Source organism: Triticum urartu, chromosome 2A (genome assembly GCF_056163025.1).
Source record: "Triticum urartu cultivar PI428250 chromosome 2A, HENAU_Tu73, whole genome shotgun sequence".
Taxonomy (NCBI): domain Eukaryota; kingdom Viridiplantae; phylum Streptophyta; class Magnoliopsida; order Poales; family Poaceae; genus Triticum; species Triticum urartu.
Genome location: NC_141874.1, coordinates 314,062,405 through 314,206,583, shown reverse-complemented (window position 1 = coordinate 314,206,583; position 144,179 = coordinate 314,062,405). Strand labels below are relative to the sequence as shown.

Here is a 144,179-nt window from a genome sequence, read left to right as displayed (position 1 = left end):
CTAGGTTGAGACGCCTTCGTAGACCTTGGAGAGCCAGTCCCAGACTAGCTTAGATGTTTCCAGAGCACTCACACGGCCATACTGCCCTTTGGTCAGATGACCATAGATGATGTTCTTGGCAGTGGAGTCCAGTTGAACGAACTTCTTGACATCAGCAGCGGTGACACCTTCACCAGCCTTGGGGACGCCATTCTTGACGACATACCAAAGGTCGACATCAATGGCTTCAAGATACATGCGCATCTTATTCTTCTAATAGGGATATTCAGTTCCATCAAAGACTGGGCACGCAGCGGAGACTTTGATTATCCCTGCAGTCGACATAGCTAAAACTCCAGGTGGTTAAACCGAATCACACATAACAAGGGAGTACCTTGCTCTGATACCAATTGAAAGTGCTAGTGATCGACTAGAGGGGGTGAATAGGTGATTTTTATGAAAGTCTTCAAAACATGGAAGTTTCAAAGACAAACGATAGAAATAAACCTATTACCATGCAGCGGAAGGTAGACTACACTAAGCTAGCCATAGACAAGCATTCAATGAAATGAAAGCATAAAGACTAATAGAAGCTAGGTAGTATAGATCAGGATGGAAGATAGTATGAAGCCAATCAGAACAAGCAGTCACACAGTGAATACAAATAACTAATGCAAACAGGCAATGACTTCACAAGGACCAATCAGCACATAAAGAGATGGGAAGGATGGAACTAGTGGCTCGTTGAAGACAATGATTTGTTGGACCAGTTCCAGTTGTTGTGACAACTGTACGTCTGGTTAGGGAGGCTGAGATTCAACTCAGAAGACCGTGTCTTCACCTTATTCCCCTTGAGCTAAGGACACCAAGTCCTCGCGCAATCACTCAGGTAAGTCTTCAAGGTAGACTTCCAAACCTTCACAGACTTCGTTCACCGGCGATCCACAATGACTCTTGGATGCTCAGAACGCGACGCCTAACAGGCTGGAGGATTCATAGTCCTCAAGTGTAATAAGTCTTCAGATCACACAGACAGGAAGACTTAAGTGATGCCTAACACTCTTTGGCTCTAGGTGTTTAGGGCTTTGTCCTCGCAAGGAATTCTCTCTCAAAGGCTTCGAGGTGGGTTGCTCTCAAACGACAAAAGCCGTACACTAACACTGAGCAGCCAACCGTTTATGGTTGTAGGGGGTGGGCTATTTATAGCCACTAGGCAACCCAGCCTGATTTGTCCGAAATGACCCTGGGTCACTAAGGAACTGACACATGTTCCAACGGTCAGATTTCAAACGCACACGGCAACTTTACTTGGGATACAAGCAAAGCTGACTTATCCAGCTCTGGATAAGATTTTCTCTCATTGTCTTCACTCGAAGACATAGGATTTTGGTTAAGCATCACTTCAGTCATTCTGATTGGTTCACTTGGACCCCACTTAACAGTACGGTGGTTCCTATGACTCGATAAAGAAGAAAAAGAACGACGGAACAACTAAATCTTCGCGCTCCATAGTCTTCACGCAATGTCTTCTCTTGTCATAGTCTTCAATGTGAATGTCTTCACATACCACCTTTGACTTTAATGTCTTCATACATTTTTAGGGGTCATCTCTGGTAGGAAAACCGAATCAATGAGGGACTTCTACCTATGTTATCCTACAACTCTCACAAACACATTAGTCCCTCAACCAGGTTTGTTGTTAATACTCCAAAACCAACTAGGGGTGGCACTAGATGCACTTACAGCGAGCGAGAGGAGGGAGGAGTGTGGGGATCTCCTCTCCCTGGTGCGATGCGTGTGTGTGTGTGGCAGCGACACAGGAACGAGATGGAGAGATCAATGGACATGGTCGGGGCCTAGGGTGTAGGTATAGGTGAGGTCGCGGCTGGGCCTCGGTGCAAATGGGCCAGCGAGGTGGGCTTCTGCTGCTGACTTCTCCCCATAGCAGACGAAAAAAATAGCAAAGAAAGAAAAAAGAGAGGAAAGAAAGGGTCTATATAAAGAATTTGGGCATGGGGGTTATTTTCTTGGACTCACAAAAATATGCTTGGTCCGAGAAAATAGAAGTTGGCACGAATGCAAGGTTTAAATTCAAACTCATTTGAATATTCAAATGGGTTTAAATTGGGACTAGGTTTTTAGTATAGCCAAAAATGTTGAGATTTTTGGAGGAGCCTCAATAAATGGAGAAACAATTATCGGCAAGGTTTGGAGATCGACTCGAAGGAGAAAAGGCATGGGATTTATTTTGCACGTGCGTTATGGTTAATTCCAAATTAATCGAATATTTTATAATAGCTCCGAAAATATTGGGAGGATATGCTTTAAAGAGAAACCACCATGTGAGTTTAGGTCATATTGGTGTAAAGCGCATGAAGAAACTCCATGCTGATGGGCTTTTGGAATCACTTGATTATGAATCACTTGATGCTTGCGAACCATGCCTCACGGGCAAGATGACTAAGACTTCGTTCTCCGGAACAATGGAGCAAGCAACTGAGTTATTACAAATAATACATACTAATGATTGCGGTCCGATGAGTATTGAGGCTCGCGGCGGGTATCATTATTTTCTAATCATCACAGATGATTTAAGCAGATATGAGTATATATACTTAATGAAACATAAGTCTGAAACATTTGAAAAGTTCAAAGAATTTCAGAGCGAAGTGGAAAATCATCGTAACAAGAAAATAAAGTTTCTATGATCTGATCGTGGAGGTGAATATTTGAGTTATGAGTTTGGTCTTCATTTGAAACAATGTGGAATAGTTTCGCAACTCACGCCACCTGGAACACCACAGTGTAATGGTGTGTCCAAACGTCGTAACCATACTTTATTAGAGATGGTGCAATCTCTGATGTCTCTTACCGATTTACCGTTGTCGTTTTGGGGTTATGCTTTAGAGACGGCTGCATTCACGTTAAATAGGGCACCATCTAAATCCGTTGAGACGACACCCTATGAACTGTGGTTTGGCAAGAAACCTAAGCTGTCGTTTCTTAAAGTTTGGGGCTGCAATACTTATGTGAAAAAGCTTCAACCTGATAAGCTCGAACCCAAATCGGAGAAATGTGTCTTCATAGGATACCCAAAAGAGACTGTTGGGTACACCTTCTACCACAGATCCGAAGGCAAGATATTCATTACTAAGAATGGATCATTTTTAGAGAAGGACTTTCTCTCGAAAGAAGTGAGCGGGAGGAAAGTAGAACGTGATGAGGTAATTGTACCTTCTCCCGAATTGGAAAGTAGTTCATCACAGAAATCAGTTCCAGTGATTCCTACACCAATCAGTGAGGAAGCTAATGATGATGATCATGAAACTTCAGATCAAGTTACTACTGAACCTCGTAGGTCAACTAGAGTACGGTCCGCACCAGAGTGGTATGGTAATCATGTTCTGGAGGTCATGTTACTTGACCATGACGAACCTACAAACTATGAGGAAGCGATGATGAGCCCAGATTCAGTGAAATGGCTTGAGGCCATGAAATCTGAGATGGGATCCATGTATGAGAACAAAGTGTGGACTTTGGTTGACTTGCCCGATGATCGGCAAGCAATAGAGAATAAATGGATCTTCAAGAAGAAGACTAATGCTGACGGTAATGTTACTGTCTACAAAGCTCGACTTGTCGCGGAAGGTTTTTGACAAGTTCAAGGAGTTTACTACGATGAGACCTTCTCACCCGTAGCGATGCTTAAGTCCGTCTGAATCATGTTAGCAATTGGCGCATTTTATGATTATGAAATTTGGCAAATGGATGTCAAAACTGCATTCCTTAATGGATATCTTAAAGAAGAGTTGTATATGATGCAACTAGAAGGTTTTGTCGATCCTAAAGGTGCTAACAAAGTGTGCAAGCTCCAGCAATCCATTTATGGACTGGTGCAAGCCTCTCGGAGTTGGAATATACGCTTTGATAATGTGATCAAAGCATATGGTTTTATACAAACTTTTGGAGAAGCCTGTATTTACAAGAAAGTGAGTGGGAGCTCTGTAGCATTTCTAATATTATATGTGGATGACATATTGTTGATTGGAAATAATACAAATTTCTAGATAGCATAAAAGGATACTTGAATAAGAATTTTTCAATGAAAGACCTCGGTGAAGCTGCTTATATATTGGGCATCAAGATATATAGAGATAGATCAAGACGCTTAATTGGAATTTCACAAAGCACATACCTTGATAAAGTTTTGAAGAAGTTCAAAATGGATCACTCAAAGAAAGGGTTCTTGCCTGTATTACAAGGTGTCAAGTTGGGTCAGACTCAATGCTCGATCACTATATAAGATAGAGAGAAAATGAAAGTCATTCCTTATGCCTCAGCCATAGGTTATATCATGTATGCAATGATGTGTACCAGACCTGATGTGTGCCTTGTTATAAGTTTAGTAGGGAGGTACCAAAGTAATCCAGGAGTGGATCACTGGACAGCGGTCAAGAACATCCTGAAATACCTGAAAAGGACTAAGGATATGTTTCTCGTTTATGGAGGTGAAAAAGAGCTTGTCGTAAATGGTTACGTCGATGCAAGCTTTGGCACTGGTTTGGATGACTCTAAGTCACAAACCGGATATGTATTTATATTGAATGGTGGAGCTGTCAGTTGGTGCAGTTCCAAGCAGAGCGTCATGGTGGAATCTATGTGTGAATCAGAGTACATAGCTGCTTCAGAAGCAGCAAATGAAGGAGTCTGGATGAAGGAGTTCACATATGATCTAGGTGTAATACCTAGTGCATCGGATCCAATGAAAATCTTTTGTGACAATACTAGAGCAATTGCCTTGGTGAAGGAATCCAGATTTCACAAAAGAACCAAACACATCAAGAGACACTTCAATTCCATCTGTGATCAAGTCAAGGAGGGAGACATAGAGATTTGTAAGATTCATACAGATCTGAATGTTGCAGACCGTTGACTAAGCCTCTCTCACAAGCAAAACATGATCAACACCAAGACTCCATGGGTGTTAGAATCATTACTATGTAATCTAGATTATTGACTCTAGTGCAAGTGGGAGACTGAAGAAAATATACCCTAGAGGCAATAATAAAGTTGTTATTTATATTTCCTTATATCATGATAAATGTTTATTATTCATGCTAGAATTGTATTAACCGGAAACTTAGTACATGTGTGAATACATAGACAAACAGAGTGTCCCTAGTATGCATCTACTTGACTAGCTCGTTAATCAAAGATGGTTAAGTTTCCTGACCATAGACATGTGTTGTCATTTGATGAACGGGATCATATCATTATAGAATGATGTGATGGACAAGACACATCCATTAGCTTAGCATTATGATCGTTTAGTTTTATTGCTATTGCTTTCTTCATGACTTATACGTATTCCTCATACTATGAAATTATGCAACTCCCGAATACCGGGGGAACACCTTGTGTGCTATCAAATGTCACAATGTAACTGGGTGATTACAAACATGCTCTACAGGTGTCTCCGAAGGTGTTTGTTTAGTTGGCATAGATCGAGATTAGGATTTGTCACTCCGTGTATCGGAGAGGTATCTCTGGCCCTCTCGGAAATGCACATCACTATAAGCCTTGCAAGCAATGTAACTAATGAGTTAGTTATGGGATGATGCATTACAGAACGAGTAAAGAGACCTGCCGGTAACGAGATCGAACTAGGTATGTTCATACCGACGATCGAATCTCGGACAAGTAACATACCGATGACAAAGGGAATGACGTATGTTATTCTGTGATTTGACCGATAAAGATCTTCGTAGAATATGTAGGAGCCAATATGAGAATCCAAGTTCCGCTATTGGTTATTGACCGGAGATGTGTCTCGATCATGTCTAAAAAGTTCTCGAACCCGTAGGGTCCGCACGCTTAACGTTTGATGATGATTTCTATTATGAGTTATGTGTTTTGGTGACCTAAGTTTGTTCGGAGTCCCGGATGAGATCACGGGCATGTCGAGGAGTCTCAAAATGGTCGAGAGGTAAAGATTCATATATTGGAAGGTTATATACGGACACGGAATGGTTTCGAAAAGGCTCGGCGATTTTTCGGAGTACCGGAAGGTTATCGGAACCCCCCGGGAAAGTTATTGGGCCTAATGAGCCATAGTGGCGGAGAGGAGGTAGGCCACACTAGGTGGGGCGCGCCCCCCTTGCCCCAATCCGAATTGGACAAGGGGAGGGGGCGCAGCCCCCCTCTTTCCTTCTCCCTCTCCCTCTTTTCCCCTTTCCCCATCTCCGTTGGAAGGAAAGGGGGCCGAATCCTACTAGGTTTGGAGTCCTAGTAGAACCCCCCCCCCTTGGCGCGCCTCCCCCTTGGACGGCCTCCTCCTCCCCCCTCCTTTATATACGTGGGCAGAGGGCACCCCAAAGGCACAACATCAATTGTCTTAGCCGTGTGCAGTGCCCCCCTCCACAGTTTACCACCTTGGTCATATTGTCGTAGTGCTTAGGCGAAGCCCTGCGCGGATCACATCACCAGCACCGTCGCCACGCCGTCGTGCTGACGAAACTCTCCCTCGACCCTCTACTGGATCAAGAGCTCGAGGTACGTCATCGTGCTGAACGTGTGCTGAACACAGAGGTACCGTACGTTCGGTACTTGGATCGGTTGGATCGTGGAGACGTTCAACTACATCAACCACATTACTAAACGCCTCCACTTTCGGTCTACGAGGGTACGTGGACACACTCTCCCGTCTCATTGCTATGCTTCTCCTAGATAGATCTTGCGTGATCGTAGGAAATTTTTTGAATTACTACGTTCCCCAACAACATACCCATAGGATTTTTATATGCTGTTCTATAAGACCAAAGTGCATCATCTAATTTCTTAGAATTCTTCCTGGACCTACTGACAGGCTTTTGCAAAATTAATTTTATTTCTCTATTGCTAAGTTCAACTTGACCACTAGACTGAGGATGATAAGGTGATGCAATTCTATGGTTAACATCATACTTGGCAAGCATTTTACGGAAAGCACCATGAATAAAGTATGAACCACCATCAGTCATTAAATATCTAGGGACTCCAAACCTTGGGAAAATAACTTCCTTAAGCATTTTAATAGAGGTGTTGTGATCAGCACTACTGGTTGGAATAGCTTCTACCCATTTAGTAACATAATCAACAGCAACCAAAATATGTGTATACCCATTAGAGGAAGGAAAAGGTCCCGTGTAATCAAATCCCCAAACATCAAATGGTTCAACAGCAATTGAATAGTTCATAGGCATTTCTTGATGCTTGCCGATATTGCCTATTCTCTGACATTCATCACAAGATAAGACGAACTTACGGGCATCCCTGAAGAGAGTAGGCCAATAAAATCCAGATTGCAATACCTTGTGAGCAGTTCTATCTCCGACATGATGTCCTCCATAAGCTTCAGAGTGACATTTCCGTAGGATTTGTCCCACTTCATGCTCAGGTACACAACGTCTAATAATACCATCTACTCCTTTATAAAGATGTGGGTCATCCCAAAAGTAATGTCTTAAACCATAGAAGATTTTTTTTTCTTTTGTTGATAAGTAAAGCTAGGTGGTAAATATTTAGCAACAATGTAGTTAGCATAATCAGCATACCAAGGAGTATTATGAGCAACATTTATTGCAGCTAACTGCTCATTAGGAAAACTATCATCAATAGGTAGTGGGTCATCAAGCACATTTTCATGCCTAGATAAATTATCAGCTACGGGGTTCTTAGCTCCTTTTGTATCAATGATATGTAGATCAAATTCTTGTAACAAGAGAACCCATCGAATAAGTCTAGGTTTAGCATCTTTCTTTTCCATAAGATATTTAATAGCAGCATGATCGGTGTGAACAATTACTTTGGAATCAACAATATAAGGTCTAAATTTATCACAAGCAAACACCACTGCTAAGAATTTTTTTTTTCAGTAGTAGCATATTTTCGTTGAGCACTATCTAGAGTTTTACTAGCATAATGAATAACATTCAATTTCTTATCAACTCTTTGTCCTAGAACAGCATCAACAGAATAATCACTAGCATCACACATAATTTCAAAAGGCAAGTTCCAATCAGGTGGTTGAACAATAGGTGCAGAAATTAAGGCTTTCTTGAGTGATTCAAGGGATTTTAAACAATCATCATCAGAAACAAAAGGAATATCCTTTTGCAAAAGATTCGTAAGAGGCCTAGAAATTTTAGAAAAGTCTTTGATAAATCTCCTATAGAAACTAGCATGAACTAAGAAACTAGGAATACCTTTTACATCTTTAGGACATGCCATTTTTCTCAACGCATCAACTTTGCTTTGTCCACTTCAATACCTCTTTCAGAAATTTTATGACCCAAGACAATGCCTTCATTAACCATAAAGTGGCACTTCTCCCAATTCAAGACAAGATTTGTTTGTTCACTTCTCTACAAAACTCGATCAAGATTGCTTAAACAATCATCAAAAGACTTCCCATAAACAGATAAATCATCCATGAAAACCTCAACAATCTTTTCACAAAAGTCAGAGAATATAGCAGTCATACATCTTTGAAAAGTAGCAGGTGCATTACATAAACCGAAAGGCATATGTCTATAAGCATATGTTCCAAAGGGATAAGTAAAAGTGGTCTTTTCTTGATCAGGTTGAGAAACAGGTATTTGTGAAAAAGCAGAATATCCATCAAGGAAGCAAAAATGTGTGTGCTTAGATAATATTTCAAGCATTTGATCAATAGAGGGTAATGATCTTTTCTAGTTGCTTTGTTTAATTTTCTAAAATCAATTACCATTCTATAGCCTGTAACAATTCTTTGTGGAATAAGTTCATTCTTATCATTAGGAACACCAGTTATACCTACATTCTTAGGGACACAATGAACAGGACTTACCCATCTACTATCAGCTATAGGATAGATTATACCTGCTTCTAGAAGTTTTAAGATTTCCGTTCTTACCACTTCCTTCATTTTTGGATTTAACCGACGTTGGTGATCAACAACAGGTTTAGCATCAGGTTCCATATTAATTTTGTGCTGACATAGAGTGGGACTAATGCCCTTTAATTCATCAAGAGTATATCCAATAGCAGCTCAGTGCTTCCTTAGAACTTTCAATAATCTTTCTTTTTCATGTTTTGAAAGGTTAGCACTGATAATAACAGGATATATCTTCTTTTCATCAAGATAAGCATATTTCAAAGTGTCTGGCAATTGTTTTAATTCAAACACAGGATCACCTTTACGTGGAGGAGGACCTCCGAGAGTTTTAATAGGCAAATTGTGTTTAAGCAGAGGATAAAAGTTATCTTGTGGGGAACCAAGAACAAGGAAATAAGTAGGGTATTTTATTTTCCCACACAAGACTTCAACATCTCTAATAATCCCAATTGGTGATATAGTGTCTATTAGCAAGTTTAAGAGTAACATCTATGTTTTCTATCTCTGCAGGTGCTATGTCATTCATAATTTATTGATATAAGGTGTAAGGAATAGCACTCACACTAGCACCTATGTCACATAAACCATGATAATAGTGATCTCCTATTTTAACTGAGACAACGGGCATGCCAACAACAGGTCTATGTTTATCCTTTTTATCAGGTTTGGTAATTCTAGCAGCTTCTTCACAGAAGTAAATAACATGCCCATCTACATTTTCTTCCAAGATATCTTTAACCATAGCAATACTAGGTTCCACTTTAATTTGTTCATCAAGTTTAGGTGTTCTAATATAGCTTTTGTTGACCACGGTTGAAACTTTAGCATGTTCCTTTATCCTAACAGGGAAAGCTGGTTTCTCAATATAAGCAGAAGGAACAACGGGATCAACATTATAAAGTATAGTTTCTTCTTTAACTGGTACCGGTTCTTTGATTTCTTCTTTAATACGTGGTGAAGGAAATATGCCCTAGAGGCAATAATAAAGTTATTATTTATTTCCTTATTTCATGATAAATTTTTATTATTCATGCTAGAATTGTATTAACCGGAAACATAATACATGTGTGAATACATAGACAAACATAGTGTCACTAGTATGCCTCTACTTGACTAGCTCATTGATCAAAGATGGTTAAGTTTCCTAGCCATAGACATGAGTTGTTTTTTGATCAAGGGGATCACATCATTAGGAGAATGATGTGATTGACTTGACCCATTTCGTTATCTTGGCACTTGATCGTTTAAGTTTACTGCTACTGCTTTCTTCATGACTTATATATGTTCCTATGACTATGAGATTATGCAACTCCCGAATACCGGAGGAACACTTTGTATGCTACCAAATGTCACAACATAACTGGGTGATTATAAAGGTGCTCTACTGGTGTCTCCGATGGTGTTCGTGGAGTTGGCATAGATCAAGAATAGGTTTTGTCACTCCGATTGTCGGAGAGGTATCTCTGGGCCCTCTCGGTAATGCACATCACTATAAGCCTTGCAAGCAATGTGACTAATGAGTTAGTTGTGGGATGTTGCATTACGGAACGAGTAAAGAGACTTGCCGGTAACGAGATTGAGCTAGGTATTGGGATACTGACGATCGAATCTCGGGCAAGTAACATACCGATGACAAAGGGAACAACGTATATTGTTATGCGATTTGACCGATAAAGATCTTCGTAGAATATGTAGGAACCAATATGAGCATCCAGGTTCCGCTATTAGTTATTGACCGGAGACATGTCTCGGTCATGTCTACATAGTTCTCAAACCCGTAGGGCCCGCACGCTTAAAGTTCTGTGACGATCGGTATTATGAGTTTATATGTTTTGATGTATCGAAGGTAGTTCGGAGTCCCAGATATGATCACGGACATGACGAGGAGTCTTGAAATGGTCGAGACATAAATATTGATATATTGGAAGCCTACATTTGGACATCGGAAGAGTTCCGGGTGAAATCGGGATTTTACCGAAGTGCCGGAGGGGTTACCGGAACCCCCCGGGGGTTAATGGGCCTTGTTGGGCCCTAGTGGAGAGATGGAGGGGCCGAACAGGGCAGGCCACGCGCCCCCTCCCCCTCTGGCCCGAATTGGACTAGGAGAGGGGGGCGGCGCCCCCCTTTTCCTTCTCCTTCTCCCCCTTTCTTTCCCCCTCCTAGTAGGAGTCTGAAAGAGGGGAATCCTACTCCTACTAGGAGGAGGATTCCTCCTCCTGGCGCACCCTCTAGGGCCAGCCGACCTCCCCCCTTGCTCCTTTATATACGGGGGCAGAGGGCACCTCTAGACACACAAGTTGATCATTGATCTCTCCCAGCCGTGTGCGGTGCCCCCTCCACCATAATCCACCTTGGTCATACTGTAGTGGTGCTTAGGCGAAGCCCTGCAATGGTAGCTTCATCAACATCGTCACCACGCCGTCATGCTGACGAAACTCTTCCCCGAGCTCTACTGGATCGTGAGTTCGTGGGACGTCACCGAGTTGAACGTGTGCTGAACGCAGAGATGACGTACGTTCGGTACTAAGGATCGGTCGATCGTGAAGATGTACGACTACATCAACTGCGTTGTCATAACGCTTCCGCTTAACGGTCTACGAGGGTACGTGGGAGACACTCTCCCCTCTCGTTGCTATGCATCACCATGATCTTGCGTGTGCGTAGGAATTTTTTTGAAATTACCACATTCCCAACAGTGGCATTCGAGCCAGGTTATTGCGTACATGTTATATGCATGAGTAGAACACAAGTGAGTTGTGGGCGATACAAGTCATACTGCTTACCGGCATGTCATACTTTGGTTCGGCGGTATTGTTGGATGAAGCGGCCCGGACCGACATTACGCGTACACTTACGTGAGACTGGTTCTACCGACGTGCTTTGCACATAGGTGGCTAGCGGGTGTCAGTTTCTCCAACTTTAGCTGAACAAAGTGTGGCTACGCCCGGTCCTTGAGAAGGTTAAAACAGCACTAACTTAACAAACTATCATTGTGGTTTTGATGCATAGGTAAGAACGGTTCTTGCTCAACCCGTAGCAGCCACGTAAAACTTGCAACAACAAAGTAGAGGACTTCTAACTTGTTTTTGCAGGGCATGTTGTGATGTGATATGGTCAAGACATGATGCTATATTTATTTTATGAGATAATCATGTTTTGTAACAGAGTTATTGGCAACTAGCAGGAGCCATATGGTTGTCGCTTTATTGTATGCAATGCAATCGCCCTGTAATTGCTTTACTTTATCACTAAGCGGTAGCGATAGTCATAGAAGCAATAGTTGGCGAGACGACAACGATGCTACGATGGAGATCAAGGTGTCGCGCCAGTGATGATGGTGATCATGATGGTGCTTTGGAGATGGAGATCAAAGGCACAAGATGATGATGGCCATATCATATCACTTATATTGATTGCATGTGATGTTTATCCTTTATGCATCTTATTCTGCTTTGTTTGACGTTAGCATTATAAGATGATCTCTCACTAAATTTCAAGGTAAAAGTGTTCTCCCTGAGTATGCACCATTGCCAAAGTTCGTCGTGCCGAGACACCACGTGATGATCAGGTGTGATAAGCTCAACGTTCATCTACAATGGGTGTAAGACAGTTTTACACACGCAGAATACTCGGGTTAAACTTGACGGGCCTAGCATATGCAGATATGGCCTCGGAACACTGAGACCAAAAGGTCGAGCGTGAATCATATAGTAGATATGATCAACATAGTGATGTTCACCATTGAAAACTACTCCATTTCATGTGATGATCGGTTATGGTTTAGTTGATATGGATCACGTGATCACTTAGATGATTAGAGGGATGTCTATCTAAGTGTGAGTTCTTAAGTAATATGATTAATTGAACTTCAATTTATCATGAACTTAGTACCTGATAGTATTTTTTCTTGTCTATGTTATTGTAGATAGATGGCCCGTGTTGTTGTTCCGTTGAATTTTAATGCGTTCCTTGAGAAAGCAAACTTGAAAGAAGATGGTAGCAATTACACGGACTGGGTCCGTAACTTGAGGATTATCCTCATTGCTGCATAGAAGAATTATGTCCTGGAAGCACCGCTGGGTGCCAAACCCGCTGCAGGAGCAACGCTAGATGTTATGAACGTCTGGCAAAGCAAAGCTGATGACTACTCCATAGTTCAGTGTGCCATGCTTTACGGCTTAGAACCGGGACTTCAACGTCGTTTTGAACGTCATGGAGCATATGAGATGTTCCAGGAGTTGAAGTTAATATTTCAAGCAAATGCCCGGATTGAGAGATATGAAGTCTCCAATAAGTTCTACAGCTGCAAGATGGAGGAGAATAGTTCTGTCAGTGAACATATACTCAGAATGTCTGGGTACCATAATCACTTGACTCAGCTGGGAGTTAATCTTCCGGTTGATAGTGTCATTGACAGAGTTCTTCAATCACTGCCACCAAGATAAAAGAGCTTTGTGATGAACTATAATATGCAAGGGATGGATAAGAAGATTCCCGAGCTCTTCGCAATGCTAAAGGCTGCGGAGGTAGAAATCAAGAAGGAGCATCAAGTGTTGATGGTCAACAAGACCACCAGTTTCAAGAAAAACGGTAAAGGGAACTTCAAGAAGAACGGCAAACAAGTTGTTGCTCAAGAGAAGAAACCCAAGTCTGGACCTAAGCCTGATACTGAGTGCTTCTACTGCAAAGGGACTGGTCACTGGAAGCGGAACTACCCCAAGTATTTGGCGGATAAGAAGGATGGCAAGGTGAACAAAGGTATATGTGATATACATGTTATTGATGTGTACCTTACTAGAGCTCATAGTAGCACCTGGGTATTTGATACTGGTTCTTTTGCTAATATTTGCAACTCGAAACAGGGACTACGGATTAAGCGAGGACTGGCTAAGGACGAGGTGACAATGCGCGTGGGAAATGGTTCCAAAGTCGATGTGATCGCCGTCAGCATGCTACCTCTACATCTACCTTAGGGATTAGTTTTAGACCTGAATAATTGTTATTTGGTGCCAGCGTTAAGCATGAACATTATATCTGGATCTTGTTTGATGCGAGACAGTTATTCATTTAAATCTGAGAATAATGGTTGTTCTATTTATATGAGTAATATCTTTTATGGTCATGCACCCTTGATGAGTGGTCTATTTGTGTTGAATCTCGATAGTAGTGATACACATGTTCATAATGTTGAAGCCAAAAGATGCAGAGTTGATAATGACAGTGCAACTTATTTGTGGCACTGCTGTTTGGGTCATATTAGTGTAAAGCGCATGAAGAAACTCCATACTGATGGACTTCTGGAATCACTTGATTATGAATCACTTGGTACTTGCGAACCATGCCTCATGGACAAGATGACTAAAATGCCATTCTGCGAAACAATGGAGTGAGCAACAGATTTGTTGGAAATCATACATACTGATGTATGTGGTCCGATGAATGTTGAGGCTCGCGGCGGGTATCGTTATTTTCTCACCTTCACAGATGATTTAAGCAGATATGGGTATATCTACTTAATGAAACATATGTCTGAAACATTTGAAAAGTTCAAAGAATTTCAGAGTGAAGTGGAAAATCATCGTAACAAGAAAATAAAGTTTCTAATTTGATCATGGAGGAGAATATTTGAGTTACGAGCTTGGTTTACATTTGAAACAATGTGGAATAGTTTCGCAACTCACGCCACCCGGAACACCACAGCGTAATGGTGTGTCCGAACGTCGTAATCGTAATTTACTAGATATGGTGTGATCTATGATGTCTCTTACTGATTTACCGCTATCATTTTGGGGTTATGCTTTAGGGACAGCTGCATTCACGTTAAATAGGGCACCATCAAAATCCGTTGAAACGACGCCTTATGAACTGTGGTTTGGCAAGAAACCAAAGTTGTCGTTTCTTAAAGTTTGGGGCTGCGATGCTTATGTGAAAAAGCTTCAACCTGATAAGCTCGAACCCAAATTGGAGAAATGTGTCTTCATAGGATACCCAAAGGAAACTATTGGGTGCACCTTCTATCACAGATCTGAAGGCAAGACATTCGTTACTAAGAATGGATCCTTTCTAGAGAAGGAGTTTCTCTCGAAAGAAGTGAGTGGGAGGAAAGTAGAACTTGATGAGGTAATTGTACCTGCTCCCTTATTGGAAAGTAGTTCATCACAGAAATCGGTTCCGGTGACACCTACACCAATTAGTGAGGAAGCTAATGATGATGATCATGAAACTTTAGATCAAGTTACTACCGAACCTCGTAGGTCAACCAGAGCAAGATCCGCACCAGAGTGGTACGGTAATCCTGTTCTGGAGGTCATGTTACTTGACCATGACGAACCTACGAACTATGAGGAAGCGATGATGAGCCTAGATTCCACAAAATGGCTTGAGGCCATGAAATCTGAGATGGGATCCATATATGAGAACAAAGTGTGGACTTTGGTTGACTTGCCCAATGATCGGCAAGCCATCGAGAATAAATGGATCTTCAAGAAGAAGACTGACGCTGATGGTAACGTTACTGTCTACAAAACTCGACTTGTTGCAAAAGGTTTTTGACAAGTTCAAGGAGTTGACTACGATGAGACCTTCTCACCCGTAGCGATGCTTAAGTCCGTCCGAATCATGTTAGCAATTGCCGCATTTTATGATTATGAAATTTGGCAAATGGATGTAAAGACTGCATTCCTGAATGGTTTTCTGGAAGAAGAGTTGTATATGATGCAACCTGAAGGATTTATCGATCCAAAGGGTACTAACAAAGTGTGAAAGCTCCGGCGATCCATTTATGGACTGGTGCAAGCCTCTCGGAGTTGGAATAAACGTTTTGATAGTGTGATCAAAGCATATGGTTATATACAGACTTTTGGAGAAGCCTGTATTTACAAGAAAGTGAGTGGGAACTCTGTAGCATTTCTAATATTATATGTGGATGATATATTATTGATTGGAAATGATATAGAATTTCTGGATAGCATAAAAGGATACTTGAATAAGAGTTTTTCAATGAAAGACCTCGGTGAAGCTGCTTATATATTAGGCATCAAGATCTATAGAGATAGATCAAGACGCTTAATTGGGCTTTCACAAAGCACATACCTTGATAAAGTTTCGAAGAAGTTCAAAACGGATCAAGCTAAGAAAGGATTCTTGCCTGTATTACAAGGTGTGAAATTGAGTAAGACTCAATGCCCAACCACTGCACAAGATAGAGAGAAAATGAAAAGTGTTCCCTATGCTTCGGCCATAGGCTCTATCATGTATGAAATGTTGTGTACCAGACCTGATGTGTGCCTTGCTATTAGTTTAGCAGGGAGGTAACAAAGTAATCCAGGAGTGGATCACTGGACAGCGGTCAAGAACATCCTGAAATACCTGAAAAGGACTAAGGATATGTTTCTCGTTTATGGAGGTGACAAAGAGCTCGACATAAATGGTTATGTCGATGCAAGCTTTGGCACTGATCCAGACGATTCTAAATCGCAAACCGGATACGTGTTTATATTGAACGGTGGAGCTATCAGTTGGAGCAGTTCTAAACAAAGCGTCGTGGCGGGATCTACGTGTGAAGCGGAGTACATAGCTGCTTCGAAAGCAGCAAATGAAGGAGTCTGGATAAAGGAGTTCATATCCGATCTAGGTGTCATACAGAGTGCATCAGGTCCCATGAAAATCGTTTGTGACAGTACTGGTGCAACTGCCTTGGCAAAGGAATCCAGATTTCACAAGAGAACCAAGCACATCAATAGATGCTTCAATTCCATCCGGGATCAAGTCCAGGTGGGAGACATAGAGACATGCAAAATACATACGGATCTGAATGTTGCAGACCCACTGACTAAGCCTCTTCCACGAGCAAAACATGATCAGCACCAAGACTCCATGGGTGTTAGAATCATTACTATGTAATCTAGATTTTTGACTCTAGTGCAAGTGGGATACTGAAGGAAATATGCCCTAGAGGTAATAATAAAGTTATTATTTATTTCCTTATTTCATGATAAATGTTTATTATTCATGCTAGAATTGTATTAACCGGAAACATAATACATGTGCGAATACATAGACAAACATAGTGTCACTAGTATGCCTCTACTTGACTAGCTCATTGATCAAAGATGGTTAAGTTTCCTAGCCATAGACATGAGTTGTTTTTTGATCAAGGGGATCACATCATTAGGAGAATGATGTGATTGACTTGACCCATTTCGTTAGCTTAGCACTTGATCGTTTAAGTTTACTGCTACTGCTTTCTTCATGACTTATATATGTTCCTATGACTATGAGATTATGCAACTCCCGAATACTGGAGGAACACTTTGTATGCTACCAAACGTCACAACATAACTGGGTGATTATAAAGGTGCTCTACAGGTGTCTCCGATGGTGTTCGTGGAGTTGGCATAGATCAAGAATAGGTTTTGTCACTCCGATTGTCGGAGAGGTATCTCTGGGCCCTCTCGGTAATGCACATCACTATAAGCCTTGCAAGCAATGTGACTAATGAGTTAGATGCGAGATGTTGCATTACGGAACGAGTAAAGAGACTTGCCGGTAACGAGATTGAGCTAGGTATTGGGATACTGACGATCGAATCTCGGTCAAGTAACATACCGATGACAAAGGGAACAACGTATATTGTTATGCAGTTTGACCGATAAAGATCTTCGTAGAATATGTAGGAATCAATATGAGCATCCAGGTTCCGCTATTAGTTATTGACCGGAGACATGTCTCGGTCATGTCTACATAGTTCTCAAACCCGTAGGGTCCGCACGCTTAAAGTTCTGTGATGATCGGTATTGTGAGATTATATGTTTTGATGTACCGAAGGTAGTTCGGAGTCCCGGATATGATCACGGACATGACGAGGAGTCTTGAAATGGTCGAGACATAAAGATTGATATATTGGAAGCCTACATTTGGACATCGGAAGAGTTCCGGGTGAAATCGGGATTTTACCGAAGTGCCGGAGGGGTTACCGGAACCCCCCGGGGGTTAATGTGCCTTGTTGGGCCCTAGTGGAGAGATACAGGGGCCGGCGAGGGCAGGCCGCGCCCCTCCCCCTCTGGCCCGAATTGGACTAGGATAGGGGGGGCGGCGCCCCCTTTTTCTTCTCCTTCTCCCCCTTCCTTTCCCCCTCCTAGTAGGAGTAGGAAAGAGGGGAATCCTACTCCTACTAGGAGGATTCCTCCTCCTGGCGCACCCTCTAGGGCCAGCCGGCCTCCCCCTTTGCTCCTTTATATACGGGGGCAGGGGGCACCTCTAGACACACAAGTTGATCATTGATCTCTCCTAGCCGTGTGCGGTGCCCCCCTCCACTATAATCCACCTTAGTCATACTGTAGCGGTGCTTAGGCGAAGCCCTGCAACGGTAGCTTCATCAACATCGTCACCATGCTGTCATGCTGACGAAACTCTTCCCCGAGCTCTACTGGATTGTGAGTTCGCAGGACGTCACCGAGCTGAACGTGTGCTGAACGCGGAGGTGCCGTACGTTCGGTACTGAGGATCGGTCGATCGTGAAGATGTACGACTACATCAACCGCGTTGTCATAACGCTTCCGCTTAACAGTCTACGAGGGTACGTGGGAGACACCCTCCCCTCTCGTTGCTATGCATCACCATGATCTTGCGTGTGCGTAGGAATTTTTTTGAAATTACCACATTCCCCAACAGGTGGGTGATATTTAAACCACTTCTCTTTAGAAAGATCAACATGAGTAGTAAATGATTCACAAATGGAGGCTACTATCTCAGAGTCAAGTCCATATTTAGTGCTAAACTTTCGGAAAGCATCGGTATCCATAAAAGGGTTAGCACAATCATACTTAAGTTTAATACCTGACTCTTTATCTTTGTTGAGTTCCCAATCTTCAGAGTTGCGTTTATTCTTTCCAAAAGATCCCACCGGAATTCAATAGTCTTCTTCATAAAAGAACCAGCACAAGAGGTATCGAGCATGGTTTGATCATTACGAGAAAGCCGAACATAAAAGTTCTGGATAATAATTTCTCTTGAGAGCTCATTATTGGGGCATGAATGTAACATTGACTTAATCCTCCCCCAAGCTAGAGCGATACTTTCTCCTTCACGAGGCCAAAAATTATATATATAATTCCGATCACGATGAACTAGATGCATAGGATAATTTTTTTTGGTGGAACTCCAATTTCAATCGATTCCAATTCCAAGATCCAATATCATCGCATAGCCTATACCATGCCAATGCTTTTCCCTTCAAAGATAAAGGGAAAACATTTTTCATAACTTCATCTCCGGGTAAATCTGCAAGCTTGAACAATCCACAAATTTGTTCTACATATATCAAGTGCATATCAGGATGTTCCGTTCCATCTCCTACATAAGGATTAGCTAGCAGTTGTTCTATCATACCCGAAGGAATTTCATCTTCAATATTTTCAGTAGGTGAAGTAGGTTAAGGGGTAGCTAATTGTGGTTCCAGTTAAGGTGAAGATACCCTGAACAAACCCCTCAAAGGATTGTTTTCCATAGTAACAAGTGACAATAAATTTCAACACACTGTATAAATGTTTCCTTACCAAAGGCGCTTCACTCCCCGACAATGGTGCCAGAAAATAGCCTTGATGACCCACAAGTATAGGGGATCAATTGTAGCTCTTTTCAATAAGTAAGAGTGTCAAACCCAACGAGGAGCAGAAGGAAATGACAAGTAGTTTACAACAAGGTAATGTGTGCAAGTGTTGAAATTGTATGTAGCAGAGTAGTTTGATAGCAAGGTAATTTGTAACGAGAAAGTAACGATAGTGGTAACAAAAGTGTAGCAAGGTAGACCAATCCTTTTGAGGCAAAGGACAGGCCAAAACGGTCTCTTATGATAAGCAACGCATTCTTGAGGGTACACGAAAAATTCATCTAGTCACTTTCACCATGTTGGTTCGATTCGTGTTCGGTACTTTGATAATTTGATATGTGGGTAGACCGGTGCTTAGGTGTTGTTCTTACTTGAACAAACCTCCTACTTATGATTAACCCTCCTGCAAGCATCCGCAACTACGAGAAAAGTATTAAGAATAAATTCTAACCATATCATTAAACTTTTGGATCCAAACGGCCCCTTATGGAATAGCGCATAAACTGGGGTTTAAGCTTCTGTCACTCTCGCAACCCATCATCTAATTGCTACTCCACAATGCATTCCCTTAGGCCCAAATATGGTGAAGTGCCATGTAGTCGATGTTCGCATGACACCACTAAGGGAATCACAACATACATACTATCAAAATATCGAACACATATTAAGTTCACATGATTACTTGCAACATGATTTCTCCCGTGACCTCAAGAACACAAGTAACTACTCACAAACAATAATCATGCTCAAGATCGTAGGGGTATTAATAGCATATTGGATCTGAACATATAATCTTCCACCAAATAAACCATATAGTAATCAACTACAAGATGTAATCAACACTACGTACTAGTCACCCACAAGCACCAATCTATAGTTCCGGTAACAAGATTGAACACAAGAGATGAACTAGGGTTTGAGATGAGATGGTGTTGTTGAAGATGTTGATGGAGATTTCCCTCCCCAAGATGGGAGAGTTGTTGGTGATGATTTCCCCCTCCAGGAGGGAAGTTCCCCCGTTGGAATCGCTCCGCCAAAGGGCAAAAGTGCTCCCGCCCAAGTTTCGCCTCGAGACGGCGGCGCTCTGTCCCAAAAGTCCTCTCCTTATTTATTTTTCTAGGTCAAAATGACTTATATACCGGAAGATGGGCACCGGAGGTGGGCCTGGGTGAGCACAACCCACCAAGGCGCGTCTGGGCTCCCTGGCGTGCCCACCTGGTGGGCCCCTCTGGTATTTGTTTGTTCCAATATTATTCATATGTTTGATAAAAAATCTCCGTGAAGCTTCAGCTTGTTTGGAGTTGTGCAGAATAGGTGGCCTGACGCAGCTTTTCCAGGTCCAGATTTCCAGCTGCCGGAATTCTCCCTCTTTGTGTATACCTTGCATATTATGAGAGGAACGACATTAGAATTACTCGAAAAAGCATTATTATGGATAAAAATATCATAAATAATAGTAAGAAAACATGATGCAAAATGGACGTATCAGTCAACCAAAGCACGTTTCGCACCAGAGTGGTACGATAATCCTGTTCTGGAAGTCATGTTACTAGACCATGACAAACCTACGAACTATGAGGAAGCGATGATGAGCCCAGATTCTGAGAAATGGCTTGAGGCCATGAAATCTGAGGTAGGATCCATGTATGAGAAGAAAGTGTGAACTTTGGTTGACTTGCTCGATGATCGGCAAGCCATGCATAGAGAATACATGGATCTCCAAATAGGAAGACGAACATTGATGGTAATGTTACTATCTACAAAGCTCGAATTGTCGCAAAAGGTTTTCAACAAGTTCAAGGTGTTGAATACGATGAGATTTTCTCACTAGCATCGATGCTTAAGTCTGTCTGAATCATGTTAGAAATTGCCGCACTTTGTGAAATCTGGCAAATGGATATCAAAACTGCATTCCTTAATTGAAAAAGAGTTGTGTATGATACAACCATAAGGTTTTGTCAATCCTAAAGGTACTAACAAAGTGTGCAAACTCCAGTGATCCATTTATGGACTGGTGCAAGCATCTTGGAGTTGGAATATACGCTTTGATGAGGTGATCAAAGCCCGACCACGTCAGAAGATAAAGAGAGAATGAAAGTCATTCCCTATGCCTCAACCATAGGTTCTATAAAGTTTGCCATGTTGTATACCAGACATATTTTGTACCTTGCCATGAGTTTGGCAAGGGGGTACAATAGTGATCCAGGAGTAGATCACTAGACAGTGGTCAAAATTATCCTTCGGTACCTAAAGAGGACAAAGGAAATGTTTCTCAGTTATAGAGGTGACAAAGAGTTCGTCATAAAGAGTTACATCGATGCAATCTTTGACACTGATCCAGATGACTCTGAGTCTCAATCTGGATACATATTGAAAGTGGGAGCAAATTAGCTAGAGTAGCTCCATGCAGAGCATTTTAGACATAGAAATTTGCAAAATACTTACAGTTTTGAATGTGGAAGACCCGTTGACTAAACTTCTCTCACAAGCAAAACATGATCACACCTTAGTACTCTTTGGGTGTTAATCACATAGCGATGTGAACTAGATTATTGACTCTAGTAAACCCTTTGGGTGTTGGTCACATGGCGATGTGAACTATGGGTGTTAATCACATAAAGATGTGAAGTATTTGTGTTAAATCACATGGCAATGTGAACTAGATTATTGAATCTAGTGCAAGTGGGAGACTGGAGGAAATATGCCCTAGAGGCAATAATAAAGTTGTTATTTTATATTTCCTTATATCATGATAAATTTTTATTATTCATGCTAGAATTGTATTAACCGAAAACTTGATACATGTGTGGATACATAGACAAAACATAGTGTCCCTAGTAAGCCTCTACTAGACTAGCTCATTAATCAAAGATGGTTAAGTTTCCTAACCATATACATGTGTTGTTATTTGATTAATGGGATCACATGCAATTAGACAAGACCCATCCGTTAGCTTAGCATGTTGATCATTCAGTTTTATGGCTATTGCTTTCTTCATGTCAAATACATATTCCTTTGACTATGAGATTACGCAACTCCCAGATACCGGAGGAATACCTTATGTGCTATCAAACGTCACAACGTAACTGGCTGATTATAAATATGCTCTACACGTATCTCCGAAGGTGTTTGTTGGGTTGGCATAGATCGAGATTAGGATTTGTCACTCCGAGTATCGGAGAGGTATCTCTGGGCCCTCTCGGTAATGCACATCATAATAAGCCTTGCAAGCAATGTGACTAATGATTTAGTTGTAGGATTATGTATTACGGAACGAGTAAAGAGACTTGCTGGTAACGAGATTGAAATAGTTATGAAGATACCGACGATCGAATCTCGGGCAAGTAACATACCGATGACAAAGGGAATAAACGTATGTTGTCATTATGGTACGCCCGATAAAGATCTTAGTAGAATATGTGGGAACCAGTATGAGCATACAGGTTCCGCTGTTGGTTACTAACCAGAGAGGTGTCTCGGTCATGTCTACATAGTTCTCAAACCCGTAGGGTCCGCACGCTTAACGTTCGATGACGATTTTGTATTACAGGAGTTATGTGATTTGGTGGCCGAATGTTGTTCGGAGTACCGGATCAAATCACGGACATGACGAGGAGTCTCGAAATGGTCGAGAGGTAAAGATTCATATATAGGATGATGATATCCGGACACCTGAAGTGTTCTGGGGGTACCAGGTACATATCGGGTCACCGGAAGGGGTTCCGGGCATCCCCCCGACAACTACATGGGCCTAATGGGCTAAGAAGGGGACAAACCAGACCCTAGGGGGCTGGTGCACCCCATGTAGGCCGAAATAAGGGGGAAGGAAAGAGGAGAAGAGAGAAAGGAAGGAGAGGGATTCGGCCTCCCCCTTCCTTCTCTCCTCCCTACTCCTTCCTTCCCCCTCCGGATGAATATGGAAAGGGGGAGGCTGAACTGGGAGGCGCCCAAGTAGGATTCCTCCTACTTGGGGCGCCCCCTTGGCTGCCTCTCCTCCCCTCCAACCTATATATATGAGGGGGGCACCGCTAGAACAAACAACATCTGTTAGCCGTGTGCGCCCCCCCCCCCCCTCCATAGTTTACGCCTCAGATCATATTCACGTAGTGCTTAGGCGAAGCCCTGCGCGGATCACTTCACCATCACCGTCACCACGCCGTCATGCTGACAAAACTCTCCCTCGGCACTTTGCTGGATCAAGAGTTCCAGGGACGTCATAGAGCTGAACGTGTGCAGAACTCGGAGGTGCCATACGTTCGGTGCTTGATCGGTCGGAGCGAGAAGAAGTTCGACTACATCAATCGCGTTGTCAAACGCTTCCGCTTTTGGTCTACGAGGGTACATGGACACACTCTCTCCCTCTCGTTGCTATGCATCTCCTAGATAGATCTTGCATGAGCGTAGGAATTTTTGAAATTGCATGCTACGTTTCCCAACAGTCACCACCTGCTGCATGGTAAGAACTTGTAAGATATTGATATTTGCTTTACTGTGAGCGCTTTACCATCACATCCTAGTAGTTCATAGAAACATTATTCTCGAATTTTGTTTCTTGTTCCTACTAATCATGGCTGGTTCCAGAGTTGTTAGTTCTTGGGCTTCATCGATCGTGGGAGATTTGCCACCACCTAAGAAAATACAACAACCGTCACAAGAGGAGCAACAACATCAGAATGCACATAATCAAGTTAATGTTTCCATGCCACCATTTACTGGTCGTTTTAGGCCTGATTTATATATTGAATGGGAGTACAAAATAAATGATATATTTGCTTCCCATAATTTTGATGAGCATGGAAAATTTCAAGCTACGGTTAATACTTTCAGTAGCTTTGCTTTAGTTTGGTGAAGTGAATATTTTCGGTTAAACCCTGATTTTATACCTACTATGTGGGATGATTTAAAACTTGTCATGAGATATAAATTCATTGATGCTTATTATACTCGTGGCATTATTAAAAAATTACAACATTTAAAACAAGGAACTGACACGGTAACAAAATATTATGATGATTTACAAACTACATTGTTACACTCATTTTTAGAAGAAAGTGAAGAAGATTTTATGGATAGATTTTGGGGATGATTAAACCGTGATATTCAAGAGATACTAATTCATGAAGAGTGTTATCCTATAGACCATTTGTTTCGTCTTGCTTGCAAAGCTGAATAGGAAATAAAACGACGTGTTGCCCATAAGGGGAACAAGCGCGCGGTGCACATTCCAAGTGTTGATACAAATGTTTCTTCAACTACTAGGCGTACTATGACAACCACATTTGTTGTTGTGAGGACTACATCATCTCCATCATATGACACATCACCACCAAGAGTGCCTACATCGTCTGAGTTGATCATAAAAGGTAATGACAAAGGTACATTTTTCCCACTTTCACATGAGAATGATGCATGCCTAGTTAACTTGAATACATCATGTGTTGAGTTAGCTATTGATTTGAGCACACCAGCTATTTTAGAGAATCGTGTGACTGTCATGAATGCGTCATGTGATCAAACAGTTGAAGTACCAACAATTTTGAGTGCACCTAATGAATTAACCGTTGATGCAAAAGAACTAATGTTTAATCATTTTGATATGACCTCTAATCTTGGTGATGGTTCTGTTTCAAATGACTTATTGCATGTTTTCTTATTTAAGCATGTCGTAGCATGTAAATTTGATGCAAGTAAGGTTTATTCACCAATGTTGGGATGGTTTAATGATGAACATTTCCAATCCTTTGATATGAATAAGAGCTTCACTTATATGTGCAAATTGAGTTGCAATATTTTCATGCCTTCTACTACTTGTGATAATATTTTGGCTTTACATTTTATGAACTATGAAAGTTACTTATGTATACATGTGCCATATGTGCAAAAATCAAGGGAAGTAAAAATGGATGACATATACATATACAACATGTACACCTTGTCTCTTTTGTTAGCCACATTTCAGATTAAGCAACGCCGAGGACGGCCTTGTTTTCAAGAAGGGGAGGATGATGATGACATGACTACCTTGGATACGACCAAAAATATTGCATATATGTATATTTGTGAGGTGACTTCTAATACAAACTATGCAATAATTTATTTATGTCATCCAGGACAAAAATACTTCACAAACTTTTGTGCCATGTCTAATTGCAGGTGTATGAGACATTTGTACAATCCACATATGAAGATAAGGGAAAAGGAGAAGTTTATGTGCTATTCAAAAAGTCTGCTCATGTCACTTTTGGGCAAGAGAAGATAGAGTCCAAGTCTCTCACGTTCTGGATTCAGATTCGAACTACACAGACATACCTGACTCAAAACGCCAAGAACTCTTTCATACGGACTCCGAATTGGGTTATTCTTTTTTTTGTTGGAAAGTAGATTTTGTGCTCTTTCCAAGCCAATTGGATTCACCTAAAAATTCTTTCGGAGCATTGAGTTATCGACGAAACAATTTGTGCTGCAGCAGAATCCGAGTCAAACTACAAGTCCAAAGGTGTTGCATCACCTCCAGTTGGGCCCATGAGCCTTGTACGACCTAGGGTGAGTTTTTGGCTGCCTTGGGACGTCCTCCCACCTCCTTGCCCGCCACCCCTTGCTCCTATATAAGTAGATCCATCTAATAGCTTTTTCCTTGGGATTTGTTTAGTTAAAAGTTAGCCAATTCAACTTCGTGTACTTCATTTGTGTCCAACGACTAGACCAACACTGCTTCTAGATCCCCACTTTTATCAACACTTTATATATTCACAATATTCAGATTGCTTTATCATATTCTTGCTTGTTCTATGATTGCTTGCAGGAATAGACCTTCGTTGTCAGGTTGATCATGCTCCGGTGTGGTCAATAACCTCTTGGAGTTGGTTTAGCTATTGCTAAGGCGCAACATCGTTGCACGTTAGTTATCATCTCATCGAAAGATCGGACACCCTCGCCTCTATTAAGTGGTATCAGTTTTCAGGTTGCTCGGTGAGAATTTCCAGTTTTCCCTAGATTAGATTTATTTTTTTCCCTATTGTCCAAGAAAAAGCCACACACAAAAAGTTAGATCCGTTTATCCTTTGTCCAAGCCAGTCTGAGTCTTTGCAATTTTCTTTTCATTCTTTGCATTAATGAATTATCAGTTGCATCATTGTGTCGAGTTGCCGGTCTTAGTGTCCAGTTCGTTTAGAGTTTCAAGTTCTGTTCACATTAGTCACGCCGCCGCCGCATCGTTATTCCTTTCGCTGTCCACCATCTCATCCATCAATTTCCACCACATACTCCCCACCATTCATTGTCATAATCATAGTTGAGGTCGTTCACATCTTCGCTAGATCAAATATGCATCTTATTTAGTTCGTTTTGGAAACGGGGAGAGAGAAAAAAGATAGAGAGAAAAAGAGAGAAAAATGTCAGTGAAAAAAATAAGAGAAAGAAAAAGAAAAAAGTGTGAGGGAAAAAAAGAGAGAAGAAGAAGATTTTGGATCTATCTAGAGTCAATCTCTTAGCTGAATTCAGATTGGAATCTGTTTTGTGCACTGTTCAGTAAAATAGGCATATCTAACTCATACTAAGTCCATTTTGACTCCGTGAGTACTCAAATTAAAGCTAGTGACGAGCTGCATCTAAATAGTTGCAGAAGCATGTTCAATATTTGACACCTGAAAATTGGCTTCTAAATAGGTCTTTTTTCCCTTCGAAGTTCGTGAACACAGCTTGTTCCAGTTTTTAGGCCAGTTTTAGAATTTTTGACTCCTCATATTGTTGGGGAACGTAGCATGCAATTTTAAAAAAATTCCTACGATCACGCAAGATCTATCTAGGAGATGCATAGCAACTAGAGGGGGAGAGTGTGTCCACGTACCCTCGTAGACCGAAAGCGAAAGCGTTAGGTTAACGCGGTTGATGTATCCAACATCTTCATGATCCAAGTACCGAACGTACGGCACCTCCGTGTTCTGCACACATTCAGCTCAATGACGTCCCTCAAGCTCTTGATCCAGTAGAGGGTCGAGGGAGAGTTCCGACAGCACGACTGAGGGAGTCCTGGACTAAGGGGTCCTCGGGCGTCCGGCCTGTTGGACATGGGCCGGACTGTTGGGCCATGAAGGTACAAGACTAAAGATTCTCTCACCCGTGTCTTGATGGGACTCTCCTTGGCGTGGATGGCAAGATTGGCGTTCGGATATGAAGATTCCTTTCTCTGTAACTGACTTTGTATAACTCTGTAACTGACTTTGTATAACCCTAGTCCCCTCTAGTGTCTATAAACCGGAGGGTTTAGTCCGTAGAGGCGATCATAATCATATAGGCTAGGATTCTAGGGTTTTAGCCATTACGATATCCTGGTAGATCAACTCTTGTAACCCCTATACTCATCAATATAATCAAGCAGGACATAGGGTATTACCTCCATCAAGAGGGCCCGAACCTCGGTAAAACTTCATGTCCCTTATCTCCTGTTACCATCAACCTCAGACGCACAGTTCGGGGCCCCCTACACGAGATCCGCCGGTTTTGACACCGACATTGGTGCTTTCATTGAGAGTTCCACTATGTCGCCGTCAGAAGGTTCGATGGCTTCATCCATCATCTGCAACGATGCTGCCCTAGGGGAGGTTTTTCTCCCTGGCCAGATCTTCGTATTCGGCGGCTTCGCACTGCTAGCCAACTCGCTTGGCCATCTGGAGCAGATCGACAGCTACGCCCCAGGTCACCAGATTAGTTTTGGAAACCTGGACTATGTCGCTGAAATTCGAGGAGACTTGATCTTCCAAGGATTCACGACCCCAACCTCCGCTCTGGCCTTAGAGCCGGAGCGCCTCGCCAGTACCGAAGACGGGATTTCTAAACCCGCCGGACTATCTGTGGCCACTAAGCCTAGTACGGGAGAGCTAGAGGAAGCAGCGTCACCGGCATCCATCGCCAAGCTGGACCCTTCCCCGGACGACGGCTCCGAACTCTCGGAGTCACCATCGTGTGAGCTTGTCCAAGGAATTCCCTCCCTGCCATACTCCACAAATTCTCTCCTCCCTCAACAAACCTCGCCTTTAAGCGAGACTCTGGACTTGATGCGATCCCTCGTGATTTCGGAGGAGCAACGTCTGAACTATGCCCAGCCCGGACTAGGGGCTGAGAGCGGGGAATTTTACGTCCCACCCACCACCCACTTCATCGCCACAGTAGAGGACTTAACTGACATGCTCGATTACGACTCCGAAGACATCAACGGTATGGACAATGATGCCGGAGAGGAGCAAGCCGAAAACCCGTCGTTTACCGGACGCTGGACGGCCAGCTCTTCATATGACATGTATATGGTGGATGCACCCAAGGAGGGTGACGGTGATAAAGAGAAAAATCCAATAGAAGATAAACCTCCTGAAATACAACAAAAGCGCTGACGATGCCGCTCTAAATCACGCCACAGCAAAGACAGCAATACCGGCTCGAGAGAAAACAACACTCCGGACGATGCTGAAGACCAAGAAAACCCCGTCGAGCAAAACTCTTAACAAGACAATCGGGAGGATGGGCGAGTTAGCCCTGATAAACAGGTTGCAAACGAAGACTCGTAGGATAGTAATTATCTTCCACCCTCCGAGGATGAGGTGAGCCTCGACGATGAAGACTTTATTGTGCTCGAGGAACCTCTCGAGCAGGAGCACTTTAAGCAACAGCTAATAGCCACTGCAAGGAGCCTGAAAAAGAAGTAGCAATAGCTTCAAGCTGATCAAGACCTGATCAACGATAGATGGACTGATGTCCTGGCAGCAGAAGAATACGGCCTTGAGCACCCAACCAAAATTTACCCGAAGCGTAAACTGCTACCTCAATTCGATGACGAAGCACTTAAGCCTGTACCATCAACGTGTAATGCGGCTGATCAATCACCACGTGGCTGGGACAAAACGACAATTCAAGCCGAACACTGGCCCGTCCTACCTCGCCGTAAAGGCGGAGACAAAACTGCTTAGGGATACACGTATGACCTGCGGCAGGACCTAAAGAATAAAGTAGGTCCGGCCAGATCGATCTATGGATTGCGGGGGCGTGCCCCGACACGCGACGATGGCTATCAAGCCGAACATGGCAAGCACAATTACGTCCGAGCTGGAAATCGTAGACAGACTCCATCCGAACTACGTCACGATCTGGCCCGATATAGTGGCGTCGCACGCCCCCTCTGCTTCACTGATGAAGTAATGGAACATGAATTCCTAGAAGGGTTCAAACCCGTGAATATCGAATCATATGATGGAACCACAGATCCCGTGGTATGGATTGAAGACTTCACTCTCCATATTCATATGGCTCGTGGCGATGATCTTCATGCCATCAAATACCTCCCCCTAAAACTCAAGGGGCCAGCCTGGCACTGGCTGAACAGCCTGCCTGAAAACTCCATTGGCAGCCGGGAGGACTTGGAAGAAACCTTCCTTGACAACTTCCAAGGTACATATGTTCGACCTCCGGATGCCGACGACTTAAGTCACATAATTCAACAGCCTGGAGAGTCAGCCGGGAAATTCTGGACTAGGTTCTTAACCAAAAAGAACCAGATCATCGACTGTCCAGATGCCGAAGCCCTAGCGGCCTTTAAACATAGCATCCAGGACAAATGGCTCGCCCGACACCTCGGCCAAGAAAAGCTGAAGTCCATGGCAGCCCTCACGGCGCTTATGACCCGCTTTTGCGTGGGCGAAGATAGATGGCTAGCCCGTAGCAATAACAATGCAAGCGAACCTGGCACTTCGGAAGTCAGAAATAGCAACGACAAGCCCCGACGTAGCAGACACAAGCGTAGAAGCAACAGTGACAATACCGATGACACGACGGTCAACGCCAGATTCAGTGGCTCCAAGTCCGGTCAGTGCAAGAAGCCATATAAAAGAAATAATCATGGCCCTTCCAGCCTGGACCGCATACTCGACCGTTCATGTCAGATCCATGGAACCCCTGATAAACCAGCCAATCATACTCACCGGAGTTGTTGGGTCTTCAAACAGGCCGGCAAGTTAAATGCCGAAGACAAGGAGAAGGGGACGCAAAGTGAGAATGATGACGAGGAGCCCCGTCCATCGAACACAGGGGGACAGAAGAAGTTTCCCCCTCAAATCAAAAAGGTGAACATGATATATGCTACCCATATCCCTAAGAGGGAGCGCAAGCCCGTGCTCAGGGACATCTATGCGATAGAGCCAGTCGCCCCAAAATTCAACCCATGGTCGTCATGCCCGATCACCTTTGATCGTAGGGACCACCCGACCAGTATCGGTCATGGCGGTTCCACTGCACTAGTCCTCAACCCAATAATTGATGGATTCCACCTCACACGAGTCCTCATGGACGGTGGTAGCAGCCTCAACCTGCTCTATCAGGATACAGTACGCAAAATGGGCATCGATCCATCAAGGATCAAGCCCACCAAAACTACCTTTAAAGGAATTATACTAGGTATAGAGGCCCGCTGCTCGGGCTCAATCACATTGGAGGTCGTCTTCGGATCTACGGACAACTTCCGAAGCGAAGAGTTAATCTTTGATATCGTCCCCTTCCGCAATGGCTATCACGCACTGCTCAGACGAATCGCGTTTGCCCAATTCAATGCAGTGCTGCACTATGCTTATCTCAAGCTCAAGATGCCCGGACCACGCGATGTCATAACAGCCAATGGAAACACAGAGTGCTCCCTCCATACCGTGGAGCACACTGCGGCCCTGGCAGCAGAGGTACAGAGCAGCCTCCACAGGCAGAACCTTAATTCGGCGGCCATACTCCCGGACACTGTCAAACGAGTCCGGACTACTCTGCGGCAGGACAGTCCAGCTCGCCAGGAGCTCGATTAGCAATTCGACCTCCGTCTCAGTCCCGACCAAGTGGCAGCATACGTACCGTGCATACATAACTACGCACTAAAAATACCATGGGCAGAGACGGAGGCATAACCAGACTGTGGTCCACAATATGGCTCGACCTTCCTTGGACACACATAATTTTACTTCTCTTTTTATCCTTTTCAGGTTTCTTTTCCGCAGGCCCCTCTTGATGGCCTCATAATCGGTCCTTTTGAAGAACGGATATACCAAAAGGTGGCAAGTAGCACAGACGTGTGGGGGAATCTCTAGATGTTCTTCTCAACGATCATTCTACCTGCTTTCAGGACCCGTACGCAGCTCTCCTTGGTCTTGGCATGTTAAATAACCACTGTTGCTTATTGCACTATTTGTACAAAATATGCTTGGACATATTAATCAAACTATAATGGAAACAGTTTGCGGCCGAACTTTTGCGGCACTAGCTTGCTACTTCATTTTTTCCTGATAATCTTATCAATTGCACTCGTACACTTTGGTACGCCTTAAAACGCCAGGGGCTTCATTGTGCCCCATATTACGGCAATAAAGTCCGAACACTTTTTACAGTATAGTTCAGCACCCCGAATTTCAGCATTATATGCATTGGCTCCAAATCATGTCTTCGGTCAATAGTTGGGTTGTCCGGCTCCTGTGCTTTCTACCTTACGTTCCGCTCTATCGGCTAGGGTAGTAAAGGGAGAACTACTGCGATTGTGTCCTGGTTTATCCGGATGAGCACCTCAGTAGAGAAAGCCGGAAACTGACTGTCATGATGCGGCATGAGCCGGTCAGCTGTTCGGAGGTTAGAAATCTTTTGTGATTTTTTCCGCATTATGCCACGAATCGGTCTTTACCCGATCAGGTGTTTACAGCACCCTAGTTCAGAATCACAAATATTAGGGGATGCGCCTAAAATTCTATTGTCAAACTCCTATGGCTAAGTAAGGGTGATAAAGCCACATAGTCCGATTGCCTGGTTCGTTGCGCTAAACACCTCCTTCAAGGACCAAACTTTTGGATAAAGAGTGTTTTAGATTCATCCCGAACACCCTCGTACTACCTACATGGGGGCTGAAGCCGACGACTGGCCAACTCTCAGACTTAATAAAATGGCCGCATAGGAGGTAAAATTTTAAATAATAAACAACAAGCATTATATTACACATCAAGTCTTGTTTTCATCATATAGGGCGGGATAACATGAAGGTACTCATTCAAAGATAATGTCTTTTGAGCACTGGCCTTCCACAATGCGGGATCCCTTGAGGACATCATCAAAATAGCACTCCGGCGTGCGGTGCTCCTTGCCAGCGGGCGGTCCCTCGGTCGCAAGTTTGACGGCGTCCATCTTCGCCCATTGTATCTTGACACGGGCGAAGGCCATCCGCGCACCTTCAATGCAGACCAACCGCTTGATGACGTCCAGACGGGGGCAGGCATTGACTAGCCGCTTGATAAGCCCGAAGTAGCTGCTGGGTATGACTTCGGCGGGCCATAGCCGGATTATCAAATCCTTCATGGCTAGTTCGGCCACCCTATGCAGTTCGACCAGTTGTTTTAGCTGATCGCTAAAGGGTACCGGATGTTCTGGCGCAAGGTATTGCGACCAGAATAGCTTCTTTGTCGAACTCCCCTCTTCAGCTTGGAAGAACTCCACAGCGTCGGCAACACTGCGTGGCATATCCGCAAATGCCCCTGGAGAACTCCAAATCTGGGTCAGTAAGAGGAACCTTTTCTTCACATACTTGCTCTGCATAATAAAGACCTTACCAGCCGCGATTTTTCTGGCCTCTTGGATCTCCTGGAGGGTGCCTTGGGCTTCGGCCCGGGCATCTTGTGCACTTTGGCGGACCTTGGCAAGTTCGGAATCTTGATCTGCAACGTGGCCCTCCAAGGAATCGCATTTTTGCACAGCGTCCTGGAGCTCCTGCTGGAGCTCGCCAACCCTGGCCTCGTGTTTCTCACGAGCGGCTTGTTCCTTCGCCGCTCTCTCCTCGGCCTCGGCCAGCGCCTTCTTGAGGGCCTCCACCTCGTTCTCCGCCCCTAATAATAAATATCATGACACTAGGGTCAGTACAAATCATCCATCCTTTCCGGATATACACAAGGACATTGCATACCTTGTTTATCTTCTAGCTACTTTTTTACACGACCGAGTTCTCCCTCGGCCTGATCCAGCCTCTGCTTCAGTCCGGAGACTTCAGCGGCATGAGAGGTCGCGGCTAGTAGCGAGCTTGCTTATTCACATAGACATATATGGTTAGTCTCCTGCAAAAAACTATTTGATCCATCAATAATACATGTTATATAAACTAGACATGGCCAGAACAACAACATAGCATGCACGGATCAACAACAACATCCTCGGCAAAATCGCTAACAAGTAGACAATCTGCCAGGAGTTACGAAATAGCAAAAGTAGAGCTTGATTGACTCAAGCTAGGGTGCTCCATAAATGCAAACAAAGACATGGATGAATAGAGCACCACAATATCAACAAATCATCCTTACTGATCATCCTCAAAAGAGGCACGGATCACTAGGAAACAACATGAACATATGGCATATTGATAAAAACAGATCAAGGACTTAGTGAAATTCTAAGTCCCTGAAATCAGCATTAACGAATGCACTACTTTGCAAGCTTGTGCTAGTCACCACACACATCACAAAAATACATGGATAGAACCTCTGTAAATATGGCATAACATATAACAAAACACATGTAGAGCTCAGGAGCATATCATGCACACAACAATCATGGCAAAAATGACAAATAGCTATTTGATTCAGCAGATCTGACAATTAACTCAAATAGCTCTCTTCCAATAGCATTTTGGGCAAAAATATGAGCTCAAATGAAAATGATGCAATGAGATGAAATGATGTACTCTCTGAGACGGACATTTTGATATGCTACACGCGCAAAACGGAGCTACGGATGCAAAGTTATGGCATGATGAAAATAGCAAAATATTAGGGTTTCGGGGAGAAAAGTCAACATCTCGTCTAGATCCAGATTTGCACGCGGATCGAGGCGGCGGCAGATCTCGCCGGAACAGTGGCTGCCGGTGCCATGAGTTCGTCACAAGAGATGGGAAGGTGTGCCGGCGACGAGGGAGGCCGGACGGCGGGGGAGCGGACCGGCGACGGCGATGGGCGGCGCCGGCGACGAGGGGAAGTGGCGGCGGGACGATGTGCCGCGACGAGGTGCGGGACGCCGGTGGGATGGCGCGGCGAGCTCGCGGTGGCCGGCGCTGCTCCAGCGACCGGACGCGGAGAAGGCGGCGGCGTCGGGCGCTCCAGGCATGGGGCGCCTCGATGGGCTCAGGGGCCCGCATCGGGCCGAGCGGGCCGCAGCGACGGAAGGCGGCGCGAGGACAAGTGGCGGCGGCGGATTCGTCGGAGGGCGGCGGTTGGACATGTCCGGGCGGGGAAAAAGTGTCTCGCGGCGCAGGAAGGACGAGGTTAGGGTTTGGACTGCGCGAAAAATCGGGGAGAGCCACATATTTATAGGTAGAGGGAGCTAGGAGAGTCCAAATGAGGTGCGGTTTTTCGGCCACGCGATCGTGATCGAACGACTGAGATGATGGAGGAGGTTTAGGTGGGTTTTGGGCCACTTTGGAAGGGTGTTGGGCTGCAACACACATGAGGCCTTTTCGGTCCCTCGGTTATCCGTTGGAGTATTAAACGAAGTCCAAATGGTACGAAACTTGACAGGAGGTCTACCGGTAGTAAACCAAGGCTGCTTGGCAAGTCTCGGTCCAATCCGGAAATGTTTAACCCCCACACACGAAAAGAGGTAGAAAGGGACACCGGATGACGTGGGAGCGCCGGATTGCAAAACGGACAACGGGGAAAATGCTCGGATGCATGAGACGAACATGTATGCAAAAGAAATGCACATGATGACATGATATTCAATGCATGACACGCAAGAAATGACAACGCAACAACAGCGAATAACTGGAAGACACCTGGCACATCGGTCACGGGGCGTTACAACACTCCACCACTACGAGAGGATCTCGTCCCGAGATCTAGAATGGCACCAGAGGGAAAATGAAAGAGAAAGAGAAGAGGTAAAACTAAGTTGCTTCTTTGACAAACGAGTGAGACCAAAGAACCTTGAAAAGTTTAAACCATATAAAGAAAGAGTGCAACGAAGAAGAACAAAGTTGAAAGCACTCCGGAAGGAAAGAGAAACAAGGAATTACAAATTCGGACAGCACTTCGGTTGAAAAGAGATGAAAGACTTGATAAGATGAAAAGAACTAGAAGAGATGACACAACACTCCGTTTAGATGGATAAGCACAGGAAAGAACATGATCTTAGATGAAACGAGATGATGGTTGAAGAAAGCAACATCACAATGCCTCCGTAACAAAAGTAAGAATGGAATGGGATGAACGAAGGAAAACAAGATCTCGAGGTAGCACGCTTACAACAAGCTAGAACGGAGTTGTTGGAAAACCAACAACGAAAAGAATAAGCTTGATATGGTCTTATGGAATACATCTCAAATTATGAGGTGACAACCTGCCACTCATGGGAAAAGAATTGGATTGATATGAACAAATTGACGAGAAAGTATATCGCACCGGAAAGGATAAATGAAGAACTTGGATCATTTATAAGCACCATAATAGCAAACATCCTTAGGGAAGGCTTAAGGTGAAATATAATCCAAGATAACTCCAAGGAAGAGGTTGATGGATTTAAAATACCTCATTCTTAGCAACATGTGAATCATGAAACATGAACTCAAATTATGAAGAATGACATAATACCACCTTCAATGATACGGAAGAAAGAATTACACTCCGGATTGCACGAAGAAGAATACTTGAGCTCCTTAGAAAAGAATGTTGATGAGCACTTCGAGAAAGAATTAAAACCTTGATCAACCATCATGTATAGCCTCCATGAAGAAATTCCAGTAAGAAAAGAATAACAAGAAAAAGAAATTGAAAACACAAGGTGAACCCTTGCAATGATTTAGATGGATCTCCATGATAATTAGAGCTTGGAACTCCGGGAAAGAAAAGACAAAGCATCTCGAAATGAGAATATGATATGATGAACCACTCCGGAAAAATGAATTAATCACTTGGATGGAACAAGAATAAGAATTATGTTATGCGTATCCTTCAACAATTTAATTGCTGACAAGCAACGGATTTGGCATACTACTTATCCTCGTAGAAAGATTAAGAGAGATATAGTGCAAGCTTGAGAAGGTCTTCAACGAACCACCGGTAGAATTTGAAAAGCACGAATGCATAGATATGATACACGAAGGAAGAAATCTCTTGAACGAACCGCCGTAAGAATTAAAAAAAATGAAGAAAACATAAAGAAACACCGGGAAGAATTATAAAATGAACGAAGATGCTTGAGAGGATTTAGATACATGAGAACGAAGAGATCACGAGCCGATTAAAGATCACTTGAACGAATCACCGGTAAAATTTGGAGAATGATAGCTGACAGCTGAGAATGAATAAACCTGAATTGATGGACTCTGGATAACACACTGAGAAGACTCTTGAATAGCTCCGGATGGGTGAAAAGAATTCTCAGAATCGAATACAATTATGAGAGGATGGCAACAAGCTAGAATCACGAATCTTGAAAAGAATGAAGCAAGATTGAGAGAAAAATCTTCTTCTGTCTTCAAAATCTAAGAATTACGATGGGAAACACCAACAAGAATTGTTTAGACACTCCGGAATGAAGAATAGAAAAGTTGAACCAATGATGAAAAGAATTTGACAGATCTTGGAGAAAAACATTTGACTGATGATAAATCATTCTTACGTCAAACTTTAGAAATTTTTTTGAGAATAACTCCGGAAAAATAAGAAGAGTCAGGTAAGATCCTGGAAAAAGACATGTGCGTTAGGGCCCACTGAAAAGATACATCGTAGAACGATTTAAAAGAGAGAATGCCCCGGTTGAATTAAATGGCTTGAATGAGATAACAACCTCGAATTAGGTTTGAACGGATCTTGAAGGAAAAGACGAGCTTTCCGAGATATCTTCAGCACTCCGGAACAACTGAATAGCGAGAGGTGAATGATTAAGAATTGCACCGGCATGAGAAAGCATTGGAAACGAGGGAAAAGGGAAATGATCAACACCAAAAGCTTTAATTGGTTCCACCGAAGAAGAAAAAAGAACAAAGAATGATGAGTTAGTAGAACATCTTCATGGAAACCACCGGGTAAGAACATTGACGGAAAAGGAATGAAGAGGCCTCGCAACAATAAGATGGATACTTGATTAGAAGTCTGAGTCCTTGAAGAAAAAGGGTGGGCGGGTGGGAAAACAAAGGCAACTTGGGGACGGACGAGACAAACACCGTTGAAAAGAACTGATAATTGATCATGTGAATGTTGACAAGATTGGATCCATTTGAAGAGAAGCACACCGGTTCAAAGAAATTGAAATGACAAACTCGATGATCAAGAAGGATTTGTATTCACATAGAAATATGAGAAGACCGCTTGGAAAAAAGGTATGTAATCAACATTTGACTTCGAAGCAACTCGAATACCACAACTCAAAACACAACAAAGGACTGGCTTGCGGAATAAGCCAGAACAAACATATGATAGAGATTTCGTCCAAAGTTTTCGTGGTGGGGCCTACACGGGCTCGATCGTACAGCACCATCATGTACAAGGCAGTGCACATGACATACGAAGCGTCCCCGAGTCGGCATAGCCAAGGACTCTTTAAGACACAACGAGACCACTGTAAAACCAACCGTGGATAGGCGGACCACTAGACGTCGAACCCCAATTTCATATCATACATCTGTCAACCCGACAGATGTTCTAAGAGCTACTTGAATTCCCACTTATAAACTCCCGAAATTTTCCGGTTATGCAATCAGGTGTTGGGGATACAGGGGAAGCATAATATCTCACCCAAAACTAGCAAATCCTACATCCAGCTGTATCCATCCTTCAACACATAACCAAGAAACCTTCGAAAATCGTCTACCTCAACCTTCGAAAAGCATCCGTTATACAAGTTATGGCAATACTCCCGAACTCCCACCCCAGTACTGGGTGGCGTCGAGGTTATCTCACCAACAACTGCATAAAAGAGATTTTCGATGTCGGTGAACTAAACTCAGGTATTCCAGAACTACAACGATAAAATTGTGACGACAACACCTCGGAGCTCAACTCCCCGGGACACTGCCACAACCCCTAAATGACAGGAGGCACCAAGAACAATGTTCTCGTCATAAATCCATCGGAACGATTCCAAGATACCCGCGTGATCCTAAATTTTTTTTAGTGAAATTTGAGAAGAGAAGAGTCAAAACTCTACGTCAGGATGCCTTACCAGAGCGATGAAGGGAGTGGGAGTAAAAAGAAGTCCTAACTCTCCGATATATATAATTCCTAAAAGACTCAAAACATTTTTCTAGACTCAACAACGCCAGCTATTCGATCAAGCAGGGGGCTCCTAAGGTCGGGGAAGGCTCTGATTACCAACTTGTAACGCCCTCGATGCGGCTATATCTCCCACGTATCGAAGCACGACTTAGAGGCATAACCGCATTGAAAGCAATGTCGCAAATGAGGTAATCTTCACAACCAACCCATGTAATACAATAAGGGAAAAGATACATAGTTGGCTTACAATCACCACTTCACACAAATACATGAATAAAGCATTACATCATCCAAATACAATCAGGGCCCGACTACGGAGCCAAAATAAAAGAAGACTACCCCAAATGCTACACAGATCCCCGATCGACCCCAACTGGGCTCCACTACTGATCAACTGGAACGAAACAACACAAAGGACAAGGTCTTCATCGAGCTCCTCCTTGAGCTTGGTTGCGTCATCTACACGGACTCATCGGCACCAGCAAGCTGGTTTTGGAAGTATCTGTGAGTCACGGGGACTCGGCAATCTCACACCATCGCGATCAAGACTATTTAAGCTTATGGGTAAGGTAAAGGTATGAGGTGGAGCTACAGCAAGCGACTAGCATATATGGTGGCTAACATACGCAAATGAGAGCGAGAAGAGGAGGCAAAGCACGATCGAGAAAAATATGATCAAGAAGTGATCCTAGAACAACCTAAGTCAAGCATAACTCCAACACCGTGTTCACTTCCCGGACTCCGCCTGAAAGAGACCATCACGGTTACACACGCGGTGGATGCATTTTAATTAAGGTCTATTTCAGGTTTTCTACAACCGGACATTAACAAATTCCCATCTGCCCATAACCGCGGGCACGGCTTTCGAAAGTTCAAATCCCTGCAGGGGTGTCCCAACATAGCCCATAACAAGCTCTCACGGTCAACGAAGGATATTCCTTCTAGCGGGAAGACCCGATCAGACTCGAAATCCCGGTTACAAGACATTTCGACAATGGTAAAACAAGTCCAGCAACACCGCCCGAATGTGCCGACAAATCCCGATAGGAGCTGCACATATCTCGTTCTCAGGGCACACTCAGATTGTCCAAACTTCCGGTAGGCCAGCCCAGAGTTGCCCCTAGTGGCCACCGGCGGCTGACAGTTTGGACCAACACTCAGAGGAGCACTGGCCTGGGGGGTAAAATAATGATGACCCTTGAGTCTGCAGAACCCAAGGGAAAGAAAAGGCTAGGTGGCGAATGGTAAAACCAATGTTGGGCATTGCTGGAGGAGTTTTATTCAAGGCGAACTGTCAAGGGGTTCCCATTATTACCCAACCACGTAAGGAACGCAAAATCCGGGAACATAACACTGATATGACGGAAACTAGGGCGGCAAGAGTGGAACAAAACACCAGGCATAAGGCCGAGCCTTCCACCCTTTACCAAGTATATAGATGCATTAATTAAATAAGAGATATTGTGCTATCCCAACAAGCAAACATGTTCCAACAAGGAACAACATCTCCATGTTCCAACAAGGAACAAACTTCAATCTTCACCTGCAACTAACAACGCTATAAGAGGGGCTGAGCAAAGCGGTAACATAGCCAAACAACGGTTTGCTAGGACAAGGTGGGTTAGAGGCTTGGTTCACAATATGGGAGGCATGATAAGCAAGTGGTAGGTATCGCAGCATAGGCATAGCAAAAGAGCGAGCATCTAGCAAGCAAAGATAGAAGTGATTTCGAGGGTATGATCATCTTGCCTAAAATCCTGCAAGGAAGAAGAACGAGTCCATGAAGAAGACAAACGGACGTAGTCGAACGGGTCCTCACAAACGCGGAGTTACCAGAACCAACCCGAAGATGCAAACACCGGAAAGAAGCACACAACATAGTAAACAAACCACACATGAACATGGTATGATATGCGAGATGCGGTATGCGATGCATATGCATGATTTGACAAGGAATGATTGAACCTGGCCTCAACTTGGAAATCCAAGTGTGCCACTAGAAAGGTGAGGTGATTTCGGTTGAAATCGATATAAAGATCACCGGAATCGGAGGCACGGTTTGGAAATGGCAAGCAAAACAAATATGGCACCGATCTGCGATAAACAGCAAGTAGCCATCTAAATGCAACAAGTTAAACATGCTACAGCACTCAAACATGGCAACAAAATACATGGCAGGGATCCACTCATGATGCTTGACAAAAGAGGAACAATGAGCTACGGCCAATTCATCCATTAACGGGTTCAAACAAGCACGGAAAAAGTGCAATTGATAAACAGGTTTCACACAGTGAAATTAACACAAGCCTGGAATTTCGGATCAGGTAGCACACTTTGGAGCATGAAAACTATATGCTACAGGAACTTAACATGGTAAAGTAAAGCATGGCATGGAGCTACTCAAAGAGCTTAACAGAAGTCCCTTAGTGACCTTGAGCCAAAAGGGATCAGAAAATACAATTGCAAGCATGTGAACATGGCAAAAACATAATCAGATTACAGACTTAGTGAAAAACTGGAGCATGCAAATCTGTTAACGAGTAGGCATGTTTATGAGCTCGATGCACTCACTACAGAGCATGGCATGACAAACTAAGCATACACCCATCAAGAATACATGTTATATAAGCTAGACATGGCCAGAACAACAACATAGTATGCACGGATCAACAACAACATCCTCGGCAAAATCGCTAACAAGTAGACAATCTGCCAGGAATCACGAAATAGCAAAAGTAGAGCTCGATTGACTCAAGCTAGGGTGCTCCATTAATGCAAACAAAGACATGGATGAATAGAGCACCACAATATCAACAAATCATCCTTACTGATCATCCTCAAAAGAGGCACGGATCACTAGGAAACAACATGAACATATGGCATATTGATAAAAACAGATCAAGGACTTAGTGAAATTCTAAGTCCCTGAAATCAGCATTAACGAATGCACTACTTTGCAAGCTTGTGCTAGTCACCACACACATCACAAAAATACATGGATAGAACCTCTGTAAATATGGCATAACATATAACAAAACACATATAGAGCTCAGGAGCATATCATGCACACAACAATCATGGCAAAAATGACAAATAGCTATTTGATTCAGCAGATCTGACAATTAACTCAAATAGCTCTCTTCCAATAGCATTTCGGGCAACAATATGAGCTCAAATAAAAATGATGCAATGAGGTGAAATGATGTACTCTCTGAGAAGAACATTTTGATATGCTACACACGCAAAACGGAGCTACGGATGCAAAGTTATGGCATGATGAAAATAGCAAAATATTAGGGTTTCAGGGAGAAAAGTCAACTTCTCGTCTAGATCCAGATTTGCACGTGGATCGAGGCGGCGGCGGATCTCGCCGGAACAGTGGCTGCCGGTGCCATGAGTTCGCCGGAGGAGAGGGGAAGGTGCGCCGGCGACGAGGGAGGCCGGACGGCGGGGGAGCGGACCGGCGACGGCGATGGGCGGCGCCGGCGACGAGGGGAAGTGGCGGCGGGGTGATGTGCCGCGGCGAGGTGCGGGCCGCCGGTGGGATGGCGCGGCGACCTCGCGGTGGCCGGCGCTGCTCTGGCGACCGGACGTGGAGAAGGCGGCGGCGGCGGGCGCTCCAGGCGCGGGGCGCCTCGATGGGCTCGGGGGCCCGCATCGGGCCGAGCGGGCCGCGGCGACGGAAGGCGGCGCGAGGACAAGTGGCGGCGGCGGATTCGTCAGAGGGCGGCGGTTGGACATGTCCGGGCGGGAAAAAGTGTCCGGCGGCGCAGGGAGGACGAAGTTAGGGTTTGGACTGCGCGAAAAATCGGGGAGAGCCACATATTTATAGGTAGAGGGAGCTAGGAGAGTCCAAATGAGGTGCGGTTTTTGGCCACGCGATCGTGATCGAACGACCGAGATGATGGAGGAGGTTTAGGTGGGTTTTGGGCCACTTTGGAAGGGTGTTGGGCTGCAACACACACGAGGCCTTTTCGGTCCCTCGGTTAACCGTTGGAGTATCAAACGAAGTCCAAATGGTACGAAACTTGACAGGAGGTCTATCGGTAGTAAATCAAGGCCGCTTGGCAAGTCTCGGTCCAATCCGGAAATGTTTAACCCCCACACACGAAAAGAGGTAGAAAGGGACACCGGATGACGTGGGAGCGCCGGATTGCAAAACGGACAACGGGGAAAATGCTCGGATGCATGAGACGAACATGTATGCAAAAGAAATGCACATGATGACATGATATGCAATGCATGACACGCAAGCAATGACAACGCAACAACAGCGAATAACTGGAAGACACCTGGCACATCGGTCACGGGGCATTACAACACTCCACCACTACGAGAGGATCTCGTCCCGAGATCTAGAATGGCACCGGAGGGAAAACGAAAGAGAAAGAGAAGAGGTAAAACTAAGTTGCTTCTTTGACAAACGAGTGAGACCAAAGAACCTTGAAAAGTTTAAACCATATAAAGAAAGAATGCAACGAAGAAGAACAAAGTTGAAAGCACTCCGGTAGGGAAGAGAAACAAGGAATTACAAATTCGGACAGCACTTCGGTTGAAAAGAGATGAAAGACTTGATAAGATGAAAAGAACTAGAAGAGATGACACAACACTCCGGTTAGATGGATAAGCACAGGAAAGAACATGATCTTAGATGAAACGAGATGATGGTTGAAGAAAGCAACATCGCAATGCCTCTGTAACAAAAGTAAGAATGGAATGGGATGAACGAAGGAAAACAAGATCTCGAGGTAGCATGCTTACAACAAGCTAGAACGGAGTTGTTGGAAAACCAACAACGAAAAGAATAAGCTTGATATGGTCTTATGGAATACATCTCAAATTATGAGGTGACAACCTGCCACTCATGGGAAAAGAATTGGATTGATATGAACAAATTGACAAGAAAGTATATCGCACCGGAAAGGATAAATGAAGAACTTGGATCATTTATAAGCACCATAATAGCAAACATCCTTAGGGAAGGCTTAAGGTGAAATATAATCCAAGATAACTCCAAGGAAGAGGTTGATGGATTTAAAATACCTCATTCTTAGCAACATGTGAATCATGAAACATGAACTCAAATTATGAAGAATGACATAATACCACCTTCAATGATACGGAAGAAAGAACTACACTCCGGATTGCACGAAGAAGAATACTTGAGCTCCTTAGAAAAGAATGTTGATGAGCACTTCGAGAAAGAATTAAAACCTTGATCAACCATCATGTATAGCCTCCATGAAGAAATTCTGGTAAGAAAAGAATAACAAGAAAAAGAAATTGAAAACACAAGGTGAACCCTTGCAATGATTTAGATGGATCTCCGTGATAATTAGAGCTTGGAACTCCGGGAAAGAAAAGACAAGGCATCTCGAACTGAGAATATGATATGATGAACCACTCCGGAAAAATGAATTAATCACTTGGATGGAACAAGAATAAGAATTATGTTATGCGTATCCTTCAACAATTTAATTGCTGACAAGCAACGGATTTGGCATACTACTTATCCTCGTAGAAAGATTAAGAGAGATATAGTGCAAGCTTGAGAAGGTCTTCAACGAACCACCGGTAGAATTTGAAAAGCACGAATGCATAGATATGATACACGAAGGAAGAAATCTCTTGAACGAACCGCCGTAAGAATTAAAAAAAATGAAGAAAACATAAAGAAACACCGGGAAGAATTATAAAATGAACGAAGATGCTTGAGAGGATTTAGATACATGAGAACGAAGAGATCACGAGCCGATTAAAGATCACTTGAACGAATCACCGGTAAAATTTGGAGAATGATAGCTGACAGCTGAGAATGAATAAACCTGAATTGATGGACTCTGGATAACACACTGAGAAGACTCTTGAATAGCTCCGGATGGGTGAAAAGAATTCTCAGAATCGAATACAATTATGAGAGGATGGCAACAAGCTAGAATCACGAATCTTGAAAAGAATGAAGCAAGATTGAGAGAAAAATCTTCTTCTGTCTTCAAAATCTAAGAATTACGATGGGAAACACCAACAAGAATTGTTTAGACACTCCGGAATGAAGAATAGAAAAGTTGAACCAATGATGAAAAGAATTTGACAGATCTTGGAGAAAAACATTTGACTGATGATAAATCATTCTTACGTCAAACTTTAGAAATTTTTTTGAGAATAACTCCGGAAAAATAAGAAGAGTCAGGTAAGATCCTGGAAAAAGACATGTGCGTTAGGGCCCACTGAAAAGATACATCGTAGAACGATTTAAAAGAGAGAATGCCCCGGTTGAATTAAATGGCTTGAATGAGATAACAACCTCGAATTAGGTTTGAACGGATCTTGAAGGAAAAGACGAGCTTTCCGAGATATCTTCAGCACTCCGGAACAACTGAATAGCGAGAGGTGAATGATTAAGAATTGCACCGGCATGAGAAAGCATTGGAAACGAGGGAAAAGGGAAATGATCAACACCAAAAGCTTTAATTGGTTCCACCGAAGAAGAAAAAAGAACAAAGAATGATGAGTTAGTAGAACATCTTCATGGAAACCACCGGGTAAGAACATTGACGGAAAAGGAATGAAGAGGCCTCGCAACAATAAGATGGATACTTGATTAGAAGTCTGAGTCCTTGAAGAAAAAGGGTGGGCGGGTGGGAAAACAAAGGCAACTTGGGGACGGACGAGACAAACACCGTTGAAAAGAACTGATAATTGATCATGTGAATGTTGACAAGATTGGATCCATTTGAAGAGAAGCACACCGGTTCAAAGAAATTGAAATGACAAACTCGATGATCAAGAAGGATTTGTATTCACATAGAAATATGAGAAGACCGCTTGGAAAAAAGGTATGTAATCAACATTTGACTTCGAAGCAACTCGAATACCACAACTCAAAACACAACAAAGGACTGGCTTGCGGAATAAGCCAGAACAAACATATGATAGAGATTTCGTCCAAAGTTTTCGTGGTGGGGCCTACACGGGCTCGATCGTACAGCACCATCATGTACAAGGCAGTGCACATGACATACGAAGCGTCCCCGAGTCGGCATAGCCAAGGACTCTTTAAGACACAACGAGACCACTGTAAAACCAACCGTGGATAGGCGGACCACTAGACGTCGAACCCCAATTTCATATCATACATCTGTCAACCCGACAGATGTTCTAAGAGCTACTTGAATTCCCACTTATAAACTCCCGAAATTTTCCGGTTATGCAATCAGGTGTTGGGGATACAGGGGAAGAATAATATCTCACCCAAAACTAGCAAATCCTACATCCAGCTGTATCCATCCTTCAACACATAACCAAGAAACCTTCGAAAATCGTCTACCTCAACCTTCGAAAAGCATCCGTTATACAAGTTATGGCAATACTCCCGAACTCCCACCCCAGTACTGGGTGGCGTCGAGGTTATCTCACCAACAACTGCATAAAAGAGATTTTCGATGTCGGTGAACTAAACTCAGGTATTCCAGAACTACAACGATAAAATTGTGACGACAACACCTCGGAGCTCAACTCCCCGGGACACTGCCACAACCCCTAAATGACAGGAGGCACCAAGAACAATGTTCTCGTCATAAATCCATCGGAACGATTCCAAGATACCCGCGTGATCCTAAATTTTTTTAGTGAAATTTGAGAAGAGAAGAGTCAAAACTCTACGTCAGGATGCCTTACCAGAGCGATGAAGGGAGTGGGAGTAAAAAGAAGTCCTAACTCTCCGATATATATAATTCCTAAAAGACTCAAAACATTTTTCTAGACTCAACAACGCCAGCTATTCGATCAAGCAGGGGGCTCCTAAGGTCGGGGAAGGCTCTGATTACCAACTTGTAACGCCCTCGATGCGGCTATATCTCCCACGTATCGAAGCACGACTTAGAGGCATAACCGCATTGAAAGCAATGTCGCAAATGAGGTAATCTTCACAACTAACCCATGTAATACAATAAGGGAAAAGATACATAGTTGGCTTACAATCACCACTTCACACAAATACATGAATAAAGCATTACATCATCCAAATACAATCAGGGCCCGACTACGGAGCCAAAATAAAAGAAGACTACCCCAAATGCTACACAGATCCCCGATCGACCCCAACTAGGCTCCACTACTGATCAACTGGAATGAAACAACACAAAGGACAAGGTCTTCATCGAGCTCCTCCTTGAGCTTGGTTGCGTCATCTACACGGACTCATCGGCACCTGCAAGCTGGTTTTGGAAGTATCTGTGAGTCACGAGGACTCAGCAATCTCACACCCTCGCGATCAAGACTATTTAAGCTTATGGGTAAGGTAAAGGTATGAGGTGGAGCTGCAGCAAGCGACTAGCATATATGGTGGCTAACATACGCAAATGAGAGCGAGAAGAGGAGGCAAAGCACGATCGAGAAAAATATGATCAAGAAGTGATCCTAGAACAACCTACGTCAAGCATAACTCCAACACCGTGTTCACTTCCTGGACTCCGCCGCAAAGAGACCATCACGGTTACACACGTGGTGGATGCATTTTAATTAAGGTCTACTTCAGGTTTTCTACAACCGGACATTAACAAATTCCCATCTGCCCATAACCGTGGGCACGGCTTTCGAAAGTTCAAATCCCTGCATGGGTGTCCCAACTTAGCCCATAACAAGCTCTCACGGTCAACGAAGGATATTCCTTCTAGCGGGAAGACCCGATCAGACTCGGAATCCCGGTTACAAGACATTTCGACAATGGTAAAACAAGTCCAGCAACACCGCCCGAATGTGCCGACAAATCCCGATAGGAGCTGCACATATCTCGTTCTCAGGGCACACTCAAATTGTCCAAACTTCCGGTAGGCCAGCCCAGAGTTGCCCCTGGTGGCCACCGGCGGCTGACAGTTTGGACCAACACTCAGAGGAGCACTGGCCCGATGGGGTAACATAATGATGACCCTTGAGTCTGCAGAACCCAAGGGAAAGAAAAGGCTAGGTGGCGAATGGTAAAACCAATGTTGGGCATTGCTGGAGGAGTTTTATTCAAGGCGAACTGTCAAGGGATTCCCATTATTACCCAACCGCGTAAGGAACGCAAAATCCGGGAACATAACACTGATATGACGGAAACTAGGGCGGCAAGAGTGGAACAAAACACCAGGCATAAGGCCGAGCCTTCCACCCTTTACCAAGTATATAGATGCATTGATTAAATAAGAGATATTGTGATATCCCAACAAGTAAACATGTTCCAACAAGGAACAACATCTCCATGTTCCAACAAGGAACAAACTTCAATCTTCACCTGCAACTAACAATGCTATAAGAGGGGCTGAGCAAAGCGGTAACATAGCCAAACAACGGTTTGCTAGGACAAGGTGGGTTAGAGGCTTGGTTCACAATATGGGAGGCATGATAGGCAAGTGGTAGGTATCGCAGCATAGGCATAGCAAAAGAGCGAGCATCTAGCAAGCAAAGATAGAAGTGATTTCGAGGGTATGATCATCTTGCCTGAAATACCGCAAGGAAGAAGAACGAGTCCATGAAGAAGACAAACGAACGTAGTCGAACGGGTCCTCACAAACGCGACGTTACCAGAACCAACCCGAAGACGCAAACACCGGAAAGAAGCACACAACATAGTAAACAAACCACACATGAACATGGTATGATATGCGAGATGCGGTATGCGATGCATATGCATGATTTCACAAGGAATGATTGAACCTGGCCTGAACTTGGAAATCCAAGTGTGCCACTGGAAAGGTGAGGTGATTTCGGTTGAAATCGATATAAAGATCACCGGAATCGGAGGCACGGTTTGGAAATGGCAAGCAAAACAAATATGGCACCGGTCTGCAATAAACAACAAGTAGCCATCTAAATGCAACAAGTTAAACATGCTACGGCACTCAAACATGGCAACAAAATACATGGCAGGGATCCACTCATGATGCTTGACAAAAGAGGAACACTGAGCTACGGCCAATTCATCCATTAACAGGTTCAAACAAGCATGGCAAAAGTGCAATTGATAAACAGGTTTCAGACTTACATTTTGAAAATGATGCAATGAGATGAAATGATGTATTCTCTAAGACGAACATTTTGATATGCTACACGCGCAAAACGGAGCTACGGATGCAAAGTTATGGCATGATGAAAATAGCAAAATATTAGGGTTTCGGGGAGAAAAGTCAACCTCTCGTCTAGATCCAGATTTGCACACGGATCGAGGCGGCGGCGAATCTCGCCGGAACAGTGGCTGCCGGTGCCATGAGTTCGCCGGAGGAGAGGGGAAGGTGCGCCGGCGACGAGGGAGGCCGGACGGCGGGGGAGCGGACCGGCGACGGCGATGGGCGGCGCCGGCGACGAGGGGAAGTGGCGGCGGGGTGATGTGCCGCGGCGAGGTGCGGGCCGCCGGTGGGATGGCGCGGCGAGCTCGCGGTGGCCGGCGCTGCTCCGGCGACCGGATGTGGAGAAGGCGGCGGCGTCGGGCGCTCCAGGCGCGGGGCGCCTCGATGGGCTCGGGGGCCCGCATCGGGCCGAGCGGGCCGCGGCGACGGAAGGCGGCGCGAGGACAAGTGGCGGCGGCGGATTCGTCAGAGGGCGGCGGTTGGACATGTCCGGGCGGGGAAAAAGTGTCCGGCGGCGCAGGGAGGACGAAGTTAGGGTTTGGACTGCGCGAAAAATCGGGGAGAGCCACATATTTATAGGTAGAGGGAGCTAGGAGAGTCCAAATGAGGTGTGGTTTTCGGCCACGCGATCGTGATCGAACGACCGAGATGATGGAGGAGGTTTAGGTGGGTTTTGGGCCACTTTGGAAGGGTGTTGGGCTGCAACACACACGAGGCCTTTTCGGTCCCTCGGTTAACCGTTGGAGTATCAAACGAAGTCCAAATGGTACGAAACTTGACAGGAGGTCTATCGGTAGTAAATCAAGGCCGCTTGGCAAGTCTCGGTCCAATCCGGAAATGTTTAACCCCCACACATGAAAAGAGGTAGAAAGGGACACCGGATGACGTGGGAGCGCCGGATTGCAAAACGGACAACGGGGAAAATGCTCGGATGCATGAGACGAACATGTATGCAAAAGAAATGCACATGATGACATGATATGCAATGCATGACACGCAAGCAATGACAACGCAACAACAGCGAATAACTGGAAGACACCTGGCACATCGGTCATGGGGCGTTACAGCAGCGCTGTCAGCTCGTCCAACGATGCCCGGTTTAGGCCCTTCTCTAGCCAGGAGGTGAGCCGCATTGGGGCCCCGGACCTGAACTCGAGGGCTTCGGCCTAGGTGGTGTCGCGGGGCTCTGTGACATAGAACCACTGTTTTTGCCACCCTTTGACAGTCTCCATGAAAGTGCCTTTGGGCAACACGACATTGGGCATCTTGCTCACCATGGCGCCTCCGCACTCGGCATGTTGGCCGTCTACCACCTTCGGCTTTACATTGAAGATCTACAGCTACAATCCAAAGTGGGGTGAGATGCGGAGGAAGGCCTTGCACACGACAATAAATGCCGAGATGATGAGGAAGGAGTTGGGGGCCAGATCATGGAAATCCACCCCATAATAGAACATAAGTCCACAGACGAATGGGTGGAGTGGAAACCCCAGCCCACAGACGAAGTGAGGGGTGAAAACTACCCTCTCGTGGGGCTCCGGGGTAGGGACGATCTGTCCCTCGGTCGGAAGCCGATGGGCGACTTCCTTGGCCAAATATCCGGCCTCCCGAAGCTGTGTGATGTCCTTCTCCTTGACAGAGGACACCATCCACTTGCCTTGCGCTCCATATCCGGACATGACTGGAGTGCTTTTTGGAGGCTGAAAGGATGAGGACTTGGGCGCTGGAGCTCGAGAGTGGGTAGGCAGAGAGAGAGAAGGAGTGGGTGAAAGGGGGTGAGTCCTTATCCCTTTATAAAGGCAGCAAATATCAAGCGCCTCCCCCACTAGCCTTAAATCTCGCCTGTTTCCCAAGGGTCGTGCACGCGGCATGGTTGGCTTACCCGCGCCCGTATTGATGAGAATCCCGTAATAAGGGGACATGATCTCTGCTTTGACAAGACGTGCCAATAAAATCACATCTCAAAATATGAAGCGGCAGGCCAGAAAATGGTTCGAAATAATGACCGGGTGGTGATGTGGTGTCACGCTACAAAAAGTTGTCAGCGGATTGGACTCGTAAAATATTATACTCTCCGCGGTTGTCTGTGGTGCTTGTTTTGCAGAGCCGGACACGTTCTTTGTGTTCGAAAGCTATTTTGAAGTATTCGAAGGAGGAACCCGCCTTGCAATGCCGAAGACAATCTGCGCGTCGGACACCTCGTCATTGAAGCCTGGTTCAGGGGCTACCGAGGGAGTCCTGGACTAAGGGGTCCTCGGGCGTCCGGCCTATTGGACATGGGCCGGACTGTCGGGCCATGAAGGTACAAGACTAAAGATTCTCTCACCCGTGTCCGGATCGGACTCTCCTTGGCGTGGATGGCAAGCTTGGTGTTCGGATATGAAGATTCCTTTCTCTGTAACCGACTTTGTACAACCCTAGTCCCCTCCGGTGTCTACATAAATTGAAGGGTTTAGTCCGTAGAGGTAATCATAATCATATAGGCTAGGCTTCTAGGGTTTTAGCCATTACGATCTCGTGGTAGATCAACTCTTGTAACCCCTATACTCATCAATATAATCAATCACGACGTAGGGTATTACCTCCATCAAGAGGGCCCGAACCTGGGTAAAACTTTGTGTCCCTTATCTCCTGTTACCATCAACCTCAGACGCACAATTCGTGACCCCCTACTCGAGATCTGCCGGTTTTGACACCGACAATGACAGCATGGTGACGGTGATGGTGATGTGATCCGCGCAGGGCTTTGCCTAAGCACTACGACGCTATGACCGGAGGAGTAAACTGTGGAAGGGGGCACCGCACATGGCTAAGAGAAATCTTGGTGTACCTTTGGGCTGCCCCCCGCCCCCGTATATAAAGGAGGAGGGGAGGTGGTCGGCCAGGGGTGGCGCGCCATGAGGGGGAGTCCTACTAGGACTCCGTTCCTAGTAGGATTCGCCCCCCTTTCCTTCCAACGAAGAGGGGGAAAGGGGAAAGTAGGGAGAAGGAGAAGGAAAAGGGGGGGGGCTCCCCTTGTCCAATTCGGATTGGGCAAGGGGGGCACGCGCCACCTCCCGTGTCCTGCCTCCTGTCCTCCACTATGGCCCGTTAGGCCCATTTAACTTTCCCGGGGGTTCTGGTAACCTCCCGGTACTCCAAAAAATCCCCGAACCTCTTCGAAACCATTCTGGTGCCCGTATATAACCTCTCAATATATGCATCTTTACCTCTCGACCATTTCGAGACTCCTCGTCATGTACGTGATCTTATCCGGGACCCTGAACAAACTTCGGTCACAAAAACATATAACGCATAATACAAATCGTCATCGAACGTTAAGCGTGCGGACCCTACGAGTTCGAGAACTATGTAGACATGACCGAGACACATCTCCAGTCAATAACCAGTAGTAGAACCTGGATGCTCATATTGGCTCCTACATATTCTTCGAAGATCTTTATCGGTCAAACCGCATAACAACATACATTATTCCCTTTATCATCGGTATGTTACTTGCCCGAGATTCGATCGTCGGTATCATCATACCTAGTTCAATCTCGTTACCGGCAAGTCTCTTTACTCGTTCCATAATGCATCATCCCGCAACTAACTCATTAGTCACATCGCTTGCAAGGCTTATAGTGATGTGCATTACCGAGAGGGCCTAGAGATACCTCTCCGATACACGGAGTGACAAATCCTAATCTTGATCTATGCTGACTCAACAAACACATTCGGAGACACCTGTAGAGCATCTTTATAATCAGTTAGTTACGTTGTGACGTTTGATGGCACACAAGGTGTTCCTCCGGTATTTGGGAGTTGCATAATCTCATAGTCAGAGGAATATGCATAAGTCATGAAGAAAGCAATATCAATAAAACTAAACGATCATTATGCTAAGATAACAGATGGGTCTTGTCCATCACATCATTCTCTAATGACGTGACCCCGTTCATCAAATGACAACACATGTCTATGGTCAGGAAACTTAACCATCTTTGATTAACGAGCTTGTCAAGTAGAGGCATACTAGGTACACTCTGTTTGTCTATGTATTCACACATGTACTAAGTTTCTGGTTAATACAGTTCTAGCATGAATAATAAACATTTATTATGATATAAGGAAATATAAATAACAACTTTATTATTGCCTCTAGGACATATTTCATTCACATATCAACTCGGAATTGAGTTATTCTTTTTGCGTTTGAAAGCTTGAGTCAGTGCCATTCTTGAGAAAAATTATCAGAAAATTGGCACAAATTTTCCAGAGAAAAGTTGGAGAGAAAGTTGTTAGTATATCCTGCTTGTCAGTTGTTTCACATCATTATCTTTACTGCTATTGTGATTCTCACTTTTATCTTGTTGTCCAGAGCTACTTCATATCATTTATTGATGCTAGTTGTGCTACGCCGTGACCTCATTAGTGTTCTAGGCTCGCGTCTCTAATACAATCTAGCCTAGGACCAGCACAGTACCGTCGTTAAGTTGCATCTCTGAATTGATTATTGCTAATCTTTTCCTACCAAATATTTAAGCCTTCCTAGCTCCACATATTTCTACCTCGTGTATATGTACGTTCCCTTTGGCAATCGCTTTACTCAATCTTCAGAGTTTATTTGACACCGCCGGTTGCCTGTCACCACCTGCTGCATGGTAAGAACTTGTAAGATATTGATATTTGCTTTGCTGTGAGTGCTTTACTATCACATCCTAGTAGTTCATAGGAACATTATTCTCAAATTTTGTTTCTTGTTCCTATTAATCATGGCAGGTTCCGAAGTTCTTAGTTCTTGGGTTTCATCGATCGTGGGAGATTTGCCACCACCTAAGAAAATACAACAACCGTCACAAGAGGAGCAACAATATCAGAATGCACATAATCAGGTTAATGTTTCAATGCCACCATTTACTGGTCGTTTTAGGCCTCATTTATATATTGAATGGGAGTATGAAATAAATGCTATATTTGCTTTCCATAATTTTGATGAGCGTGGAAAATTTCAAGCTGCAGTTAGTACTTTCGGTATCTTTGCTTTAGTTTTGGTGGAGTGAATATTGTCGGTTAAACCCTGATTTTATACCTACTACTTGGGATGATTTAAAACTTGTCATGAGAGATAGATTCATTGATGTTTATTATACTCGTGGCATGATTAAAAAATTACAACATTTAAAACAAGGCACTGACACGGTAACAAAATATTATGATGATTTACAAACTACATTGTTGCACTCATTTTTAGAAGAAAGTGAAGAAGATTTTATGGATAGATTTTGGGGAGGATTAAACCGTGATATTTAAGAGATACTAATTCATGAAAAGTGTTATCCTATAGACCATTTGTTTCGTCTTGCTTGCAAAGCTGGACAGGAAATAAAACGACGTGTTGCCCACAAGGGGAACAAGCGCACAGTGCACATTCCAAGTGTTGATACCGATGTTTCTTCAACTACTAGACGTACTATGATAACCACATCCGTTGTTGCAAGGACTACATCATCTCCACCATATGACACATCACCACCAAGAGTGCCTACATAGTCTGAGTTGATCATAAGAGGTAATGACAAATGTACATATTTTCCACTTTCACACGAGAATGATGCATGCCTAGTTAACTTGAATACATCATGTGCTGAGTTACCTATTGATTTGAGCACACCAGCTATTTTAGAGAATCGTGTTACTGTCATGAATGCGTCATGTGATCAAACAGTTAAAATACCAACAATTTTGAGTGCACCAAATGAATTAACTTTTGACGCAAAAGAACCAATATTTAATGATTTTGATATGACCTCTAATCTTGATGATGATTCTGTGTCAAATGGCTTATTGCATGTTTGCTTATTTAAGTATGTTGTACTATGTAAATTCGATGCAAGTAAGGTTATTCACTAATGTTGGGATGGTTTAATGATGAACATTTTCAATCCTTTGATATGAATAAGAGTTTCACTTATATGTGCAAATTGAGTTATAATATTTTCATGACTTCTACTACTTGTGATAATATTTTGGCTTTACATTTTATGAACTATGAAAGTTACTCATGTATACATGTGATATATATGCAAAAGTCAAAGAAAGTAAAAATGGATGACATATACATATACAACATGTACACCTTGTTTTTTTTTGTTAGCCGCATTTCAGATTAAGCAACGCCGAGGATGGCTTTATTTTCAAGAAGGGAAGGATGATGAGAACATGACTACCTTGAATACGACCAAAAATATTGCATATATGTATATTTGTGAGATGATTTGTAATGTAAACTATGCAATAATTTATTTATATCATTCAGGGCAAAAATATTTCATAAATTTTTGTGCCATGTCTAATTGTAGGTGCATGGGACTACAATCTACATATGAAGATAAGGGGAAAAGAGAAGTTTATGTGCTGTTTAAAAAGTCCTCTCATGTCATTTTTGGGCCAAGAGAAAATAGAGTCCAAGTCTCTCACGTTCTACATCTATATTTGTACCTGACTCAGAGCAGGAGTAGAGTTTTACACCGCAAGATGGTCCGAACCTGTGTAAACCATTGTGTCTACTTCTTCTTCCTGCTCGATCGAACTCGGCGAGGCCAAGCCATGAGGCAGTGAGGAGAGAGCTGTAGTTTGGCTAGATCCTTCGCACATGCCCCAAAGTTCGAACCTTATTTGGGTCCGTGGAGCTCTGATCCCGACAGATCTCACAAACATATTGACCCAAATAGACGTGCGTGTTGCAGGAGCACATCAGATTATCCGAATTAGCTGGATGCAGTTATCATACAGTCTGATTACTGCGAGAACATGGTCTAGTGTAGAAACTCGGCTCATCCGGCCGAATCACGCCTTCCGGGTTGACGCGTGTGGTGGTTGCCATGCTGGCCGCCGGTCGTCGGCGTCGGTCAAAGCCGCTTTTGCTGGGGGCGCGGCAACGTGCAAATGAGACACTACGAGTCTGATGCGAATGAAGCCAGACGACGAAATAAGGTTTTTAAGGTCACTCCCAGGGTAATTTATGAAAATAATACCACAGAACATTTACATAGAATCGCAAAAGCCGCCACCAACTCCAAAAGCAGCCCAACCCACCCGGCCGTCCCACAAGGCGTCCAGATCCAGGGCCGAACCACATAATTCACAGCAACAACAGAAAATCCACGAACTGACGAACCGAGCCGTGACCAAGAAGAAAAACCCTCCGTACGACAAACGCCGCGCCGCCGCCCACCGAGACACGGCCGATGGTCACCCCGCCGTCGCCCCGGCGGTCTGCCGCAGGCGCTGGCGCCGCTGCGGGGGCCCCGCGCGTGCTGCTTGCCCTGGTTGTGCTCTACGGCTTCATGTCCTTCCTAGTCTACCGCGTCATCCACATGCGCCACGTCGCCCCGCTGGACAGCGACGCGTCGCCAGACGAATTCTCCGAGGGACGCGTGCTGCAGCACCTCCGCCGCCTCGTCGTTGATATCCCTGGCCGCCAGGTCCGCCTTCTACCTTGCGTTTGTTAGTAGTCTCGGTTCGAGTCATCTCGGTCTGCCATGAGATGTGACGAGTAGAGTTCTTTTGCAGGAGGGGAGACCGGGGTTGGAGACCGCCGCGCAGTACATCAAGGGGCAGCTCGAGGGGCTTGCTGCGCATGCTGGGCCGGAGTACAGGTGAATCTTAAACCTTCCTTTCCATTTTCCTTTCTCCATGTCGTTGTTTGAATCGTCCATGTCGTGTTTGTTGGAATGCTTGCTCTGACTGCGAAATATTAGGGGTAATCAGTTTTGGCAGTCTCGGGTGTGGGTCCATGGGCTTTGCATGGGGTATCCTGATTCCTCAACCACGCATTAATTGAGAATTTGAGATCAATTGAAGTCTGGAGGAACAAAATGTTTGTTTGGTAGGATTCGCAGTACTTCCTGATGTCTGGACTAAATTTAGTCCGTGCCTCAGCGGTTAGTCCGTGCCTCAGCGGTCCTTCCTATACTTCATTTACTAACAGAACAAGTACGTAAAGATGCGGTCCCAGCAGGACAATTGAGTTGGACCAGATACATTTTCTGGCCTCGAATTATCATTGGAACAATGGCCGCTTCTCCCACCTTTTTTAGCATTGCATTGGCACGTACTCCCTCCGTCCCAAAATAAGTGACTCAACTTAGTACAAAGTTGAGTCACTTATTTTGGGACGGAGGGAGTACGTTGGAGCAGGAGTTCGCTTCTGAACTCTACCTACAGAGTTGGCTTAAATTAAACCAACTGGGCTACTGTCCAGGAGCAGAGCTACCATTGGAGTAAACTAGGGCAAATAGCCCAAGTCGCGGAGAGGTACCAGGTAGGGGTTTACTCCTATGAATTTTCTGTTTGCCCTGAGAAGCACCCAGCCATGTAAGATGAATAACAGAGCACAAAGACTTTGAAGAGGAAGATGATTGGCTTAGGCATCTGGCCGAGCAGGGTTTTTTAAGTGCACGTTGCCAACTACAAATTAAGTAATATATAAAACATAACACAACTTGCTTTAATGACTTGTACAAGTGACTGGTGGTGCTCAACAAAAGAAAATTATGCTGTATTTGTTTACGCGTATGATAGATGATAGATCTATTTTGACACATTGTTGCTTGATGAGACATCAATGTTTAACATACTTACATAATTATTTGCTCCAAACTAATAGAGAAAGCAACAGTCTAACCACCTACATAGATGACTGCATTAAAGGAGATGATTCTTATATAGTTGTTCGGCAATGAGCACCTTGTATAGTACTACCTCCGTTCCTAAAAGACGTTTTGGCAGTTTGATTTAAACTGCCAAATTGGCTTATATTTAGAAACAGAGCGTGTATATGGCTATATGCCATAAGAATGACATCTTGTAAAACAAATTTAATTCACTGGCTCAGGAAAAAATAGGAGACTAGGGAAGTGATTTTGTCGTCTTCTGCCATGTTCATCTGTAAAGGGGTAAGTGAATAGTGACAAAGAGAGATGTGCAGGGAGCGAAGATGCTGTTACTTAAGTTAAATGCTGAAGTATGCCATGCCATCTTTTCTGCTATACTAAAAGTTCACCCTGGCTCTTCTAAAGTCATGGCTATCCTGTCCCCAATGGCCATGTCACTGTAATGGACTTGACACTATTGGGTGGTATAGGCAGTTAGCGTTGTATCGACTGACCATATTGTATCAATTTTAGGTAGTCAATAGTAAGCATTCAATATATCAGGTAAATAAGAGAAATGGGGTGTGAAATTTATTCATCTGAAAGAATGAGTTTTATTTGGTTTTGTTCCTTTTATGATCATTTATTGTGTCTGCCTTTTCACTCTTTCAGGATAGATGTTGAAGAAACAATTGTCAGTGGCTCTTTCAGCATGATGTTTTTGCGCCACAGAGTAACTCTAGGCTACAGAAATCATAAAAATATTGTTATGAGGTACTTAATATTACATGTCCTTTTTCCTTGTCATACCATTATTTCTACTTCATCATCAGTTTTTCAGTTGCAATCTGAGATAACCTAAAAACTATCGAATACGGTTTATCTTAATATTTTTATCCATGTGGGGCCTAATTTTCATGCATGTCTGTTCTTATTTATATGCTTCTATTTGCCCTTTCAGTCTTCAAGCTATTAACTAAAACGGAACATTACCAGTTGTATGGAAGAAACAATGTAAAATAAAATAATAAAGTGTTGAATCGAGAGGGATCGAACCTTTCCTGTGTTGTGTGTGTGTGGTGGCGCCTCCTTCAGACACTGGCTAGCGTCTAGGTCAACCGCTTCTAGGTCATGGCCATGGGCCTGGGCCACATGGCCTTAAGTGAAGATGAGCAAGGCCCATACCGGTTCAACACCCCCCCTCAAGATGGGTGGTAGATATCTATCAACCCCATTTTGTCACATGCCAACTTACGGTCCTTTGATGTCAGTCCCTTTGTCAAGCAAATCTGCTGCCCAGAGTGTACATGAGTAAGGCTGATGATCCCAGTGTCAATTTTCTCCTTAATGAAGAAGCGATCAATTTCCACATGTTTTATCATGTTGAACTGGGTTACTGGCAACACTTATAACTGACTGATTGTCACACCATACTCTCAAGGATCCCTTCCTCAGAGGTTTCAACTCGCTCAGTAGGTTCTTCACCCAGAGCATCTCACTCCAACCCTTGTGATAACTAGTAATTGTGTACGTGCAATGCACACTAATATTAGGCAAGACATTAATTGTATTGCACATTAATATTAGGAAAGATATTACCTGGTTAATGCTGACGTTGATATTAGGTATGGTATTAATTAGCGGAGGGTGCTAAACATGTTTAGTGCTACACAGGTCTAACGCTAAACACTGGAGCGACGTAGACCGTTGGATAGATACGGTTGAATGGGCGAGATTGTTGGATCTCCACAACTCGCTCTTTTTATATTGGTGTAGATGCTCTCTATACTCGGCTTTTGCTGTTGATCTAAACACAACTCGCTGTTTTAGCTTCTCCATGACACCAAATTTCCTCCCACAAACACACAATAGCCTGAGTTGATCTTCAATCATCTTGACAACTAGCAAAATCAGAATCACTATAGCCATCCATCTCAAGATGTTCACTCTTCGCAAACCACAAACCTTTTCTCGGAGTGCCCTTCAAGTATCTCAGGATTCTGTGCACTGTATCAAGATGCCCACTCCTTACCTCACCACACCCATGACATACGCAATGTCAGGCCTGGTCTCCACTTGAAGCTCCGCCTTCACTCCTTCTATGGTTAATGCCATTGCCATGCTTGTTCATACTCAGTGTGTGTCCCTCTTGTCCATGCTAGGTCCTTTATTCCCAAGTACTACATTTGATTTAGGCAGCATCTTCATATTCTCATAAGCACCAGAAAGAATTCCTTGGAACGGAAGTACCTAATATTTGAGTTGGCAGTGTGTGAGCTCTAGTTATTGGTTCTTGTGTTTCTTGAAGTTGAGCTGTCGTGGCTACGGGGGCCTCATCACTCTGCTCTCTTTATTGGATGATGTTGTCATCGCGTGGCGTTGCCTTTCAGAAAATCGTTGCAAGGTGATATGTGTCGAATCTGGGGCGGAGCCAGGATTTGGACATGAGGGGGGCGAAGAAAAAAAACACTCCACTACACGAGACATAAAACATGGACTAATGCAAGAGGGGTTCAATGCGCGAACCAATTTCTTTCCGCTTCGCTCTACACCGTTCTAATATGAACTAGTCAATGCACTGTACGGAGCGCGTCCACCGCAAGGTGACCTTGCAGCTTATTGCAAAAGATAAAAAAATAACAAGTCTCAGTAAGCAATTTATGTTTGGGAACCAGAAAAGGCTTCATCCCAATCAATAAAATTTATATGCATGACTACGAAGCTCACTAAAAAATTTGATAACCTGTTGGAAGAACCTTTCCACAAACATCTTTCCAGACAACGACCGTTAATTTTTCAAAGAAAGTAATCTCCCGTTAAAAGCAAGAACGCATGTAATTAGTAAATAATCAATTTCCCTTTATGAAGGTGAACCAATTAATAACCAGACTAATAGGCTACAGTAGCAGTCCATCAACAAAAGTAAAGTAATACCTTCAGATTTGAGTGACGAATAAATACCGTGATCAAGAAACTCCAGTGGAACATGTCGAGTATCGACATGGCGGCCAGATTAACACAGGCTGGGGCAGCGGCGCCCATGGCTAGCACGGCCCCCTCATGGTGCTGTCTGTACTTAGTGTTTGGTGACTGGCATCGCGGCGAGCGGCAGCGTGGAATCGATCTAAGACCTGCAGTCGCTCGCTAGGTTCGAAGCGGCGGCGTGATGCAGTACTGCAGTTGATCGCTAACTGGCTAAAAAACGTGGCGCATGCCGCATGGGCTGTTTCGGGCTTCGGCACATACAGGGCACAACTAAGAATTGGCTTTGGGCCTTATTATAGTACTAATTCGATTAGCCATATACGGTAATTAGCATTTGTATATATACTGCTGCATACACTATATGTGTTGTATCGTTAGGGGGGCCGGGGGGGAGTGCTCCCCCCCCCCCCCCCCCCCCCCCCGTCTCCGCCCCTGTGCTGAATGTGCCTTGGCGTCTACGCGGTGTTACAACATCACGCTGTTTTTTTGGCGACTCAGTGTAATCCCATCATGTCCTTTGGCAAGTTTTAGACGAGGGCCTTGACGTGTTTTATGCTTGGCTGAATCCCACATGAGTTCGTCGTCTGTGTCGTCCCTTGGTGTGCCAATGGCATGGCCTCACATTGGCAGTAAACGTGGCGATGGCTGGTCCGAGGCATCTTCCATAGTGCCCTTGGCGTGAATGGTGATAATCTTCCATAGGCATCTTCCATAGTGCCCCCCTCGCAGCGTGAATGGTGATAATCTTTTATAGGCTGATGCTAGCTTATTAGAAGTCTAGAAGGGGACGTCCATGCAGTGCTGCTACCGCTGAACGTATCAATAGCCTTCCATAAAATCTCTTGAGGATGTTAGCAACTAGCTGTTTTAAAACTCTGAATAAAAGCACCAGGACTTGAAACCGATTCACACATGTGAATTTAATTATTTGGTGACGATAGGCAACACGGGACGTGTTCTGCCGATTCGATTCTTATACAGGCTGGATACAGTCCATGGGCCTAGCTATAAGGGTGCTGCCCATTGCAAAAGATGATTAATACGTGCACGCATTTTTTATTGTATTCATGCGTAGATTAGCAGCCATGCATGAGCCCTCGTGCAATTTAGACTGGAGCGATCTATGTAGCAGCCATGGTTGATTTTTATGATGAACTCAATCAAGGAGAGTCCAATAGTAATATGCTTAGCGACATCTTTCACAAAAATTGTGGTACCCAGCCATCATAGAGTGCTGCTCTAGCATGTCTAAACTTTCAATTGTGGGATTGAGCTGCCAGGAACACTCATGAGCCACTTCTACTTTCGTTGTGGTATTACAAAGTGCCAACTGACGAGACAACCTTTGTTAATTTTGGCTATATTTTTCCTCATGAACCATATAATTTAAACAAATTATTTCTAAGATATAACAATTAATTACAGGATTTCATCAAATGTTTCAGAAGAGGATGAACCATCCCTTTTGGTGAATGGACATTTCGACAGTCCACTTGGATCACCTGGTGCAGCAGACTGTGGTTCCTGTGTTGGTAAGTACAACCTCTTATTTGTCTGAACAAATGTGATTCTTACTGTGCAGACTTTCATCGGGGCATGATTTGTGTTTGTAATATTTCTTGTCCAGCATCTATGCTTGAACTATCACGACTTATGCTTGAGTCTGGGTGGGTCCCTCCTCGGCCAGTCATTTTCCTTTTCAATGGTGCTGAGGAACTTTTTCTTCTGGTATGTGACTGTCAATCATCACCAAACTGTTAGACTACATGCGCAAAACTACTACATAGTCCATGAATTGAAAAGGTAGTTGTGTGATTTTGTTCCTTCGATCAAAATATCTTGTGATGACTCAGCTGAGGGCAATCTGAACTGGTCCATAGTAAGGTGCTATTAATAGTTGCAGCGTATGAGTCTAAGCTAATTATGGTGCACTGGCAAGCTCTGTAACTTTTCCCCTCGCGGGGGGTTGAAACAGACAAAACTGCCCCAGATATTAATTTCTGCTTATTAATTAGAACATGGTAAGAATATTAAGTCAAACTCAAAATAAATACATAAAAGGATACTCATGTCATTTCATATATGTTGATTGTCCGTGTAGCTCAATGAAGCAACTTGCGCTTATCCTTGATGCTGTTAACCAGGGTTCGCATGGTTTTATGAAGACACATAAATGGAGCAGCACAATTGGTGCTTTCATTAATATCGAAGCTTCTGGAAGTGGTGGTGCTGGTATTATTCTGTACTTTATCTCTTGTTTAGTTGTTTGAAATTTTGTATTTTAAAACTCAAGTCAATTCAAGAGCTGGAAACAAGCTTCATTTTATCGATGCTGCCTTATGGAAATGATATCCACGTACTATAATTGTTGTATGATCTAATGACTGCTTACCAAGAGGTCGTGCTATTATGATTGTATACTTCAGTAACTTAGTTGGTAGTTCTAATACACATTAGTTCTAGTGTTCTTTTCTCTTATAATAGTAGCATATTCGGATTGAATACGTATTGAGACTGTAATGCCCTAATTTGTTTCTGCGTCCAAGTTCAGTATTGTTGTGCAGTCCTTGTTCATTGACAACTTATAATTCTGTTGCCTCTCTATAGATGTTTAGTTTTCCCCTCACAGGAATTGTTGTTCCATTTTGAGTTATTGCCTTCATGTTGCTTCTGTAGAGATTGGTCCTGTGCAAATGGGGCATCAGCTTAGTCCGTTGAACACTTGATCCTAATAATTTAGATTTTCAAGTTTACAATGATTGAAGTCTGCATTTACTTTAATTCTAGGATAGTCAGTAGTAGCCAGGTGCCTTGTCGTATGTAAAGAATATTTGTTCACAAAGATTGAGATTAGTTAGTGTGAAGAAGTCATAATCATATTAATGAGTAAATTGCCAAAAACCACCACAATTGGGCACAATGCATCACAAAACCACCGTTTTCATAACAGTTTGCAGATAGCACCTTTTCAGTAAACGCGTTGCCGAAAACACTGATCCGTCGGTTGACCATGTTTTGACAGCGAACCTGACACTCCGGGCCCACCTGTCAGGTCAAAGTGGCAAAGGCAAACTGCCATGGGTGACGGACATTAACTTTTTCTTTCTTTCTTTTTCCAGTTCACCTGCTTGGCCCGGCCTGGCCCACACCCGTACTGCCACAGCCCACAAGGGGGGATCGACGACTAGGGTTCCACGGCGGCGCCTAAGCACGGGTGGGCAGGCAGCTCTAGCACGGGCTGAGCGACGAGGCTTTTAACCTGGCCAGCCAGGCATGACGGCGCTGCAGCAGCGTGCGGCAGCAGCCATGCGCGGGATGTGCGCAGCACCACCGCGACCAACGGCGGAGACAGGAATTATACGTAAGGGGGGCCGAACATTGAACTGGAAAAACGAGGCCATCCTGGACTTGTCCTTGGGAGGCATATTTTTGTAGAAAAAATCTCAAAGCACCACGGGCTACTTAGGTATGAGCCCAAGTGGACTAGGTCGCTCCTTGCGAGCCTAGCCTATAATTTGCCTTGTCCACCTATAATTTGCCTCTCTTGTCGTCCTACATAAGCGCAGAACAGGAAGACAGGAGAAGCCACAGGAATGAAAAATAAGCAAGGGCACTCGTTTGCGTGTGTGTGACTGAACTGCTGAAGCAATGGGAGCAAAAGTCAAAAAGGCATTCACTTTTCACTACTTAGTAGGATCATCTGTGAGCATGCATCTACTCTATTTCACCAAAATGCTGTTTGGGAGAGAGAAATAGGAGAGGACACATAGTTCTATACATAGCTAAGCTGGGGTCTTCAAAACATTTCTGGATGTAGGGGGAGCCGTGACCCCTGCTGCCCCCGCCCCCGGGTCCGCCATTGACCGCGACGAGCACGAGGCCATGGCAAAGCTCGCGGTGCCGGGGGCACACGGCAGAGCATGTTGACGTGGCGGCGAAGCCGAGCACGCGGCGCGGTGATGGATGCATTTAGGCATGGGGGGTGGCCATCCTGTGGGTGCTTGCAATGCGGGTGCGCACGGCGGACATGGTGGCGGGGAGCAAGATGACGGCGGCAACGCGCCAGCGAGACGCAGCGGCGCGGCAGCCACGGAGCACGCTGTACATGCGGTGCTTGCTTCGAGCCTGCAGCGCACAGGGTTGACCCAGCATGGATGGCTGTGTTGTGCAAAGCACGTACGGTGGCGGCTAGCAAGGCGGCGCGGTGGCCTTTGGCACGAGTAGGTGCTGCGGTGGCTCGCGGCGTTGACGCATCCTCGCTGTGCTCAGGCCGGAGCTCTGTCGTGCACCGTACGCGCCCCTTTCAAACTAGCTGGCCGGGCCATGAATACGAGAGCGCAGCATCTCACCACTGCCTTTGCCGTCGCCGTGCTAGAACTAACGCATGTCGCCATCCTCAACCTCGTCGGCCGTGGCTGGTGACGCATCTGTTGGAGGGAGGAGCCAATGGTGTTGACCAAGTGCTCGTAGGAATGTCACCAAGGAGATCAGAGAGGCGGGGCAGTGAAGAACTGATGGGTGGTCCCTTCATCTAACTCAATGTGAGAATCAAACAGTGTGAAGATTTAGTGCAATGTCATCACTTACAGTGGGCCCAGCATGTCAGGTTTTCTGTTAGAAACACGCTCAATTCACCATTTATTGTTTTTGGCAAAAAAAATGACCAAAAAACAGTGCTATCTGCAAACTTTTATGAAAACGGTGGTTATTTTATGCATTGTGCACAATTGTTGTGGTTTTTGGCAATTTACTCCATATTATAAAGATGTCTGGCTTAAATGTGTTGATTTTGCAATGAAATATGATCCTGGCCGTTTATCTTCCCTCACCAGATTTAGTTTGTCAGTCTGGACCGGGATCTTGGCCTTCTCGTATTTATGCTCAGACTGCAAAGTATCCAATGGCAAATAGTGTTGCTCAGGTTCTTGTTTCCGAACTTCCATACAAGCTTCTAAAATGGTTTACTTAATTATCTTTTGTCTTCACTTCCAATTTATGTACTTGGTGTTGCAAAATTAGTTGCACATGAAAGGTTTGCTTGTCCTAGCTTCAGGTTATAGGCTAAGAGGAGCCTGTTTGGATTGGTGGTATTTTTGAAGAGTTTTGGTATTTAGTTAAAATGTGCAATAATTATGGCGGCTCCTAAAAAATAAATGCCTCTTATCCAAACATCCCCTGAACAACAAAGCAAAGGATAAATGGCCAGCACTATGATGCTCGGCGATGGCCGGACAGTACTCTTCTGGGACGACCGATGGATAAACGGCCAATCCGTCCGTGAGATAGCCCCCATGCTATACCAATGCATCCCCAAGTGGCGACGCAAGACGAGAACAGTGGCAGAAGGCCTGGACGGGAACACTTGGGCCCGCGATATCCAGGGGACCCTCGGGATACACGAGATTGGCCAGTACCTGATGCTCTGGCAGGCGGTACAGCATTTCACCCTCAGACGAACCCGACCGGCTGCTCTGGAGATGGACAGCAAGCGCCACATACTTCGGCCCAGTCTTGCTACGCTGCCACATTCCAGGGATCTACGCGCTGCCATTCATGGAAGCTGATTTGGAAGAGTTGGGCGCCACCCCGCGTCAAATTCTTCCACTGGCTTGCTAACCAGGACCGGTGTTGGACGGCGTCGAGGCTGGCCCGCCGCGGCCTGCAGCACCACCCTAGGTGCCTCCTTTGCGACCAAGACCCGGAGACCATCCAACACCTGCTCCTGGCGTGTCCATTTGCTAAGCAGACTTGGCACATCATTCTGGACTGGGCGCATATACCTGCCCAACCGCCAGCCAACGAAATTATCATGATGGACTGGTGGCTGCGTGCGAAGGCACAGACCCCTCCTACACTACGCAAAGCTCTGCAATCGATCACACTGCTTGTCCCCTGGATGATCTGGAAACAGAGGAACGAATGCGTCTTCGACAATGCAAGACCCTCGATAGATGCGCTAGTTGATAGGATTAAAGACAAGGCCAAATGTTGGGCAAAAGCTGGGGCACAGGGGCTGCGGGTTGTCTTGCCCACCTCCTGGGATGTCCACTGATAAGGCGCTAGGACTCTGTAAATATAACCTCCTAGGAGGCATGTACTCTCTCCCATCTTTTCAATGCAATGAAACGCAAAAATCATTTTGCGTTTACTCGAAAAACTGCATCATAGATAAGGAAAGGTTCATCCCGGAGCACCAAGGACAAAATCTATACATATTTCTTCAAATATTAGCTATGGTGCACCTGCATAATATTATAAAATATTAGTTATGTATCGGATGTACTCCCTCCGTTCACAAATATAAGATGTTCTAACTTTTTTGTTAACCGATTGTATATAGACACGTTTTAGTGTGTTCGTTCACTCATTTCAATCCGTATGTAGTCTATATTGAAATATCCAAAACATCTTATATTTGTGAACAGAGGGAGTATTTTATAATGAAATGGACTGTGCTTCGTACATGCAGGATATGTTTGGAATAATTCCAGGTGATACAGATTATAGGATATTTGCTGAAGACGTAGCAAAAATCCCAGGACTTGATATTATCTTTGTTCTTGGTGGTTATTTTTATCATACTTCTTATGATACACTGGAAAACCTGCTGTATGTATTAAACTCCCGGCCTGATGAAATTTCTAACTTTTCATATGAAATACAGTAATTATTATTGTATACTTGTCTTTTCTGTTTCAGTCCTGGAAGTATTCAAGCGCGCGGTGAAAATTTATTCAACCTCGTAAAGGCTTTCACAAATTCTCCGATGCTGCTAAAAGAGAGCGAGAGATCCAATAAAGCTGTTAATGAGGGAATCGACGATCTGAGAGCTATCTTCTTTGATTACTTGACTTGGTTCATGGTACATTGACTTTATTCTTCCAAATTGGAACGATAATGATATTATGATATCAATGTTCTAAACAAGTTCATTTCCTCACTTTCCCTACATTGTAAAATGTAGCTACAATATACGCCACTAAAGGATATGTAGCATGAAATTCATTCATTTTCTTGGGACTAAACTAACATATTTATTCTTATGTCCAGATCTTTTATCCACGTGATGTGTCTCTGATTATTCACAGTCTTCCTGTAGCTATTTTCCTTCTTACACCATTGTTCCTGAGCTTCCCAAATATTACCATGATATCATTGTTTCAGACTGTTCTGGATTTAGCAAGAGGTATGTGGTTGAAATGTACTCTGAAATGGTGTGATATCATACTTTACCTACTACTCCCTCCGTTCCTAAATATTTGTCTTTCTAGAGATTTCAACAAGTGACTACATACGGAGCAAAATGAGTGAATCTACACTCTAAAATATGTCTATACATCCGTATGTGGTAGTCCATTTGAAATCTCTAAAAAGACAAATATTTAGGAACGGAGGGAGTAGATGTTGTGACATGTGCCTTGAAAGGATATAATGCCATTCATCACCCAGGGTGCATAATAAGTTATTTTGCACCCGAGGTTTTCTTATGTCGTTTCATTAAGAATTTACATTTGATATGCAAATAGTTCCGTTCATATTGGCATAAGAAAACCACGATATAAGTAAAAAAAACTTACAATAGCCACTATATATATATATACTATTCTAAGCGTGAGTGTGGAATATACCCCTAGTAAAATGTGCTCAAAATATAGTGATCGGTGTGCAAAATATAGTACTTTTCATAACAATTTAGTAAATTAGTGACTTGAATAGCAAAACAATTCTTTCAGAATTACTACTTTACATGATATTGTATATAGTTTTGCTAGGGGTGTAGAATAACAATTCTGTTCTACACTCACACTTAGAATAGTGTTGTTTTATACTCCCTTTGCTAAAAATATAAGGTGTATTAGTTTTTCAAAAAGCTAAACTTCTCTAACTTTGACCAAAGTGGGTTATATGAAAATTTTCATTTGAAACCGTATATTTCATTTTATTTGCACATAAACTGCTTTTTTGTATGTACAAATGATATATTATTTAAACTAAGGGTTCTGATGATTTTTATTTTGTAAAACTTGTATTGAGGTATCTTTGAATAATTAATACGGTATACTAAAAATCATAGAGGTATAATTAATTTGTTTGAGATGTATATTGAATAACGTGAGTGTAAAATGCTTATTCTATACCCCTAGTAACACAACAACAACAACAACAACAACAACAACAAAGCCTTTAGTCCCAAACAAGTTGGGTAGGCTAGAGTTGAAGCCCATAAGAATCTTGCAACCAACTCATTGTTCTGGCACATGGATAGCAAGCTTCCACGCACCCCTGTCCATGGCTAGTTCTTTGGTGATACTCCGGTCCTTCAGATCTCTCTTTACGGACTCCTCCCATGTCAAGTTCGGTCTACCCCGACCTCTCTTGACATTATCAACACGCTTTAGCCGTCTGCTCTGCACTAGAGCTTCTGGAGTCCTGCGTGGAATATGCCCAAATCATCTCAGACAATGTTGGACAAGCTTCTCTTCAATCGGTGCCACCCCAACTCTATCTTGTATAACATCATTCTGGACCCGATCCTTCCTTATGTGGCCACACATCCATCTCAACATGCGCGTCTCCACCACAACTGTTGAACATGTCGCCTTTTAGTCGGCCAACACTCATCGCCATACAATATTGCAGGCTGAATCTTGTCACAGAGAAAGCCAGAAGCTTGGCGCCACTTTATCCATCCGGCTTTGATTTGATGGTTCACATCTTCATCGATCCCCATCCTTCTGCAGCATTGACCCCAAATATCGAAAGGTGTCCTCCTGAGACACCACCTGCCCATCAAGGCTAACCTCCTCCTCGTGCCCATCAGGCACAACCCTAGTAGCACTATATACAAAATTTAGTAAAACAGTGTACAAAATGTAGTAATGCCGGAATAATTTTTTTACTATCCAAGTTGGTAATTTACTTACTATATTTTGTATACTATGTTACTATATTTTGTGTACTTCTTACTAGGGGGGTAGAATAAACTATTGTACACTCACACTTAGTTTAGTGTTCCTATATCCACATGTATGTGTCCTACCTACTATATGTAAAATTTCAGTAATAAATATTTTTATTGTGGACTATGCAAGTTATTAATATATGTGGATCTATAATGGCAAATACCAAATAGTAAATCTACCAATGACATCTTACATATACGTATTAAACATCTACATGTACATGTGGATTTGTTTCTAGAATTCTTTTGAATTCCTTTGTTTTTTGGCTTGGGATAAAAGCTTAGCCTGGTCAGTATTTACAATCATAGTACTGACCATTTTGTAGAAATGTAGAGGATTCCAGTTTGGGGCACAATATAATCAAATAGCAAAGCCGTTTAAAGTTTCTTATTTCACTTAAATAGACACAGAATTACCATGTTTTGTTGAAAAATAACATGAGAAAGTAAGATTCGGATTTTGTACTGTACTTCCTTAACAGTATCATGCTGGCCAACAGTAACTGTATCTCACATGCACTCGCAGGAATGTTGCTTCATGCATTTGGTGTCATCCTTGCAATAGTCGTTCCTGCTATGACTGCAGGCCTTAGATTGTTGTTCACAAAGAATGCAATGAATTGGTAACAATGAGATCTTTCTGGACTTACTATGATGTCTTTTCATTTTTGTTGTCACTTCTATTCCAATTATTTGGCAACTTCAGCATGCAATTTTTTTTCCCTCATACAAGTTAGGATAAGGCAGCAACCATGTGGCGTGGTTGGCATGGGCTATCCTACCATAATTTGTCTTATGTCTCCCACTGCTCTTCCATATTGCATTATCCTCCTATGTCTCCCACTGCTCTTTTCATATTGCATTATCTCTCCTTTATGACGCTGCCTCATTATCATCTGCTGCTTGCAAGGACATACACCCAATCTATGCTTGTTGTGCAATAGTAATGTTTCTCCTGTCCTGTTGGAAACCTGAGGCATTGGTTTATCCTTCAATAACTTTATTTGACCACCTTCAGACTTAAAACATGGGCCCTAAAAATCATATTTTTTTCTACATGGGCTATTTTTTGAAATACTTAAAAGTGAACATTTCCTTTTAATTCCATTTAGTTCATGTTATTTCCAATTAAAGTTTACATGTTTATATTTGTTAATTTTGTGCATGCAGGTTTGCTCACCCTTGTTTGGCATTTTTTATGTTTGTCCCGGCATCATTGGTCGGTTTATTGCTGCCGAGGATCATATGGGTATTTTTCTTATACAGAGCATGTAGTTTGTATTATGCTTCTGCCATTTCATTTGTTTGCACTTTGCATGCTTGTATATTAAGTCATTTGGCATTGATGATGAAGAACACAAATGTTGCGTGTATATTGTGCTAGTAATTGATAAAAAAGAGAAAAGTTCCACTTTTCACGCAGTCTAAAAACCGTCAGAGTTGTAGTATCGAACTTTTGAAACAGTGTGCTTTTAAACCTCAGATGGTTTCACAAGCGGGTTTGGGTGACTTGGATGTGACATGTCGTTTGTTGCTCGTTTATGTCACTGCCATGAAGAAAAAAACACTTAAGAGATTTTTTTAGTTTTTTTTACAAATTTGATTGAAAACTTCCACAAATTTTAAATATGGAAATGTAGACTTCGTCGATTTAAAATAGTAGTTCGGCTTGCATGCTAGTTCTTTTCTGTTGACCAAACATTGCACACAACTATCTTTTCAGCTGTGTTTCTGTATATAATCTTTCAGTCAGGAGAATTAGATTTTAGTCAAGTCAATTGCTTCTGTTCTATAGCTCGATTGCAGAGTAAAATTAGAGTGCCTATGTTACTTTTTATGCTGAGACAATTAGGGTTCAATGAATAATGGTACTTTTATTTGTGAGGCAAATCAGTTTGTATGAGCTATAAGGTTTTAGAACATTGACAAATCTGCATAATCTGTTTCATTAATAGGATGTACAGTTACATGTAACTTGTTGATTTTGACAGTAAAGCACATGGAAATTAGTCATGATATTTTCTTATGTTCAATGCTCTTGGTTGTCATCCAGTGAAACTGCCATGTTGGTAGTAGCTTATACCTTTCAATTAAAAGAACTTGGTTCTTATATTTTAGGGGCTATCAGAGCAATCACACTTTTGGGGTGCTTTTGGTCTCTATTCTCTAGTAACTCTGGTAAGTTTTTTACCACCTTCACTTTCATTTATGCTGTTGCTTAATACTTAATTTCTATCTGACTTTCTCAAGATGATTCTTAGCAATACCTTGAGTGTGGTTGTTTACTTGTTATGTTATCTTAGTTGTCTCATAAACTTTACATAAAACCTGGTTTAACCTTTCATGGGAACCTCTCTCTCTACTCACTTCCAGGACCATCTCCAGCTCTTTTTATAGTTGAGGCTTTAGAGGTACCCATGAAAGGTTATCTTAGTTGTCTCACTGTCCAATTGTCAACTCTTCTTCTTTTGTTTACTTTTACTGTAGGAGATGTGTGTATGTGCACGCACGCATGAGGTAGGGGTGGGGGGTTCCATCACCATCTGGTTACCAGTGGTTATTGTGGTGTTTAAGGATACAGACCTGGAGGAGGATGCCTTAAAGATGAACACAAATCATATCATCGGCCCGAGTGTCTAGGGGCTTACGAGTACCGCGCCCGAGTAGGCACCTGTAACGGATAAGGACAAGAGTGTTATTTCGAGGATTCTGCATTCGAGGAGAGATGTCCCCCAGAACTTTGGGTCACCTGATCATATCGTATCCCCCAAATATAGCTACCAAACCAGGCGAAGCCATGCCAAAGGGAATGTTCACCTTGGGGGGGGGGGGGGGGTGTCCCATCACCATCTGGTTACCAGTGGTTATTGTGGTGCGTAAGGATACACACTTGGAGGAGGACGCCTTACAGATGAACACAAATCATATCATCGGCCCGACTGTCTAGGGGCTTACGAGTACCGCGCCCAAGTAGGCACCTGTAACGGATAAGGACAAGAGTGTTATTTGGAGGATTCTGCATTGTAGGAGAGATGTCCCCTAGAACTTTGGGTCACCTGATCATATCGTATCCCCCAAATATAGCTACCAAACCAGGCGAAGCCATGCCGAAGGGAATGTTCACCTGGGGGGGGGGGGGTCCCATCACCATCTGGTTACCAGTGGTTATTGTGGTGCGTAAGGATACACACCTGGAGGAGGACGCCTTACAGATGAACACAAATCATATCATCGGCCCGAGTGTCTAGGGGCTTACGAGTACTGTGCCCAAGTAGGCACCTGTAACGGATAAGGACAAGAGTGTTATTTCGAGGATTCTGCATTGTAGGAGAGATGTCCCCCAGAACTTTGGTTCACCTGATCATATCGTATCCCCCAAATATAGCTACCAAACCAGGCGAAGCCATGCCAAAGGGAATGGTCACCCAGGAGCCCCATGCCCGTCACCTAGCTTAGTAGATTGGAAAACATCATTATGATTCTCTTATTGATAAATATGAAGACATGTAGGCAGAACATAGGGCTATTACCTCTTCTGAGGGCATGAACGTAGGTAAAACCATCGGTCACCTTCATCGCCGATGAGATCCCTTCAGGCACCGCCCCTCTCTACTCACTTCCAGGACCATCTCCAGATCGTACGATCGGCGATACATTTTATTATCCACATTTGGCACCCACCTTGGGGCCTGCGCGGATCGCCTTAGGCGATTCTCCACCAACCAAGATGACTTTCCGGGCAACCTTCATCTAGATCATGATGATTGTCATTTTTTCTAGCATGAAGAAGCAATCTAGAGCAAAGGCGGCCATGACTGGACACGAAGAGGTCAGATAGTTTGCACCGCCTCCCAGTTGACCCGGTTCGTGAATGTTGGGGCAACGCTAGGCAACAGATGTGAGTAGGAGCTCTATGCGTTCCTCAAGGCCAATCGAGATGTATTTGCTTGGATTGTAGTTGACATGCCTGCGTACCCACGAGAAGTTGTCGAGCATCATCTCCATGTTTTTCTTGGCGCCAAACCAATGCAATAGAAGCTCCGGAGGTTCGCCCTTGATAGGAAGGTTGTCATACAAGAGGTAGTTGATTGACTTAGGGCGGCATCAAAAACTCAGACTGCTAAGCTATGCTAAGCTAAGCCAGTGCTAGTCCCGAACTCTAATGGCGAGGGGAGGATGTGTGTGTGGGCTTTACCGACCTCAACAAGGTTTGTCCCGAAGATTCCTACCCATTCCCCCGGATGAGTGAGATAATTGACTCGACGTCGGGATGTGAGTTTCTTTGTCCCCTACATGCATACTTCGCCTACCATCAAGCGACTATGAAGCCAGAGGACAAGGAAAAAACATTGTTCACCACCCCTTTGGGGCCTTTTGATATGTCAAAATGCCCTTCTGACTCAAGAACGAGGCACCAACTATCAACGTGCCATGAGATACACCTTCGAAGATCAAATCGGGCAAAACATGGAAGTGTACATTGGCGACTTGGTGGTGAAGCCTAGAAAAAGAGCGACCTGCTACCTGACTTGAATGAGACATTTGAGAACCTAAGAAGGAACCACATCAAACTCAACCTCAAGAAATGTGTCTTTGGAGTCGACCCTAGGAAACTCCTCGGTTTTAAGATCTCATTTGCAGTATAGAGATCAACCTGACAAAGATCCTAGGAAACCCTAGGAAACTCCTCGGGTTCCCAGCCCCCCCCCCCCCCCCCCCTCAAGAAATGTGTCTTTGGAGTCGACCCTAGGAAACTCCTCGGTTTTAAGATCTCATTTGCAGTATAGAGATCAACCTGACAAAGATCCTAGGAAACCCTAGGAAACTCCTCGGGTTCCCAGCCCCCCCCCCCCCCAAGATCGCCCCCAGTCGTCGATTTCGGCCCACTTTTGGCACAAATTGGCCTACTTTCGCCGCAAATTGGCCCACTTTGGGCCCATATTCGGTGTGCTTCGGCACAAATTCAATAGAAGCTAATTTTTATCACATAGAAAATCAATACAAATCAAATAGTTCAACAAATCAATGCAAATCAAATAGTTCAACAAATAAAAACTCATTTCATCACACGTCGAGCTAGGCGTTGCCCTTGAGCCTCCATATGTGCTCCACCAGATTGTGCTGCAGTTGTTGATGCACCTGCGGGTCTCGGATCTCCTGACACATATTGAGGAAGGCAGTCCAGGTTGCCGGTAGCTGGTGATCAACTTGGGCAAGAGGACCCTGCCCGTAATATGGTTCAGTGTCAAACACTGGCTCTTCCTGCTCGCTCTCAATGATCATGTTGTGCAAGATGACACAGCAAGTCATGACCTCCCACATGTGATCTTTCGACCAGGTCTAAGCGGGGTACCGGACAAGAGCAAATCAAGATTGGAGCACACCAAATGCCCGCTCGACATCCTTCCTGCAAGCCTCCTGACACTTGGCAAAGTAGGTGTTCTTGGCTCCTGGCACAGGTTTGCGATAGTCTTCACAAATGTGGACCATCTTGGATAGATGCCATATGCTAGGTAGTATCCCTTGTTGTAGTGGCGCCCATTGACCTTGAAGTTCACCGCAGGAGCATGACCTTCAACAAGCTTGGCAAAGACATTTGAGCACTGCAGTACGTTGATGTCATTGTGAGTTCCTGGCATACCAAAGGAGTGCCAAATCCAGAGGTCCTGTGTGGCCACTGCCTCAAGTACCACATTGCAACCTCCTTTGGCGCCTTTGTGCATCCCTTGCCAAGCAAATGGACGTTTTTTCCATGTCCAATGCATGCAGTCGATGCTTCCAAGCATCCCAGAAAATCCTCTTGCTCCATTCTGTGCTAGGATCCGAGCAGTGTCTTCAGCATTGGGTGATCGCAAGTATTGAGGTACACACACTGCCACCACTGCCCTGCAGAACTTGTACAAACACTCAATGGTCGTGGACTCGGCCATGCGTCCATAGTCCTGTGAATCACCGAGAGCTCCGCATGCAAGCATCCTCGTAGCTGCCGTGCACTTCTGGAGTGAGGTGAATCCAAGTGTGCCGGTGCAATCCTTCTTGCACTTGAAGTAGCTGTCGAACTCACAGATGGAATTCACAATCCTGAGGAAGAGCTTTCGGCTCATCTGATAACGGTGCCGAAATACTTTCTCGCCGTGCAATGGAGCATCGGCGAAGTAGTCGGCGTAGAGCAAGTAATAGCCTTCCAGTCGATGCCTCTGCTTTGCCTTTAGCCGGCCCGGCGTCGCCACCTCGCCGCGGCTTTGCATTGCTCGCGAACAGGCTGGCCAGAGCGGCGAGGACCATGAGATGCTCTTCGTCCTGGGCGTCGGACGTGCAAGATGCTTTTTGGCTGACAGTGGTGGCCCAGGCGCGGTTTTTCCTTCCGCCGGAGCCCCCAAGCGCCCCCCAATGCGCTGGGTTCGGCCTGGAATCGCCGGCCCAAAATATGTTTCGGCGTCCTGGGGGCGCGACTGGGGTTTTTTTTCGGCGTCGGCGCGAAAAAACTTGCCCTGTGGGGCCTGTGGGGGGCGCGAGTGGAGATGCTCTAAGCTCGGAGGATATTGAAATGGGTGGCGGGGCTCGACAGATTTTCGTATGTTTCGCCTCCCATACTGCCATCAAGTCGTAAGCACTCACTGATTTTGTACTCGACTGCTTGAGAAAATCCAGCATGACCTTTGGACACTCATTTTTAGGTTGGTCAACCTATGCGGAGCAGGGCTTGGTATCGTACTCATCTCCTCACAAGTAGACTCCATCTGGTACGCAATCCAGCTCCACTTCACGGCCACCAACAACATGGCGAATATGGGAGTTTGCTGGCAGGTCTACTAGTAGCTTTTTACCTTGGGGGTGTGTTTGGCTTCTGTCATAGGAGTGGAACGGCATGTGTCGGTTCCGTCCCTAGAACCAATTCTCGTGTCTGGATCATCAAAGGAACTAGAACCAACTGATTCCAGAGAATGTTATATTCCCTGTGTATGCAGTTTTGAGTGGTCTCTCCAAATCGGGCGGACGACACCTCGTCTCTCTCGCTCACCTCCTTGGTCTCCTCTCCAGCGCGTGGACGCCTCTGCACGCCGTCGTCGCTCGCAACCTTTTGCGCCTCGGCCGCACGAACTTCAGACGTTGCACGCTAGGGACCCCGTCGTCGCTCGCGACCTTCTGCGCCTCAGCCACACGATCTCCACCAGTCGCTCCCGCTCTCCCCGTACCCGACTTCCCGCCTCACCTGCTTGAGCCAACGGGGAGCGGCTGGGGCGGGGATGCCTCCTAGACGGAGGCTCACGACGCCCACGGGGGTTTTGTCGAGGAACACGAGGCGGGTGAGGTGGGAGGCTGGAGAAGTAGACCGAGTAGCTGGTAGCGGAGGCTGGAGAAGGTGATAGATCAAATTTTGGCATTCTGCCCCTAGGAACCATTCCATCCTACCTCATTCTCTTCTTGCCAAACGTCAAGATGGAATCATTCAATGGTTCCCTGACATTCTACTTGGTTTTGGAACCAAACACACCCTTGGTGTCCGCCGCTTGCTGTTGAAAAGAGATTCCCAAGAGTTGGTGAGACAAGCCCGCAGGGAGTATCAAATCTTGAGCCCGACCATGGTAACATACCTTTGGGACGTTCGCAAGCTGGAATAGGGGTTGTCGGCTTGGATTTTAGGCGTATTCCAAGATGAGAAAATCACCACGTCAACAAACTCACGCGACTGACTTCCGCATGAACTTGAGGAAACCTCGTGGTCTTCATAGAGAAGCTCCTCAAGCCGTCAATACCGCAAGCAAGCGATGTACTCCCTATGTCCCAAAATTCTTGTCCTAGATTTGTCCACGAGACCTGTCGACGACCTGGGCCATCACTAGGGATTGATGTGCTAAAAGGTGTCGCGGGGCGACTTGTGGCACCGCTTGATAGTGAAGAATCATGGATGGCCCTTCTGGACAACGTCCTCTATCAAAGTGGACGAGACGAAGTGCTCATGCGGTGCATCTCTCAGATACATGGTAGAAATCTACTCGATGAAATCTATGGTGGGATGTACTGAGCTCATGCTTCCTTCTGAACCCTGGTATGGAAGGCCTTCAGAAAAGGTTTCTACAGGCCTATGGCCCTTTGTGATGCAAGCAAACCTGTGAAGAAATGTAGGGTTTGTCAATATCACGTCCGAATTTTTTTACCAATCTGCTCAAGTACTGCAAACGATACCCCTATCGTGGCCCTTCGTGACCCGAGTTCCGAATTTATACCTCAACCCATTTCAAGTTCCTATTTGTGGCGGTTGATACCTTCACCAAGTGGATTGAGGCGGAACCAATCACCAACCCCACCATGGTCGCCACAATACGCTTCTTTGGCAAGAATGTGGTAACCCACTATGGGGTGCCTAGCCCCGCACCATAACCAAAAACGGGCCCAATTCTGAGCCTTTTTGCTTTTTTATCTCCACGGCGACATGGGAACCGAGTTGTGCTTTGTGTCAGCGGCACGTCCCTAGAACAACTGCTGGTTGAACAGGCCAAGGGGTTAATTGTATCATATCTGCAACTGGCGTATGGAGTTGAAGCTGTGTTCACTCATGGGATAAATTCGGGTCCACTTGTGCCCAAATGTTCAACGAGGACAAAGAACCCTAGCAGCAAGTGGATGACCTAATTTTTCTTGAGGAGCAGCGGGACATGGACATGATCTGCTCTGTGGGATACCAACATGCACTGTGTCGATACCATGAGAAAAAGTCTCCTGAAAATTCGCGAAGTGATATTGTCCTATGGATACATGACCGTAGTGCAACAACAAGCTCTTATCAAGGTGGGAAGGGCCTTTAGAGGTAGTCAAGCAACTGCGTCCCGGGGCATACCACATTACCAATTCCAATGGTGAAATATACCTATCGAGCTGGAGCATTGATCAACCTAGGAAATTCTACGTCTGAAAGCCTCCTTGCTCTTGTGTATCCTTCACCCAAAGGCGGAACTTCCTTGGAGAAAGGGTAGGGGCTGGAGGAAGGGAAGTACCATTTCAATAAGTTTGTATTACCCTTAAACAGAAGAATTTTTCTACCTAACTTGCCCTCGTAAGAGCATGGGAAACGCCCATGTTGCGGAGGCATTCTCTTCTTGGATTTTTCACAAGAGTCATTTCCCCCCGAGAAACGTGAGCAACACTTCCATCGCGAAAGACATGGAGATGAATTTCGCTGCCTTCGCCACCGGTCAGGGAAGTCTGTTGGGAGCTCGGTGCAATGAAGGAACTCTGGACAAGCCTTTGGGCGAAACACTTCCAAGAGAGCAAAGTAGTTCGCAAGCATGTTTTGGCATGTGTTCCAGACATGATCATGCTGCACTCTGGGAAGGTGCACAAAGCCGCGTACTTTGCCTCCGTTGGCACCGCCATTTCCTCCCTTGTCCTCAGCAGAAGGTCAGGGAGATTCACCATAGTGCCCATGACTTCCCTTTGTAATTAAGGACGTCGGCCAGGTGCTCAGACAAGAAGGCGGCGAAGCTATGGGCGTCAGCCATTTCTTTCGTTAGGGCCTCAAGCCGCTGTTTGTTTCCAAGGAACATCACAACTGCTGGACCCCTTGTTCTTTTCTGTGTAGACAGGTTGAAAGGCGAACCACTCCTGCTCTAGTGAATCTTTGTGCACTCAGAGACCAGCCACCTGGTGCTCCAGGGACTCCACGATTTGAGGTACCAGAGTAACTACCGCGCAGCCAGACAATGGCCGTGCCCTCAATACCTCCTTGGCCGCCTCTAAATAGGCGACCAACCCAGGGTTTGGCAGCAAGAGTACCGCCTTGGTCGCCTCTAAACAGGCGATCAACCCAGGGGTTGGCAGCAAGAGTACCGCTGGCTGGCCCTCGCTGGGAGGTGTTGGCTGGCCACCTGAGGGATTCGTCTCAACATCCCTCGGGTGAGAATTTTTCATCGGAGGTGGCTAAACAGATTCTTCTTCCCGCGGAACATCGGAAACTTACCGCTCCACTCCGAGGTACGCTTGTCGTATATGTAACATATTTAACTAGCCCTTTGTGTAAGAGACGGCTGGGCCACCTAGAAGCTAGTGACACTCCAGAGGTTGGTGGGAGCTTTATGGTTGGACAAGGACAGACTCGGAGCATCTCCCGATGAAGAAGAATAAGACTGATCGGAGATCACCCTTTTCCTCTTGCTCTTCAAGGAGGTGAGAAGAACTGGGGCCGCAACAGCCCGCAGCATGGAAGGCCCACTTTCGAGTCGATTACCAAAGCACAACCTCGTTTTGAGTGCTGACGGAGGCATTCTCGGTGAGTAAGGGTACCCACTCGAAGGAGGATGCCTTACGGGTGAATCCGGTCCTGTCTAGGAGCTTCCGGGTCGCACACCCCACTATGCCTGAGTAGGCACTCGTAAGGGATAAAAGTACATGGACGCTATTTTGGGGATCCTATAGCTGTGGGAGATATGTCCCCTAAACTATGGGTCACTTGATTATATCGTATCCCATGAAGATAGCTACCAAACTATCGACCTTCATCCACCTATATGGCTATATAAGGACCAGGCAAAGCCCAGCCAATGGGAAGGGTCACGCAGGAGCCTCGTACCTATCACGTGGTTTAGTAGACACAATTGTAATTCTCTTATTGATCAAGAAAGATAGCCAGACAGCCATCACCCATCTAGGGGCCTGAACCTAGGCACCACCCCTCTCTCTACTCACTTCCACGAGAAGATTGGCGATGCATTACTGGTTTTACACTGCTCAAATGTCATCATACGAATATCTGAATGTGCCACTGCCTGTTTTTTGATGCATTGTTACCTAGAAAAAAAATACTATAAGACCAATCAAGTAAGAGGCGATGAACTGTTAAGAAAGTTTTCTTCTTTCCTCCTTAAAGGATTTATGTTCATTATTTTAATAGTCATCCCATTTGCTTAAATACAAGCAAATCCATATTAATTGACGCTGATTTAGTATAAAGTTGTACTAATTTTGTACTGAGCAAGCGTCAATTAATTTGGATCGGAGTGAGTAGAATTTTAAATTTACATTTAAAGTTGGAACATCTCTTTGTGGATCGACATTTTTTTCTGTTTTCAGTGGGCAACTTGGGACTTGGCATGTGCATCCTGTATATGGCAAACCTATTTCTCATGTATAGCACTACTGGTCGACAACCAGAAGCCTTGTTTGTAGAAATACTAGTTGAATCATGTTATACTGTTGACTTCTTCATGCACAAGCACAACACAAATGTGAAACATGCATATTGTGGAGGATAAGACCACATCATTGCAACTACAGAGCAATTAATTTAGTTAATCTTCATATGTTCCAAACTTGTTTGAATTTCTAACATATTTATTGTAGACAAAAAGTTTTCTCGCCTAACACCTGCTTTGGGCTGTTGCTATATCATTTGGTGCAGGCTTACATGCTAGCTGGGCTAAGTGGAGGTTTTCTAACATTTTTTATTTCCATGTCCCTTCTTCTTGGGCGATTTATCTCTGGCATCAGCAGGAAGCAGTTGGGCCAACAATCACCTAAGTAACCGTACTCTTATACTATTTTATCTTGTTGAATTATTGTGTTTATTGCAATAATGGCATTAACAATTTTGCTTCTTCACTTTAATAATAAACACAACTTTTTGTTTGTGGCAATCCGTCCCTAGAAATATCAGAAGGCCAGTTATACTGCTTTTGGATGTTGGTATTCAGGGTCGGAGATTCAGCTGTTTGGGTGGCCTCGGTATTGATAGCTGGAAACACTCGCTAATATCAAGCCTCGCTCGTGCCCACATGCGTACAAGGAAAAAGACATAGCCTAATAAGGACTTCTAGACCAATACTAATACTCCTTAATACCTCCGCTCAAATGCAAAGTGTATGCAATAGCATTGCATTTGAAGAAGTGTAACACTAGAAAAAAAATGATGGTCTGAACTACACAGCAGTGCTGCACATGACTCTTCCAGTGCGGTTGCCTCTAGCTATGCGCTCGCGACCGAACATCTATTTCTACCTCCAGCAGTTCATTGGGCCGCCTGTTGCTGATCCTAGCCCACGCGTGCACTTGCCTAAAATCTCTCCTCTATACACTCCCTTACGATTACCCATCTCTCCCCTATCGCTGTCACCCTCCGATCCTCTGCATCTTCTTCAAAGACAGGCGAGAAACACTGGGGACATGAGACAAAACACACAAAGGACGAGAAAAAGAAGCTCTGGTCGAGCACATTCAGGCAAATGCAGATTCTGACGGCAGCAGAGAAAATTAAAAAAAAATGAAAAGGCTCTGCTGGAGCAAAACATAGTTCCCAGATTAGTGTTATCTAATTGCCACATTATTTGTTATCAAGTTGTCATATTAGTTGTCAGATTAGTTCCCAATCTTTCCGTCCCAGCTCCCGCCCTGTTCCCAGATTAGTTGTATGAAGTTGTCAGATTAATTATTATCAGTTGCCAGATTAATTGTATGAAGTGGCTAGATTGGTTGCTATTAGTTGCCATATTAGTTAGTTATCCATAGTTGCCAGATTAGTTGAATCAAGCTTGCCGATATGTTTGCCGAGCATGACATTTTTGTGCCAATCCGTTGCCAAATATCGCAGCGGTCCACGCTTTGAGGCAGGGTGATGTGAGCACAACCAGCAGGTGCTCGCTTGAGAACCCCAGGTTCCCCTCCACCCCCTCCTCGTCAGCTCGTCGGCGATTACGAATTTGGCTACCTTGGGAAACCAAGCACCACCTGCAAAAACCAACCGCTGCAACAGAAGAGAAAGCTTAGTGCGGCTGGGCAAGTCGGGCGCTCACCTGAAGGGACAAATTACCCAACTGAGGGAAAGATAAACCCCCTCGTCAATAGGGTGGCCCCAATCACACGACGTGTGCCCGCGGTATGCTGTCTCTAGCTGCACGATTGAAGGCACACATATCTCTGCGCCGTTGCACGGGAGAATGTTTGTGCGTACGTCTACTATTTAGATTTTCCCGAAAATGATAATCCAAAATCCGTGTGCTGAGAGTGTTGTCGTAGCATGAAGAGTCTTCAAAATCTGTTTGAGTCAAGCCAAAGGGGATAACTAAGAAGATAGCGCATTAGAGGAAGACACCACATCAGTAGAAGATACAAGGCAAGTATCAAGAGAAGATGGGTGTCAAAAGAAGATGACACATCAAGGAATGAAACATTGCACACAAAATCATAACCTAAGAAAACCGGCGGCATAAGAAGCTTGGCGGCAAGAGAATGGGCATAGAAAGAAGCCACTAAATTCCTGTAGAAAACAACAAGGACCATGTAGGCCACGAAAGTTGTATAGAAAGGACCAGGACCAGAAAAAGAAGGCTGACACAAAAGTTTGGTGGACTCGCATGGCATGAGAAACACGGAAGAGCAACGGATTTGGTGGACACAGCAGAATATTTAGAGAGCTAGAAGGTAGGAAGCACACACGAGACAAATATGCAAAAGTCATCGTGTATGCAGAAGGGGCTGCGCAGAAAGCCGTTCACATTAGATGCCGAAAAGGATCAGCAAAGAACAGCAACTAGTGGACGAGCACTCAACACTAATGACAATTGTAAACTCAGATCTTAGATATAATGAATGGCGACAATCACCACTCGTCATCTCTTCATTTGATGTTTATTCTATGTCAAAATGCAGCCACCTCATATTCATCTAGTAATCTACATGGGGATGCTAACTTTTTTTTTACCATTGTTACTATACGTGATGTGAACCGAGTCATGAAGACATGGTTATTGAATGTGAGAGATGGCGCTCCGCTCATGCTCCCCTACCCGCTCCCTAGCCTAGCCTAGCCCCCCACCAGCCTCGCCGCCGTCGAATCCTCGCCGGTAGCCTTCCCTCCTACCCTTCCCTTCCTCCCTGGCCATGGCCTCCGCCGATGCCCGTTCCGGCGACTCTAGCCCCGACGGTCGCATCCGCTAGAGCGGTTCTGCGGGCGAGTCCTCTGACTCGCGCTCCTACCGCGAGGTCGTCAGCACCCCGCCGGCCCCGCGCTCCCCCCTCGCCGGCCGCGCCGCGCCCGGCCCTGTTGCTGTTCCGCTCGACTGCGCCGGCCGCCCGCGTTCTGGCCGCCGCTCGCCTGGGACCACGCTTGGAGGTCCATCGCATCAATGGAGGCCCCGTGCTCGACGCCGATAGATTCCAGCAGCCGCGGCGGAGGAACCGTCGCTCGCGCGCGCGACGCGCGGCCACCCCTCCCTCCCATCGCCGCCGTCGCAGCCCGTCGCCCGAGGAAGTCGCCGGCCTGTGCTTCAGGTGCCTGGAGGCCGGACACCGGGTGCGGGCCTGCACCAACCCCGTGCGCTGCCGTCGCTGCCTCATCTCCGGCCACGAGTCCAGCTGCTGCGAGACGCTGTTGCCCGGTGACCACCGTGCGCAGCCTCCGGCGGCTCACCGTCGTGGGCCAGACATCTCGCCGTGCAACCCCCCCCCCCCAACTCCCCCGCCACGCCGCTCCGCCGCGCAACACCCCACCGCCGCCCCCGCCGCCCGCCTCTACGCCGGTGCGTGTCACCATCGAGATGGAGGTGCTTGCGCGCGGCATGGTGGCCACCATCACCGGCACCAGGCCCTCTGTCTCCTCGGCCGACGTGGAGGCAACCTTGCATGCCATGTTCGACCTGCAGCCTAGCGACTTCACTGTACACAAGCATGCCCGGAGGACTTTCTCATCATCTTCTCCTCGCGGCTGACCATGGACCGGATGGCCGGCGACCACCTCATCAACGCCGCCCACTTTACCCTGCTGCTCCGCCCTTGGTGCAAGCTCGCCCGCGCCACTACTGGGAGCTTTGCATTCTCTGTGCAGCTGGAGCTTCGCGGCATCCCAGCTCAGGCATGGCACCTGTCCACGGCCGAGCACATCCTTGGGACTGGCTGTTGGGTTGAGCGGCTGCACCCGGATACGCGTTCCCTCCTCGGCTATGCGGGACGCGGGTCGTGTGGTTCCATTCATCATGCCTTCGCCCCCTCCTGCCGCCGCCATCGGGGACGCTGACTTGGGCTGCCCCTCCCCCGCGGCCCAGGAACCCAGACGCATATTGCAAAGGCCCACGCCTCCTGATGCCCATGCCAGTAGGCCCGCTTCCCCAAGCCCGTCGACGCCGCAATCCACCCTTGTGTCTCATGCGCCTCACATGCGTAGCGCAGGGCGTTTTGCCACGCCGCCAATCACTCTGCAACGAACCAGACAGCCGGCCCCTGTCAGCTCCTGGACCCTTGGAGACTTCCTCGCCGCGGCAACAAAGCCGCGGCAACAAAGCAGACTTGCTCTGCCCTCCCCAACCCTGCGCGCAAACGACGCTGGCAGCCCCTGAACTTCTCGCGCCGCGGACGATCTGCCACCGTTGCGAAGGCCAAGCCCGGCGTGCCGCCCACCGCTGAGCGCTGTGCGCAGGTCCAGATACTGCGCACCCTTGGCATCATCGGCACCGATCAGGTGATCTCCGCCGAGGCCATGAAGGCATACGATGGGGTCTTTGCTGTGCCCCTCTCTCATGCCGTGTTGACGGCCATTGCCGCGCTTGTTGGCCGCGTGCTACCCGCCGACCCATCCCCAACGCCTATCACCACGGTGATCTCGGGCAGCTTGATCGAGGCCTAGCCACGTCGATGCGCGCCCATTCGTCGACCTCTGCCTAATGGTCGAGCTCCGGGTCATGCAGCAGCTCCACCCGCGCCGCACCATTCCTACCATATCCCTCTACGCCAACGACGTAATTCTCCTGTGCCAGTGCCACCCCTTGCCGGATGATATTGCGGCGGTGAAGGAGATCTTGCAGCTCTTTGGGCGCGCCTCCGGCCTGCACGTGAACTTCTAGAAGAGCGCTACGGCCCTCGTCCGCTGCGACACCGTGGACGCTGCTCATGTTGTCGCGCACCTGGGATGCCCCATCGTCGAATTCCCGCTCACTTACTTGGGCATCCCGCCCATGCTGCGTTGCCCCATTGCTGCCCAGCTCCAACCCGTCGTCGACAAGGTCGCTGGGAAGCTACCCTTCTGGAAGGCTTGGCTCATGAACAAAGCCGGTCGCCTTGCCTTCGTCAAGGCTGTCTTGAGCGCGATCCCCATACATCAGCTCCTTGTGCTTGCGCCGCCAAAGAAGACCATCAAACTCTTGGAGAAGATTGAAAGAGGATTCCTTTGGGCTGGCCGCGCCGAGGCCAATGGTGGCAATTGCCACGTCAACTGGCGGCGCGTCTGTCGGCCTATCCAGTTCGGTGGCCTTGGCGTTCACGACCTCGAGCGCACCGGCCTCGCCCTTCGCATGCGGTGGCAATGGCTCAGCCAAGTCAATGATAGCAGGGCCTGGAGCGGCCTTGACTTGCAATTCGCGCCCGAGGAGCGCGCGCTCTTCTTCGCCTCCACTACCATGACTATTGGCAATGGCCAACACACCCTGTTCCTGGGAGGACAGATGGATAAACAGGCGTGCGATCCGCGAGATCGCGCCTCTCCTTTATGCTCTCATCCCCAAACGGCGTCGCAAGTCCAGAACTGTAGCGGACGGCCTTCATGCGAACCAATGGGCCACGGACATCCACGGCATGATTGGCATCCCGGAGATTGGAGAATACCTACGCCTCTGGCACATGCTCGCTGAAACTTTCCTCAGCGACGCACCAGACTGCATTCGCTGGAAGTGGACCGCGAACGGCGAGTACTCCGCCAAGTCCGCATACCTTGCCACTTTTCATGGCTCCACCAGATGCCAGGCTTGGAAGCTTACCTGGAAGTGCTGGGCACCGCCTCGGGTGCGCTTCTTCCACTGGCTTGCCAACCTCGACCGGTGCTGGACGGCCAATCGCCTAGCGCGACGCAACCTGCCGCACCCACAGCGTTGCCCACTTTGCGATCAGGCTCCGGAGACGATTCATCATCTTCTCCTGGAGTGCCCTTTCAACCGCGAAGTGTGGCACGAGATCCTCTCATGGCTGCGCCTCTCCTGCCCGCTGCCCAATGATGATGCCACTCTCCACGACTGGTGGCGCTCTGCAAGACATGACACCCCTAAACCTATGCACAAGGGATTGGCCTCCGCTGCCTTGCTCGTCCCTTGGATGATTTGGAAGCATCGCAATGGATGCATGTTTGACGGCGCACCACCATCGGTTACCTCCCTGACTGCTAGGATTAAGAGGCCGCACTCTGGGCCAGAGCTGGAGCCTTAGGGCTCCGGGCCATCTTGCCACAGACCTGGGATGTCCACTAGTGTGCCTGTACTCACCTTGTAAATCTGCCTCCTAGGAGGATTGTACCAAACCCCTTCTTTCCAATACAATGAAATGCAAAAGTCTTTTGCGTTTTCTCGAGAAAAAAAAAACTATACGTGATGTTTACACAAAAGTAGTTTTTGCGAACCATATATTTGCTTACTGAAATGTTGATCTCCATGATGTTATTGTTTTATATGCTTTTAGGATCTGTTTATGCTTGTGATATTGACAAATAATGTGCAGGTCATTGTTTGGATATGTGATACCAATGATCCCGTGTCTCCTGTATTGTCTTTACTATGGAGGGTTCCTTATCCAGTTTTTGATTGAAAAGATGGGAATGATGGGATCTCTTCCAAAACCATATGGTTAGTAATTTTATGGTTCTATCTGATTTCACTTTAGAATTTCTCCAGGTTGTTGCCATTCACGAAGTTTGTTGGGAATAGTTGAAAACCATAATTCCATTGATCAGCCGCATGCCAATTGATTTTGTTTGATACACAAGGGAAATTTAATCTGATATCATAAGCTTGAAAATGCTGTTATCTTTGCTATGATGCCTGGTCGTTAACTCTAGCAATTGTCATCTATTGATATTAGGGACTACTTAATCATGATATGGTCTTTTGCAGGACATTTTGTTCCTGATATTATTGTTGGAGCCATGGTTGGATTGGTAGTGGGTTGGTGTTTTGGTCCATTAGCACCTATTGTTAGCTGTTGGTTGGCCAAAGCATCCATTCTGCATGGCTTTTTGCAAATTACAGTGGTTGCTATGGCTGTTTCATCCCAAGTATTTCCTTACAGCACCGAAGCACCAAAACGAGTTGTGCTTCAACACACCTTTGTCACAGGTTTGTTTCTTTGTGGGCTACTGGAATCATCAGAAAAATAATCATCAATGGTTGTATAGTTTTTTGAACTGAAAACTGTGTGAGTGGCCCGGACAGTAAAATGAAGGAAAATGTACCGAGGGATTCACGTTCATGTAATTTGTTCTAACCGCATGATGCTTTGACTGTCACCACGGATAGACGGCAGATCCCCCCCCCCCCCCCCCCCCCGCCGCATTGGCCCTCGGAAGCCTCCCTGGGACCCTAAAAAACTTGGCTACGGCCCTACCCGCCGGTTCTAGGCCCCTGCGGTCCATTCTTCCCTCAGTCCTGTCTCCACAAACCCCAGCTCGCTCGCCCACTCCGCCATTGCTGCTCCCACCACCTGTTGCCGGCTCTCACCCTCCATCAGCCTGCTGCCGCAACTCCCTGAGCCATCACTGCCACTCCCTGCAACGCGCCTGCAGGTGGCCATCATGCCTCCCACCTCCCTCTCTCCACCTCCCTTTCCCAGCTCCCATATCTCCCAGATCCAGTCCACGATCGTAGCGGCTCGAGGGTGATGGATCTGCAAGCACAGAGTATATACAGTGGAAAGGGAGATTTGCGACAGAATAAGGGGAGACTACAAACCCTAAAGCTAAGGAAGACTGTATAATACTAGTTGAGTCACTGTAAGAAGGAAGGTTTATTTCCTTTCAGAAGGCATATCTGTATTTGGTTGCTACTAAGCAATGTTTTGATTTTGATTATCATTTGGTCTTCTTGAACTAAATCAAAAACTGAAAACATGGCGTGTCTCAATCAAGAACTGACATCAAGTTTTTCTTTCAAAAAGTTCTAGTGATTGAAAACTCAACTGACTTTTCAAACGCCCATGAATATTTTGCTGGGACAATAATTTTCTGCATATAAGATATCTGCTACAAAAACCCTTCTGTCAGCTTGTGGGCTACATGTTTTTATGCTTTATTTTATCATAACAAGAGTCTCCTGGTATTCTACGTCTGCACTCTTATGCTTTAATATGGATGCAAGAAGAACTGAAGAATTACCTTAGCTTATGGATATCTGTGGTCTGTCGACCAGATGTTGAACTTAGGAACTATGATAGTATTCCTTTATGCTGCATGTTTGATGACATTTTCAGATGCTAGTAACATTGTGGAGTCAAACTATGGTTTCTCTGTGGTTGATGCTAATTCGTTGGAGTTTGTTTTCAACAACGCACCTGAGGCAGCAAAATGGCTAAAAGATAACTCAGAGTTATCCTTAAAAGAAAAATATCGATCTGATAGAAGCACGTGGGTGGTAAGTAAATTTTCTCGAAAACATTGATAATGTGACATCCAGGCAAATCCTTGCAAGTACCTTCTATTGCAGCAATCTATTGTTAGGTTAGTAAATATGCTTTGCCTTTTGTGGTGGAGCATTATCTGGGCCTGCATGAGGGACCCCTAGTTAATGTAGAAAATTTGTGATAAACAGGACAGGATGATCATTCATCACAAATAGGATGACCAATAAGTAGTGTAGGAGGTTGAATATATTTTCTAGAATACATGCATAAATGAAAGATTTTGCTATCCTTTGTTCTTAGTATTTGCTTGAGTTTGTCTTATTTTGCAGGCATTATATCCTGTCCCTTTCTTGTTCTCTGGAAGTTTGAAGTTTCCTGCACAGACTGAAGAGATTAGAAAGCACCACCAGCATTTCCCCCAGCTAGTTGTTCAGAAGACATCAAGTAACAATTGGAACCGACGGATGCATCTACAGCTCTCACTTGGGTAAAAATTTAACTACCATGGTGCCAAACATAAAAACTAAAGAAAGCAATCTTTAAACCATGATGTCACATTTTTTTCCATTTTTTAATATGTTATATGTGTCAGTTCATTATCAGAGGTTTGGACCACTTCGCTCAATATTACTGGTCCATTATCGAATTGGTCTTTTGCTGACAACACACTTCCAGGTGCTTATATTTACTCCCTGCTATTCATTTACTTTTTCTTCTTTTAGCTATCAAGAGGCTAATACTTTATTGTGGTTACCTTCATCAGCTCCTCAAACTGTAAGCCGTGGACCACCATCATATATCTGTCGACTTACTGGACAAAGTAATGAGAATTGGTCTTTCTGGTTAGAGGTAATGATATAGGCTTCGTCATCACCCATAGTAGTAGGTGCTTCCTCCACTTCACTTTACCTGTCAACCAAACTGTCCAGTTTATTTAACCTGTCCAACTGACCTGTAGTAGTACTCCTAATTAACAACCCTTTTGCTTTATCTAATTGATGGGCACAATTATCGTGAAACAGCAATTACGAATAAACATGACATATAGCAAAACAAACGGAGTATTGTTTCGTTTGTGACTGAAGTAAATTATACTGACACGTATAGCTTAAAGTTCATTTACTTGAAATAATAAGCAGCTTTCTGAAATAATTGCAGGCAAACTCTTCCGAACCACTGAGAATCGATGTGGCTGTACTAGACCAGTTTCTTGTTGATAGCACGAAAGAACTGAAGAGCCTCTTTCCAAGTTGGGCAGATATGACAGTCTTCACCACATTTTTCTCAACTTACTATTTGTAAACTCTATATAATTGTTAATCTGTGTATTTAGGAGGGGGGAATTAAATAGGTATGCTATGTTTCGGGGGCAGGGTGTATTCTTCTCCCCAGTAGGTGGTGCTGGTCTTGATGTCACCTTATTTGTAATATCGTCATAACAATAATTTAATATATAGCGGTTTCAAAAAGGAAAAACCTGAAACAAAAATAAACTGGTATAGCGGCCCCAAATATTCACCGTGTAACATGTACTCCATTCATTTTATAAGGTGGAAACAATTTTTAGAGTCAACTTTGACCATCAATTTGATCAATGAAATGTGGGTTATATGTGTTACATTACATCATTAAATTCATATTCAGAAGTTGTCATGGTAAGTCATGACTCAAATATTATGTTCAAAGTTACATCTCGGATTGCATGTGTGCTTTATAAATTGAAATAGAGGGAGTATGTGCTAGAAAACTAGAATTGTCCGTGAACTAAGTTTAGAATGAAACCAAATATGGTCCCCACTTCTTCCTTCGTTGTTCATTGCAAAACATCCATGAAAATCCAAACTCCTTGTTAAACCTTCAACCCACTTGTTAATTTGCGTTTGTATCACACAGAAATTGCGGGGGCTTGGTTTAGTTTTCCATGGAGATACATAAACTGGTGGAAGTGGTGGAACACCCTTCCCACCCAGCGGTACAATCTCCTTACCCGAAAGTGCGTTCGTTGCATTTATGGCTGCTGCACTCACAACGGCATTAGTAAGGTCCAGAATTTTCTTTGCACTAGACACAAGGTCTTCATTATCTTCTTTTTCTCCCCCTGATTGATCGGGCTTCTTTTACTATCCTCGGTAACATCCATCTTATCTACTCCCTCCGTCCGTGAATAAGTGTGTACATCTAGCTTTTGTTTTAAGTCTCAGTTTTAAAATTTTGACCAACTTTATAGAAAATAATAGTAACATATATGACATCAAATTGATAGATTATCAAAGTACATTTCAAAACGAATCTAGTGATACTAATTTGGTGTCATAAATGCTTTTACTTTTTCCTAGAAAGGTGGTCAAAGTTTTAAAACTTTGACTTAAGACAAAAGCTACATGTACACTTATTCATGGACGGAGGGAGTAGATCAGCATTCGCTATCGATCTTTTGGTAGAAGCAGAAGCATCATCGCCCCTTCCCCCCGCACCAAACCTCCTCTTCCCCCGCCCCTCATGAATGGACGCGCCCCCTGTCATGGGAATCAGTCTGGCAGTAAGAGTACAAGGTGCGTAAGAGGAGGCAAGGTCTTAGCTACGACGACACACAAGTTTACAAGTTTAGGCCCCTCTCGGAGGAGGTAAAAGCCCTACGTCTCGGTGCCTTGGAAGGCTTGTCGACTGAATATGTGTGAAAGTTATAGGTGGTGTGAACCCTTGTGCCAGAGGAGGGGGTGGCTTATATAGAGTGCGCCAGGCCCCTCGCAGCCCTCGGTTACACATGGTTCAATGTGAGTTAAGACTGGGACGTTACTGGTAACACCTGCTATTAATGATGTTTATGGCGACGGAGTGAATGCCTGACTGTTGCCATCCTGGGGTGACCTTAGGCCTTCTGTACTCCGAGTGATTCTTTATATGGTCGAGTGATGTTAATATGGCAGAGTGGAATTGGGATATCGAGTGGAATCTTGCGTCGAGTGGATTACACTTCATGGTGATTTCAGTCAGTATCTTCTGTTGAACTCCGTATGTCCCTAACTTTAGGGCAGTGTCCTTGGGTAGGGTGTCTAGGCCAGGCCTAAGACCCTACCCTAGGTACATGTCATCGTCATTTGCCCCCGAATGGATTGAGGTCCGAGTGAAGAAGGGTGAAGTTGGTTCCGACCTGATTCAATGCTTCAAAGGCGTTTCATCAAGGTCTTGAAAGCATACTGATACTTTAACCCTGCATCAGTCGCCTTGATCGATTCTGGCTTCTGAGATCACCGAGGGAATTATGCTGCTAATCTTTGAGTAAATTGGAACATGATATCTTTGATGCGGTCGACTGCTCTGCGGTCTCCGGATCTCACGGGGTTCGAAATTTTGGAGAAGCGCGTGGGACGGGGAGTGGCGCAGTAAGCGGAGCGAGTAGATAGGGGCTCCTCGATCTTCGCGCCGCCTTTTTCACCACGTATCGAGCCCACGCCTGTTAAGAGATGCGATAGGATTGCTCGGGCCCATAGATCAGCCACTCGGAAGCGGGCCCATAAAAAGCGGCGTTGCCGATGCGAGGTACTGTGCACTCCATTCGTTCCCCTTTCTCGCCACTTCTCCGCCTCGCCTCTTCCTGCCCCCACGCCTTCGCCCGTTCCTCTTGAGCTCCGCCGCCATGGTGAAGGAGAAGACCACGGCTTTGGAGCGTGCGAAGAAGGCGATGATGAAGGGAAAAAAGACGGCTCGGGGGTCATCGTCGCGGTCCGGTCTGCCCCCTGGTTGGATCCAGGGGGACTGGATCCGCTCTACCATCGTGAAGGAAGACTTAGAAAATCTCGCCAACGATGGCTTGATTGCTCATGGATCCCGGAGGTTGCCAGAGGGGAAATCTGAGCCCCAGCCGCGCGAGGGTGAGCGTGTCCTCCTCACCACCCACGTCAACCGAGGTTTCTCCCTGCCCCCACATCCATTCTTTCGGTTTTTTTGAACTTCTTCAGTGCTCAGATCCACCACTTTCCTCCCAACACAATCTCGTACCTTGCCGCATTTGTTTCAATGTGCGAGAACTTCCTTGGGTGTCAGCTACACTAGGGCCTGTTCAAACACATTTTCACTTGTCGATCTCAGTCGGTGAAGAAAGCCAGCCCAGATGACAAAAAGATGCACGTTATCCAAATGTGTGGGGGATTAGGGATCCAAACGAGAGGTAGGAGTACTTCCCCCCCATGACCTTTCCCGAGTCAGTTAGAGGAAGGCAGTCGACTTGGTTTTACTACAAATACATCCTAACTCGCGGTCAGTCGACCGACCTTCCCCCTTTCACTCTAGATAGACTCCGCCGACCTTCTTCACTGGAAGTAACCGCGGCAGAGAAGGGTGAGGTGTCCATGTTAGTCGACGCAATCGTTGCATTAGTCCAGGGGGGTGTGACTGGCATGGAACTGCTGGAGGTGTTTCTCAGTCGACGCATTCAACCTCTCCAAGCTCGTGACCACCCAATGTGGATGTACTCGGGCATCGATGACACCGCTCGGGTCCACCCAGAGGAGGTCGTCGAGGAGACAGTGGCTCAATGGCTATGAAGCATCACTGGCAACAAAGACAACCCTCATGGAGCCAGAAGAATCTTGCCATTTGACGCCAACAATGCTCCAGACGAGGTCAGGCTTGATTTACCGAGTGTTTTTTCAGTACGCAATTGTTCTTGAATCCGACTGATACTTGTAACTTGTGTCTTGTAGGTTTTCACCAAAATGTACTCAATGCCGAACGGGGAGCAACTCCAAGAAGGAGTAGAGAGTGATGGTGAGAGCGCTGATTATGAGTATGCAAATGACAGTGAGGATGACAGTGAGGACTCTGGTAGCAGCGATGAAGTCGATTCGCCGCCCTGCTCTGAAGGACGCTCCAAACAGTCGCAAGACCCTGCGGGAGGACGTGGCAAAGCAGTTTCGCCGAGCGCGAAGATTCCGAAGCGCACTCGAACTTCAACCCCAGAGCCAACAGAGAAGGCAGCGAAGCAGGCCAAAGTTGTTCCACCGAAGCCTCGGAAGGCCCTGCCCAGGATCAAGGTGCCCGTGCCCGTTGCTTCAACGTAAGTGTTTCTTTTCCGTGTCTTTTTGTTACCACTGTGAACTTCTTTACTTGGTTGACCGAGTGAAATTGGGAACTTTCAGTGCTGCTACTTCTGCAACATCTATGGACATTGACGAGGAGCGGGGTGATGCGGAGACCGCAGACGCACCCACTTCTCGGGCAGGTATGATTCCACAGTCATGCTTTTACTCTATCAACTGTTTCTGTTGGGCGACTGAGATCTTACTGTTGAGCGTTTTGCAGTGCCGACAAATGTTATCCAGCTTCCAGATGATGACGATGAGGATGTACCTCAATGGAGTACAGGGAGAAGGGGTAGAGCTTTGAGTAGGAGGGTACCTGCCAACAAAGCACCTCGCCCGACATCTGAGCATGTAGTTCAACAACTTGATGATCCAGTACGAGCATTGTCTCTTTTGCCGATCCTCTGTCGACTGACCAACCCTCGGTGTCGACTGCTCATACTTCTGGTTCGATTGAGCAACTTCAAGCTCCAACCCCACCGGCCACGTCATCTGCTCCATCATCCACTCCGTTTGTTATGCACCACGTCCCGGAGGACCAAGTAGGAGCTGCCAAGGAAGCCATGATCCAGGTGGGTCTGATGATGGAACGATTGAAGGTGGTGTATGACACCAGCAAGGGCGCCTACGACGCCAGCTCTGCCCTCCAAGCCAATGTCTGAGTAAGTGGGATTGTAAGTTGATTTCTGATTAGATTTTCCAACTTGATCCTTGCTCTATTAGGATATGCTACCTGAAAACCGCTACTTTATTATTCGTAATATGTCCGTTTTGGAACCTTTAATGTGCATCTATCATGGGTCCGTGCCTTGCATCTGTACACCCACTGGGTGTTTTTTCGTAGCTATGTAGCTCTTCCACTCGATTGTAGATGGGTCGTGTCGAGTGAGATCTTGGTCCAGTGGGGGCATGCTGAGTGCACCCACTGGGTGTAGTCCCCGAGACCGCTGTCTACTACGGGCAGTCAACGGTGGTATGAGAACAAATGATCCTTCTTCTTCTTCTTTTTTTGCTTCTTCCACTCAAGCTGGGCAGACCATGCCAAGTGGGAAATCAAACCAGTGTGGGCACGCTAAGTGCACCCACTGGGTGTAGTCCCTGAGACTGTTGTTGAATGTTTGATTCGACGGCAGTCTTAGAACTCTTTTTCCATAGCAATTTGATCTTGCACTTTTTCATTCGGAAGTAACTGATCTTTGTTTCTGTCGATTGATTTATCTTGTTGTTGATTACAGAAATCTTGCGAGCTTGGGACTCAGTATGCTGCCTTGGAACAGGAAAATCCAACTCAAGCTTGACTTGGATCTGGCCAAGGAGAACTTGAAGAAGGCTCAAGATGAAGTGGCAATCATGGGAGGTAACGACTTGTCGATTGCATGCCTTATTATTTTTCCTTTCCCATCCTCTTTTGAGACAAGTGAGTGATCCCACTCGAATATGTGCGTAGTGAAAACCGTCAACTCCAAGCCCGACTGAGGAATGTTATTTCTTTAGACAAAATGAAGCAAGCTTTGGAGCAGAAGGACCTTGATCTTGCGGGGGTGCAGAAGACGACGCGCGAGAAGACTGAACTGGATGACAGGAAGCTAGCTTCAGTCGATAAGTTGGAAGAGGAGAATGCCAAGCTGAAAACTGTTGTTGACGAGGCGAAGAAAGAAGCTGCACAGCTGAAGGAGGAGAAGGTGGTCCTGGCCGACAAAGTGGATGTTCTCACTCGGAAGAGGGATGAACTAGAGGCTTATCTGGGAGGTCTTGCCAAGAAGATGTTCCTCATGCTCGAAGGTACTTTTCCTCATCTGACTAGGTTCAGAAAACTTCTTCACCATGTTGCTGGCAATTCATTACTTTTCTTCGCGTGCAGAGTTCTGCCAGAATTTTGAGGAGGAAACCGGGTGGATCGAGATGGAATTAGACCCCATCAATTCTCCTGTCGGAGATGAAGCTGCAATGAACATGCTGCGAATGGAATTTCGCCTTGCCAGCGTCACTACATTGCTCGACTGAAGGTCGCATTGACTCGGGTGGACAAAGAGCTACGGCCAGAGGACAATCTTAAGATTGACCTCGAGTCTTTGATGACTCGCCTCAATGACATCCCTGGTCGAGTGCAAGCTTGGAAGAAGTCAGTTGCTCGTTGTGGAGCCGATGTGGCATTATCACTCGTTCGAGTCCACTGCAAGGAGGCTAGGGAGGAAAAGCTGAAGGCACTCCAGGTGGCTCCCACAAAGAAGCTCCAGTTTGAAGACTTTATGGAGACTTTTATCGATGCAGCCACTCGGATCGCCGATGGTATTGACTTGGACACCTTCGTTGAGCCGGCTAGCCCTCCTCATGCCGAGTGAAAAACTTGATGATTTGAATACATTTGCCTCGGAATGCCGAGTGATCATGTAACCATTAAACTCTTTCGGGCTTGACGCCCGAGTACTTTTGCTTGTGGTTCTGAACTTTGCTGGATTTATCCGAACTTGGTTGTTTTATCTGAATGCAATTTTCTTGCCTCCAATATGCTTGGATTCTTTAACTTAGGCGAAGTTGGCTCACGGCTAAGTCCCCGAGTATAGGGTGGAGTGGACGTTGTACTTGTGGCGCAGCTCAGAGTGCACCTCGTCGTACTTGCGGATTTCTCCTCCAGAGTGGGGGGATTGCTCTTCACTCTGAGTATTTTTGAAAACTAGGCGAGTACGGGGTCACAGCTAAGTCCCCGAGTGAGAGGTTTGCTCTTCACTCAGAGTATTTTTGAAACTTAGGCGAGTACGGGGTCGCAGCTAAGCTTCCGAGTGAGAGGATTGCTCTTCACTCGGAGTATTTTTGAAACTTAGGTGAGTACGGGGTCGTAGCTAAGTCCTCGAGTGAGAGGTTTGCTCTTCACTCGGAGTATTTTTGAAACTTAGCCGAGTACGGGGTTGCAACTAAGTCTCCGAGTGAGAGTATCACTCTTAACTCGGAGTATTTTTGAAACTTAGGCGAGTACGGGGTCGTAGCTAATCCCCCGAGTGAGAGGGTTGCTCTTCACTCGGAGTATGTTTTGAAACTTAGGCGAATCTGGTTCACAGCTAAGCCCCCGGGTGAGAGGGTTTCTCTTCACTCGGAGTATGTTTTGAAATATAGGTGAATCTCGTTCGCAGCTAAGCCCCCGAGTGAGAGGGTTGCTCTTCACTCGGAGTATGTTTTGAAACTTAGGCGAATCTAGTTCGCGGCTAAGCCCCCGAGTGAGAGGGTTGCTCTTCACTCGGAGTATGTTTTGAAACTTAGGCGAACCTGGTTCGCCGCTAAGCCCCCGAGTGATAGGGTTGCTCTTACCTCGGAGTATGTTTTGAAACTTAGGCGAATCTGGTTCGCAGCTAAGCCCCCGAGTGAGAGGGTTGCTCTTCACTCAGAGTATTTTTTGAAACTTAGGCGAATCTGGTTCGCAGCTAAGCCCCCGAGTGAGAGGGTTACTCTTCACTCAAAGTATGTTTTGAAACTTAGGCGAATATGATTCGTAGCTAAGCCCCCCCCCCCGAGTGAGAGGGTTGCTCTTCACTCGGAGTATTTTTGAAACTTAGGCGAATCTGGTTCGCAGCTAAGCCCCTGAGTGAGAGGGTTGCTCTTCACTCGGAGTATTTTTGAAACTTAGGTGAATCTGGTTCGCAGTTAAGCCCCCGAGTGAGGGGATTCCTCTTTACTCGGAGTATGTTTTGAAACTTAGGCGAATCTGGTTCGCGGTTAAGCCCATGAGTGAGAGGGTTGCTCTTCACTCGGAGTATGTTTTGAAACTTAGGCGAACCTGGTTCGCAGCTAAGCCCCTGAGTGAGAGTGTTGCTCTTCACTCAGAGTATGTTTTAAAACTTAGGCGAATCTGGTTTGCAGCTAAACCCCCGAGTGAGAGGGTTGCTCTTCACTCGGAGTATGCTTTGAAATTTAGGCGAGTACGGGGTCGCAGCTAAGCCTCTGAGTGAGAGGATTGCTCTTCACTCAGAGTATTTTTGAAACTTAGGCGAGTACGGGGTCACAGCTAAGCCCCCGAGTGAGAGGGTTGCTCTTCACTCGGAGTATTTTTTTTAAACTTAGGCGAATCTGGTTCCCAGCTAAGCCCCCGAGTGAGAGGTTTGCTCTTCACTCGGAGTATATTTTGAAACTTAGGCGAATTTGGTTCGCAGCTAAGCCCTTGAGTGAGAGGGTTGCTCTTCACTCAGAGTATATTTTGAAACTTAGGTGAATCTAGTTCGTAGCTAAGCCCCTGAGTGAGAGGGTTGCTCTTCACTTGGAGTATTTTTGAAACTTCGGTGAATCTGGTTCGCAGCTAAGCCCCCAAGTGAGAGGGTTGCTCTTCACTCAGAGTATGTTTTGAAACTTAGGCGAATCAGGTTCACGGCTAAGCCACCCACTGGGGGATTTGGACAAACGTTTATGCAAAAACAATCATTAGGGTACTACGGAAATCATGTCTCTGATAAATAATCTGAAAGTATTCTTATTACATCTCGACGATCGAGTCTTTAGGTATAAAAGCGGCAAGCAGATCCGTGTTCCAAGAGCGTGGCTCATCTTGCTTCTTGGCTATGTTGTAAAGGTGATACGCCCCGTTGTGGAGCACCTTGGTGATGATGATGGGTCCTTCCCAAGAAGGGGCGAGCTTATGAGGCCACTGCTAATGCACTCGGAGCACAAGGTCTCCTTCCTGAAATGCTCGACCTTTGACGTTTTAGGCATGGAATCGACAAAGGTCTTGCTAATAAATGGTCGACCGGATCAAAGCCATCTCTTGCTCTTCCTCCAAAAGATCAACATCATCTTGACGTTCTTGCTCTGTATCAGCCTCTAAGAAAAGTTCCACTCGAGGTGTATTGTGCAGCAAGTCGCTCGGAAGCACGGCTTCAACCCCATACACCATGAAAAAAGGGGTTCGATCGGTCGACCGGTTGGGAGTTGTCCTCAATCCCCAAAGAACAGACGGTAAATCGGTCACCCAAGCCCCAGCTGCATGCTTGAGGTCACACATCAATCGGGGTTTCAACCCTGGGAGGATCAAACCATTTGCTCTTTCAGCTTGTCCATTCGACTGCGGGTGTGCAACGGATGCGTAGTCGACCTGAGTGCCTTGGGAAGCACAGAATGCTCTGAACTCATCAGAATCAAAGTTTGAGCCATTGTCCGTAATGATGCTGTGCGGAACTCCGTATTGGAACACCAATTCTTTGATAAAGCTAATGGATGTGCTTGAGTCTAAGTTCTTGATAGGTTTTGCTTCAATCCACTTAGTGAACTTGTCGACTGCTACGATAAAGTGACTGAAACCACTTCTGCCGCTTCTTAAGGGTCCAACCATGTCCATTCCCCACACAACAAATGGCTAGACGAGTGGAATAGTCTTCAAAGCTGATGCAAGTTTGTGGGACATGTTCGAGTAAAACTGGCAACCTTCACATTTGTTGACGATATCTTTCGCCATTTCATTTGCCCGTGGCCAGTAGAATCCTGCTCGATATGCTTTGGCCATGATGGTCCGAGAGGACGCATGGTGACCACAGGTCCCCGAGTGAATCTCATTCAAGATCAGTCGACCCTCTTCTAGAGAGATACATCGCTGAGCTACACCAGTAACACTTTCTCTGAAAAGCTGTCCACCTATAACTGTGAAGGCTTTCAACCTGCGAACGATCTGACGTGCCTCAACTTCATCTTCTGGAAGCTCTTGCCTGAGCAAATACACAATATACGACATTGTCCAGTCGGGGGTGATTACCACAATCTCCATGATTAAGTCGACTACTACTAGCACTTCGACCTCAGTCGGATTGGTAGCACTTATTGGTTGTGGGGGCTCCTCTGTAAAGGGATCTTCTTGCACTGACGGGGTGTGGAGATGCTCCAAGAACACATTACTAGGAATAGGCTTCCGAGTAGAACCTATTTTCACCAGACCATCAGCTGCTTGATTCTTGAGGCCGGGTATGTGGTGGAGCTCCAACCCTTCAAACTTCTTCTCTAATTTCCTTACTGCATTGCAATATCCATTCATGGAAGGGCTCTTGATATCTCACTCCTTCATCACCTGATTAACCACCAAATCTGAGTCACCATAAACCATCAGGCGACGGACGCCGAGTGAGATGGCCATACGCAACCCATACAGAAGTGCTTCATACTCAGCTTCATTGTTGGAGGAATCAAAGTGAATCTAGAGGACGTAACTGAGTTTGTCGCCTCTTGGGGACATCAAAACCACTCCAGCACTAGAACCATTCAACATCTTAGATCCGTCAAAGAACATGGTCCAGTGTTCCGGGTGAACTAGAGTCGGCTACTGTTGCTCAATCCACTCGGCCAGGAAATCTGCAATTGCCTGGGACTTAATTGCCTTTTTTGCTTCACACTTGATATCCAGAGGGAGAAGTTCTATCGCCCACTTAGCCACTTGACCGGTTGCATCTCGATTGTTCAAAATTTCTGACAATGGAGCGTCACTAATGACTGAAACCAAGTGGTCTGCGAAGTAATGTGCAACTTTCTTTGTGCTAAGATAAATTCCGTAGACAAGCTTCTGGTAATGCGGATACCTTTGCTTGGACGGAGTCAAGACTTCAGAAATGTAATACACTTGGCATTGAACTTTGTAGGCTTTTCCTTCTTCCTCTCGCTCGACTGTGAGCACTATGCTGACAACCTGTCCAGTGGCTGCAATATATAACAATAAAGGCTCTTTGCTGACTGGGGCAGCAAGCACCGGCTGGGTGGAAAGTAGGGCTTTGAGCTCTACAAATGTTGCTTCAGCTTCAGGAGTCCACTCGAATGTATCAGACTTTTTCATCAGTCGGTAAAGAGGCAATGCCTTTTCGCCGAGACGAGAAATGAATCGACTCAATGCAGTCAAACAACCTATGAGCTTCTGAACGTCATGCACACGCACAAGGCGTTTCATTCGGAGAATTGCTCCAATCTTTTCTGGGTTTGCGTCGATCCCTCATTCGGAAACGGGAAAACCGAGTAACTTCCCTCCTGAGACTCCGAACATGCATTTCGACGGATTGAGCTTGATGTCATATCTTCTTAGGTTGGTAAAGGTTTCAGCGAGGTCAGTCAGCAGGTCGGAACCTTTGCGTGACTTGACCATGATATCATCCATGTATGCTTCCACGTTCTGACTGATCTGAGTGAGCAGGCACTTCTGAATCATGCGCCTGAATGTGGCACCAGCATTCTTAAGACCAAAAGGCATGGTGACATAACAAAAACACCCGAATGGGGTGATGAAAACCGTTTTTATTTCGTCGAGTCCATACAGACGGATCTGATGTTACCCAGAATACGCATCCAGAAAAGACAAACACTCACACCCCGCAGTTGAGTCGACAATCTGATCAATGCGGGGAGAGGGAAATGATCTTTCGGGTAGGCCCGATTGATATGCTTAAAATCTATACACATACGAAGTGAATCATCTTTCTTAGGGACCATGACGACGTTTGCGAGCCACTCGGAGTGGTATATCTCGTGGATGAACTCAGCTACCGGGAGCCGAGCCACTTCCTCACCAATCGCCTTCATTTTTTCCACGAGAGATCGTTGGAGATGCTCTTTGACGGGTTTTTCTTTTGAGTCGACATGCAAACGGTGCTCAGCTAGCTGCCTGCGTACACCTGGCATGTCTGATGGTTTCCATGCAAAGATGTCCCAGTTCTCACGGAGGAACCGGATGAGCATGACTTCCTATTTGTTGTCGAGTGTCGTTGAAATGTGGGTCAGAGCAGAGTGGGTCTTCCAGGTGAATGTGGACCGGCTTTGTCTCGCCTGCCGAATGAAATGCGGATTCTGAAGCAGGCTTCTTAGCTTGCAACAAATCACTCAAATCGGCATTTTTCTTGTATTCCTCCATTTCCACTGCTGCCATTTGCTCATCAGAAATTTTGGAGCCTTTTTGAAGACACTCCTCTACTCTCTGCCTATTTCCTGTGACTGTGATCACACCCTTTGGTCCATGCATCTTCAACTTGAGATACACGTAACATGGTCGAGCCATGAAACGAGCATATGCGAGCCTGCCCAGAATAGCATGACAGGGATTGTGGAAATCCACCACCTCAAACGTCAACTTCTCCTTGCGGAAATTCTTGGAATCACCGAAAACCACATCAAGAGCAATCTGCCCGAGTGACTTTGCTTTCTTTCCTGGGATGACACCGTGAAACTGCATGTTGCTCTCACTGAGTTTGGACATCGGAATGCCCATTCCGTGGAGGGTCTCAGCATACAGAATATTCAGACCGCTGCCACCATCCATAAGAAGTTTAGTCAGTCGGGTGCCCCCAACGACTGGGTCGACCACTAACGCTTGCCACCCAGGGGTAGCAACGTGCGCTTGGTGACCTGACTGGTTGAATGTAAAGGAGTCTTCGACCACTTCAAATACGTCGTAGTTTCCGGAGAAACCATATTCACTTCTTTGTTAATGACTTTTAGTCGACTTTTGCTCTCGACATCGGCAGAAATCACCAAGGTAGAATTGACCTTAGGGTAACCATCATCTTCTCTCTTTCTGCTCATCCTTATCAGATTCTTTCTCACTAGGCTGACCCTCTCGGAACTGCTGAATCAGGAGACGACACTGTCGAGTGGTATGCTTGGGCTGAATCAAGTTACCTTCTTCATCCTTCTTCGTGTGAATATAACACGGCAAATCCAAGACATTTTGGCCTGACTGATCTTTCACCTTCTTGGTCAGCCACTGCCCCTTAGGTTTTCCTTTAAACTTTCCTTGAGCATTGAGGACTGCAGCTTCAGCAGGTCCAATAGGCTCACCCTTACGCTTTTGCTTCTGACTGGAGTTTCCACCTCCGATGTCCTGGTCGACTGGTTTCCCCTTGCCATTGTGGAGTCGGTCTTCTTCTTCGCCGTTAGCGTACCGAGTGGCTATTTCCATCATTCGGCTCAGAGACATGTCTCCGAAACGACCGAACTTCAGGATGAGCTCTCTGTATTGGACACCCTCCTTGAAGGTGCAAAATGCGTGGTGCGCTGACACATTTTCCACCACATGGTGAAGGGTAGTCCATCTCTGGATGAAGTCTCTCAAAGTTACATTCGGCTTCTAAACACAATGCTGTAATTCGGCCAGCCCAGCAGGTCGCTCGTAGGTGCCCTTGAATATCTTGATGAACACTCGGGCTAAATCTTCCCAACAGAAAATAGTTCCATGGGCCAACCAATTCAACCAAGCTCTGGCCAAACCCTCAAGCATTAGGGGGAGGTGCTTCATGGCTACATCATCGTTGCCTCCACCAATTTGTACTACAACTCGGTAATCTTCCAGCCACGTGTCTGGCTTTGACTCACCAGTGAACTTGCTCATGCCCGTAGCCAATCTGAAGTTGGGCGCGATCTCAGCTGCTCGGATGGTTCTGCTGAAACACTCGGGCCCGGAAAACAAACGCCCTGCTTCCAGTTCGACGATCTCTGTCCAGCCCTTCTCTGTTAGCCCTACCTCCGTCAACCAAACCCTATACGAGGAATGACCTCGCATCGAACCCAGGCTCTCTTGGATCGACTGGGGCTCTCCGCTCGTCACCATACAGGCGCCTATCGTCATACCGCTGGGGCGCGTACGACCCACCCCTCGGAGGGGGTGTAGGCACTCGACGATGGTCATCACGAGGATATCGAGGATCAAACTGCCCGTGGCCGTGACCAAGGTACTGATCTTGGCGGTAACCATGAACTTCACGCCGCGGAGGCGATCTCAGGCTACGTGCTGACTGAACTGTGTATGCAACCACATATCTGCTATGAATTTTGTTGTGCGACTGAGAAACAACCAAGTTCCATTCCCCTACTGCTCAGAGCAGTGCTTGGATCTGCTGCAATCCTGTACCAGCTTCTGAATGGGACGGCTGGATTGACTCTGCTATGCGTGCTGCTGCTGCAACATTTTGGATCGAAGTACGGTATACTTGAGGTTCTCCTCGAGGTTTAGTCAGAAACAGCTGTCGTGGCCGTCGACTGGAACCAGGAATCTGCTGACGGGTGCGTTCGTCGAGTGCTTGTTAAAGATTCTCCAGACGCGTATGCTCAGCCAAGGTGGCTAAGCGCGCAGCCTCGGAGGTCTCCCCAACGATGGGGGTCTGGAGTGCCTGGACGTTGCGGCGATGCAGCTCTTCCCTCTACTCGGCGGTGAGGGATTCAGGAATATATTCGTCATGATCACGCGACGGGCCGCCGCTGCTGCCACCGCCACCATGAAGAAATCTAGGCGGACTGCGTTGGGAGTTGACCATGAGGACTTCCGTCGCTGGATCGTTGCTCTCGCACTCGGAAAGTGAATCCGAGTGACCAGCCGACAGATCGAACAAACCATATAGGGATTCGTCGGGCTCGATTGCCGCAACTTGAGGGGTGGTCGACTAGTGAGCCACCGCGTGCTTCACCCACCGTTGGAGCCGCGAACAACCGGAGGAGGTAAAAGCCCTACGTCTCGGTGCCTCAGAAGGCTCGTCGACCGGATATGTGTGAAAGTTACAGGGGTGCGAATCCTTGTGCCAAAGGAGGGGGTGGCTTATATAGAGTGCCACAGGCCCCTCGCAGCCCTCGGTTACACAGGGTTCAATGTGAGTTAAGGCTGAGATGTTACTGGTAACACATGCTATTAATGATGTTTATGGCGACGGAGTGAATGCCTGACTGTTGCCATCCTGGGGTGACCTTAGGCCTTCTGTACTCCCAGTGATTCTTTATATGGTCGAGTGATGTTAATATGGCCGAGTGGAATTGGGATATCCGAGTGGAATCTTTCGTCGAGTGGATTACACTTCAGGGTGATTTCCGTCGGTATCTTTTGTTGAACTCCATATGCCCCTGACTTTAGGGCAGTGTCCTTGGGTAGGGTGTCTAGGTCAGGCCTAAGACCCTACCCTAGGTACATGTCATCGTCACCACCATTGGCCTGATGCAACATACTATACATCTTTCGTTTGGGCAAGCATCCAAGTACCATATTGTTTATCTTTCTCTTACCACAATCCATCCCCCACATTCTTCATGATTGTGACCCATCAAGCCACATACCTTGCAGAAAAAGGAACCTTTTCATGTTTGACAGGCAGCCTCTTCCTCTCCTCTCCAACTACATTCGGAGGGACAAATCTAGGCAGGCCTTTGTTGACTGCGTCCTAAGCCTCACATAATTTCCTTCAAAAAGAAGGTTTGGCGATGCCTGCACTTCTGTGGCACCCCGGCTCAGAGAAACCGGAATGCCCCATATTCCAGCCTAGAGATCGAGGAGAAGTCTCTGGAATACGACACTGCTTGACATAGAACAAATCAGCTCTTATTACAAGAATAATAATTACATGGGTCTGATGTTACAATGATCACATCAGCATGGCGACACTACGCCTGCGATACTACACTTGCTCTATGCTAGCAGCGGAACAACTCGTAGCAGCGGAACAACGACGAAGGTGGTGAACTCCATTCCGCAGGGACTCTGGCTGGGACACGATCTAGCTCGCACGAACGGAAACCACGACAAGCAATCAAGCAATCACGGCATCACCTGCAATCTGGCATGACACGCCAGGTCAATACATTGAATGTACTTGCAAGCTCACAACAACCATAAACATCAAGGCAAGACAATAACATAGCATTAACATGTTAATTAATTAACAACTACCATGATGAAGCAACTACTAAGCATGAGACGAACTAATACAATGCTGATAAATCACCATCTCAGATCTCCATAACCATATCTCTCTTGGCTAACCGGCCAAGCAATATACCATCTCGATCAACTCATGATCAAAACCATACAGTGATCTTTCCGGCGATCACTACCATGACCAACACTTGGTCTCAAACTGTGATCTTTCCGGCGATCACAACCAAGACCAACACTTGGTCTCAAACTGTGATCTTTCCGGCGATCACAACCACGACCAAAACTTGGTCTCCAACATCATCATCAACATCCTTCCAATCTGTACTGCTCAACATATCAACATATGAATCACCTATAAGTCATTCCGTCATGTGAGTGTTGATCGAACGGTGGGACCTAGTACGGACGCGACTATCGATAGATTAAATACACTCTGCAGAGGTAGCACACTGTACCCACACCACGGAACCCATGGCCTCGCACTCCCATTCGGGTGGACCAATGGCATTCCGACAAAACCCTACCATTGTCATAGCACTCTCCCGGCCACTCCGACCCAAATCCCCAACGGGCTAGTCCTGGGTGGCCCCGTGTCTACCAAAGACACCCCGACCACCGTCGTGGTCAAACCACTCCCACTCGGGGACTCGGATCCATAAAAACAACAACGGGCACACAAGGTTATGTCTGCTTACTGGGCCAGGGTACGCACACCCATAACCTTCCCTAGTTGGAGGCACCGGCGAGAGGCACGACAATAGAACGCATTAAGGCCTTCCCATAAAAGGAAAATGTGGTTGCACTGGAAAAAGCCCGGTTCGGTGGCACCTGACCAACTTAATGACAGAATTTATCCCCAAAAATATAACTGTGGTAACCGATACTCCAATATCAACTATCAAACTATAATCCAAGTCATAACAATATCCAACAAATAATCCAAACATAATCTCATCATCTCAAAATACTCCAAGGGTAGCACAACACTACTGTCATGATGAATCCGAAAACAATAATCCTACTACTCCAATAACAATAACAAAGCTATTTGGCTAAGATCCACATGTAAACATCATTTCCGAAAATAATACTCCAAGCAATAGAACATCAACTAGCATCAAGAAAATAATCATACTAACCACTAACAATCCAAAGGGAGCATGATATCCAAGGTAATACTCCCAAAGATAATAACAGGTATCATCATGAAAATAATCATACTAACCACTAATAATCCAGAGGCAGCATGATATCCAAAGTAATACTCCAAAATGTAATAACAGGTATCATCATGAAAATAATCATACTAACCACTAATAATCCAAAGGCAGCATGATATCCAAAGTAATACCCCAAAATATAATAACAGGTATCATCATGAAAATAATCATACTAACCACTAATAGTCCAAAGGCAGCATGACATCCAAAGTAATACTCCAAAATATCATATCCAAGACCACCATGAAAATAATCATAACATAAGCCACTAATAATCCAATGGCAACATGTCAACCACATAAGCTGCAAAATATAAGTCCTAGAACTCCAAGCAATATCATGGCAATACCAAGATCAAACAATACTCCGAGAAATGCCATGAACAAAGTCATGTAGCTAAAGCAATATTTTAAACAAGTTCAAATAGATTAAACCATGTCACTGCATTACAGTGATGCAAATGGAGGGTGTGGCTTGCCTGGGGTGGAAGAAATCACCCGGAGAAAGTGCGAGAAACTCGCAGAAAGGATCACCGGAAAACATACTCTCTCGGAGGGGGCTGAATAAGGGCAGGGGCAAAATGGTCATTTTCAGGATGTTAAAACATGGTGAAAATGATACCAACAGAACGGACTTGACGAAACGAAGAAGTGGGCTTTGGATTCACCTCATTTGGATTTGTGGTTAAAAAGATATAAGGGTTTTTCTGCCAGGGACCCATTTGTAAGAAAAATCTTTACAAACTGGGCCTGGACAGAAAAACAGAAAGCACACTTCCAAGAGTACACCTCTCTACAGCGAAACCGTATTCCACTCTAGAATAGAGCCAGAATACGCTTTCTCTTCAGGAAGACGTATTCAGTGAAATATGTTTCCACTTAACCACGTCAGCAAGGGGCGGGGCCGGGCCTTGAGTCAATGCCAGGTGGGGCCGGGGGGTCCACCGGCCAGCTGGAGGGGAGGGGTCGGCGTCTCCTCCTTCTTCCTGACGCTGTCCGCAGATCAGACGAGGGACACCGACACCAGCGCTTGCTCCGGCGACTCGGGGCCACGGCAGGCTAGGGCGCCGCCGGGGATGGATGCGCCATTCCATCCTGCGCCCGTGGGTGGCCGCGCTGGCCTTGGGAGCTGCCGGAGTTGGGCGCGCCCCTGGCTCTGGCGGGAGGCGGCCACGACGAGCTTGAGGCCGCAACAAGAGGGCACTCAAGGAGAAGGGAAACAGCGGGGAGGCTCCAGAGGACTTGGGGAGGGTTGTGGTGAGGTTAGGAGGGAGAATGAGCGCTCGGTTCGCCGGAATTGGAGATGACCGAGGCGGAGGCCATGGTGGCAAAGGAGGGACAAGAGGGTGGCTCGAGCTCCGGGGAGCGGTCGGGGAGGATTCGGGAGTGAGGAAGGTCGAGTGGTGAGCTCAGACGAGGCTAGGGTGGGCTTATATAGCCGCCGGGCGAAAAAGGCCGAGCTGTCGTCACCGCGGATGCGTGTCCGGCGCCGTGGACGCGTGTGCACGCGCATGAGCTTGCTGGTAGACGACGGGGGAGGAGCGGTGGAGGTTCTCACGGGGTAGAGGAGGCCAACGGAGCACAGGGAGGAAGCGACGGCGAAGAACCGAGCCAAAACACCACTGTGCGCTCGTGGGCACGCGGTGGCTTGCGTCGGTGAGGAAGCTGCCGCAGGGGGAGCAGGGTCCAGTTGATCGGCGATGACGAGAGGAAGACAATGGACATGCTCATGCGCGCTAAGACGACGAGGGGGAGAGGGGCCCGAGCAAGAATCCATCCTGGGCGCGGCCAACAGCAGCAGAGCACGCGCACAGGCTTGCCATTAATGCGGTCACCGCATGCACTGGCATGTAGCGGGGGAGAGGAGCTGGAACTTGTTGTCTAGTGGGTAGTTCATCCAGGGTAGGTCTCAACTACGGTGGTAGTCCGGTTAAAAGTGATCCGGTTAAACGGTGAGAACCCTCTGAAGTTTACTGTAGTAAACTTGGGTGAGCACTAGTGATCAACCAGAAGGGTTTTGATCCAATGGAGTTGTCTGCAAGGTTGAGGTAAAGAAGGACTTTCATCCTGGTAACTTGGAGAAGAATTGGATCAACATAAATCATAGTTGCTTTGCAACTGACCAAAATGGTCCAGAAATGAGATTTGGATGATGCACTCAAATGGTGTGGCCACTTGAGCTCAAGTTTGGCAAGGCTTCATGATTTGATCATAAAAAGATCCTGTATAAGTTTCATACCAATTGGATTCACCAAAATGGTACTTGCTTCACAAACATCCTTGCTGACCAGAAACTTGCAAAATTTCTAGAGGAAAAATGGCTTGATGAAACATGCCCAAAATGGGTTGAGGTAGGTTATATGGATAATAGAAGGCCTAGAAAAATTTACAGCCATAATGGAGCAAGATAAAATATACTTGCTTCACAAACTGAAATTTTGGGTAGAATCGAAGAATTGAAAGTGAGCTCACATGGAGGCATGACATGAGCTCTACTTTGGTGGAGGGCTACGATATGATGATATGAGGGACCATGCAAAATGACAACTCATTTGGATATGCCTAGCTTGTACTTCCTTCACAACCACTTCCCTCAGACAGGAATTTTGGAAAATCATAATTAAATAATTACTAGGAAAATGAGGTTGCATTTTGTCATGTGGCAATGATATGGGCAGGAAAAGGTGTCCAAGGAGTTTGAGGTCAATTGGGAAAAAGGAAAATAGCACTTGCTTCACAATGTGCCATTTAGGGCAGAATAGGAAATGAATTAATTGAGCAAGATGATAAACATGACAAATGAAATATTTTGCCATATTTGAGAAAGATATAACCCAAACAATTTATGAGAATTATTTGGGAATTTTAGGAGTGATGGAAATAAAGGTTGCTTCAGAACCTAGGGCAGACAGGGTTATTCCTTTAATAGAAAAAGGAATATTCCTGAGAAAAAGAAATTAGGGTTTGGTCAAGCAGTGGAGTGACATGATCTTGGCAAGGTTTTGAGAATGATGAGCCACTTGGGAAGGGAAATGAGGATGATCACCCAGGTGACAAGGCCACAGAACCACTCCAAAAAGAAAAACAGAGCAAAAAACAATAATTCAAAAAGAAAAAGTAAAGGGCCAAAATCCAGCCTGTTACAACTCTCACCCCCTTAAAGAAATCTCGTCCTCGAGATCTAGTTGCTCTGGAAACAAGTATGACTTGAGGATACCGTTTCCAACTCGGGCATCCTTTTTCCTTTATTTATTGTTCCCCCAAGAATTTCAGATGATGAACTTACCTTGCTCTAGGGTGGCTTTTCCCAAATTTTGAGAGGTCTTTGCTCATATACCAAATCCTTTTGCTGACGTTGATTTTCTCATATCTGCGGTGATGTCCGACGGATCTGATCATAAATTTCCTTTTTGTCATGAGAGCCTTTTATTTCTGTCATGGGGTTGCTGCAAGCCTTCTAGGTTTAATAAATGCTTAGAATTAATCATGGCCATCTTCTGACAGGATCTGACTGCTCATAGGTGCACTGATTTATCTTGATTTATTTCCTTTGGCTCGAGCATGTGGCATACGCCAGAGATTTGACTGCCTTCTGTCGTGAGTAATATAACGGTGCATGGAGTTATAGCTATGTCATACCTCAAATATTTATATCTTGAGACCTTGCCCAACAGGGGCTGACGGACAAATGCTTTTCCTAACAGACTGACCGTGTACTTGATTCCGTCGGCGAGTATACCAGGTCTGAGCTGATTATTCGGCTTTTGACTTTCTCATTTTGTCGGTATACCCATTTTTGGTAATACGCTGTGATATGTTTTAACTCTGCCGTTGAGGTCAAACCGTTGATGTTGCAAAGGAATCTTGGATATGACAGAACAGACTTGGATATTCCACACTAACCATGTCAAGCGGGTCAGCGGGATATGCAAATCCTTGTAAATAGAGTAGGCCGCTGAAGGTGTATGTCTTTGTGGATCCATATGGAATTATGGCCTCCAACTGGTTTGGGTATCCGGACCCTGATGGTCGTGCAAAATACATCATACCTTTGTTGTCAGTCTCACCCTTTAACGGTCATGATTCTCTTTGTCAGGATACCTTGCTGAAATAACTTGGCCACACATGTCCTTGATTCTTCGTATGACCATGGATGTGATTAATGTTTTTGACATTATTCCTTGTGCTTGTTTTTCTGACCTGTGTCCGCACATATATGGCATGTACTCGAGGTTTTTAGCTGTACGGAGCTCATTGCTGAGGCCAATCATACAAGAAGGTGACAAGAGTTTATATATCACCTTGTCTGGTGCGGGAATAATGGCCTTGATGACTGTTGATTTTGTGATGTCATCTCCCGATCTTGTCGATCCTTGTAATTCATAAGATGTATCTCTGCTTATCTTCATTTGCATGGCTCACGAGGTTGTTAGATCCGTACCTTTCTTAGGTATATCTCTGACAAACTTATTGCAAATCTGATCCTTGATCTGCAGAGAAAAGCCATTCGTGTAGCTTGTCGAGGAAGGCTCATTAGCTTCTGCTTGAAGCTTTTGCCTGTGTAGCGTGCAGAAGAAGCCTTGATAGCTTACACACGAAGCTTGACCTGAGTAGTGTGCAGGAGAAGCCGGGTTTCCGTACTTGAGAAGTTTCTCCTCGGGTTTGCTTGTTGAGAAAAAATCATTTCCCGTCTGTCGGAAGCTTTTACCAAGGTATCATGGGCCGGAAATAGTTCACATATCATGCCGAGGAAAACTTGAGGAACCTTGCCTCATAAATCTCTTCCGATAGCGTGTGGAATAATGCTGGGTTTCTTATATCCAAAACTTCATATTGATATCCATGCACATGTCCATAATATTTTGTGACCGATTATTTGCATGAGAAAATTTGTTTGACTGTCTTCCTTGAGCATATCACATCCTGACTTTCTCTTGGAGTATAACATATTTCAAGTATCATATATTGTCGAGCCAAGACTTTTCCTATGCTCCATACCTTTGACTGAAAAATATACCGTTGGCTTGCATCTTACTTGTCTTTCTGCTGGCTGGATCATTACTGCTGTAGAATTGATGCGGATAATCAATCCAAGAGACAATTGGCATTCTGAGCAGATATTCCTTATATCATGCGGTTGACTGAGAAGGTCATAATGTTTAGCTGAGCTCCTTCCAAATATTTGAAATACTTATTACTTCTTCGAGTCCGGTGTCAGTTGATGAGCAACTCTTTATAGGGAAAAAATAATGTAACACCGGGGCCCAAAAAGAAAGAAGCAAAAGAAAAATCAACTAAATAAAGCACAGAACAACAATCAATTCACACACAATCAATACCACATATTACTGCTAGTCACACAATATGCATGCCTACTTAAGCACACAAATCTCGCGGGATCTCCAGTTCTACGATCTAGCATGCTGTGACAATGTGCACGAGGATGAATAAATGTGTGGAAAAATTGGTGTAGACAACGCTACACCAAGTGCTAGCTTAGCCAGGTAGCAACCTGGACTAGCTCAGAGGCGAGGATGCATTCAGTAATCATGTAGTGGGACACAAAGGTCACAACCACATTATTATCAAGCGGACGGGAAAAGATCCATACTTGTCCAAGAAATAGGATAGCGGGGGAAAAACTGAGGCTACTGACATTTCCCTTTCTTGATAACTACGATCATTAAGGGTTGCCAAAATGACAAGAAGAAGGACGATCCGTGATGGAAGCATGTCTACCACCGAAACAAAAGGTGGGGCTGAAGGAAATAATTCAGCGCGATACTTGAGCACCATTTTTGCAAACAATGTCGCGATCACTTGGCATCACTCTGCAGGGACAGAAATGACACCAAACACTGAAGAATGACCAAGAAAAGAAAACTGGAGAAATGCAAAGGCTGAGCTGTAGTGGATCCGGACCGATGCCACCTACACTCACCAGATTAAACAGTTAGTAACAAAATAATAAGGCTACATGCATGCTATGCAACAAACAAATGCAGCAACCAAATGCGAAAAACAAGACCACCTCTAAACTACCAATTTCTACCGGTTTCTACCGCTCGCGCTAACTAGGGCGTCCTACAGCCAGACCTGCTCTGATACCAAGCCTGTGGCACCCCGGCTCAGAGAAATCGGAACACCCCGTATTCCAGCCCAGAGATCGAGGAGAAGTCTCTGGAATACAACACTGCTTGACATAGAACAAATCAGCTCTTATTATAAGAATAATAATTACACGGGTCTGATGTTACAATGATCACATCAGCATGGCAACACTATGCCTGCGATACTACACTTGCTCTATGCTAGCAGCGGAACAACTCATAGCAGCGGAAAAACTTCTAGCAGCGGAACAACGACGAAGGTGGTGAACTCCATTCCGCAGGGACTCTGGCTGGGACACGATCTAGCTCGCACGAACGGAAACCACGACAAGCAATCAAGCAATCACGGCATCACCTGCAATCTGGCATGACACGCCAGGTCAATAAATTGAATGTACTTGCAAGCTCACAACAACCATAAACATCAAGGCAAGACAATAAATAGCATTAACATGTTAATTAATTAACAACTACCATGATGAAGCAACTACTAAGCATGAGACGAACTAATACAATGCTGATAAATCACCATCTCAGATCTCCATAACCATATCTCTCTTGGCTAACCGGCCAAGCAATATACCATCTCGATTAACTCATGATTAAAACCATACGGTGATCTTTCTGGCGATCACTACCATGACCAACACTTGGTCTCAAACTGTGATCTTTCCGGCGATCACAACCATGACCAACACTTGGTCTCAAAATGTGATCTTTCCGGCGATCACAACCACGACCAAAACTTGGTCTCCAATATCATCATCAACATCCTACCAATTTGTACTGCTCAACATATCAACATATGAATCACCTATAAGTCATTCCGTCATGTGAGTGTTGATCAAATGGTGGGACCTAGTACGGATGCGACTATCGATAGATTAAATACACTCTACAGAGGTAGCACACTGTACCCACACCACAGAACCCATGGCCTCGCACTCCCATTCGGGTGGACCAACGGCATTCCGACAAAACCCTTCCATTGTCATAGCACTCTCCCGGCCACTCCGACCCAAATCCCCAACGGGCTGATCCTGGGTGGCCCCGTGTCTACCAAAGACACCCCGACCACCGTCGTGGTCAAAACACTCCCACTCGGGGACTCGGATCCATAAAAACAACAACGGGCCCACAAGGTTATGTCTGCTTACCGGGCCAGGGTACGCACGCCCATAACCTTCCCTAGTTGGAGGCACCGGCGAGAGGCATGACAATAGAACGCATTAGGGCCTTCCCATAAAAGGCAAATGTGGTTGCACTGGAAAAAGCCCGGTTCGGTGGCACCTGACCAACTTAATGACGGAATTTATCCCCAAAAATATAACTGTGGTAACCGATACTCCAATATCAACTATCAAACTATAATCCAAGTCATAACAATATCCAACAAATAATCCAAACATAATCTCATCATCTCAAAATACTCCAATGGTAGCACAACACTACTGTCATGATGAATCCGAAAACAATAATCCTACTACTCCAATAACAAGAACAAAGCTATTCGGCTAAGATCCACATGTAAACATCATTTCTGAAAATAATACTCCAAGCAACAGAACATCAACTAGCATCATGAAAATAATCATACTAACCACTAATAATCCAAAGGCAGCATGATATGCAAGGTAATACTCCCAAAGATAATAACATGTATCATCATGAAAATAATCATACTAACCACTAATAATCCAGAGGCAGCATGATATCCAAAGTAATACTCCAAAAATATAATAACAGGTATCATCATGAAAATAATCATACTAACCACTAATAATCCAGAGGCAGCATGGTATCCAAAGTAATACTCCAAAATATAATAACAGGTATCATCATGAAAATAATCATACTAACCACTAATAATCCAAAGGCAGCATGACATCCAAAGTAATACTCCAAAATATCATATCCAACACCACCATGAAAATAATCATAACATAAGACACTAATAATCCAATGGCAACATGTCAACCACATAAGCTGCAAAACATAAGTCCTAGAACTCCAAGCAATATCATGGCAATACCAAGATCAAACAATACTCCGAGAAATGTCATGAACAAAGTCATGTAGCTAAAGAAGTATTTTAAACAAGTTCAAATAGATTAAACCATGTCACTGCATTACAGTGATGCAAATGGAGGGTGTGGCTTGCGTGGGGTGGAAGAAATCACCGGGAGAAAGTGCGAGATACTCGCGGAAAGGATCGCAGGAAAACATACTCTCTCGGAGGGGGCTGAATAAGGGCAGGGCAAAATGGTCATTTTCAGAATGTTAAAACATGGTGAAAATGATACCAACAGAACGGACTCGACGAAACGAAGAAGTGGGCTTTGGATTCACCTCATTTGGATTTGTGGTTAAAAAGATATAAGGGTTTTTCTGCCAGGGACCCATCTGTAAGAAAAATCTGTACAAACTGGGCCTGGACAGAAAAACAGAAAGCGCACTTCCAAAAGTACGCATCTCTGCAGCGAAACCGTATTCCACTCTAGAACAGAGCCAGAATACGCTTTCTCTTCAGGAAGACGTATTCAGTGAAATGTGTTTCCACTTAACCACGTCAGCAAGGGGCGGGGCCGGGCCTTGAGTCAATGCCAGGTGGGGCCGGGGGGTCCACCGGCCAGCTGAAGGGGAGGGGTCGGCGTCTCCTTCTTCTTCCCGACGCCGCCCGCAGATCAGACGAGGGACTCCGACACCAGCGCTTGCTCGGGCGACTCGGGGCCACGGCAGGCTAGGGCACCGCTGGGGATGGATGCGCCATTCCATCCTGCGCCCGTGGGTGGCCGCGCTGGCCTCGGGAGCTGCCGGAGTTGGGCGCGTCCCAGGCTCGATCGGTAGGCGGCCACGGCGAGCTTGAGGCCGCGGCAAGAGGGCACTCGAGGAGAAGGGAAACAGCGGGGAGGCTCCAGAGGACTTGGGGAGGGATGTGGTGAGGTTAGGAGGGAGAATGAGCGCTCGGTTCGCCGGAATCGAAGATGACCGATGCGGAGGCCATGGTTGCAAAGGAGGGACATGAGGGTGGCTCGAGCTCCGGGGAGCGATCGGGGAGGCTTCTGGTAGTGAGGGAGGTTGAGTGGTGAGCTCGGACGAGGTTGGGGTGGGCTTATATAGCCGCGGGGCGAGGAGGCCGAGCCGTCGTCGTCGCGGACGCGTGTCCGGTGCTGCGGACGCGTGTGCACGCGCATGAGCTTGCTGGTAGACGATGGGGGAGGAGCAGTGGAGGTTCTCACGGGGTAGAGGAGGCCAACGGAGCACATGGAGGAAGACGACGGCGAAGAACCGAGCCAAAACGCCACTATGCGCTCGTGGGCACGTGGCGGCTTGCGTCGGTGAGGAAGCTGCCGGAGGGGGAGTAGGGTCCAGGTGATCGGCGACGACGAGAGGAAGACAATGGACATGCTCACGCGCGCTAAGACACCGAGGGGCAGAGGGGCCCGAGCAAGAATCCATCCTGGGCGCGGCCAACGGCAGCTGAGCGCGCGCACAGGCTTGCCATTAACGCGGTCACCGCGTGCACTGGCATGTAGCGGGGGAGAGGGGCTGGAACTTGTTGTCTAGTGGGTAGTTCATCCAGGGTAGGTCTCAACTACGGTGGTAGTTCGGTTAAAAGTGATCCGGTTAAACGGTGAGAACCCTCTGAAGTTTACTGCAGTAAACTTGGGTGAGCACTAGTGATCAATAGGAAGGGTTTTGGATCCAATGGAGTTGTCTGCGAGGTTGAGGTAAAGAAGGAATTTCATCCTGGTAACTTGGAGAAGAATTGGATCAAGATAAATCATAGTTGCTTTGCAACTGACCAAAATGGTCCAGAAATGAGATTTGGATGATGCACTCAAATGGTGTGGCCACTTGAGCTCAAGTTTGGCAAGGCTTCATGATTTGATCATACAAAGATCCTGTATAAGTTTCATACCAATTGGATTCACCAAAATGGTACTTGCTTCACAAACATCCTTGCTGACCAGAAACTTGCAAAATTTCTAGAGAAAAAATGGCTTGATGAAACATGCCCAAAATGGGTTGAGGTAGGTTATATGGATAATAGAAGGCCTAGAAAAATTTACAGCCATAATGGAGCAAGATAAAATATACTTGCTTCACAAACTGAAATTTTGGGCAGATTCAAAGAATTGAAAGTGAGCTCACATGGAGGCATGACATGGGCTCTACTTTTGTGGAGGGCTATGATATGATGATATGAGGGACCATGCAAAATGACAACTCATTTGGATATTCCTAGCTTATACTTCCTTCACAACCACTTCCCTCAGACAGGAATTTTGGAAAATCATAATTAAATAATTACTAGGCAAATGAGGTTGCATTTTGTCATGTGGCATTGATATGGGCAGGAAAAGGTGTCCAAGGAGTTTGATGTCAATTGGGAAAAGGAAAATAGCACTTGCTTCACAATGTGCCATTTAGGGCAGAATATGAAATGAATTAATTGAGCAAGATGATAAACATGACAAATGAAATATTTTGCCATATTTGGGAAAGATATAACCCAAACAATTTACGAGAATTATTTGGGAATTTTGGGAGTGATGGAAATAAATGTTGCTTCACAACCTAGGGCAGACAGGGTTATTCCTTTAATAGAAAAAGGAATATTCCTGAGAAAAAGAAATTAGGGTTTGGTCAAGCAGTGGAGTGACATGATCTTGGCAAGGTTTTGAGAATGATGATCCACTTGGGAATGGAAATGAGGATGATCTCCCAGGTGACAAGGCCATAGAACCACTCCAAAAAGAAAAATAGAGCAAAAACCAATAATTCAAAAAGAAAAAGAAAAGGGCCAAAATCCAGGCTGTTACAACTTCCCTCACCCTGCATATCCTTTTCGCAAGATCATCCACCACCGTCTCATGACAGTATCTCTCAGGGATGTTATGTATCTGTGCCCATAGGTAAAGACCGTCAAAAACAACTTTAGACGGTTCAGTGACTCCATCATAATCTTTTAGCATCACCCCCCCTAAAGATCCATGGCCATCGCCGGACCACCTTCTTCCAATCCCCCAAGCAGAATATTTGAAAAGCAATGTTGTTTTCACCCACCTCCCTACACTTGGGCTCATACTCCCACCATAGCCATGAAGCCAACCCTCGATACTATAAAGAAAGAAATTATTGCGACCCGTTTGAAGATAATCCTTTCAGATATTATCAGCACGACTCAGAGTGTGTTTGTGCCAGGACGAATGGTTACAGATAATATTTTATTAGCATATGAATGCTTCCATACTATAAAGAAAAAAAGAATGGTAAAGAGGGCCTATGCACTATTAAACTAGATATGCACAAAGCATATGACCGAGTAGACTGGTCTTTTTTGAAGGAGATTATTCTCAGATTGGGATTTCAAGAGAACTGGGTTAATTTAATTATACGATGAGTAACTTTGGTGGAATACCAGGTTTGTTTTAAAATAGAAGAAACTGAGAGTTTTAAACCAACTAGAGGATTGAGGCAGGGAGGCCCCCTCTCTCTCTCCATACTTATTCTTGTTATGTACGAAGGGGCTGACCGCTCTATTAGCTAATGCAGAGGGGATTGTGAACATTTTAGGAATAAAGGTTAGCAGTGATGCACCATCTATTTCAAACCTTCTCTTCATCGATGATTTGAAAACAAATGCTATGAATGCAGAGCATTGAAATCATTTTTGGACTCTTATTGTGCTGCCTCAGTGTTGAGAATTCTATTATATTTTTTAGTCCCAATACCAAGGTGGAAGATAAGGCGCAGTATAATTCTGAATATTATGACTGAAACACTCAATGATAAGTATTTGGGTTTTCCTACAAATGTGGGTATGGACAAAAGTATTTGCTTCCAATTCCTAGTTGATCAAATTATTATGAAAATTAGTGGATGGAAAGAAAAATTGTCATCCACAGGAGGAAAGGAAATTTTTCCCAAATATGTTGTACAAGCTACCCATATTATGCCATGTCTGTCTTTAAAATTCCTAAAAAAACCTATAAATGAATCATTGACGCGATGCCGCAATTTTGGTGGGGTGACAAGGAAAAATCTCAAGATAATGCATTGGATGGTGTGGTGGAAGATGTGTGTTCCAAAAGACCAAGGAGGTATGGGTTTCCGAGATATACACTATTTCAATCTAGCATTGTTAGCCAAACAAGCGTGGCGTTTGCTTGATAATCCCGAGTCTTTATGTGCTACTATCTTGAGATCTAAATATTTCCTAGACGGCTATTTAATGAGTGCAACTCTAAAAAAGGGTTCCTCTTTTACTTGGCAAAGTATTATGGCGGGAGTGAATTCTCTGAAAAAATGTTATATCTGGCGAGTTGGAGATAGACATAATATTAATATTTGGAGAGATGCTTGGATCCCTAACTGTGCGAATAGGAAAATTATTACTCCTAGAAGGGGGCATCTTCTGTCAAAGGTTTGTTATCCTATTGACCCAGTCACGAATGCCCGGGATGAAGATTTGGTGAGACAAATGTTGTGGCCAATTGATGCTCAAAGGGTACTCCCAATTCCTCTTCCCATGCATAATATGGCGGACTTTATTCCTTGGAGCTATACAAAAAATGGTATGTTCAGTGTTCAGTCGGCTTATTTGGAAGAATGGAACCAACAACATGGGAAAAAATTGCAACATGCAAATGGAATGGGTAGTACCAATGTCAACACTATTTGGGGGGTAAGATTTGGAAATTATCCTATCCGGCAAAGATAAAAAAATTCATATGGCGTACACTGCATGGAACCCTCCCATGCCAAGTTACACTTGCTAATTGACACATGAAAGTTTTGCCCATCTTCTCATCATGCTCGAATGGTCCGAAAGATACAAAAGACATTGTTGTAGGGTGAAACCCTAGAGGGGATCTTTTCACACTTGGATGGGGGGGGGGGAAGAGGAAGAACACACAAGAACACAAGGAGGAGATCACTCAAACAAACCCGAATAACACATCCACAAGAGTAGCATACAAGAGATCCACAAGCATACAACGAAAATTCAAGGAAAATAGCACTAGGGTAAGAGTTCTTCCCACTAGGTGAGGTCTTGATATCCACAAGAGGATCTTCTCCAAGAGGAGGGTTTGATCTCCAAGAGGAGGTCTAGATCTCCAAGAGGAGGAAGATGAGCAAAGCTCTCTCTTCATCTATGTAATACTTTGCTGACCTCCCAAATGAGCTAGGGGAGGAGTTTATATAGCCTAGGGACGTATGAAGAGGAGAGGGATACAAGGGTAAAAAAACCCAAAATGCGCATAGGCATACAGAGAGGTCCGGGCACCCGGGGTAAAGGGGCCCGGGCACCCGGAGGTGGGGCGGGTGTAGGTGGCCGAGCACCCGGGGCCCAAAATCCCTGGCACCCGGACCGGTCAGGGCGCCTTGGCCGGGGTGCTGTAGAGGGTCGGGCACCCGGGGGTTGAGAGCCCGGGCACCCCGGGGGGGGGGGGGGGGAGGGGGCAGCTGGCGCAGCCCAAGCAGGAGGCCGGGCACCCGGGGCGGGCTGGGCGAGGCCCAGGTGGTGGCCAGGCACTCGGGGGGGGGGGGCACCCAGGGTGGGCTGGGGCGAGGCCCAGGCGGCGGTCGGGCACCTGGGGTGTCTAGGGGGCTTGGCCCTTCCCGAGGTTGCGTGTCCGGGCACCCGGGGTCCTTCTGTCCAGGTACGCGGGGTGTCTAGGAGCTCCATTCCTTCGTTCTTCTCGTCCTCCTCTTCCTTATCTTGTTCCGTGGATGCTCGAGTCTCCATCCTCTCCTTATCACGATCATCTCCTTGGTGTCTAAGAATGTGTCTATGTGGTAGAACCGAATTCTCATGTGAATCCAAACAAAACTCAAAGTGGAAAGAATCGACCTCGTTCTCGATGGCGCGTTCACGTGCTCTTGTCATTGGTCCTCGGTGCTTGTTGTGGTGATGGAGTGTCTATGTGGGTGGACGAGGGGTGCTCCACAGCACACGTCTTGTTTTAGTCAGAAGACGAAAGAAGTTTGGGAAAAATTATGCCTGCATGAGGTGATCAATAAAGCTTGTGTTGTTGACCATGCAGGAGAGGCGGGATTAGAACTCTTACTCCTTATGCGAGATGCCAAGATCAAGAATTGACTATTATAGGTATCCAGTACGCAAGTGAGTTGACCGCTATAACAACTTGGTATTATGGTGGGATAGACGTAAACTGGTTCACAAAGGAAAGTTTCAGCATGCATATCAAACTTCGATGGGGGCTCGTGCCATAACGACAAACCGTGTTAATGCATAATCCCCTAAAGCAACTCGTAAAACAAGGGGATGGAGCATCCCTCCTAGGGGTTTTGTGAAGCTGAATGTTGATGCCACTTTTGATCATGATCTGCTTCAAGGTACAGTTGGAGCGGCCCTTAGAGATGATAAGGGAAGGTTCATCGTTGGTGGAAACTAGAGGATTGACTGGTGTGATGAAGTATTTACAACATAAGCACTGGCTCTAATGGTTGGTTTATTCCTTGCACAGTACGCGAGCTGCAACTGCCTGAAGGAAATATGCCCTAGAGGCAATAATAAAGTTGTTATTTTATATTTCCTTATATCATGATAAATGTTTATTATTCATGCTAGAATTGTATTAACCGGAAACTTGATACATGTGTGAATACATAGACAAAACAAAGTATCCCTAGTATGCCTCTACTTGACTAGCTCGTTAATCAAAGATGGTTAAGTTTCCTGACCATAGATATGTGTTGTCATTTGATGAATGGGATCACATCATTAGGGGAATGATGTGATGGACAAGACCCACCCGTTAGCTTAGCATAATGACCGTTAAGTTTTATTGCTATTGCTTTCTTCATGACTTATACATATTCCTTTGACTATGAGATTATGCAACTCTCGATACCGGAGGAACAGCTTGTGTGCTATCAAACGTCACAACATAATTGGGTGATTATAAAGATGCTCTACAGGTGTCTCTGAAGGTGTTTGTTGGGTTGGCATAGATCGAGATTAGGATTTGTCACTCTGAGTATCGGAGAGGTATCTCTAGGCCCTCTCGGTAATGCACATCATGATAAGCCTTGCAAGCAATGTGACTAATGAGTTAGTTGCGGGATGATGCATTACGGAACGAGTAAAGAGACTTGCTGGTAACGGTATTGAACTAGGTATGAAGATACCGACGATCGAATCTCGGGCAAGTAACATACCGATGACAAAGGGAATGATGTATGTTGTCATTACGGTTTGACCGGTAAAGATCTTCCTAGAATATGTAGGAACCAATATGAGCATCCAGGTTCCGCTGTTGGTTATTGACCGAAGATGTGTCCCGGTCATGTCTACATAGTTCTCGAACCCGTAGGGTCCACACGCTTAATGTTCGATGACGATTATATTTGTATTATGAGTTATGTGTTATGAGATCACGGACATGACGAGGAGTCTCAAAATGGTCGAGAGGTAAAGATTAATATATTGGACGATAGTATTCGGACACTGGAATGGTTCTGGAATGTTTCAGGTATTTTTCGGAGTACCGGGAGGTTACCGGAACCCCCTGGGGAAGTAATGGGTCAACATGGGCCATAGGGGAGAGAGAGGGGAGCCCACAAGGGGTGGCATGCGCTGCCCCCATGGGCACTCTGAATTGGACAAGGGGATGGGGCGCGGCCCCCCTTTCCTTCCCCCTTTCCCCCACCGAAAGAAGGAAGGGGGGCCGACTTGGACTAGGAGTCCTAGTCGGTTTCCCCCCATGGCGCACCCCTTAGGCCAGCCTCCTCCCCTCCTCCTTTATATACGGGGGCAGGGGCACCCCAAAGCACATAAATTGTTCTCTTAGCCGTGTGCGGTGCTCCCCTCCATAGTTTACTCCTCCGATCATATTATCGTAGTGCTTAGGCGAAGCCCTGTGCGGATCACATCACCATCACCGTCACCATGCCGTCGTGCTGACGAAACTCTCCCTCGACACTTTGCTGGATCGAGAGTTCGAGGGATGCCATGGAGCTGAATGTGTGCAGAACTCGGAGGTGTCGTACGTTTGGTGCTTGATTGGTTGGATCACGAAGACGTTCGACTACATCAACCGCGTTAAGCTAACGCTTCCGCTTTCGGTCTATGAGGGTACATGGACACACTCTCCCCCTCTCCTTGCTATGCATCTCCTAGACAGATCTTGCGTGTTCGTAGGATTTTTTTTAAAATTGCATGCCACGTTCCCCAACCGTGGCATCCGAGCCAGGTATATGCGTAGATGATATGCACGAGTTGAACACAAAGATTTGTGGGCGATCATAGTCATACTGCTTACCACCAACGTCTTATTTTGATTCGGTGGTATTGTTGGATGAAGCCGCCCGGACCAACCTTACATGACCACGTTCATGAGACCGGTTCCACCGACAGACATGCAACTAGTTTTGCATAAAGGTGGCTGGCGGGTGTCTGTTTCTCTAATTTTAGTTGAATCGAATTTGACTACGACTGGTCCTTGTTGAAGGTTAAAACAACAAACTTGATGAAACATTGTTGTGGTTTTTGATGCGTAGGTAAGAACGGTTCTTACTAGAAGCCCGTAGCAGCCACGTAAAACTTGCAACAACAAACTAGATGACGTCTAACTTGTTTTTGCAGGGCATGTTGTGATGTGATATGGTCAAGACATGATGTGATATATTTTGATGTATGAGATGATCACGTTTTGTAGAAGTTATCGGCAACTGGCAGGAGACTTATGGTTGTTGCTTTATTGTATGAAATGCAATCGCCATGTAATTGCTTTGCTTTATCACTATGCCTTAGTGATAATTGTACAAGCAATAGTTGGCGAGACGACAACGACGCTACGATGGAGATCAAGGTGTCAAGCCGGTGACGATGGAGATCATGACGGTGCTTTGGAGATGGAGATCAAAGGCACAAGATGATGATGGCCATATCATGTCACATATTTTTATTGCATGTGATGTTTATCTTTTATGCATCTTATTTTGCTTAGTACGGCGGTAGCATTATAAGATGACCCCCCACTAAATTTCAAGGTATAAGCGTTCTCCCTGAGTATGCACCGTTGCGACAGTTCGTCGTGCCGAGACACCACGTGATGATCGGGTGTGATAAGCTCTACGTTCACATACAACGGGTGCAAGACAGTTTTGCACGTGTCGAATACTCGGGTTAAACTTGACGAGCCTAGCATGTAAAGACATGGCCTCGGAACACTGAGCCAAAAGGTCGAACATGAATCATATAGTAGATATGATCAACATAGAGATGTTCACCATTGAAAACTACTCCATCTCACGTGATGATCGAACATGGTTTAGTTGATATTGATCACGTGATCATTTAGATGACTCGTGATTATATGATTAATTGAACTTAATTTATCATGAACTTAGTCCTAATAGTATTTGCATATCTATGTTGTAGATCAATAGCTCACGTATAGCTCCCCTATTTTATTTTTGATATGTTCCTAGAGAAAACTAAGTTTAAAGATGATAGTAGCAATGATGCGAACTGGGTCTGTGATCTGAGGTTTATCCTCATTGCTGCACAGAAGAATTATGTCCTTGATGCACCGCTAGGTGACAGACCTATTGCAGGAGCTAATGCAGACGTTGTGAACGTTTGACAAGCTCGGTATGATGACTACTTGACAGTTTAGTGCGCCATACTTTACGGCTTAGAACCGGTACTTCAAAAACATTTTGAACGCCACGGAGCATATGAGATGTTCCAAGAGCTCAAATTGGTATTTTAGACTCATGCCCGTGTTAAGAGGTATGAGACCTTTGACAAGTACTTTGCCTACAAGATGGAGGAGAATAGCTCAGCTAGTGAGCATGTTCTCAGAATGTCTGAGTACTACAATCACTTGAATCAAGTGGGAGTTAATCTTCTAGATAAGATAGTGATTGACAGAGTTCTCTAGTCACTATCACCAAGTTACTAGAACTTCGTGATGAACTATAATATGCAAGGGATAACGGAAAAAATTCCCAAGCTCTTCGCGATGCTGAAATTGGGGAAGGTAGAAATCAAGAAAAAGCATCAAGTGTTGATGGTTGACAAGACCACTAGTTTCAAGTAAGAGGGCAAGGGAATGAAAGGGAACTTCAATAAGAATGGCAAGCAAGTTTCCACTCCCGTGAAGAAGCCCAAAGCTAGACCTAAGCCTGAAACTGAGTGCTTCTGCTACAAAGGGAATGGTCACTAGAAGTGGAACTACCCCAAATACTTGACGGATAAGAAGAATGGCAAAGTGAAAAAAAGTATATTTGATATACATGTTATTGATGTGTACTTTACTAGTGTTCATAGTAACCCCAGGGTATTTGATACCGATTCAGTTGCTAAGATTAGTAACTCAGAACAGGAGTTACAAAATGAACAGAGACTAGTTAAGGGCAAGGTGATAATATGTGTTGGAAATGATTCCAAGGTTGATAAGATCACCATCGCACACTCCTTTTACCTTCGGGATTAGTGTTGAACCTAAAATAAATGGTATTTGGTGTTTTCGTTGAGCATGAATATGATTGGATCATGTTTATTGCAATACAATTATTCATTTAAGTCAGAGAATAATTGTTGTTCTGTTTACATGAATAAAACCTTCTATGGTCATACACTTAATATAAATGGTTTATTGAATCTCGATCTTAATAATACACATATTCATAATATTAATGCCAAAAGATGCAAAGTTGATAATGATAGTGCAACATACTTGTGGCACTGCCGTTTAGGTCATATTGGTGTATAGCGCATGAAGAAACTCCATGCAGATGGACTTTTGGAATCACTTGATTATGAATCATTTGATGCTTGCGAACCATGCCTCATGGGCAAGATGACTAAGACTCCGTTCTCCGGAACAATGGAGCGAGCCACTGACTTATTGGAAATAATACATACCGATGAGTGTTGAGGCTCGCGGCGGGTATCGCTATTTTCCAACCTTCACAGATGATTTGAGCAGATATGGGTATATCTACTTAATGAAACACAAGTCTGAAACATTTGAAAAAGTTCAAAGAATTTCATAGTGAAGTGGAGAATCATCGTAACAAGAAAATAAAGTTTCTACGATCTGATCACGGAGGCGAATATTTGAATTACGAGTTTGGCTTCATTTAAAACAATGGGGAATAGTTTCACAACTCACGCCACCTAGAACACCACAGCGTAATGGTGTGTCCGAACGTCGTAATCGTACTTTATTAGATATGGTGCGATCTATGATGTCTCTTACCGATTTACCACCATTGTTTTGGGGTTATGCATTAGAGACAGCTGCATTCACGTTAAAGAGGGCACCATCTAAATGTGTTGAGACGACACCATATGAACTATGGTTTGGCTAGAAACCTAAGCTGTCATTTCTTAAAGTTTGGGGTTGCGATGCTTATGTGAAAAAGCTTCAGCCTGATAAGCTGAATCCAAATCGGAGAAGTGCGTCTACATAGGATACCCAAAAGAAACTGTTGGGTATACCTTCTATCACAGATCCGAAGGCAAGATCTTTGTTGCTAAGAATGGATCCTTTCTAGAGAAGGAGTTTCTCTCGAAAGAAGTGAGTGGGAGGAAAGTAGAACTTGATGAGGTAATTGAACCTTCTCTCGAATTGGAAAGTAGTTCATCACAGAAATCAGTTCCAGTGATGCCTACACCAACTAGAGAGGAAGCTAATGATAATGATCATGAAAACTTCAGATCAAGTTACTACCGAACCTCGTAGGTCAACCAGAGCATGTTCCGCACCAGAGTGGTATAGTAATCCTGTTCTGGAAGTCATGTTACTAGACCATGACAAACCTACGAAATATGAGGAAGCAATGATGAGCCCAGATTTCGATAAATGGCTTAGGGCCATGAAATCTGAGATATGATCCATGTATGATAACAAAGTGTGGACTTTGGTGGACTTGCGTGATGATTGGCAAGCCATTGAAAATAAATGGATCTTCAAGAGGAAGACAAACGCTGATGGTAGGGTTACTATCTACAAAGCTCGACCTGTTGCAAAAAGGTTTTTCGACAAGTTCAAGGGGTTGACTACGATGAGACTTTCTCACTCGTAGCGATGCTTAAGTCTGTCCGAATCATGTCGGCAATTGCCGCATTTTATGAAATCTGGCAAATGGATGTCAAAACTGCATTCCTTAATGGTTGTCTCAAAGAAGAGTGGTATATGATGCAACCGGAAGGTTTTTCAGATCCTAAAGGTGCTAACATAGTGTGCAAACTCCAGTGATCCATCTATGGACTGGTTCAAGCATCTCGGAGTTGGAATATACGCTTTGATGTGGTGATCAAAGCATATGCTTTTATACAGACTTATGGTGAAGCCTGTATTTACAAGAAAGTGAGTGGGAGCTCTGTAGCATTTCTAATATTATATGTGGATGACATATTGTTGATTGGAAATGATGTAGAATTTCTGGATAGCATAAAAGGATACTTGAATAAGATTTTTTCAATAAAAGACCTTGGTAAAGCTACTTATATTTTGGTCATCAAGATCTACAGAGATAGATTGAGATGCTTAATAGGACTTTCGAAAGCACATACCTTGACAAAATTTTGAAGAAGTTCAAAAGGAATCAGTCAAAGAAAGGGTTCTTGCCTGTGTTGCAAGGTGTGAAGTTAAGTAAGACTCAAAGCCCGACCACGGCAGAAGATAGAGAGAGAATGAAAGTCATTCCCTATGCCTCAGCCATAGGTTCTATAAAGTATGCCATGCTATGTACCTGACCTGTAGTGTGCCTTGCCATGAGTTTGGCAAGGGGGCACAATAGTGATCTAGGAGTAGATCACTGGACATCGGTCAAAATTATCCTTAGGTACCTAAAGAGGACTTAGGAAATATTCCTCGGTTATGGAGGTGATAAAGAGTTCGTCGTAAAGGGTTACGTTGATGCAAGCTTTGACACTGATCTGGATGACTCCAAGTCTTGATCCGGATACATATTGAAAGTGGGAGCAATTAGCTAGAGGAGCTCCATGCAGAGCATTGTAGACATAGAAATTTGCAAAATACATACGGATCTGAATGTGGCAGACCCGTTGACTAAAACTTCTCTCACAAGCAAAACATGATCACACCTTAGTACTCTCTGGGTGTTAATCACATAGCGATGTGAACTAGATTATTGACTCTAGTAAACCCTCTGAGTGTTGGTCACATGGAGATGTGATCTATGGGTGTTAATCACATAAAGACGTGAACTATTGGTGTTAAATCACATGGCGATGTGAACTAGATTATTGACTCTCGCGCAAGTGGGAGACTGAAGGAAATATGCCCTAGAGGCAATAATAAAGTTGTTATTTTATATTTCCTTATATCATAATAAATGTTTATTATTCATGCTAGAATTGTATTAACCGGAAACTTGATACATGTGCGAATACATAGACAAAACAAAGTATCCCTAGTATGCCTCTACTTGACTAGCTCGTTAATCAAAGATGGTTAAGTTTTCTGACCATAGACATGTGTTGTCATTTGATGATGGGATCACATCACTAGGAGAATGATGTGATGGGCAAGACCCACCCTTTAGCTTAGCATAATGATCGTTAAGTTTTATTGCTATTGCTTTCTTCATGACTTACACATATTCCTTTGACTATGAGATTATGCAACTCCCGAATACCGGAGGAACACCTTGTGTGCTATCAAACGTCACAACGTAACTGGGTGATTATAAAGATGCTCTACAGGTGTCTCCGAAGGTGTTTGTTGGGTTGGCATAGATTGAGATTAGGATTTGTCACTCCGAGTATCAGAGAGGTATCTCTGGGCCCTCTCGATAATGCACATCACGATAAGCCTTGCAAGCAATGTGACGTGAGTTAGTTGCGGGGTGATGCATTACGGAACGAGTAAAGAGACTTGCCGGTAACGAGATTGAACTAGGTATGAAGATACCGATGATCGAATCTCGGGCAAGTAACATACCGATGACAAAGGGAATGACGTATGTTGTCACTGCGGTTTGATCGATAAAGATCTTCGTATAATACGTAGGAACCAATATGAGCATCCAGGTTCTGTTGTTGGTTATTGACCAGAGATGTGTCTCGGTCTTGTCTACATAGATCTCGAACCCGTAGGGTCCGCACGCTTGATGTTTGATGGCGATTTGTATTATGAGTTGTGTGTTTTGGTGATCGAAGATTGTTCGGAGTCCCGAATGAGATCACAGACATGACGAGGAGTCTCGAAATGGTCGAGAGGTAAAGATTGATATATTGGACGATAGTATTCGGACACTGGAATGGTTCCAGAATGTTTCGGGTATTTTTCGGAGTATTGGGAGGTTACTGGAACCCCCCGAGGAAGTAATGGGTCAACATGGGCCATAGGGGAGAGAGAGGGGAGCCCACAAGGGGTGGCGTGCCCCCCGATGGGCAGTCCGAATTGGACAAGGGGAGGGGGCGCGGTCCCCCTTTCCTCCCCCCTCCCCCTCTCCTTCGCCCTTTCCCCTCCGAAAGAAGGAATTTGGGGGGGGGGCGACTTGGACTAGGAGTCCTAGTCGGTTTCCCCCCATGGCGCGCCCCCTTAGGCCGGCCTCCTCCCCTCCTCCTTTATATACAGGGGCATGGGGCACCCCAAAGCACATCAATTGTTCTCTTAGCCGTGTGCGGTGCCCCCCCTCCACAGTTTACTCCTCCGGTCATATTGTCGTACTGCTTAGGCGAAGCCCTGCGCAGATCACATCACTATCACCGTCACCACGCCGTCATGCTGATGAAACTCTCCCTCGACACTTTGTTGGATCAAGGTTCGAGAGACGTCATCGAGCTGAACGTGTGCAGAACTCGGAGGGGCCGTACATTTGGTTGGATCGCGAAGACGTTCGACTACATCAACCGCATTAAGCTAACGCTTCCGCTTTCGGTCTACGAGGGTACGTGGACACACTCTACCCCTCTCGTTGCTATGCATATGCTAGATAGATCTTGCGTGTTCGTCGGAATTTTTTTGAAATTGCATGCTACTTTCCCCAACACTGCCTTGTTGTAAACTCGAACAATATGGAAGTGATTGACACAATGAAGAATGGATGACACTCGTAGGAGCGGCAACTGCGGTTTTTAATGACTGCTACTTTTTAGCTTGTGAAGTTCATTGATTCGCTCAAGGCCTCTTCAAACATCTCTTTTGGTGGTAATAGCAAGGGAAAGGTATTGGGATTGGGAAAGGTGGCGATCTCTAGTGATTCAACACTTATTAATGTCATGCTTGTTCAATCCCTTCACTACAATTTACTTTCAACTATTTAATTGGCACATGCCGGTTATGATTCGCATTTCAATGAATTACATGTGACCGTCTTTAAGAGGAGCAATCTCAAAGTAGTCTTTGTTGGGCATGTTGAAGACAACCCTTATGTGGTTGATTTCTCAAAAGAGAAAACTTATCTTGCCACATGCCTAATGTCCAAGGCCGACATGGGGTGGCTATGGCATCGATGGCTAGCCCATATTGGCATGAGAAATTTACAAGCTCTCTTAAAGGGGGAGGACATAATTGGAATAATCGATGTGTATTTTGCCAAAGACCGTCCTTGTAGAGCTTGCATTGTTGGAAAAATACATGAAAGAGAACATAACGTGAAGACTATCATTGCCACATTGAGCCCCCTTGAGCTCCTTCACTTGGACCTCTTTGGACCTCCATCTTATGATAGCATGGAGGAAGGAGATATTGCCTTGTCATTGTCGATGATTATACAAGACATGGGTGTTCTTTCTCAACACAAGATGAAAGACAAGACACCTTCATGAACTTTGCCAAAGAATTCCAACATCAACATAATTATGAGATCAAGGCAATTCAACGCCGAGTTCAAGAATTATACTATGGGTGAGTTCTTGAGTGATGAGGGGATCAAGCATCAGTATGACACGACCTACACTCCTCAACAAAATGGTGTTGAGGAAATGAAGGACCGAACTCTCATTGAGATGGCTAGGATGCTTGATGAGTACAAGTCTCCATACAAGCTTTGGGCTGAAACCATCAATACTGCGTGCCATGCTTCAAACCGACTTTATCTTCGTAAGCTCAAGAACAAAACCCCTTATGAACTACTAATCAGGTGAAAGCCTAATGTCAAATACTTCCGTGTATTCAGTTGTAAGTGTTTCATTCTAAACAAGAAATCTTGTTTAGCTAAGTTTGAGCCTAAAACTTATGATGGCATATTTGTTGGATATGCATCAAGCTCTCATGCTTATTGCATTCTGAATAAATCCACCAGATGTATTGAGGAAATGGTGAACCTGGAGTTTGATGAAGATAATGTAGGAGAACGTAGTAATTTCGAAAAATTTCCTACGCACACGCAAGATCATGGTGATGCATAGCAACGAGAGGGGAGAGTGTGATCTACGTACCCTTGTAGATCGACAACGGAAGCGTTAGCACAACGTGGTTGATGTAGTCGTACGTCTTCACGGCCCGACCGATCAAGCACCGAAACTACGGCACCTCCGAGTTCTAGCACACGTTCAGCTCGATGACGATCCCCGGACTCCGATCCAGCAAAGTGTCGGGGAAGAGTTCCGTCAGCACGACGGCGTGGTGACGATCTTGATGTACCACCGTCGGAGGGCTTCGCCTAAGCACCGCTACAATATTATCGAGGACTATGGTGGAAGGGGGCACCGCACACGGCTAAGAATATGATCACGTGGATCAAATTGTGTGTCTAGGGGTGCTCCCTGCCTCCGTATATAAAGGTTCAAAGGGGGGGGTGCGGCCGGCCAGGAGAGGGCGCGCCAGGAGGAGTCCTACTCCCTCCGGGAGTAGGATTCCCCCCTTTCCTAGTTGGAATAGGATTCGGGAGGGGGGAAAGAGGAGAAAGAGAAGGAAGGGGGGCGCCGGCCCCCTCTCCTTGTCCTATTCGGACTAGGGGGGGAGGGGCGTGCGGCCCAGCCCTGGCCACCTCTCCTCTCTTCCACTAAAGCCCACTAAGGCCCATATACCTCCCGGGGGGGGGGTTCCGGTAACCTCCCGGTACTCCGGCAAAATCCCAATTTCACCCGGAACACTTCCGATATCCAAATATAGGCTTCCAATATATCAATCTTTATGTCTCGACCATTTCGAGACTCCTCGTCATGTCCGTGATCACATCCGGGACTCCGAACAAACTTCGGTACATCAGAATGCATAAACTCATAATATAACTGTCATCGAAACCTTAAGCGTGCGGACCCTACGGGTTCGAGAACAATGTAGACATGACCGAGACACGTCTCCGGTCAATAACCAATAGCGGAACCTGGATGCTCATATTGGCTCCTACATATTATACGAAGATCTTTTATCGGTCGGACCGCATAACAACATACGTTGTTCCCTTTGTCATCGGTATGTTACTTGCCCGAGATTCGATCGTCGGTATCTCAATACCTAGTTCAATCTTGTTACCGGCAAGTCTCTTTACTCATTCCGTAATACATCATCTCACAACTAACTCATTAGTTGCAATGCTTGCAAGGCTTATGTGATGTGCATTACCGAGAGGGCCCAGAGATACCTCTCCGACAATCGGAGTGACAAATCCTAATCTCGAAATACGCCAACCCAACATGTACCTTTGGAGACACTTGTAGAGCACCTTTATAATCACCCATTTACGTTGTGACGTTTGGTAGCACACAAAGTGTTCCTCCGGCAAACGGGAGTTGCATAATCTCATAGTCATAGGAACATGTATAAGTCATGAAGAAAGCAATAGCAACATACTAAACGATTGGGTGCTAAGCTAATGGAATGGGTCATGTCAATCAGATCATTCACCTAATGATGTGATCGCGTTAATAAAATAACAACTCTTTGTCCATGGTTAGGAAACATAACCATCTTTGATTAACGAGCTAGTCTAGTAGAGGCATACTAGTGACACTCTGTTTGTCTATGTATTCACACATGTATTATGTTTCCGGTTAATACAATTCTAGCATGAATAATAAACATTTATCATGATATAAGGAAATAAATAATAACTTTATTATTGCCTCTAGGGCATATTTCCTTCAGATAATGGCTCCCGTGCGGGGCAAATTGTTCCTTGTGTAGTAGGTGACGAGGCTCCTTCACACGCCATAAGGACTATAGGGATAGGACACATTCATCCACAAGAAACACCCCAAGTCCAAATAGAAGGAGTAAGAGCCCCTCTTGTGGAATCCCCACAAGGGATGTCATCACCCCCACCTCAAGTTCAAGATGCTATTGGAGATCATGAGCATATCCAAGAACAAAAACAAGCCCCTCATATTCCCGAGCAAGATCAAGGGCAAGCTCAACCAAGTCACGAGGAACCAAACATTTAGGCCCAAGATCAACTTCAAGTTCAAATTCAAGCGTCTCTTACAATATCTCATCCTTGTGAGCAAGTGAACGGATCGGGAAGAGGTGTCTAAAGGGGGGGGGGGTGATTAGACGCTCAACAAGCAAAACTAGCAATTTTTAAGTTCTTCAAGTTAAGGTGGAGTTTTAGCACAAGTTTAAGCATTCACAATACATTTCAAGCAAGCATGGCAAGAGTATAAGCAGCAGAAAGAGTAAAGCATGCTAATTGCAAGAAAGTAAAGGGATGAGATTGGAGTGTGCAAATGCAATGAAGACATAGAGATTTTTGGCGTGGTTCCGATAGGTGGTGCTATCGTACATCCACATTGATGGAGACTACAACCCACGAAGGGTAACGGTTGCGCGAGTCCACGGAGGGCTCCACCCATGAAGGGTCCACGAAGAAGCAACCTTGTCTATCCCACCTTGGCCATCGCCCACGAAGGACTTGCCTCACTCGGGTAGATCTTCACGAAGTAGGCGATCTCCTCGCCCTTACAAACTCCTTGGTTCAACTCCACAATCTTGTCGGAGGCTCCTAAGTGACACCTAACCAATCTAGGAGACACCACTCTCCAAAAGGTAATAGATGGTGTGATGATGATGAACTCCTTGCTCTTGTGCTTCAAATGATAGTCTCCCCAACACTCAACTCTCTCTCTCACAGATTTGGCTATGGTGGAAAGATGATTTGGGTGGAAAGCAACTTGGGGAAGGCTAGAGATCAAGATTTTTGTGGTTGGATTGGAATGTCTTGGTCTCAACACATGAGTAGGTGGTTCTCTCTCAGAAAACGAGTAGTGGAAGTGTAGGAACGTTTTGATGGCTCTCTCTCTCTGATAAAGGAGGGGTGGAGGTGTATATATAACATCCACACAAAATCCAACCGTTACACACATTTGACCCAACTCGGCCAGACCGAATAGAAGAACTCGGTGAGACCAATTTAGTTCAAAATGTGAACGTTAGGAATCTCGGTGGGACCGACATGATCAACTCGGGGGATCGATGTGCTAGGGCTAGGGTAAAACCTCATCTCGGTGAGACCGATTGCATGTACTCGGTGAGACTGATTTAAGCAATGAGCAAACAGAGAGTTGGTCAAGCAAACTCAGTGGGACCGGTTGCACATTTCGGTGAGACCGAAATAATTACAATAGGCAACAGAGAGTTTGCAAGGCCATCTTGGTGAGACCGAGATCCGTATCAGTGAGACTGAATTGTCTAGGGTTTGTGGCAGTGTCTATGTCAAGTGAACTCGGTGGCGCCGGATAGATAAAATCGGTGGGGCCGAGTTTGACTTTAGGTTTTGGACATATGTGGAAATGCGAACTGGCTGAGGGTTTTTGGAGCAATATCACTAAACACTTTGAGCAAGTAGACCATTAAGCAACACCTCATCCCCTTTTAATAGTATCGGTTTTCCTATGGGTTCAATGTGATCTTGGATCACTAAAATTAAAATGAGGAGTCTTGAGCTTTTGCCAATCTTTGTCCTTAGCATTCTAAAGGGGTTCCACGTCCTCTTGTCCATGCCATGCCATTGTTGAACTCATATGAAATTTACTAGATAAAAGTATTAGTCCAACAAGAGATATGTTGACATTAATTACCAAAATCACCCAGGGAGCACTTGTTCTTTCAACAAGAGCTTGAGATTGTGAAGCAAAAGCTGTCGTCAAGGCAAAAGCATTCTCAAGGTCAGGCTTCTTCACCAAGTGAAGAAGGGCTTGCACTCAAGGAGCAAAAAGTGGCTGCAGAGTTAAAGCATCTTTAACATCTCACCAAGAGTATTTATGAGAGCATCAAAATGAGGCTAACCACTCGTAAATGTTTGGCAAACTTCTATGAATATCACCTGTTTGTCTCTTGTGTTGAGCCCTTTAAGGTTGAGGAAGCTCTTGATGATCTGGATTTGGTAGATGCTATGCATGAAGAACTCAACAACTTCACCCGCAACAATGTTTAGACCCTTGTGGAGATACCCAAGGAACATCATAATGTCATTGCAACCAAGTGAATTTGTAAGAACAAGCAAGATGAACATGGATAAGTCACTAGAAAAAAGGCAAAGTTAGTGGCACAAGGGTTCACCCAAGTTGAAGGTTTGGACTTTGGTGAAACTGTTGCCCATGTTGCTCATCTTGAGTCCATTCGTATCTTGCTTGCATATGCATCTCATCATGATTTTAAATTGTTTCAAATGGATGTGAAGAGTGAATTTCTTAATGGTCCTCTTAAGGAGTTGGTGCATGTCAAGCAACCTCCCATTTTTGAAAATCCTGATCACCCCAATCATGTTTATGAACTCCATAAGGCACTCTATGGACTTACAAGCACCTCGTCCTTGGTATGATCACACTACATCGTTCCTAAGCGAGAAGGGGTTTCAAATCGCGCTAATAGATTCCACTCTCTTCACAAAGAGGGTAAAAGGAGAATTGTTTGTGTGCCAAATATATGTTGATGACATTATGTTTGGGTCTACTAACCATGCTATTAACGCTGAGTTTGAGAATCTTATGACCAAGGAATTTGCTATGAGCATGATGGGAGAGTGGAAGGGATTGCTTGTATCTGCGTTGGTATTTCCCCGAAGAGGAGAGGATGATACAGCACAACAACGGTAAGTATTTCCCTCAGTTATGAAACCAAGGTTATCAATCCAGTAGGAGAACCAAGCAACACTATGTAAAAAACACCTACACACAAATAACAAATACTTGCAACCCAATGCATAAGAGGGGTTGTCAATCCCTCCTCGGTATTGAGATAGATAAAATTGTATGTTATTTGATAAATGGATCTGACAAAGACACAAAATCAAATAAATAAAGAAAAATTGCAGCAAGGTATTTTTGGGTTTTTGGAATAATGGAACAGAAAATAATATGATAGGAAATAGACCCTAGGGCCATAGATTTCACTAGTGACTTCTCTCGAGAAAATAACATACGGTGTGTAAACAAATTAATATTGGGCAATTGATAGAAAAGGAAATAATCATGATGATATCCAAGGCAATGATCATGTATATAGGCATCACGCCCAAGATTAGTAGACTGACTCCTGCCTGCATCTACTACTATTACTCCACACATTGACCACTATCCAGCATGCATCTAGTGTATTAAGTTCATGGAAAAACAGAGTAATGCAATAAGAACGATGACATGACGTAGACAAGATCTATTCATGTAGGAATAGACCCATCTTTTATCCTTAATGGCAACGATACGTGCATGTCATGTATCCTTCTGTGACTAAGGATAAGCACCGTAAGATCGAACCCATCACAAAGCACCTCTTCCCATTGCAAGAAAACTCAATCTATCTGGCCAAACCAAACCAAACCAAAGTTTTGGAGAAGAAATACGAGGCTATAAAGATCATGCATAAAAGATTTCAGAGAAGACTCAAATAATATTCATAGATAAAACTGATCATAAACTCGAATTCATCGGCCAACAAACACACCGCAAAAAGTTATTACATCAAATAGATCTCTAAGAACATCGATGAGAACATTGTATTGAAGATCAAAGAGAGAGAAGAAGCCATCTAGCTACTGCCTACGGACCCGTAGGTGATGCGGAGCATCCCTCACTCATCCCCATGGATGTCCCATCTCCACCGCAAGCACGGAGAGGACACTACTAGGAAAAGGGCTATAGATGGAAATGACACTAATGGCGCACCAGACATGTGGTGCGCCATTACTATATACTAATGGCGCACCATTAATGTGGAAGACACTAATGGCGCACCAGGAACACTGTGCGCCACTAGTAACAAAATGTTTTTTTTTCATTTTTTCAAACATACTAATGGCGCATCCAGGCAGAGTGCGCCATTAGTAGTTAGAACTACTAATGGCGCACCAGCCATAGAGTGCGCCACTACTGTATTTTTTTTACTTTTTTGCAAAACTACTAATGACGCACCGTTGCATAGTGCGCCATTACTAGTTTAAACTAGTAATGGCGCACTGTGCCACGGTGCGCCATTAGTATAAAAAATATTTTTTTTACTTTTTTGCAAAACTACTAATGGCGCATGTCTGTGTGGTGCGCCATTAGTATGTTGGGTTACTAATGGCGCATGTCTCTATGGTGCGCCATTAGTAACCTGGGACCAGCTAGATATTTTTGACAACCACACCTACACACTCACTTTCCCCACTTCATTCCCCCCACCTCCTTATCTAAGCTTGTCGGCTGCCTACTCCTCCTCACCTCATTTGCACCATAGATTCATCAAAATTAAGTGTTGAAATTACCTTTTTTTGATAGGTAAGTAAGGGGAAAGCTATCTTCATGTTGTAGATCTACTTTTTTCTCCCTAGCTCGCTCCAACAACGTGCACATGCACTTTTTGTGGCCTAGCTAGATCTATGTATGTTTGTGGTGTTGCATATATGTTTGTGTTTGCAGGTACCGGTATTTGAAATGCGATAGTTGCCAATATTTTGCCAGAATGTTGATTCATTTCCGTTTCGGCAAGAATTTTGGCACTATGCATTCTTTTTGGTCCTATTTTTAGGGAAAGTCATGCCAAATTTTTTCTTGGTTCTAAAATATCGTTTTGCTCTACCCCGCAGGCGACCATGGTCCGCACGATGACCGAAGGCATCATGAATAGGTTTTTGAGCTCCGCGAAGGCCGAGATGCTTCAAAAGAACAAGACGGAGATAAGATGTCCGTGTCGAAGATGCAAGATGAAGAGCCTTATTGCGGACCCGGATTCCGGGCAGGTGCGGGACCACCTACTCTTGCGTGGTTTCATGGATGGCTATCGGTGGCAAGGTAATGAAGATGACTATGAAGTCGTCCATGGGGGCCGGGCAAGAAATGAGGAAGGGCAGCAAGACAACCATCGTGGCTCGGGCGGGCGAGAAGACGAAGAATCTCCAGGACATGATCATGACGGTGATGCTGTACACAGTCATCATGTAGAAGATGCCGGACATGATGATGAGGAAGATGCCGGAGCAGACGAAGGGCATGATCATGAAGATCTAGATGCCAGAGGAGCAGACAATGATGGACCATCGATGGGCTGGGTGCAGGACCCTCATATTCAAGAGCTGCTTCTCAAGCAGACGGATAACGCAAGAGCTGCCGCCCGAGAGAAAGCCAAGCTGGATCAACTGGAGATAGACGTGGTTACTCCATTGTATGAAGGATGCAGGCCCGAGGATACCCGCCTGAAAGTAACGCTCATGGCTTTGGAGATGAAGGTAAAACACAAAATGACCGACGCATGCTTCGACGAGAACATGTCATTCTGGCAGGAATGTCTTCCCAAGGGGAACAAGTGCCCGACTAGTTTCGAGGAGGCGAAGAAAGTCGTGTTTCCTCTAGATTTACCGCACATGAAATACCATGTGTGCATGAACAATTGCATCATTTATCGGGGCGAGCACGCGGAGTCTACCATATGTCCGGTGTGCGGCGTCACTCGATACAAGAAGAGGAAGAAAGCTCCTCGAAAAGTGGTGTGGTACTTTCCGATCACTCCTCGTCTGCAACGGTATTTCGCGGACCCTAAGGTAGCAAAGCTCCTGTGTTGGCATGCGGATAGGGAGGAGAAGAAGCGAGAAGATGACGCAAATGATCCGGAGATAAATAAAAAAGACAAGATGCTGAGTCACCCTAAGGATGTGAGCCAGTGGCAAGCGTTGAACTTCGAAGACCTAGAATTTGGGAAGGATCCAAGGAACATTGTGCTGGGCGCGAGCACCGATGGAGTCAATCCGTTTGGCAGCCAGAGAAGCACACATAGCACCTGGCCTGTGTTTGTGTGGATGTACAACCTTCCCCCCTGGTTGTGCATGAAGAGGAAGTACATTCACATGAGTATGCTAATTGAAGGGCCGAAACAACCAGGGAACGACATCAATCTGTATCTGGGGCTACTGAAAGAGGAGCTAGACACGCTGTGGAAAACGCCAGCCAATACGTGGGACGCCGCAGAGAAAGAATATTTCCCTATGAGAGCCGCACTGCTCACAACGGTGCACGACTATCTCAGTTACGGATATCTCGCGGGGCAGGTGGTCCACGGATTTTCTGGATGCGTCAGGTGCATGGATGACACAATGTATCGCCAGCTAGATAGAGATCCTGGGTCTTCGAAAACCATGTTCATGGGACATCGAAGGTGGCTTCGTGACGATGACCCGTGGAGGAAACGCAAGGATCTGTTCGATGGTGAAACCGAACTCCGAAGACGCCCGCGTACGAGGAGCGGCGAGGAAATAGACGGGTTGTTGAAAAATTGGAAATCATCACAGTTTCTTCTAAAATTTCCATGAGGGCTCCTTTCATTACTTCTTTCTCCTACTGGATGGTTCGTTGTACCATGGGGTAAATGTGACACTGGGCAGGATAGTGGGTAGTCCCTTCACACAAGAAACAAGTAATCTGCCTAGTTGGGCATTCTTCAACTGGGTGACTTCCTTCACATTTAGGGCACTCATCCTTGTGTTCTTTATGGTTGTGTCCTATTTCTCCACAAAGCTTGCATGCACAAGGTTTCTTCATATACTTTCTAAAAGGCTTCAATTTCTGGGACACGAACCGAGACTTTAGCAAAGTTAACTTAAAATCTTTCCAAGTGGTTACTCCTTGCCATCCATTGATGGTTTGGTACATCCTCCACCAAGTAGCAGCACCTCTTTCAAAGCACTGAAGAGCATGCTGGGTCATATCCTTTCCGACTATAGGTTTATTGTTCATGTGATCCTCCATGTTCTGAATCCATTGGTCCGTCTCCAATTGACTAATCGGTCCAGAAAATATAAGCTCATCTTCATTCATCCTCTATTGGGTCCAAGGGTTTGGGGTGAGATAAGAGATAGAGAGGGATACACAATACAAACAAAAGTTTTGAAAAGACAATTTTTATCTGTGGCTGTCGGAAAAACATCAAACAAATGACAGCTCACAAACGTCGCATCTAACGTAAGTGTATAACAGGGTTTGGTCTTCTAAAGGTCAATAAATCTTCAACGTCTCCAAACTCTTCAAGCCTTGTTCATGCGTCCAATGGCTTCTTCTGATCATGTTTTTCTCAAATTCTTTTGCCAGATCATCTCTGTTGACGTGAAATCTCTTGTGACATCCTTTAATATTTCTGGAGTTGCGTTTCAAACTTGTGGTTTCAACATCCTTCACATGAACCATGGTTATACTGTCCTTCAGTTCCTGACGAATCTCCGGTATCTCGAGGTTGTAGCTCCTCCAACTTGGCTACTTTCATCTTTTGGTTCCTGAGTTCTTCACGAAATGCTTCCTTGTCTAATACGGCTTCATGTAGGTCCATCTTAACTTCTCGATGTAATACTCCAGATCCTGGTGATACACTAGCTAAGGTTAAAACTTCATCTTACTGTTAGGTGCTCCATCAGCCTTCTACCATCCAATCCTTCCAAAGAAATGCATGCTTAGCTCAGCTCGGTGACCATAGTATCAGTGGCGATGACATCACGGATAACCGTGTTTCTGCCCTTGTCATTGCCATGAGCTATCTTCCATAGTTGATATCTCCTGCCTTAGGGTTTTCTTGACAAAACTTTGAGTTCTCAACTCTCCATGTTCCGGTCTTTCTCCAATACACCTTGATCTCAGGTATTGACAGCTTCCATAGTCTGCCAAGTTCCATAAGGGGTGCCTTCCTAGGTCATACAAATCTAGAAATTGTACAGGGCCTTCAAATTCTCCTAGTCTTTGCAGTCTTCAACCGGTTCAGTTTCCATTATTATAATGTATGGTAAAATCCTCTTCATTCCGAATGGTCTCAGTTGTCCAATATCTTGTTCTTCTTGAAGTGGTCTCATCAGCCGAATCTTCGTGTGGTCAAAAGGGGAAAGGGGTATGGTCTCACTAAAGGGAATTTTTGAATAAGCTCAGAAGAGAAGAGAGGTAAAAAGATCTTTTGAAAGGGAAAGTTGTAGAGAAAAATCTTTGCTATGGGATTTCCAGTTTCTAGGGTCACGTCCTACAGTCAACATGTGCTCTAATACCATCTTGTAGCGACCCGACCCGAATGGATCAAGTCTCTGTACTTAAGTGTCATCCCTGGATCGGTATGCTGACACACACAGTACTCGAGGATTTATAACAGAGGTAAATCACATGTATAAAGTAACGTAAATACTATTACCTCAATCCAAAATAGCGGAAGTAACAAGGTTGTGGATTCCCATCAACACCAACGGCAAAGTTGAGTGTAGAAATCATAACCCTAACGTATCACTTACTCGTCGTAAGAAATCCTGCAACATGAGATGTTGCAGCCACAAAGGGTCAGTACATTGAATGTACTGGCAAATTTACACCATAGAGAATGATGAATAAAGGCTATCACTACATGCATATTTGGCTGGTGGAAAAGCTCTATGGTTGTAAGGTTTTTGCGAAAAGCCAATTTTTCTCTACTGCAAAGGAAATAAATTTTATTTAACTATCAAGGTGGTTGTTGAACATTGAGAATGATTGACAGCATTCTCAATCCCAATTAAGCATCATCATTAGAACCCAACAATATTCATTTAAAGTAACATGATGAGATCAACAGGATAATCCAAGAACTAGATACTCAAGATGTCCATAACTGGGGACACGGCTAATCATGATTAGTTTGTACACTCTGTAGAGGTTTGCGCACTTTTCCCCACAAGACTCGATCTCCTCCGTTGGATTTCTCGCACTACATGGTGTTTGAGAAACGGATGACTGAGACATAGTCTTTCAGAAGTGTTTGCACCTTACGATGGGTAGACCGTACCACCTACAACCCCTACATCTGCTAGTCTACCACTGTAAGAGTTCACACGACTTAATCAACTGTGCTAGAGTCCATAATAGCTTGTGGCTTCACACGGAAGTTTCTAGCATGAATAATCTTATGATCCCTTTGAGCCTGGGTGGCGGACCATAGGATGATCACATGGTATATCCCCGGGATCTCCTAGGACAACACTGGTATATCCCCAGGTGTCCGGGCAAGTCCACTGGTATATCCCCAGGGTGCCCCTAGCAATCCACCCAGATGTGTATTTAAGTTGCCACCTTAAGTTGAACCATTAAATAACAATCTCACATCTGTCATGGATTTCACTCATACCCAAACCACATCTACGAGCATAGCATAGCAATATAAGCAACGCGTAGAAGTAACTCCCAAGGGTTTGATAGTAACAGGGCAATAGGTTCCTACCTCATCAACTACTTCCCAACCCACAATTTAATTAGATCCTAATCATGCAATGTTGGAGGTTTGATCTAATGCAATAAAAACTGGGTATGAAAAAGGTATGATCAAAGTGTGAACTTGCCTTGCTGATGATCCGCGAAACCTAACGATTCGAAGTAACAGGCGGCGCACTCCGGGTATTCTACCGCAGACAAACAAACAAGTATACAATAAGTACTCATCTAATGCACAGGTAAAACTCAAATAAGAGATCTAACCAGAAGGTTCAACTTAAGAACTCCGGTTGGCAAAAGAAAAATCAAATCGAACGAAGCAACGAAAGACGAACGGCAAAAGAAAACAACTTCGTTCTAGTAATCTGGATCTAGGGAAAATTTTACAGTAGAAAAATCTTGTTTAAGTTGGTTAAACGGTTAGAGGGTTTCGAGATGAAACTCTAGGCGCTTGAATCGCCTGATTCCGATAAATGAGTGAAAAGTTAAACTAAAACGAAAATCGGATCAGGAATCGCGATCAGAAAAATCGTGGATTTAATCCGAGAAAAAGAAAAACGACGAACGACGAATTTTTTTTTGGCATGGAAAATGAGGCGCGATGAACCTCGGGCGACGGAATCGTCGGCGGCGGCGGCTCCGGCGGCGCGCATGGATCGAAGCGGGGCTGATGGGCTGGGGCGGCTCGGGGCGGCGCTATTTAAAGGCTGCCCCCGGGCGGTGTCCCGCTCGGGTACGGCCCGAAGTCGGTTCGTTTTTTTTAATTATTCCGCTCGGAAGAAAAATAAAAAAGAAATACTAAATGGACTCCAAAAATTCCGAAATAAATTTTCACGGGCTTCTAGAATCAAGCCGCACAAGGTGAACATTTATTTGGGCCCTAAATGCAATTTTGAAAAACACACATTTTTCCTAAATTCAAATAAAACACCGAAAAACTCCGAAATAAAATCTTATTTGATTTTATTATTAAATCCTCAATATTTCTTTATTTTTGGAAAGTCATTTTATTTCCTCTCTCATATTTTTGTAATAGAAATAATTGATGATAAAATAAATAAAATCAAATGATCCTATTCTCAGAATTTGAGGGAACTCAAATATGAAAATAACGAAATCCCCAACTCTCTGCGTGGGTCATTGAGTTGCGTAGAATTTCTAGGATCAACCAAAATGCAAAATGAAAGTTTGGGAAAGTCCTTTTATTCCCTCCCATTTAACTTTCAAAAAGTTTCAAATTTCACTCACTTTCATTCAATCAATCAAACAATCAATCAAATCTATCTAATTATTATAACATTCCAAAATTTAGAATTTTGGGATGTTACAGCTTCCCCCTCTTGATTCCTTCTGATGTGTTCTAGGGTTAGGGGTTGGAGAATTTTGGACAAGAAAAGGGGTTGGAGAATTAAGTAGCTAGGGTTGGGGAATTAAGTAGCTAAGGAGATTATGTTTAGAGCATCAATGATGGGTGTTGATATACCTCTAGATAATTTTGATTTTATTCATGTTCTCAAGGAATTGGAATTATCTAGGGAACAAATTAGTAAGAAAACTGAACACTGTTTAGAGAAGAAATTTACTGTTGTTTCTAGAAGAAAGAAAAAGTCTCCTGCTAAGAGAAATGTCACTATTTCTTCTCTTACCTCCTCTTCTATACCTTGTACTAGAGGTCAGCAAAAGAATATCAGTTCTACTTTGCCCCCTAGTATATCTGGATACTATTTCTGTTAGGAGATGGTGTTATATT

At 45.1% G+C, this 144,179-nt stretch overlaps 2 protein-coding genes across 2 annotated transcripts; both read left to right on the top strand.

Moving 5' to 3' along the window:
- Nucleotides 1–55,935: 55,935 nt before the first annotated feature.
- LOC125537246 (Zn-dependent exopeptidases superfamily protein) lies at nucleotides 55,936–90,421 on the top strand. The gene is made up of 21 exons (XM_048700547.2): nucleotides 55,936–56,330; nucleotides 56,419–56,504; nucleotides 58,173–58,274; nucleotides 61,911–62,017; nucleotides 62,113–62,213; nucleotides 62,630–62,717; nucleotides 65,318–65,406; nucleotides 66,955–67,094; nucleotides 67,185–67,347; nucleotides 67,536–67,671; nucleotides 69,974–70,070; nucleotides 70,618–70,696; nucleotides 71,566–71,625; nucleotides 80,843–80,961; nucleotides 86,911–87,035; nucleotides 87,303–87,524; nucleotides 88,654–88,814; nucleotides 89,133–89,290; nucleotides 89,396–89,478; nucleotides 89,567–89,652; nucleotides 89,962–90,421. The coding sequence occupies exons 1-21, from the start codon at nucleotides 56,094–56,096 to the stop codon at nucleotides 90,103–90,105; spliced, it is 2,583 nt and encodes an 860-aa protein (XP_048556504.1). The 5' UTR covers nucleotides 55,936–56,093; the 3' UTR covers nucleotides 90,106–90,421.
- Nucleotides 90,422–95,351: 4,930 nt separating this feature from the next.
- LOC147984946 (uncharacterized) lies at nucleotides 95,352–96,331 on the top strand. The gene is made up of 2 exons (XM_087539823.1): nucleotides 95,352–95,666; nucleotides 95,746–96,331. The coding sequence occupies exons 1-2, from the start codon at nucleotides 95,384–95,386 to the stop codon at nucleotides 95,886–95,888; spliced, it is 426 nt and encodes a 141-aa protein (XP_087395949.1). The 5' UTR covers nucleotides 95,352–95,383; the 3' UTR covers nucleotides 95,889–96,331.
- The last annotated feature ends 47,848 nt before the right edge of the window (nucleotides 96,332–144,179 follow it).

Coding starts and splice junctions, on each gene's coding strand:
- LOC125537246 (XM_048700547.2), top strand. CDS start 56,094: ATGGTCACCCCGCCGTCGCCCCGGCGGTCTGCCGCAGGCGCTGGCGCC. Junction 56,505..58,172: donor CATGCTGGGCCGGAGTACAG/GTGAATCTTAAA, acceptor TCACTCTTTCAG/GATAGATGTTGAAGAAACAA. Junction 89,291..89,395: donor CATCTACAGCTCTCACTTGG/GTAAAAATTTAA, acceptor TATATGTGTCAG/TTCATTATCAGAGGTTTGGA.
- LOC147984946 (XM_087539823.1), top strand. CDS start 95,384: ATGAAGCAAGCTTTGGAGCAGAAGGACCTTGATCTTGCGGGGGTGCAG. Junction 95,667..95,745: donor GATGTTCCTCATGCTCGAAG/GTACTTTTCCTC, acceptor CTTCGCGTGCAG/AGTTCTGCCAGAATTTTGAG.